The sequence below is a fragment of the Mustela lutreola genome, chromosome 18 (genome assembly GCF_030435805.1).
Source record: "Mustela lutreola isolate mMusLut2 chromosome 18, mMusLut2.pri, whole genome shotgun sequence".
Classification (NCBI taxonomy): Eukaryota; Metazoa; Chordata; class Mammalia; order Carnivora; family Mustelidae; genus Mustela; species Mustela lutreola.
In genome coordinates, this window is record NC_081307.1 from 27,648,597 (window position 1) to 27,792,775 (window position 144,179).

Sequence of the window (144,179 nt, forward strand, 5' to 3'; positions counted from 1 at the left end):
ATGGAGTATTCTCCAAGAAAGAGCACATGTCTGAAATTCAGGCAAACTGGAAAAAATACAAACGTGCAAAAGCAGCAGCACGCTATTGAACAACCAATGGGTCAATGAAGAAACCAAAGATGAAACAAAAATACTGAGAGAAAATGGAAACAACTTTCCAGACTCTAGGGGACACCGCAACAACAGTTCTCAGAGGGAAGTTCATAGTGATATAGGCTTACCTCAAGAAGCAAGAAAATAAAAAATCTTTATGCTTAAAGGAGCTGGGAAAAGAAGACTGAACAAAGCCCAAAGTTAGCAGAAGGAAGGAATTAATAAACAGAGGGTAAATGAGTGGAGAATTAAAAAAAAAAAAAAAAAAAAAAAGAAAAGAAAATACCCTGAAACTAAAAGCTGGTTCTTTGAAAAGACAAAATCGGTAAATCTCTAACCAGATTCATTAAGAAAAAGAGAAGGGCACCAATAAAGTCAGCAATGGCTGACACCACAGAAATGCAAACAACCATGAGATTACTGCGAACAATTATACATTAACAAAATGGTCAACCTAGAAGAAATGGATAAATACATTATACATAGATATGGATAATGGATAAATACAAATATATAGCCTAAGACTGAATCACTAATAGAAAATCTGAATAGACTAATTACGAGTAATGAAATGGAATCAGTCATTTAACAACTAAAAAAAGTCCAAGAGCAGGTGGTCTCACAGGTAAATTGTACCCAACATTTAAAGAAGAGGTAGTATCTATTCTCAAATTATTCCAAAATACTGAAGAGGAAAGAATGCTTCCAAATTCATTTTACAAGGCCAGCATAACTGATAACCAACACCAGACAAAGACATCACAAAATTACAGGGCCGTGAGCATAAGCCCAGTGTTGAGCTCCATGCTGGGCGTGGAGCCTGCTTAAGATTCTCTCTCCCTCTCCCTCAGCCCTTACCCCTGCCCATATATATGTTTTTTTTTTTTTTTTTTAAGAGGACCAATCTCTTTAGCAAGGGCAATAAAAGCTGAAGTAAACAAATGGGATTATATCAAATTTAAAATGCTTCAGCACAGTAAAGGAAACAATGAAATGAAAAGGCAACCTATGGAAAGGGAAAAGATATCTGTAAATCATACATCCAATAAGAGGTTAATAACAATATATAAAAACTTATACAATATAAAAAAAAAATTTTAAATGGGCAGAGAGAACTTGAATAGACATTTTTCCAAAGAAGATAAACACAGACAAAAGGCGTATGAAAAGATGGCTCAGGACCACTAGTCACCAGAGAAACACCAACCAAAACCATAATGAAGGGGCACCTGCCTTCAGCTCAGGTCATGATCCCAGAGTCCTGGGATCGAGCCCTGAGTCTGTTTCTCCCTCTCCCTCTGGCCCTCCACCCCACTCATGTGCATGCTCTCCTTTTCTCTCTCTCAAATAAATAAAATCTTTAAAAAGAAAAAAAGTATCACACCTCACACCCATCAGATTGCTATTATCAAAAAGATAAGAAATAACCAGTGTTGGTGAGGAGAGAGAAGGCAACCTCGTGCACTGTAAGTTGGTGCAGCCACCATGGAAAACAGTATGGAGGTTCCTCAAAAACTCAGAAACACCCTACGATCCAGTAACTTCACTTCCTCTGAATTTATCTGAAGAAAATGAACACAGTAATTCAAAGGAATGTACCATACCTATGTTTATTGCAGCATTATTATTCCTTCAAGCAGCCAAGATATGGAAGCAACCTAAGTGTCCACTGATAATGAATAAAGAAAATGAGGAGTATTATACAAACACACAGGAATATTTCTTAGCTGTAAAAAAAATTAAAACCTGGCGTCTGTAACCACATGGATGGAACTAGAGTGTATTATGCTGAGTGAAATAAGTCAAAGACAAATGCCGTATGATTATACTTAGATGTGGAATCTAGAAAACCAAACAGAGACAGACTCCAAAATATAAGAAATTATTGGTTACCAGAGGGAGAAGCGGTTCAGGGGGGTAAAATAGGTAAAGATGAGTAAGAGGTACAAAGTTCCAGTTATAAATAAATAAATATAGTAAGGATGTAATATACGGTATAGGGAATATGCAGTCAGTAATATGTAATAAGTTTGTGTGAGGACAGATGGTAACTAGAGTTATGGGAATCATTTTGTAATGTATAAAGATGCCGAATCAGGATATACACCTGAATAGGATACTGTATGTCAATTACAATTCAGGTAAAAATTTTTAAATAAGATTAAGAGTTTTAACCCATCAACAGACCTGCAAAATGAAGCTGATATGAACATAGACCAACTCTGGTCAATTAGTAAGATTTCTAATTTTGAAGAAAACTGGCTTACTTCAGTAAAAAATAGGAACTGAGAAGCAAAGTGATAAAACTTGGTTTTCATTAACAGGTTTAATAAGGCTTTGGTCACTAAATCGTCGCCAGGGCCCATCACGGCCGGTTACCTAAGAGCCCACGGTTAATGAGCTACTCTCGTAATACCTGCACGATGAGCTCATCGGGAATGACCTCCTCCCCACCGCCGTAACCGAGGAGCCCGCTCTCTGCGGCTTCGGCTAGTTCAGCATCTTCAGTAGCTTCCACAAAGTCAGTCTCGTCAAGGCCATCGTCCCAGTCGGCGTCGGAAACGGCACCTTCTGACGACAGGCCCGATGGTGGCTTCTGAGCACTTCCGGTGTCACTGTTCATTGTTTCAGCTGCTGTGAACTCTTCTTCCTTCAGTTTGAAAGGGGAAGGTAGTAGAGAGTGCGAGAGGGAGAGGACACAGGTCAGTCACGGAGACACTGCGATGCTCTCACTCTACGGCCAGTCTAGGTTAAGCTAAGGTATTAGGCAGAAGACCAGTTCTTGAACGGACTCTAAAATAAATATGCTGGATGACAGTGTCTCCAGTACAGTCGCCGTGGGAATGAGTGAATTCAAATGTAGCTGCCGCTGTAGCTCAGACACTCGAAACTCTAAATTTGGAACCGCTTCCCCCCACCCCCCGGCCTGGTTCCTCTGGTACATTCTTTTCAGTATACACAGATGGGGCTAGAGAGATGGCAGACTGAATTTTTTAACAAGCAGACAGTCCAGCTGAAGGTGAACTGAAAAATCTATCTGCTATCTTAAAAGACTGATTTTCCTATTTATAAAGTATTTTAAGAATTAACATGAATTTAAAAAACTGTTAAAAACAGTTGAAACAAATGTCAAGACAGGAGTATGGATGTGTGTATTAGATAACAGTAGTGTACAACATTAAATTTCCTGAATTTAGGAATTTTACCGCACTCATTTAAGAATATCCTTAACCTAAATATCTCTAGTTACAAGCTTAAACATGAAGAGACGTAGGGTTGATGGCTGCAAATTCCTCTCAAGAGATTTGGTATGGACTGAATGTGTTACCCTCAATTCCTAAGCTGAAATGCTAACCCCCAACGTCATGGTATTAGGAGGGAGGCCTTTGGGAGGTGACTAGGTCTTGAGGATGTGGCCCTCATGACTGGAATTAGTAACCTTATAAAAGGGACCCCAGAGTGCTCCTTCATCCCCGTGACAGGGAGGGCCTGGCAAGAAGATGGCTACGACCCGGAGAGCCGACCAGACGCCCAATCGGCCAGTGCCCTCAGCTCAGACTTCCAGCCTCCAGAACTGTGAGAAAGCACCTTCTTGGTTTACAAGCCGCCCCACCTGCAGTGCTGCGTTATAGCAGCCTGAATGGACTAAGACAAAAAGTCCTCCAAAATAACAACGTGCGCCCGAACAGCAGAGGGAGAACACAAATGTGGCCAAGTGCTAGTGACGGCAAATCTAGGTGAAGGGGGAGCTCCCTGTCGTTGGGCAACATTGCTACAGGGGGAAAAAAAAGAAATGTTTAAAAAACTGAGAGGATGAATGCAACAGAAAACCAGGTAACTAACACGGATCGGTAATTCATTTTAAAATACTAAAAGCAAAAAAGCCAGGGGAAGCAGAAAGGACAGAATATAAACCGTTAAAATGATGTGATAGGTACTTGGGTATTCAGTAAGCTGTTCTTTTATTAATTAATTAATAATTTTCTATTTCAAATAATAATAAAAAAAATTCTGTCCAAGCAGTGGTAATACGATGTACCAAAGCTACTTTCAACTTGGCATTTTTGAGGTATTACTGGATAAGCAGAAAAGTAATTTTTAAAAATCCACTGAAACCACAAACGTTCCTCAAAATAAGTCTCCGAACATAAGGATGACATACACCTCCTCCTCTTGGAGGCAAAGTTTATTTTTACAAATTAATTTTCTCTTGGTTATTTCAAGAACACTTTTTAACCTAACAGTTTACCAGGGAATCTGGCTATCAGCTATGTTGGTCCTGCTCCTACCATGTCTATGTTAGTTGTATGAATTTGTGCTGGAGACATTTTTTAGTCAAACTGAATAGGCAGCAGATCATTACTCAGAATGTCAACTGAGCTCACTTAATCTGCGTGTAGCAGGTAACTTTTATTCTAACCAGAACACCAGAAAGGAAAAGGGTGATAGAGGGGGAAAAGGAACACTAAAATGTTCAATCTGGAAAATAACATGATCAAAGAGTTAATAAAGAGTTCTCATTAGGGGCGCCTGGGTGGCTCAGTGGGTTAAGCCTCTGCCTTCGGCTCAGGTCATGATCTCAGGGTCCTGGGATCGAGCCCCACATCGGGCGCTCTGCTGAGCAGAGAGCCTTCTTCTCCCTCTGCCTGCCTTTCTGCCTACTTGTGATCTCTGTCAAATAAATAAATAAAATCTATAAAAAAAATTTGTGAAGCCTTATGTCCTACCATTTTTATGGATACCAACTGGTAATATGTACTTATGAAAACAAATTAGGAAAAAAGGTCTATAAAGCAGGGTGCATACTGTGACTCTGAAAATATTTATGTGCGCATACATCACTAGAAATTCTGGAAGATATCTGCCAAAGCACATCAGTTATCCCTGACTGGTCAAATTCTAGGCAAGGAGGAGTTTATCCCTGTTGGCTTTTCATGTGTCTTCTAATTTTTTCTCACAATGAGTGTGAATGATTTGGGGAAATAAAAGTTTTTAAAAGGACAAAGTCAATTTGGCCATCTGGTCATTTCTACCAAAATTTAAAATATACACACCCTGTCTAGCAATTCTACCTACAGACAAGAGTTGCTGAAATAAACACAAAGATTAGTATTTTGATCTTCCTAAAGCCAAGAGTGAGAGACTGTCCCTGGCTGGGCGCGGTCCAACAGGTGGGTGTGCACACCGAGCGCAGCAGAGGAAGCCCGCGGGCACGCACGAGTGGGTGCGTGCAGACGCCGGCCCAGTCACTGGGGCACACTCCTCTGTGACAACACGTCCTGAGGACATGGCGCACAGCTCAGTTATACTGTCGAACCGAGAACACATTAGGAATGAGAGAGAAACTCAAACCTGTGCTCACCTCTTTGAGAAGATACAGGAGACTCACTTCAGCAGGTAACGGAAAACCTGGACAAGAAAACAGTTTCACTCTTCCATGTAGCTGTCCACTTCCCACTTAGTACATATGTAAAAATTAGTAACTCACAGTCCGATCTGAAGTTTTCTGCTTTACAGACAGGGTCATGACATTTCTGATACCAAACTTCATTTTTCAGATCAACCAAAATCCTTTACGTTGGGGAAAAAGAAAGGGGAGAAAAAGTTATTACTTAATCCCCAGGCTGGATGGACAACAAAGTTCATCTACATGCTGCTTACCAAAGACGTGCCTACGCCTTCAAGATGGAGACCAGGTAAGAAGTAAAAGGATGGAAATAAATACAAACCAACCCAAAGAAAACTCTGGATGTTAAAAATAACACCCCAAGTGGACTTTAGGGCAAAATAACACACATCGACGAAAGTTCTTCCCAAGAAGACCTAGTTCCCAACTTGTTCCCGCCACGTACGACGGCTTCAAAATGAATGAGCAGAACTGACAGGACTCCAAGGATAAACTGTGTACCATAAATCAAGATTTTAAAAAACATTCTTTTAGTAATTGATACAAATAATCACAAAAAATTCAGTAAGGGTACAGAAAATGTGAATGACCTAAAAAGCATTTTTTAATAAAATTAAAAGCAATTAACACGTTTGCTATAATAGGCTTATAGGAACACTGCCTCAGATCATTAGAAGTTCTTTACAATCACATATAAAACAATTATAAAAACTGAGTGTGCTAGGGTACCAGGTCCGTCTCATTAAATTTAAAAGTATTCACACAACACATCTCTGACCACAAAGCAAATTGTTTAGAAATAAGTAACAGTGGGGCACCTGGCTGGCTCAATCAGCTAAGTGTCAGGCTCTTGGTATTGGCCTGGATCATGATCTCAGGGTCCCGGGATCAAGCCCTGCACCGGGCTCCGTTCTGCACAGGTTGCGTGTCCCTCTCCTCTGCCATGTCCCCACCCTCTCGTGCACCCCCTTGTGCACTCACCTTCTCTTTCTCGCAAATAAATAAAATCTTTTTTAAAAAGTAACAAAAATAGCTAGAAAATAGCTAAACCCATAACTTGGAAACTGAAGCATTTCTAAATCATCAATTACTCAAAAATCATGATCGAAATTAGAAAATGAATGGAATTGAAAATACATAGTAAAATATGGGAAACAGAGCTAAAATGAGATTGGGAGAGAAATTTAGAATCCTAAAAGCATGATTCACAAAAAAGAATGGCTAAAGACCAATATGTAACTAATTTGGGAAATGAAAAATAGATCTAATAAAATAAAGGGCGGGAAGTAATAAGCAAGATTTTAAATCAACAAGGCCAAAATGTGAAAACTAATACAATTCTTGCCAAGCTTGATCAAAATTAAATTAGCTAGACACAAATGTTTTCAGAAATTAAGTGCAGATGTAACTACAAATCATAAGATATTAAACATTTAAGAACATTAAGAACAATTTCTGCCAGTAACATTAAAAATTTTGGTAAAATAGACAAAGTACTAGATAAAAAGATACCAAACCAAGCACACCTAACAAGTTTCAGAAAACCTGGACCATCCTCATCAAGACCCCAGGGCTGCAGTCCCCCGGCTGTACACCAGACTGTCTCCAGGCCATGAAGAGTATTTGCATCCTTCTAGGGAAACACAGTGATACTGGACGTCTGTCAGGCACCCCACATTCTGCTTGCCTAGCGTTCCCAGCTTCCATATTGTAACAGCTTTCATGCCTTTCAGTGATGGCCTGTCTTTGCTGAGCTGAGGTTTTTGGTGGTGACTAACGCGCCTGGGTGGCTCAGTCTGTTAAGCATCTGCCTTTGCCTTGGGTCATGATCCCAGGGTCCTGGGATCGAGCTCCGCATCAGGCTCCCTGCTTGGCGAAGAGTCTGCTTCTCCCTCTGTCCCTCCCCCCTGCTTATTCTCTCCCTCTCTTGCTCTCAAATAAATACAATCTTAAAAAAAAAGAAAAAGCAAACAAAATTCATAGGGCTTTAAGAAAACAAAGAACCAAGGGCCATAACCGTCAATGTGGAATAAGAGAGAACTGGGGTGGCAGCGCCCACTAACTCCAAGGTTTGAGAGATTATGCAATGCTCAAAAGGACACACACCCCACTAATAAGTATTTTTATGTAAGAATGAGTTCAAGGACGCAAACCTTACTTACAAACCTTCAGTGATGAGGAAGTCATGGGGATGTGATGGTGACACAGAGCTCATAGCATGGGACCGCCTCTGGATTCCTTGAATCTTACAACGTATTCGTCAGCCCGACCTCGGGTCAGACTGCTGTTTCCTGTGAGTGTGGTTTGATCATCCAATGTCATATTCATTAGGGATCCGGTAAATTCAGATGAAAACCACAGTGTCCTCTTATACAAACAGATCAGCCAAACAGAGATTTTTAAAATATACCTTGGTGAGATTATGGAACAGCAGAAAATATCTGAAAACACTGCTGGCGGGAGAATTAGCTGGCCATTTGGGAAAATTACGTGCGTAGTCATGTGAAATCTGGGCATACTCTATCGCACATCAATTCTGCCTTCAGGCACGGACTTTGAGAAACTCTGGCACATGGGCCACAGGCAGGATGTACCTGAGCACCTGCAGCAGCGTCACTCAAGCCAGTGAGCCAGATGTCCAGAGGAGGGAAACAGACGTGCACGTTCGTATTTCCATAACGGCACACCGCACCACAGTGGAAAAATAAGCAGCGGCCGCACGTTGCTGTATGGACGAACGCCACGAACTCAGTGTTGACCAAAAAGCAATTCTGAGGACGCAGTTTACACAAGATTCAGAAACACGGAAAATAAAACAATCTATTGCTTGGAAATATAAGTATGTATGGGGGGAAAAAACATTTAAAGAAAGCAAGGGCAAGATGAACACAAAACCCAGGACAAGAGTTATTATTATCTCAGGTGGTCGGAGGAAAGCAGGAAACTGGGGTTGGTCCCACAGAGCGCTTCTGAGGTTTGGTCAAGTTCCATTTCTCACGGTGGGTGGCAGACAGGACACGTGATCATTTCAGCGTGCCTTTGAGGCGTACCCACACATGAGAATACATGCTTTTATATGTACGGGGATTTCACAGTTAAGAAAAAGAAGAGATTATGGATACATAATAGAAGCAGGTAATTTTCCAGAAAGAAATATGTAAAAACCTGAGAATCTCAAAAAGTTAAAGGATGATCATCTTGGGCACCTGGGTGGCTCAGTGGGTTAAAGCCTCTGCCTTCGGCTCAGGTCATGATCCCAGGACCCTGGGATCGAGCCCCACATCGGGCTCTCTGCTCTGCAGGGAGCCTGCTTCCTCCCCTCTCTCTCTTTCTCTCTCTCTCTGCCTGCCTCTCTGCCTACTTGTAATTTCTCTCTCTCTGTCAAATAAATAAAATCTTTAAAAAAAAAAAAAGGATGATCATCTTATGATAATGAATTCCTGGTAAAATACATAGAGTAAAAGACAAAGATACACGAAAACCATAACCACGGTTATCACCGGTTCTGGGCCTACAGGGGAGCTTTTCCTTTGTGTTATTCTAAGTGATAGCTTTTGTGTATTGAGCACATAGTGTTTTTTTTTTTACACTAAGTTAATCTGCATACAGACGTGTGGCACTGAAAGATGCCTCCCACAATGTTTCCAGCTTCTAGCAAAAGCTTTCCGATCTTTCCTCACATCTGGCACACGTGCTGTATACACTTGATATACAGAAGTCTCAGCTTTGATATTAAATACAAAACAGCAAAGTTTCCCATATCATAACTGATACCTACTGGGTTTCTGTCTTATTCCTCTTCTCACCATATCCTTGAATTATCTAAAATTCCATTTCATCCTTCACTTCCTCTCCTTTTGCCAGGGGGATTTTAAAGAAAACTCCTAACACGGGCCTGGTGTATACAGCAAGCATTCGATAAATACTGGTTCCCTTCAAGATGATTCTCTGTTTTTCTTGTTCATAAGATTTATTTATTTATTTGGGAGAGGCACGGAGAGCACAGAGAGAGCAGCAGACTCCCCGCTGAGAGCCTGACTCAAGCAGCTCCACTCCAGGACCCTGGGATCATGACCTGAGCCGAAGGCAGACGCTTAACTGGGCCGTCCAGTACCATTCTTTGTCTTGACCAAGTTAATGTTAACTCCAACTCTTAACACTGAATAATTTCCTCTTCACCCACATTTGTTCAATTTCAATTCACACACCACAAAATGTCAAGGACGAGAGAGAGACACTTCCTCGTCCCTTCGCTCACCTGTCTATTGCCTCTAATTTCTTCCTAGCCCTGCTCAGGCCTGTCTTTCTCTTCTCAAGATTATACTACCTAAGGAATTAGACTACCAAATAAAGTACAAATAAAGATGACCTGTGCTATGAAGCAAGGTGATAATTAACATAGTCAAATTCAATATTATAAAACAGAACCCAAATACAATATTTGATACAACTAAATTTGTTGTAGAAACCAAAGTCATTTTTATGTTCAACCGTACAAATTATAAACATTTAAAATAATATTGGTTAAATACACAGAATTCGTTAGTAAACAACATCACTTACATGATATTATTGCTCTTGTGGGCCCTCCCGATGTTTCTGCACCAGCGATATTTACAAATATCATAAACCAGTAATTCCTCTGGGAAAAAGTAGCTCCAGTGTCGAATTCCTAAAATACAAATAATGTTTCTAAAGGTATTAAAGCTCTGTCATATTACAGTGAATACAGAATAAGATTATCTTTACCTCCTTTAATGCCATTTTTATTCACCAAAGAAAGAACAAACTGGTCAATTTCAGGGTAGGGTGAACAATGAAAACCTTCAATGTTTCCTGCTGCAACAGAGAGAAAAATTAATTGTAGTTAGAGCGGCTAAGAGTCAAAGAGTTAAATGTTAAAAGTTGTTCTTTAGGACAATGATAGGTTATGGAGCCCCTGCAACTTTTTTGTTTCTATGATTTCAGGTAGTCATGGGTTCTTGCTCACCCTACAAGCAAGCAGGGGAAAGTCAAACCTGGCAGTTAAGTCAAATGTTAACTACTCCTAAGAAGCACCTGTAATCATTTCAACTGCTTTCTTCATTTTGAGAAAGAGAAAAGCAGCCTACTGCTATCAGCGCAGCCTTCATGTTGCGACACACTAGGCTGGTCCCCGATAGCTCAGCAACGGTGCTTTCCTGCTAATAAGGAATTATCTCACAGAATTTCAACATCAGATAAGGCCGCTCTGTGGCCAAGATGATTCATGAAAAAAATAAGACTACTCACTCCAAAACTGTGTCCGAACACAGACAAAACATGAACATTTTCCAAACCGGAGAAATGACCAACACCTCCCACCTTACCTGATATAAGTAATTGCTTCTTCTTAACCAATTATAGCTTTACACCCACTGTAACCTGCCTTCCTTCTAGATAAAATTTATGAAGATAGTCAGTCATCCAATTGTGTCTTTGAAACAAATCCATGCCTCCTTAGACACTTCTCAAAAGCACCTAACTCAAGCCTGCATCCTGTAATAAATCTTTTCTAATGCCCTTTTCCTGAGATGCCCCACAGGTCCTCAAGGTAGAGCTCTCCACACGGAAGCCAGGACCAAACTCCACTTGTTAGCAATAGGTGTGTTCTCCTATGATCCTCAGCTGTACGATCAGTTCTATTTTGTATCTAAGAATCTACTGGAATAATTTATGATAACTTATTTAAAATGTCATTTAACTTTTAAACACAGAAGTATCTACTTTTCTTAAAATAAAACCTATATTTCACTTAGAGAGGTAATATACATAGTTGGAGAAACTATGGAAAATATACTGAAGTAGAAATGAGAGAAATAAAGTCCAAGGCAATGTCTAGAAATGACTGTTAAACAACCAGAAGAAAATAAACCTAAGAAAATGTTACCCACATTTTTTTCCAAATAATGCTGGAGTCTACTTTTTTCTCTTAATATCATAAATGGAAATTTTCCATTTTATATTAGCTTTACAAATTTAAATTAAATGGCTACAGAGTATGTTATAGTAGTGTCACCAACCCCATTTTGTACATTTAGATTGTTTCCAGTTTTTTGCTCTTGTAAATAATGATGGCCCCAAATATGTGTAAAAATGTTTACTAGAGAGTTAATGTATTGATAGAAAAAGCCCATTTTTCAGTATAAGAATGAAGAACATATGCATTTCATGAAAAAACTCTGTAGCCATTAAAAAAATGAGAGAATACAGGGAAAGCTCCTCTAGGTTCAGTGGAAACACACAGTGGCTGTCCATCGGTGATTGTGGACAGAGGGGAAGAGTACTGTTAGTTTTTCTTTCAATAGGGGTTTCTTTCTACAAACAAAACTACTTTATTTTCTTCTGGGCTTACCCCTAACCCCAAAATCACCATAAAATGAAAATTAGTGAATAAGCTTTAAGAAGTATCTTTTCTTGGGGTGCCTGGGTGGCTCAGTGGGTTAAGCCTTTGCCTTCGGCTCAGGTCATGATCCCAGGGTCCTGGGATTGAGCCCCCAATCAGGCTCTCTGCTCAGCAGAGAACCTGCTTCCCCACCCCTCCTGCCTGCCTCTCTGCCTACTTGTGATCTCTGCCTGTCAAATAAATAAATAAAATCTTAAAAAAAAAAAAAAGTATCTTTTTTTACATTTTCCAATTTGAATACAAACTAAGTTGTTTTAAAGAATCAGTAGATAAGAATCTTGAAGATTTAAGACTTTTAAGGCAAAACAGACTTTGTATCCTTAAATTTTCATAGGAAATTGTTTTCTTAAAATTACCTTTAGTGCTGGTACTGTTAAAATATTCAACTCGCTTCTGTTCATTCTGAGATGTGTCACAGGTCAGAATGCGTAAAGTATCTGAGAATCTGAAGAAAATATTGGAAGAGATAAAGTAAGGTGATCTCAGAATCAAAGAGAGATGGCTACAGAAAGAAAATTGAACTTCACATAGTTCCACGTTAAAATCCTTTATTCAACAGCGGATTCTTCTAGGACAATGAAGTCACACTTGCCTACAAAAACACCAATCCCAACACTAGTCTGGCGATCATTTAAAATACTTTTTTCAACTATAGTGTGAATCAGAGGACTCTAGGAGTGCTGAAGCCACAGAATGAAGTATATAATTCTACTCTTTGAAAGTAGGGCGCCTTTAAAATTTTTTTTTTTTATTTTTAAAGATTTTATTTTATTTATTTGACAGAGAGATCACAAGCAGGCAGAGAGGCAGGCAGAGAGAGAGAGAGAGAGGAGGAAGCAGGCTCCCCGCTGAGCAGAGAGCCCGACGCGGGACTCGATCCCAGGACCCCGAGACCATGACCCGAGCCGAAGGCAGCGGCCCAACCCACTGAGCCACCCAGGCGCCCCCGCCTTTAAAATTTTTGTTACAAGGATTTGAAAAAGTGTGAATAATGTGGGGAGGAGAAGGGAGGAAGGAAGGAGGGGAGAGAGCAAAGGACAAAATAATGAAAATTAACCTAAAGACGCATTTGTAACCCTAAAGAATTTAGCTTTCATTTCAGGAAGAAATGTGCCCAGTATTTACTTGGAACCACAAAAGAAAATTAAGGAAACCCTTATTCAGTAGAAATCCACTTCTGTGGAATTAATGCTGAAACTACAAAGGAAATGGGGTTTAGTAACAGGGAGATGACTTCAGGCAATCTTACAGGCCGCTGTGCTTTTCCCACACAAGACAAAGTAAGAAGCCACTCTTGGGCCAGCAGCAGTGAGCAGCAGCTGTCATACAATTTTTCCAGTGTCTCTACAGTGCTTCCAGAATCGCGGAACTGCTATTGCTAACAACTCACATTTACTGAGAGGCTACCATGTGCCGGGCATGGCTGTCCTTTTGTGTCCAGTTTTAACTCCCTCCATCTTCGCAACTCCCTAAGAGAGGGGGTCACATCATGTCCATTGTAAAGGTAAGGAAACTAAGACTTTGACGTTCCATCTGAAAAATGTTATGAAAGAACCCAAAGTCCAGAAATAATATGAAGAGAAACTGCCCGTCTTCCCACCCTCCCAAGTAACTGCTGGCGAGTGGCTATGCGGACACAACTTCCCCTCCAGCGAAGTATTTTAAGTATTTTATGAACATCCATTTCTACGGGATTTCTCCTGAGAACTACACCTAGAGAAGGTAAAGGAAAAAGAAGTAGAGCAAGTCAACTGAGGAAGGCAATTTAGTTTGATTGTTAAGTGTGGTTTGGACTAACAAAAATTTGCCAACCCAGGTATAGAAATGGAGGCAAACATTTCTGTTGAAAGAGGTCTTTCACACACTTTTTAAAAATGACCAAAAGGTGGTACCTTCAGTGTTCGACAACAAAACTGACAATAAATTAGAGTTCATTAGTATAATGGAAAATTATATAAGCAATAAAAGTTTTAGTTATAACTAACTGTTGCGAGTCATTAACTTGGCAGATAGTCATGATATAACGTTCAGTGGATTAAACAATTGACATAACCACATAAATAATGATCTCAAGAAAATACTCTTTGAATGAAGGAGGTATGTAAATTTTTTACATATGAATGTATATCCATGGAAAGTAGATATTAACAGTAACTCTATTTCCAAATGGAATTCAAGTAGTTTTCGTTTTCTTTCTTATAAAAAGAAAGCTAACCTAGAATTTAAGAATTCTTAAGTTAGAATGAATTTACACAATTCACATTTTGGTACTACACAATGTCATTCGCTGTTTAATAAACATTCATGAATGCACAACGGTGTGTTTTGGTATTATATACCTGACATTGCTGACCAAAGAAGACAGGAAATACTGATTTTCTTCAGAAATATTCTTGGACTGTTCAGGAAAAAATCTGTTGTCTTCAGCAATCTCCAAAGCCACCTGCTTCCCTATCTTCGATGACTTATACAGCCGGAAGTTTCTATTTCTTGTATAAACTCCTATTATTAAAAATTAATAAAACAATTATGAATGCATGTTTTCCATGATTTGTTTTTATGATCAGCAAATATTAATTTTGAATAGCATTATTAGAGAAACAACCGGTTCTGGTTCAAGGTGGCGATATATGAAGAGCTTGAACTCTCCTCCACACGGGAACACACCAAAGCTACACTGGTATTTGGAACGATTTCCTCTGGAAAAAACCTACAACCCGGTAGATTGACTCCTTCACCCAGTGAGACAGAAACCACATGGAAACAGGTGGGAAAGGCCGAGACACAATCTCGCCATAAGCCCCACCCCCAGGGCAACACCCACAACTGGCAGGGAATTCAAAACCTAGAGCTTCTCCCTGAAAGTAAAGGATCATAACTCACATTAGGTACCCCGACTTTTAAGGCCTGCCCCTAAGAGATGAGCTCCAGAAACATCTGGCTTTGAAGACTGGGCTGTGGCTAACTGACGAAGGGCTCTTAAGGGCTCGCCTGCACACTCACTCACCCCAAGGCCTAGTGCGCAAGCAGCCCTTCCGAAAGTGCCCAGACTTTATGTGAAAGGGACTCATTTCCAAACTTGACAGCGCTGGACTGAGGGATACTCTCCAGGGATGGAGGTGGTGGGCACCATCAGCCTCTCCGCCTCTCTAAGCCGGTGGCTGCCATCTTTCTTCTTTTCCTTCCCCCTCCCTTTTCTCAGTGGGGGCCATCTTTGCCTGCCCCCTCAGCCTCACTCCAGCCAGAGGAGCGAGGCTGGCTTTGGCTCCCCCTCTGCTGTGTTCCAGAGCACCAGAAGCTCCTGGAGGAAAGTGTCTATTCCCATCTGGTGTCCGGGTTTTTACACGTGGGAACCCATTTTTCAGATGATCCCTTGATCGCCGGGCTCTGAAGTTCAAGGAGGCTTGGTTCCTGGGTCCCCAGGACTGTACAGCTGGAAGGACAGTGCTCGGGAGACCACCACTCCCAGGGCACCGCACAGAGACACGCGGAAACACACCCAGCTTCTGAGCAAGAGGCCTATTTGCTTGATCCACAGCCCCAGCCCAAAGGGCAAGCTTCGGGTCTGGCATACTTATAGGAGCATCCGGAAGGGCTGTCAGGGCATGGAGCTCAGTGGACAAAATTTTCGCACCATTCAGCTCACTGGGATCTTCCAGAACAGGGCTTAGGCCCTTTGTCTGGTGCCCTGATTTTTGCAGTTGCTGCCAGGGGACTCCTCTCCATCACCTGGCTTTGGTGGCCTGTTGGACTGACGCTCACAGGTCCTGCAGAACTAAGACCGACAGAGAAGGAGTTCTTCAACAGCCACAATCCCTAGGGCTCAGCAAGAGGCAACAGGCCCAGGGGCGCATTCTCTCTAACAAGCCTATTAGCTATCACAATTGGCGCGGCGGATGGGGCTGGTTTCTAATGACATTAACACCTGGTAGGGTCTGCCGGGAAACCTTTCCTGAGACCTTGGAGGACAGGCAGTATTTCTGTCCTCTCTCCTGCTGTGCTTCACAGCACCAGCATCTCTGGGAACTTGAGGGGAACTTGTATAAAGCATCTCGTGCCTCAGTTTTGACATCGGGTACCCTGCATTTTGGAGCTACCTCCTAGGGGATAGCCCTCAGTCACCTGGCTCTGGGGGCTAGGGGGCTTCGGGTCCGGGGGCTCACGAGACTGCATCAGTGAGAGAGAGTTCTTAGATGGCTGCCACCCCCTGCACACTGCACACAGAGAAGACTGGAACATTCTGGGAAAGAGGCCTAACTGCTTGTCCTAAAGCTTTGGCCTGGGGGGCAATATTCAAGTCTGGCACACATCTAGAAGCTCCAGAGCTGCTCCCAGGGAGCACAGGCCAGGTGATGCTATCTTTGTGTTGTCCCACCTCACCACAGCTCACCAGGACCTCTCAGAAACGAGCTTGTTGCTCAGCAAGTCCTGAGTTTTGCAACTACCACCCACAGGATGCCTCCATGTTCCCCAGCTGGGCGGGTCAGCGGGACTCACATCTGCAGACCCATATGACTGTACATATTTCCATTCTCTTAAAGCTGCTACCTGAGGGTCTAGCTTCCAATCAGCCTGAACCCAGGTGCTGAATGAGATCCTGCCCTTTGGGACATTAACTGGGCCAGGCATATTCTGAAGTCCTGGGAACCATAAAAGCTAAAACAGGCTGCTTGATAATTACAAAAGTTTGGGAAACAACCAAGAGCTAGGACAGGGTTGAAGGAGAAGTTTCATCTCCTACACAAGGCCAACCCTTCAAGACTGGGAGGAAATGCTCTTTCATCAGGCAAAGAGACTCAAGCAAAATGAAGAACAGAGGACTGCATTCCAAACAAATTAGATGAAACTCTTAAAGGACCTCAACGGAATGGAGAGAAGTAATTTATCTGAAAAAGAGTTCAAAGTAATGGTTCATAAAGATGCTCACCAAACTTGGGAGAGGGACGGATGAACACGGAGAACTTCAACAAGGAGACGGAAAACAGAAGGAAGGAGCAAACAGAAATCTCAAAGCTGAAAAAACAACAACTGATCTTGATACACTGTAAGGGTTCAATGGCAAACTAGATGAAGCTGGACCAATGAACCCAAAGACAGGACAGAGGAACTCCCCCAACAGAGCAGCGGAAAGAAAAAAGAAGGAAACAAAGTGAAGATAGCTTAAGGGCCTTCTGAGACAACGCTGGTAAGACTAACATTTACATTATATGAGTCCCAGAAGGAGAAAGGGCCAGAAAACTTATTTGAATAACTGAAAACTTTAATAACCTGGGGAAGGAAAGACGCACAGATCCAGAAGGACAGTGAATTCCAAATGAAATAATGCAGCAGACGGGCCCATGCCAAGACACATTATAATTAAAATGCCATCAGTTTAAAAAAAAGAGAGAGAGAGAGAAGATCTTAAAGGCAGCAAGAAAAAAAAAACAAAAAACAACTTGTTACATACAAGGAGACCCCATTGGACTATGAGCACATGTTTTCAGCAGAAATGCTGCAGGCCACAGAGAGTGGCAGAATATATTCCAAGTACTGAAAGAAAAAGACTTCCAACCAAGAATACGCTATTTGGCAAAGTTATCATTCACAACTGAAGGGCAGATAAAGAGCTTTCCAGACAAGCAAGAGATAAAAAAGTTCATTACCACTCAACCGGTCTTACAAGAAATGTTAAACGGACATCTTTAAGCTGGAAAAAAAAACCAAAAGGGAGTGATTGCTAATTAGTAACAAGAAAACGTATAAAAGCATAAATCTCATTGGTAAAGGAAACTATATATTAAAGGAGTATGTGAAACAAGTGTGAAGCTAGTGTAAAGATCTCAAAAAAGGAGTAAAGTAACTGCAACTATAGTAATGAGCTAAGGGACGCACAAGACAAAAAGATATAAAATGTAACCAGCAAAATGTAAAACGGGGAGGGGGGGGAAATGGAGTGTAAAAATGTACAGCTTCGAGTGCATTCACACTTAAGTTGTTATAAACCTAAAATAGGTTACTATGAAAGTAAGTCATTATACTTAAGCCTCATGGTAACCACAAAGCAAAAAGCCATAGTAGCTACAAGAGCGATAATGAGAAAGGAAGCATGCCACTAAAGAATTCATCAACCACAAAGGAAGAGAGCAAGAGAAGTAGATAGAAAAAAAAAGAATGAAAAACCAGCCAGAAAATAATGAACAAAATGGCTACAAGTACATACTGATCAATAATTACTATAAATGGATTAAATTCACCAACCAAAAGACACAGAGAAGCTGAAAGGGTAAAAACAAAAGAAGACCCATCTATATGCTCCCAGTAAGAGACCCATTTCAGACATAAGAACACACACAGACTGAAAGTGAAGGGACGGAAAAAAAAGTTCCACACAAATCAAAACCAAAAGAAAGCTGGGGTAGCTCTACTTTCATCAGACAAAATATTTCAACAACAAGACTGCAGTAAGGGACAAAGAAGGCATTACATAATGACAAAAGGGTCAGTCCAAAAAGAGGATATAGCACTTACAATATTTAGGCACCAACATAGGAGCTCCTAAATATATAAACCAAATATTAAAGAAATAGAAATACGACAGTAGGGGACATCAGTACCCCCAATTACACCAATGGATCGATCATCCAGACAGAAGATTGATAATGAGGAAACATCAACCTTAAACCACACATTGAGCCAGAGGGAAATAACAGACATATACAGAACGTGTGTGTATGTATATGTGTGTGTGTGTGTGTATAAATTCAACATCCACGCATGATCAAAACTCTCAACAAAGTGAGCGCAGAGGAAACACAGCTCAAAATAAAGCTATGTGACACACACATAGCTAACATCATACTCGGTGGTGAAAGCTGAAAGCTTTTCCTCTAAGGTCAGGAACAAGACAAGAACACTGCTCTCATCACTTTTACCAACATGGCACTGGATGTCCTAGCCAAAGCAAGTAGGGAAGAAAAGAAACAAAAGGCATCCAAAATGGAAAGAAGAAGTGAAACTGTCACTATTTGCCGATGTTTATGTACAGAAATTTCTATGTAGAAAACCCCAAAGAGTCCATCAAAAAACTGTCAGAATAAATGAATTCAGTGAAGTTGCAGGATACAAAATCAACAACACAGAAATCTGTTGCATTTTTCTACAGTAACAAGCCATTAGAAAAAGAAATTAAGAAACAACCCCATTTTTAAAAAGTCCCATTTACAAAGCACTGGAAAGAATAACATACTTATGAATAAACTTAACCAAGGAGGTAAAAGACCTATATATTCAGGAAACTACACAAAACACTGAGGAAAGCAACTGAAGATGACACAAACAAATGGAAAGACAGGCCAACCTCATGGGCTGGAAAAATATTGTTAAAACGTCCATAATACCCAGGGCAAGCTACGATGCAGTGCAATCCCCATCAAAACTCCAGTGGCAAAACATCCAAAGAACAAAGAATTCTAAAATTTATATGAACTACAAAAGATCCAGAATGGCTGAAGCTATCCCAACAAAGAAGGACAAAGCTGGAGGCATCACGGGTCCTGATTTCAAACTACATCACAGCGACAGTAATCGAAACAGTACGGGACTGGCAATGAAAACAGACTCAGATCAACAGAACAGAACAGATGGCAAAGGAATAATTCAAGTCTATATGTTCAACTACTCCGCAACAAAGGAGCCAAGAATATACAATAGGGAAAGAACAGTCTCTTCGGGAGAGTGAGTCAGGAAAACTGGAAAGCCACATGCCAAAGAATAAAACTGCACCACTTTCTCACACCATATACAAAAATTAACTCGAAATGATTCAAAGACCCGAAACCATAAAACTCTTAGAAAACAGGCAATAAGCTCCTTGACCTGGATCTTGGAGATGGGTGTTTTAAATACACCAACAGCAGAGGCAACGAAAGCAAAATAGAGAAGCAGGACATCATTGAAGTCAAAAGCTTCTGCAGAGAATAGAAACCATCAACAAAATGGAAAGGCTGCACATTGACTGGGAGAAAACATTTGCAAATCATATATCTGATAAGATGTTAATAGCCAAGATATATAAAGAACTCATACAACTCAACAGGAAAAAAAATCTGATTTAAAAATTTGGCAGAGGATCTGAATAGACATTTCTCTGTAGAAGACATGCAGATGGCCAAGAGATGTTCGATATTCCTAATCATCAGGGAAATACAGATCAAAATCACAATGACATCTCACCTCACACCTGTCAGAGTGGATATATCAAAAAGACAAGAAATAACATCGCTGATGAGGATGTGGAGAAAAGGGAACCCTTGTGCACTGTTGGCAGGAAGGCAAATTGGTGCAGCCACTGGGGTAAACAGTATGGAGGTTCCTCAAAAAATTAGAAATAGAACTGCTGCATGACCTAGCAATTCTATTTCTGGGTATTTATCTGAGTAAAATAAAAATACTAACTCAAAAAGACAGATGCATCACCATATTCACTGCGGCATTACTTACAATAGCCAAGATATGGAAACATACGGTCTTGTGGACAGATGAATGAATAAAGAAAATCAAACAAGAAAAAGTATGTATGTATCTCCACAAAATAGAATATCATTTAACCATTAAAAAAAAGAGCGAGAGAAATCCCGCCATTTGTGACAACATAGGTGGACCTTAAGGGTATTATGCTAAGTGAAATAAGACAGGGAAAGACAAATACCATATCACTTATACAAAGAATCTAAAAATTAAAGAAAAAAACAACCCACGCCAATAAATACAGGGAACAGACTGGTGGTTGCTTGAGGGGGGGAGGTGGGGGTGGGCCAATGGGTAAAGGGAGTCAAAAAACACAAACTTCAGTCATAACATAGATAAGTCATGGGGATGTAATGTACAGCATATTACATATAGTTAACGACACTGTATTGCATATTTGAAAGTTGCTAAAAGAGTATTATCTTAGAAATTGTCATCAGAAGAAAAATATTCTGTAACTAAGTACAGAGTTACTGTGCTGATCATTTTGCAATATATACAAATTCAGATCATTATGTTGACCACCTGAAATTAATGTAATGTGGCATGTCAATTATACCTCAATAAAAAAATGGTGGGGAAAAAACTCATGTTCACATAAACAAAAATAAAAATGAAAAAAATAATTATTTTCTATTAGCTGTAAACAAAAGAAAAGCAATACATAACTTAAGATAAAGTTGAGTTGGTATGGAAGACGCCACACGCAGAAACAGAAAATGAGACAAGATTATGTGGGGGTACCCCTCCTGTTGTAAATAGGAAAGTTTGGCAAATCATTTAGGAAAAAAAGGTTGAGACTATTAAAGAGCTTCCAAGGCAGTGAGTATTTTCGTGTCAAAAATCCCAAAAGGGAGGCATCAAAAAATCAAATATTGTTCTCTCCCCACTATGTGAGCATACAATGAGAAGACCGTGATCTGTAAACCAGGACAGGGATTTCACCAAAACCCACCCATGCTGGCACCCTAACCTTGCAATTCTATCCTCCACAGCTGTGAGAAAGGAATGTTTGTTGTTTAAGCTAAAAAAAACAAAAAACAAAACAAACAAACAAACAAAACAAAAAAACCCTCAAAAACAAAGCTAACAAAAGATGTGTAAGTTCTCTGTTTAGAAAATTATAAAACATTGAGAGAAATTAGAGAACATCTATGTTAATGGAATGACAAAGCATGTTCACAAACTAGAACATTAAATATCATAAAAATGTCAATTCTTCCCAAGTTGATCTCTAGATTCAATGCAAACTAAATCAAAATTCTAGCAACGTGTGTGTGTGTGTAACCTGACAAGTTGATTCTAAAATTTAAATGGAAGTACAAGCGGTCAAGAACAGCCAAGAAATTTCAAAGATCAAAGTATCAAGACTTAAAAAAAACCTGTATTAAGACAGTAACGGTAATGGCACAAAAACAGATCAATACAACAATGGAATAGAACATAATCCAGAAAAAGATAAAACATATATAGACAACTGACTTATGACAAAGATGTCTTTATAGGAAAAGGACTGTTATTTCAATAGTGTTGAGACAAATGGATATATATATATATATATATGGGGAAAAAATGAATCTTAACTCCTCTTCAAAGAACAGGCAAAAATCCACTCCAAGTGGACTGTAGATCTAAATATAAAAGGTAAAAATAGAAGTCTGATAGATAGGAAAATATCTTCATAATTTGGGAATAATGAAAGATTTAACAAGATACAAGAAACACTAAGAGGAAAATGGACAATCAGACTACTACTATTTAAAGTTACTTTCATTCACCAAAGACACCATTAAGAGAGTAAAAAGGCAAGCTACAAATACATAGGATTCCAAAGATAAAGTTCAGAAATAGGCAAAGACAGTGTTAGAGAATGGATTAGCGGTCACCTGTGGGGAGGAGGAAGAGGACTCACTAGAAGGCACAGGGAGGAGGTTCTGGGATCCTGGTAATTTCTATTTCTCATCTAGGGTGGCGTGGTGACAAGGGTATGTTCATTTTGTGATAATTCATTGACCTGCACACTCACATATTAGCCACGTTTCTGTTTGAATGTTGTACTTCAATAAAAAGTTTCCTCAAAAAATTTTCGGGGTGGCTGACTGGCTCAGTCAGTAGAACATGCGACTTTTGATCTCGGGGTTGTGAGTTTGTGCCTCATGCTGGGGATTGAGATAACTTAAAAAAATAAAGTCTTAAAAAAAAATGTCAGCATGTACTATTAAATCCCTGTCCTTTTCAAAAGACACCTTAAGGAATGTCCTTTTTGGTGTATAAATAATTCTGGGTATACTCTTGAAATCTTTCTTTCAAGCATATCATGGAAATTTCCTTGCTGGTGTGGTAAACTTTTTTTTTTTTTTTTTAAGATTTTATTTATTTATTCGACAGAGGGAGAGAGATCACAGGAGGCAGAGCAGCAGGCAGAGAGAGGAGGGGAAGCAAGCTCCCTGCCAAGCAGAGAGCCTCATGCAGGGCTTGATCCCAGAAGCCTGAGATCATGACCTGAGCCAAAGGCAGAGGCTTAATCCACTGAGCCACCCAGGTGCCCCAGTAAACTAACTTTTAAGGCTAACCATCATGAATTTCGGGTCTTCAATACTGGGGTCGAATCAGAGCACAGAGATCAGCTATTTTGCTTCCCTGAATCACTTCCCATCAGGCCTTCTGCCTAGTTTACTGCATACTCACACAACCTCGAGAGGCTATTCCCCTTAGAGAAAGAACAAAACTGGTCATTTGGAAGAATGCTCCTCTATTCGTAACCCATGCTGGTATACACCCAGACCACTGCACTCCGTGGATCTGACTGTATTTCCAAATTCTGGCACCTGGTTGTCAGGGCAGCTAGCCAGGAAGGTAGAGTGCAGCAGGAACGCTTCCCTACCCTTGGCCTGGCTGGCTGGAGTACCCTGCCTGTAGGTTAAACCTAGCTTTCTCCAGCCTCTAGACTCTGACACCCTCTCAGCTGCTCCAACCCTCAGTGGCAAAATGTGCTCTTAACGGCTTTCAAACCACAAGCTAGAGCCACAGTATAAAAATGAAGTTTAGGGGCGCCTGCATGGCTCTGTCAGTTGGGCGTCCGACTCTTGACTGCAGCTTAGGTCTTGATCTCAAGAGTCGTGAGTTCAAGTCCTGCACTGGGCCCAGCACTGGGCGTGAAGCCTACTTAAAAATTCTTAAAGAATGAGGTTTAGTTGACCAGAATGGAGCCAGTTGAATGAGGGGCCCCGAGTGGCCTATGTGTTACCCAACCAGGCTACATTCTGCTAGTGATTCCATGGTCGCTGTATGGAGCAGTGGTGGCAGCAAGCATCCTCAGCAAAGTGACGGATGGGCACTGATGGGTCGCTCGCTCGGGGAGGTACACAAGGACAGTCCAGCAGAGAGCTGGCAATCTCACTTACCGAGGTCTACGAAAAGATGCTTTTCTCCTACGTTATTCTTCACAACTAAAAATGATAGGTCAGGACCTCTCAGCTTAGCTGAGCCCGGGCTCTCCCGTTCCTTTGAATTCCAGGCCCAGCTCTCTCCTCTGTCTGTATCTGAGGACATTTTGCTACAGGAGATTCCTTGTTTAATTGGCGTTTCAGGAAAACGGGAAAATTCATGGCCCGTGGTCTCTGAAGTACTAGCGTCATCTTCCCTGCCAATTAAATGAAAAGCAGGCTGCAAAATTTTTCTCACAAAATTACCTAGAAAAAAAAAATATACTATGATTAACCTAATTCTTTTCTACAAACTGTAACTCAAAATCTAGGCACAAATCTACACATGACAATTTTATACAGCAAGGCTTCTTTTTTTGATTTCTGGTTTTAAAACTGAGTTGTTATTACAAACTGTAACATACTTCCGCTGTTACTTCCTTCCTCTTGGGTAATCTTTTACTTTTTCAATTCCCACTGACAGGGTCACTTGGTGTCACTTATAATAAATATCATAAAAGACGTGCCACCAGGGGCCCCTAGGTGGCTCACTCAGTTAAGTGTCCCAACTCCTAATCTCAGCTCAGGTCTTGGTCTCAGAGTTGAGAGTTCAAGCCCCACACTGGGCTCCACACTGGGCATGGAGCCTACTTAAAAAAAAAAAAAAAAGATTCCACCAAAACACTGCTAGAACTAAGACATGAATTCAGCAAAGTCATAGGATATAAAATCAATGTACAAAAATCTGTTGTATTTCTATACACCAATGAATAAGCAGCAGAAACAGAAATTAAGGAATCCACCCATTTACAATTCCATCAAAGACAGTAAGATACCTAGGAATAAACCTAACTAAAGAGGTAAAAATCTGCATTTTGAAATCTAGGGAATACTTATGAAGGAAATTAAAGAGGACACAAAGAAGTTGAAAAACATTCCATGTTCCTGGATTGGAAGGACAAACATCATTAAAATGTCTGTACTACCCAAAGCAATCTGCACATTTGATGCAATCCCTATCAAAATAACACTAGCATCTTTCACAGAGCTAGAACAAATAATCCTAAAATTTGCATGGAACCATATAAGACCCCGAATAGCCAAAGTGATCCTGAAAAAGAAAACTAAAGGTGGGGGCTTCATGATTCCAGACTTCCAGCTCTATTACAATGCTGAAATCATCAAGACAGTATGGTCCTGGCACAAAACAGACACGCAGATTAATGGAACAGAACGGAAAACTCAGAAATGGGCCCACAGCTATATGGTCCACTCATCTTTGACAAAGCAGGAAAGATTATCCAATGGAAAAAAGATGGTCTCCTCTACAAATTGTGCTGGGAAAACTGGACAACAACATGCAAAGGAATGAAACTGGACCACTTCCATATGCCATACACAAAAGTTAAGTTCATAAATGAAGGAAGGACCTAATTGTGAGGAAGGAAACCATCCTCGAGGAAAACACAGGCAGCAACCTCTGCGACCTCAGCTGTAGCACATTCTTACTAGACATGTTGCAGGAGGCAAGGAGACAAAAACGAAAATGTTTCTGCACAGTGAAGGAAGCAATCAGCAAAACTAAAGGCAACCTATGGAATGGGAGAAGATATCTGCAAAAGACCTATCTGATAAAGGGTTAGTATCCAAAGTCTATAAAGAACTTATCAAACTCAAATACCCATAAAACAAATAATCCAGGAGCACCTGGATGGCTCAGTTGGTTGAGTATCTAGTTCTTGTTTTTTTTTTCTTAAAGATTTTTATTTATTTATTTGACAGAGAGAGGTTACAAGTAGGCAGAGAGGCAGGCAGAGAGAGAGAGGAGGAAGCAGGCTCCCTGCTGAGCAGAGAGCCAGATGCGGGACTCGATCCCAGGATCCTGAGATCATGACCTGAGCTGAAGGCAGCCGCTTAACCCACTGAGCCACCCAGGCGCCCATAGTTCTTGGTTTTGACTCAGGTCATGATCTCAGAGTTCTGCGACTGAGTCCCATGTTGGGCTCTGGGCTCATTGGGGAGTCTGCTTGAGGATTCTCTCCCTCTGCTCCTCCCCCTGATCTCTCTCTCTCATTCTCTCTCAAAACAATAAATAACTCTTTAAAAAACAAAAAGAAATAATCCACTTAAAACATGGGTAGCAGGGACACCTGGGTGGCTCAGTGGGTTAAAGCCTCTGCCTTCAGCTCAGGTCATGATCCCAGGGTTCTAGGACCGAGCCCCACATCGGGCTCTCTGCTCAGTAGGGAGCCTGCTTCCTCCTCTCCCTGCCTGCCTCTCTGCCTACTTGTGATCTCTGTCTGTGAAATAAATAAATAAAATCTTAAAAAAAAAAAATGGGTAGCAGACATGAATAGACATTTTGGCAAAGAAGATATCCAGAGGGCTAAAAGATCTATGAAAAGATGCTCCACATGAGTCAGCATGAGGGAAATACAAGTCAAAACTACAGGGAGATACCACCTCACACCATTCGGAATGGCTAAAACTAATAAGGAAAGGAAAGATGCTGGTGAGGATGTGGAGAGAAGGGAACCCTCTTACACTGATGGTGGGAATGCAAACTGGTGTGGTCACTGGGGAAAATAGTATGGAGGTTTCTCAAGTTAAAAATAGAACTATCCTATTGACCCAGCAACTGTACTAGGAAGTTGGGTACAAAAATACAGATTCAAAGGGGCATGTGTACCCCAGTGTTTATAGCAGCATTATCAACAATAGGCAAACTATGGAAAGAGCCCACAACTATGGAAAGAGGCAGTGTCCACTGTCTGATGAATGGATAAAGATGTGGCATGTACACACACACACACATGTGCGCACGCTGGAATACTACTCAGCCAGTATAAAGAATGAAATCTTGCCATTTGCAATGACTTGGATAGAGCTAGAGTATATTGTGCTAGGCGAAATAAGTCAATCAGAGAAAGACAAATACCATATGATTTGACTCATATGTGGAATTTACAAAACAAAACAGATGAACATATGGGAAGGGATTAAGAAAGAGAGAGAGAGAGAGAGACTAGAAGGAAACCAAACCACAAGAGACTCTTAAAGATAGAGAGCAAACTATGAGTTGACGGAGGGAGGTGGGTGGGGGCTGGGCTAAACGGGTGGTGGGTGTTAAAGAGAAGGAGGGGACTAGATGTGACGACACTGGGTATTCTATATGAGTGATGAATCACTAATCTACCCCCTGAAACCAGTGGTACACTATATGGTAACCAACTAGAATTTAAATAAAAATTTAAAAACTGTCCGGTGACCTGACCTGCAAGATTCTCTAATTACTATTATTTTAAAATAAATGTTTTTATTCCAGTGTAGAAGTTAAAAATAAGTAAATAGATCATCTTAGGAAGGTTGGTTTGAGGAGATGTGTCACTGTTACTACCATGAACCTGGGCCTAACATACTGTCACCAAGAGAGCATCACTTTGATTTTATTTTTATTTTTAAAGATTTGATTTATTTATTGGAGAGAGAGAGAGAACAGAGCAAGAGAGAGAAAGCACAAGCGGGGGTGGGGTCAAGGGAGAGGGAGAAGCAGACTCCTCCCTGAGCAGGGAGCCCAGCGCCTCAGGGCTTTATCCCAGCACCCTGGGATCATGATCTGAGTTGAAGGCAGACGCATAACAACTGAGCCACCCCCCGGGGTGCCCCAAGAGCACCACTTTTATTAATACAAATTGAGTAGACGTGTCTTGACAATTAATGGGTTAAAGAATGAAAGGTGTATATGCATCAACAGTGCTGCCAAGATAACGCACACAAACACCACCATCATCTCCTTGAGTCAGGCTGTCAGATTTCTCAGAGCTGCCTCTCTCCTTTTCCTGCCTGGGAACCCCGACATTCCCAGCCATCACTTCCACAACTACTGTTCCTCCTCCTTTTCCTTCTCATTGGCCATGAGATGGGCTGTGGCCCCGTAAATGAAGCCCAGACTGAAAGCAATTAAATATGTGTACGGCATTTCAGCACTTACTCAAAGAGCTCTAACGACTAGCGGGCCTACCTTTACCAAGAAAAGATGGTACGACAATCCAGAACTTGTGGAACTCTCATGTACTATTTATACCACAAATTCAAGTGAGAATTTGGTTAAGTTGCTTCATATATAACAATACTGGAGAAATGCGGTGTGGTAAGAGAAACTTAATTTTAATTTCTAAAACTGCTATTGTCAGGGTTTGTCACTTTATTTAACAGTTTACACTTTTTTTTTTTTAAGATTTTATTTATTTATTTGACAGAGAGTGAGAGAGCACAAGACGGAGAGGGAGAAGCAGGCTCCCCACTGAGCAGGGAGCCCCACATGGGACTCGAACGCAGGACCCTGAGATCATGACCTGAGCTGAAGGCAGACGCTTAACCAACTGAGCTATCCAGATGCCCACAGCTTAAACTTTTAAATCACAGGTTATACATGCTTTAAATTCAAAATTCTCTTTCTCTAAATTATTCTCTGCTCAATGAAACAAACCCAGTAGTTCATAAAACACTATACATCAAAATGAAAGCAGAGCATTTGATCCTTGCAATGACATGCAGGCATGATTGTCTCTGGAATGAGGGAACTGAGGGTAAATACTGAGTAAAAATAAATCATGATGTAGCACAGGACAATAAAGCAATACGAACATAAATGGGTAACATTAATGTTCCTGGAAATTACATGTATTTGACGGGAGCAGTGGGAGAAATGAATGCACAGGAAGGGAGCCCTCGCCAGGCAAGCCCTGGCCCTCTGATCTCTGGCAGGGAGCGAAGGTCGCCAGGACACAACAGTGACAGTATCAGCAGCATGAAGGCAGTCCCGCACAGGCTTCCAGGTCTTCCCCAGTCTTATGGCCCTTGCCCTCGCCCTCCTCATCAAGGCAGGGACAGGTGTTTTACTGCTGGGGATAACTCAAAAGAACGTATTCATCCCAGGAATTCCAGATCCTACGGCAGGCTGGCAAAAGTGTATTTCAGGCAGAGCAAACTTACAGACTTGGCCAACATTCTCTGATTGCTTATGCTTACTCTAATTCTACTTTCTGGCAGGCTGACAAGGGGAGCTACAAATGTCACCAAGACATACGTGGGGGGACGGGAACTGAAGGGGAAATCTTAGCCTAATTTTATCATCTCTGCATCTCCGGTCTCGGCAGTCCGTAATTCTGGAGGAAAGAAATTTCGGCCCCCCTCTGCCTCCCCACCCCAGGTGAGCCTGAAACTTGTATCTCCATACTTCTGTGTAAGCTGTTCTGCCAGTAAAGCCTTTCTTACTTTGTTTCTCTAAAGAAACCGGATTTCAAGCCAGCTTGAATGTCTTCTGCTTTCAGAAGACATCTGCAGCAGAGACTGCTAATTACCTGACAAATCTCTATTCCCTGCCCTTCCTAGCAACCAGTCTCGATGTTCAGCCTTCCGCTGGGAGCTGCAGAGCAGACTCAAGGAGTGAACAGGATGAAAGACGTGTCTTGCTTAAGACTGTGGCATGGGGATCTCGGAGCTAGAGCCTTCTTGGCAGTCTTCCACTCCCCACATCCTTACCAAATGCCTGCTTGTGTTTCATTGCTGTGGCACTATTATTGATAAAGACATTATTACGCGCTAAGCTCTGGAAATAAAAAGTGAATAAGAAACTGTCCCTGCCCTAAAGAAACATTAAGTGGAACTTAAGTAAAGAATACAAACAACGACGACAACAGAAAAACTACCTCCGAAGTGCTGAATGCTTGGATGCCGGAAGTCCTGCGCTAGCTACAACCCAGATGAACCACCACCCTGAGTCTTAGGGACGGGACAGAAATGGCTGTTCATCTGATGATCTCCATACTGAGTCTTCACAGACCAGGTAACTGGGGTATGTCTTTTCAGAGAGCAGCACCCAAAAGTCCAAAGGCCCACGGACAATAGAAAATGTGGCCCTGGTGCAAGAAGACCTATTTTGTACCAGGACTGGCCCTTGTGGCTCTCATTTATGACTACAAGAGGCCCTTCAGTAACAATCATCAGGAAATTCTGAAAAACTAAAGGTTTATTACTTATAATACCTGCAAATTACACCGCCTACCTGGGGCCACACAGCACGCTCTCAGGGAGGGAGCGCAAGCACAGGTGGGGGCCTGGGCTCGCGTCTTACTGGTGAATTTAAAACATAAGCAGGAATTTAAACCAAGGAAGAGAAAACAAGATGCCCAAAACGTGAGTTACTGAACTCAATCAAGATTTCTGAATCCGGGGTGCCTGGGTGGCTCAGTGGGTTAAAGCCTATGCCTTCAACTTAGGTCATGGTCTCGGGGTCCTGGGATCAAGCCCCGCATCAGCTGAGCCTCTGCTCAGCGGGGATCCTGCTTCCTCCTCTGTCTCTGCCTGCCTCTCTGACTACTTGGGATCTGTGTCTATCAAATAAATACTAAAATCTTTAAAAATATAAATTAAAAAAAAAAAGATTTCTGAATCTGAAGAGCCTCAGTGGGTGGGGTGTGGCAGCCCACGTTTACTGAGACAGCAGTCTTGGAATAGATGCCTCAGCAATCGAAGCTTAAGTCAGGCAGTCGCATTACAACCAAACAAAACACTGGCAGGGTTTACACTACGAGGGTCAGGTGGTGTGAGAGGAGGCTAGCGCACGGCGGGCCTCTGCGCACACTAAGACATCTGGACATTTTCCCGAAGGCGACGAGCAGTCCCGGAAGGCTGTGAGGCACATCGGCGGCACAATCAGATCTGTCCAGCCAGCTGACTGAATAAGGAGGCTGAGAGAAAACAGAGCTCCGAGAGGACACCAGCATTTCCACTCGGGCAGCTGGGCAGATGATGGATACTACTCACTGATTTACATATCACAGGAGAAAGGGCAAGGTTAGGGAGAAAATGAGGCATGTGGTCTAGGAATGCTGCGTTTGAAGTGTCTGTGTGGGAATGTTTAATAGGCAGTTGGCTGTATGGGTCCAGCACCGCGGACAATCTTGGCTGAAGGTGAAGATTTATGGCTCTGATGACCATCTATGTGTTGACTTGAGAGCGGATGATAATCAAGGTTATGGGGAGAGGGAACAGAGGGACAGGAAGAGATTCTACAATTATCAATATCTAAGGGATGAAAGACGGAAGGAATGTCCAATGATGCAACACAAAATAGGGAGAGAATAGGAGCCCCTCATACATAGCGAACTAGGTCACTGTGACCTAGCATTAGTTTAATTTAGCAATTAGGTTCCTGACTTCTATGCTAGTCCTTTAGTGACTATGTTCATGCCTTTTTCCCTAGGTACCCGCGAAACTATCACACAACGGTAGTTCTGAAATGCATTACCTATCACCTGCACTTTGGTTAGTTATCTGCCATTCAGAGCTAGAAATACTCGCTCTACTGCTGCTCCGATCAATAATCGGGATTGGGGCTTCTATTGAGACCTTGATTTTCAGTGTTTCCCATTCTGCCTACTTGTTCCCCCTCAGACAGACTCCATTTCCACACCGGGGCCTGCATCTCTCCATGTCCAGTACCAGACAAAGACTCTTGGACTTATATATGTGGACATTTTCCCAATCCTGAGGTTCAGTCTGGAGTAATAAACAATAAAAAAGCCTCTCCAGGTGTGGTTTGGAGCCCAAGCCCCAGTCCTCACTGCCTAAAAGCTAAGGCTAAGGCAAGGCTGAAGCGAAGGACAGAAACACGGCTCTGATGCACCACAGATAAGATCTGAACTGGGCCTCTCGTGCATTACCCAGACAACCTCTGCAATGTGTCCAGTTAGAGCAGAAACCCGTACCATGCAATGCGTGACCATCTCACAATCTCTAGCTGTTGGCAATAATGCCAAGGGCGTCCTGAGGAGGTTAACAAGTCTAAAATGTGTCTAGAAGAGGAAGGTAGGTCTAGAACTAAAGGCAAATCCTGACGATGTGCAAAATCACATTTCATTACTTAGGATAGGGCAACAAACACAAAACCTGACAAATACTTACAAAACCTTAAGAGGAAAAGGAAAATATGAGGATTTTAACAGAATTCCATGACTTTTTAAAAAACAGTACACTTACCAACATGAATGTTATCTTTAAATGCCACATCACGAAGCTGAAATATTAGATGACGGCTAAATTTTTCATCAGTGCTGGAATCCAAGTTGAAAACATCTTCGGGTGAACAATTAACTCTGTATAGCTCTTGAAGTGCTTTACAAACATGCTAAAGACACAGGTAAAATGTAAGTAATTAGTATTTCAAATGGTTTTAAAATTTTTCCATGAGGAAATTCAAATATCTTGGTACAACTCTAACTCATTTTTTATTTATTTATTTTTATTTTTTAAAAAAAATTTTATTTATTTATTTGACAGACAGAGATCACAAGTAGGCAGAGAGGCAGGCAGAGAGAGAGAGGGAAGCAGACTTCCTGCTGAGCAGAGAGCCCAATGTGGGGCTCAAACCCACGACACCGAGATCATGACCTGAGCCGAAGGTAGAGGCTTCAACCCACTGAACCACCCAGGTGCCCCTCATTTTTTAATTTTATTATCTGAATATTTACAATGTCGCAATTTCACCAAATTACTGATACACAGAAATATACATCACATTTAAATTATCCCACATGTTCTGAGAGTCATAGACTCTCAGGAGTAAAGACGTCCTAAAATTCAAACAATTTATCTTATATATTAATCTCTTCCAAAATCACAATAAATATATTCCTTTTTAAGCATAGTAAATATATTTATTTTTAAGCATCATCTCTTCAAATATCATCTACGAGTTAAAAAGTCACTAATTCCATTTTTCATAGTTTTAGTTTTTGGAAGTTTCCTCAGACATACTGAGCCAAAATCTACCTCCAAAAATTCAGCCCTCTGGGGCGAGGTGCTACTGACACTGAAGGCAGTTATGCAGTATAAGAAGGCAGCAAGCCCAGGGGTAAGAGCATAGATTTGGTATCAGAAAGATCTAGGTTTGATTACTGGCTTTGCCACTTACCAGCTCTGTGTGACTTTGGTCAAGTCCAAACCTTACATTCCTTGACCGCAAAATGGGATTATAATCTGACCTAACTTCTGGGATTTAAGGAGTAAAAAACTAGATGAGTGTAAAAAGTTAGCACATTGCTTGGTATACGTCTCTGCTTAAAAGCATTAGCTGTGCAGCCACAAAACAAGTCACTTCTGAAACCTGTTTTCCCACTTGCATAATGAAGTTACTAAGAACTACCGTACATGGTTATCTTGATATGAGCAAAAGGCTTATAAACTGCCAAGCACTTATACCGAATTTATACTTATTCATGTTATCTTTGTATCATCATAAAAACCCCTCCCACGCTCTCTGTAGTTGTCAATAAGTTCTCACTTTCTCAGAAGCCTCCTCAATTTCCCTCTCTACATCCATTCCCCCTTCACACTCTGTCCCGATTATAGTTCTTACAGGGCTACAGTTTTATGTGAATTTGTGTGATTATTTTGACTTGGGTGTTCACTCCATTACAAAGGCCACCCCTCACCATCCATTCTTTACTGCTTCTGTGGAGACAGAATGCCGTCTACCTGGACACAAGGCCACGCAGCATAAAGACTGCACTTCCCAGACTCCCTGGCAGTAAGGTGTGGCCACGCGACCAAGTTCAGGCCAATGGGATATGAACAGAAGGAAAGCAGGTGATTTCCAAGTTAAACTCTTACGGGGGAGAGGCATGCCCGGTGATATGGGGGAAGTCACCATCTTCCACTGACAGGAAAGCAGACATTGTGGTCATGAGCCACTTGGACAGAGTACATAAAGGCAACATCTCAGGAAACAGCAAAGCAACAAGCCTGGTCTCTGGTGTAACGGAGCCTTATCCAGATACTACATGAGGGAGAAATTAAGCTCTATCTTGTTTAAGTCCTGTTTTGTTTTGTTTTTTTTAAGATTTTATTTATTTATTTGACAGAGATCACAAGTAGGCAGAGAGACCGGCAGAGAGAGAGGAGGAAGGAGGCTCCCCGCTGAGCAGAGAGCATGATGTGGAGCTTGATCCCAGAACCCTGGGATCATGACCTGAGCTGAAGGCAGAGGCTTTAACCCACTGAACCACCCAAGCGCCCCATAAGCCCCCTTTTTAAATTATGGTAACTAAAGTTATCCTAATTTGTTATTCCCATGAGACTATGAATTCTATGAAGGCAGAAGCTAGGTCTCTGTGGACTAACCCGTGGTCTTCCAAGTGCCTAAACACACTGACACTTACTAGAGGCTGAAACATTTGTGATCGAGGAATAAAGTCTGGTTTTATATTCTGGAGCTATACAGAATAAATGTACTGACTGCCTAGGTTAAACAAACAAACAAAAAGTAATCCTAATCATCTAAGTCAACTTTCCCAAGTTAAACTTTAAATAAAAATGTAGGACTGAGCCTGGGTGGCTCAGTGGGTTAAGCCTCTGCCTTTGGCTCAGGTCATGATCTCAGGGTCCTGGGATCGAGCCCCGCATTAGGTTCTCTGCTCAGCAGGGAGCCGGCTTCCTCCCTCCCTCTCTCTCTGCCTGCCTCTCTGCCTACTTGTGATCTCTCTCTGTCAAAAAGATAAATAAAATCTTAAAAAAAAAAAAAAGTTAGACATTTAAATATTAAAACTATATGATCCACAAGTTAGAAATATGATTATTTGAGCAATGTTACCTGTCAGTAGAGTTCTATAAATGCACTAGCATCAGAGTCCATTCCATTTGGCAGAGGGGCTTATTAAATTTCATCAGTTGTCATTGCCTCAAAGGATGATATGTTACCACTAGCTATTATATATTATCACTAGCTATTATTAGTCAGTTACTTCTTAACCATCTGTTAAGAGTTAATCTAATTTATGCCTCTTCACAGGGGGACTCAAAAGGAAAAGTACTTACTGGATTATACACTTGTTATACAAAGTAACCAATAAATGAAATTAATCTCCATGTAAATATATATGAAGATTATATTACCTAAAATAATCTTGGGGCAGCTGGGTGATACAGTTAATTAAGTGTCCCACTCTTGGTTCAGCTCAGCTCATGATTTCAGGGTCATGGGAAAGAGCACTCAGCTTTGCCTAAGATTCCCTCTCCTTCTGCTCCTCCCCCTGCTCATAGGGGCGCACACACTGCTATACCCAGCAGGTAAGCCTAGTTGTGTAGACATTGCTACAAAAGACCACAACTAGATAAAGCAATCTCAAGAAAAAAGAATAGAGCTGGAGGTATCACACTTCCAGATTTCAAACTATACTACAAAGCTACAGTAATCAAAACAGTAAGTACTGACTCAAAAGTACACATATAAATCAAGGAAATAGAATAGAGAGCCCAGAAATAAACCCACAGTTAAATGGTCAGTTATTCTATGACCAAGAAGGAAAGAATATACAATGGATAAAAGACAATGTCTTCAATGAATAGTGCTGGGAAAACTGAACCGCTACATGAAAAACAATTCACTTTCTTACATCACGTACAAAAATAAACTCAAAATGGATTAAAGACCTAAACTGAAGACCTGAAACCATGAAACTCCTTGAAGACAATAAAGACAATAATCTCTTGCACATTTGTCTCAGCATTATTTTTTGGATCTGTCTCCTCAGTAAAGTGTAACAAAAGCAAAAATAAACAACTGGGACTGTATCAAACTAAAAGCTTTTGCACAGTGAAGAAAACCATCAACAAAACAAAAAGACAATCTACTGAGTGGGAGAAGATATTTACAAAAGATTTATCTGATAAGGGGTTGGGATTAATATCCAAAATATATAAAGAACTCCTAAAATTCAACAACAACAACAAAAAAATCTGATTTTTAAAATATGCAGAAAACTTGAATAGACCTTTTCCCAAAGAAGACATACAGATGACCAACAGACACATGAAGAAATGCTTAACATCACTGGTCATCACGGAAATGCAAGTGAAAACCACGACGAGGTATTACCTCACACAAGCCAGAATGGTGAATATCAAAAAGACAAGAAGTAACAAATGTTGGCAAGGATGTAGAGAAAGGGGAATCCTTGTGCACTGTTGGTGGGAATGCGAGTTGTGTAGCCTCTATGGAAAACAGTCTGGAGATTTCTCAAAAAGTGAAAAACAGAAGTACCAAATGGTCCAACAATTCTATTTCCGGGGATTTGCCCAAAGAATAAAACAGCAGTAATTCAAACAGACACATGCATTCCTAGGTTTATTGCAGCATTATTTCCAATAGCCAAGATATGGAAGACACCTGTGTCCACTGACAAATGAATGGAAAAAGAAGATGTGGTATATATACACACACTAAAATTACTCAGCCATGAAAAAGAGTAACATTTTGTCACTTGCCAGCACCGGTATTATGCTAAGTGAAATAAGTCAAACAGGGAAACTCAAATGCCACATGGTTTTACTTACCTGCATAATCTAAACAACAAAATAAACCAAAACAGATTAAAAAATCCAGAGAACAAAATGCAAATGCCAGAGGGGAAGAAGTAGGAGTATGGGCAAAATAGGTGAAGCAGATTAAGAGATACAAACTTGTGGTTATAAAATACATAAGTTACAGGGATGTATGCAAAACAATGTAAGCATTATAGTCATTAATATTATAATAAGCTTATATGGTAGCAAAAGGAAACTAGACTTAACATGATGAATCTTACATAATGTATATTAAGTGTTAAATTACTATGTTATAGCCCTGAAACTAATAAAATATTAAATGTCAACTATACTTCATAGTAAATAAATAAACCTAAGTACAGGAGGGGGGAAGCCAAGAAAAAGCTAATATTACATGACTTTTTTTTATGTATTTGCATACATTTTTCAAAAAATTTAAAATTTAAAAAAGAGTGATTCAACATAATCAGCAGATACTCTTTATCAAAAACATTTTAAGATATATTCTTAAAGTTATAAAATGTGTCATCTATAGTTAACATCTAAGAGAAAAAAATTAAGGAGCGCCTCAGTGGCTCAGTCATTTGGGCATCCGACTCTTGATTTTGGCTCAGGTCATGATCCCAGGGATTCTCTCTCTCCCTCTCCCTCTGTCCCTCCCCCAACTCACATGTGCATACACTCTCTCTCTAAAAAGAAAAAGAAAAACAAAAATTAAGGGGTGCCTGGGAGGCTCAGTCAGTTAGACATCCAACTTTTGATTTCAGCCCAGGTCGTGATGTCAGAGTCATGGGATCGAGGCCCACATCTGGCTCTGTGCTCAGCGTGGAGTTAACTTGGGATTCTCTCTCTCCCTCTGCCCCTCCCCTGGCTCGCTCATTTTCTCTCTCAAAATAAAAAATAAAATAAAAGAAAAACTTTAATAAGTTTTTAAAAAAGAAAGAAAATAAACTAATCAATAAATGTTAATACTACTTTGAGCCCAAATAATAGCCAATATAAGTTTAATAACACTTAATATAATAAAATCTTAAAAAAGATCTTATAAGAAAACATTAATAGACTTCTGTTGAGCTAGCCCATATTACTCCTTTTGTTAGTAACTTCCCAGTTGACACCGCTAAACCAAAAATACATACTGGAATGACAGTATTTTCTTTTTGTTAAAAACAACAATAACTGTACTTCTAGATCATGTTTTACCAATATTATAGGACCTAGGAGTTTTAAGTTTTTCTAGACCTTAGACTTCTCCTTTATGATGGTGTAAGACAGAATAATTTCCAAAATTCCTCCCAGCACAAAAATTAGGACATAATTTTTAATTCTTGAAAATTCAGCTCAGTAACCAATTTTTACAGTAAAAATTACTTTCCCTAACTTTTATCAGTCAGCTACTTGCAATAGAGATAATATATAATTTAAAAACAAAGTTTCTGAACTGCCACCTTTCTCAAGTGTTTTTTTTTTTCTTAAAGATTTAAAAAAAATATATTTTAATTATTTATTTGACAGAGAGAGACACAGTGAGAGAGGAAACACAAGCAGAGGAGTGGGAGAGGGAGAACAGGTTTCCTCTGAGCAGGGAGCCTGATGCGGGGCTGGATCTCAGGACCCTGGGATCATGACCCAAGCTGAAGGCAGATGCTTAACTGACTGAGCCCCCAGGTGCCCCTCTTTGCTAGGACTTTCTTTTTTTTTTCTTTTGTTTTTGTTTTTTTTAAAGATTTTATGTATTTATTTGACAGAGAGAGATCATAAGAAGGCAGAGAGGCAGGCAGAGAGCGAGGAGGAAGCAGGCTCCCTGCTGAGCAGAGAGCCCAACTCGGGGTTCGATCCCAGGACTCTGGGATCACGACCTGCGTTGAAGGCAGAGGCTTAACCCACTGAGCCACCCAGATACCCCTTTCTTAAAGATTTTATTTGAAAGAGAGATTGAGAGAGAGAGAGCATGTGAGGGGAGAGGTCAGAGGGAGAAGCAGACGCCCCACAGAACAGGGATCCTGATGTGGGACTCGATGCCGGGACTCCAGGATCATGACCTGAGCTGAAGGCAGTTGCTTAACCAACTATGCCACCCAGGTGCCCCTCTCAAGTCTATTTTTAATAGATATACTAATATTACAATATATATGGACCTAAATTGAATCTCTGACCATTTTAGAAATTTACTCAGAGAAGTCATATTAAGAAATGAAAATTCAAGAGGAAAAGGAAAAGGAGGTGAAACACAGAACCCAAATATTAAACAGGCTGCATCCACTTAATTAATGAATACGTGAATGAAAAGATCTACAGATATAAGGAGAAAAACCTGAGTTTGTAATTTACCTCAATGAGTAATGCAACCATCTTTTTTCCATCAGCTTCTGGATTGGCAAGTTTGTTAAATTCCAAATCAAAATAAAGCTTGCACACAGCATTTTCAGGAATGACTTCATAGCAGTGTAAGAGATTTTTCCTGAATTAAATAGTTCAAGATTGTTAGGTTTCTGTCTTATACCTTTTGAATCATGGTAGTTGATCCTGTATCTCAAGATACTGGACTAACTGTGATTTAATGACAACTATAGCATAATGAAGACATGACAAAATGAACAATTGCTCCCCTGTGGGTTTAAGGATCATCATAATATTAAGAGCTTCTGTCAAAGAAGATGTAACAATCATATTTGGTCACATTATTTGCCTTGAAAATATGGTCAACCTCATGCTGTTATTTATTCACAGATAATTTTGACATTGTATGATCCTTCTTTACTCTTGTGTCATGACAGAACGAATCTTGTCTGAGAAAAAGAACTCTCTTTCTCGAACTGGAATCCCAGGATCACATGTATTCTTGGGATTGGATAAGCTTTTTATGAGAATTCTTAAGTTTTGTATTTTCTTTAGGAAAACAGTATTTGAAAAACTGGCTAGAAACATATTCTGAATCACCTGACTTCAAAAGCTTTCAGTTCTCACATGTGGGTCAAGAGATAGGACTTTAACACAGGTTAATAAAAATAGATACTGCCTTGGTAAATGAATGATGACTTGGGCTAAGTGAAATCCAGATGGCATCCTATGGAAGAAAAAGTTTGTAATTTGAACAAAAAGTGATGGGGGAATTGTGTCATCACATGCACAAGAACTCACAACACACCCACGATTGCCCCTGACTTTTCTCCCAGCACCTGGTAAGATCATTTAGTGCTGCTAGGACACGGAAGCTCCAGGGTTCAATTTTACGGATAAAGGAGTAATCAAATGTGGGATGGAGATTCACAACAGTTAATTAAGCCAGCATTAATTTCACCAACATTACTAGATGAAGGAAATGTAACTTTAACATGTTGTCCTTGACAGACTTACCGGGATTTATAATAAAACCAAAGTTGAGCATAGGTTGTTACCAGGTAAATACGCTGTCCATTGCCCACTTTGTATTCCAAAGCAAATACGTGAACATCCTTTATGAGAGCAAAAATAATAGTAGAAAAATTTATAAAAGCAGAAATCGAAAAACAACTGTAGCTAGTCAATATTCATGAATTTTATCAAATTTTGGAAAACTGGAATTTGAGCATCTTTATTTCTAAAAAAAGAAAAATAATTATTGTGACTATGCCAATCAAAATCTAATTATATTTATTTTTATTCACTTAAGTAATACATGTTCAAGGCAGAAACCATTCAAACACCAGACCAAAAAGAGAAAAAAAAAAGAGAAAAATCATTTTTCAATCACTCTAGCTTGACTTCCTATTATAGTTTCACTTTCTAGTTTATGAAATTAAACTTATTTCTTTTAAAGACTTATTTATTGGGGCGCCAGGGTGGCTCTGCCTTCAGATGAGCCTCTGCCTTTGGCTCAGGTTAAGATCTCAGAGTCCTGGGTTCGAGTCCCGTATCAGGCTCTCTGCTCAGCAGGGAGCCTGCTTCTCCCTCTCTCTCTGCCTACCTCTCTACCTACTTGTGATCTCTGTCAAATAAATAAATAAAATCTTAAAAAAAAAAAAGACTTATTTATTCATTTTAAAGAGAGAGACAGCACACATGCATTAGGGGGAGAGGCACAGGTAGAGAGAATCTCAAACAGACTCTGTGCTAAGTGAGGTGCCTGACATGGGGCTTGATCTCACAACACCAAGACCTGAGTCAAAACCAAGAGTCTGAGGCTCAGTTGACTGGGCCACACATTTAAAACTTATTTTTTGAAACAACCTAAATGTTACTATAAATGACTAAGGCTAGGGGTACCTGGGTGGCTCAGTTGGTTAAGTAACTGCCTTCAGCTCAGGTCATGATCTTGGAGTCTTGGGATCGAGGTCCACCATCGGGGTCCCTCCTCAGTGGGAAGTCTGCTTTTCCCTCTGACCTCTTCCCTCTCATGTTCCTTCTCTCCCATTCTCTCTCTCTCTCAAATAAATAAATAAAATCCAAAAAAAAATGACTTAGACTAAAATTAATAAGTTCTCTAGTACATATAAAAACATGTGGACAAATTTTTTAAATTTTTAAAATGTTTTAAATACTTGCAAGTTAATATTAAAAGCTTAAGATTTAAAATGTTTACCTTTAACAAGTATAAGACTATAAATAGTCTTTTCTGAGACACTTTTTTTAAGGTTAATGGCTGTGGCACTTGATATAACCATTTGCATTTGTTGCCCCAAAGAGTTTCTTCTATTAAAGGGATACACAAGTTCTTTTCTTTCCACTTAGTTAATGGCAGCTGTTAAGCCTATCAAGGAAATAAAACTTCCATTTTCAGAAAGGAGATTTCAATTAGAGACTAAATTACTGACATTAAAACAATCTTCCTGAGATAAATTTTATAGTTGGTAATTGTTAACTTTAGTAATCATACTAGTTCAAATGAACCTGTCAGGATTTTAATTTCCAATACTTGAATTGGGTTTACACAAAATGAATACAAAGGCTGTTATTTCTTAAACTATTTTTTTAACATTTTATTTATTTATCTGAGAGAGGGAAAGAGAGAGAGAAAGAGCGTGTTTGTGCATAAGAGCAGAGGGAGGGGCAGAGGGAGTAGACTCCCTGCTGAGCAGGAAGCCTGCCATGGGGTTCAATTCCAGACCTTGGGATCCAATCCCAGGACCCTGCGATCATGACCTGAGCTAAAGGCAGACACTTAACCGACAGAACCACCCAGGTGTCCCTATTTCCTAAACTCTTCTGATGAGATCTGAGTTAGCTTCCCTTTACAAGGGAACAAACGGTCTTCATCCTAAAAAATTTTAAGCACACTGAGTTTTTATATAGTATCAGTGATCAGAATCACAATACATTTATGCTTGACTTCACATATGCACCTTTTCATACTTTATATTCCCCTCAGTGCCAAATAAATGATGTGCAGAACACATTTGTTTATTTCTGAGCATCAGACCATTTGCAAGGGTAGCAACCAGCAACCACTCCTTAATCCCACTTACCTGATAAGTAGGAAATTACTATTATAAATCCACTCTATTATTCCAAAGCACAAAAGGAGAGCATAGAAAGTTAAATACCTGTTTGCTTTGGTGGTATGATTTAAGACCCAGGGTTTATGAACTCTACACTATATTATTTGAGACATTTTATTTTCTTATTACTTCAGTTCCATTTTTCTTCCTCATTTCATCCTTCAAATTTTCATACTCCACTCATTCATTTCCTCGCATTTTTGTGGGTATTGTTTTAGTTCTCCACTAAAATCTAGTCATTCTATTATTTTTCAGTCCATGGATGTGGACTCTAAGCATGACTTCTTTTATTCATTCTTTTGTTTTGTTTTTAAATTTATTTATTTGATATATATAGAGATAGTACAAGCAAGGGGAACAGCAGGCAGAGGGAGAGGGAGAAGCAGACTCCCCACTGAGCAGGGAGCCCACCCTGGGCTGGATTCCAGAACCCTGGGATCATGACCTGAGCTAAAGGCAGATGTGTAACTGACTGAGCCACCCAGGCCCCTCAGCATATCTTCTTTTAAATATCATTATGTGGGCGTAGGACAAAAAGGCTGAATAGGAGGATGCTAGTTCACCTCCCATGGACACACTGAAGTAATTGCCACAAGTAAGGCAACTTGCTCTGAAAGCAGTCAAAGACCAGCAGAATAGATCCTCCACAGCTTAAGACAAAAGACATGAAAACAAGGCCACATCAAGAAGGGTAAGAGGAAAAAAAAAAAAAAAAAGAAGGGTAAGAGGAGCTAAAGCAAAAATAGGAATCAAACCTTGGTATGGAGAACCACAAGCAGGACAGTTAGCACAGGCACAGAAGTCCTCCCTGAAGAGAAAAAGGATCAAGCCCCACATCAGGCTCCTGCATGGGTGCCTAAAGCAGGAGAACCGAGAACAAGTCCCCATTCCCTATTATGTCTGGTTAAGAAAATCACCAGGTCAAATACACTAGTGTAAACCAGAGCAGATTAGAGGATGCAGATTGTGGAAAGGACCCAAACTGAACACTGAACAGAAAAGGAAATGAATAAAATAACCATAGTTTAAGGAACCTCTGGGACACATCAAGGGCACAAACATTCACATTATAGAAGCCCCAGAAGGAGAAAAGAGAAAGAGGGAGAAAACTTAATTGAAGCAATGATAGCCTAAAACTTCCCTAACCTGGGGAAGGAAAAAAGAAAAAACAGCTCTAAGAAGCAAAGAGAGCCCAAACAAGATGAATCCAAGGAAGTGCACACTCAGAAACATGATAACTAAATGTCAAAATTTAAAGACAGACTATTCAAAGCAGTAAGAGAAAAGCAACCAGGTACATATAAGGGAACACCCACAGATTATAGGCGCATTTTTTTAGCAAAAACTAGGCAGGTCAGAAGAGGATGACATGATTTAAGTACAGAAAGAAACAAACCTATGTCCAAGAATACTTTACCCAATAAGATTACCATTCAGAAATGAAGGAGAGATAGAGTTTCCAGACAAAATTTAAAAGAGTTCATCACCACTAAACTGGCTTTCCAACAACTGTTAAAAGGAATTCTTTATGTGGAAGAGAAAAGAACATAACTAGAAGAAAATTATGACAGGAAAAAAATTTCACTTATCAAAGAAAACATACAGTAAAAGTAGATCAATCACTATAAAGCCAGCATGACGGTTAAAGGACAAAAGTAGTTAAGTATTGACATAAATTAGTTAAGGGATATGTAAAATAAATAGATGTAAAATATAGCATCATATACTTAAACACGGAGGTAGAAAGTAAAAATGTAGCACTTTTATAATGTGTTGGAACATCAGCAACCACCAACTTTATAGACTGCTATATACATAAGATGCTATACATGAACCTCATGGTAACTATACACCAAAAACCTGTAACAGATACACAAAAAATAAAGAGAGAGGAACCCAGATGTAACACTAAAGAAAGTCATCAATCTCTCCCTGATATGAGGAAGTTGATATGAGGAAGGAAAGAATAAATGAAACAAGATGGGATCAGGAGGGAGATAAACCATAAGACTCTTAATCTCACAAAACAAACTGAGGGTTGCTGGGGGGGAGAGGGGTAGGGAGAGGGTGGTTGGGTTATGGACATTGGGGAGGGTATGTGCTATGGTGAGTGCTATGAAGTGTGTAAACCTGGCGATTCACAGACCTGTACCCCTGGGGTTAATAATACATTATATGTTAATAATAAATAAATAAATAAATAAATAAAAGAAAGTCATCAATCACAAGGAAAGACAGCAAGAAGGAAAAAAACGAGGACTACACAAACAACCAGAAAACAATAAACAAAATGTCAATAGGTACATATATATCAATAATCACTTTAAATGTAAATGGACTAAACGATCCAATCAAATGACAAAGTGTGACTGAATGGATAAAAAAGCCAACCCCATCTATATGCTGCCCACAAAAGACTTTGGACTGAGACATATAAACTGAAAAAGAAGGGATAGAAAAAGATATTCCATGCAAATGCAAACAAACAACAAACAAAGGTGGAGTAGCAGTACTTATATCAGATGAAATATATTTAAAATCTGTAAAAAGAGACAAAGAAAGGCATGACATAAGGGCTCCTGGGTGGCTCAATCAGTTGAGCATCAAACACTTGATTTCAGCTCAGGTCATGATCTCAGGGTCCTGGGATCAAGCCCCTTGTTGGACTCTGTACTCAGCAGGAAGTCTGCTTCAGATTCTCTCCCTCTGCCCCTCTCCCACTTTGCATGCTCTCTACTAAATAAATAAATATTTTTTAAAAAAGAAAGAAATAGCATGACATAGTGATGAAGGGATCAATCTAACAAGAGGATAAAACAATTGTAAATGTCTATGCAGCCAACAGAGCAGCACCTAAATATATAAAGCAAGTATTAATAGACAAAGAGGGAGAAAGTGACAGTAATACAATAATAGTAGGGTAATTTAACACCCCACGTACATAAATGGATAGATCCTTCCGACAGAAAATCAATAAAGTGTATTGGCTTTGAAAGACACATTAGACCACATGCATTTAATAGATTATAAAGAACATCTCATCCCCAAACAGAAGAAAATATTCTTTTTCAAGTGCACATGGAAAATTCTCCAAGATAGATCACATGTTAAGCTACCAAACAAGGCTCAATAAATTTAAAAGGACTAAAATCCTATCAAGCATCTGTTCTAACAATATGAAATAAGAAATCAATTACAAGAAAAAAACTGGAAATAACAAACACATGGAGAACAAACAACATGTTACTAACAGTGGGTCAGAGGGGTCAATGGTGTCAATGAGGAAATCAAAGAGGAAGTAAAATACACCTGGACACAAGAGAAAATGGACACGCAATAGCTGGGACACAACAAAAGCAGTTCTAAGAGGGAAGTTTATAGCAATATAGTCCTACTTCAAGAAACAAGAAAAATCTCCAAAAAAGCAATTTAAACTTATACGTAAAGGAACTAGCAAAATAAGAACAAACAAAGCCCCAAATTAGAAGGAAGAAAATAGTAAAGATCAGAGTGGAAATAAATGAAATAAAGACTAAAAAGATAATTGAAAAGATCAATGGAATTAGAAGCTGCTTCTTTGAAAAGATAAACAAAATTAATATAGCCAGACTCATCAAGAATAAAAAAGAAAGGGGCACCTGGGTGGCTCAGTGGGTTAACCCTCTGCCTTCGGCTCAGGTAATGGTCCCAGAGTCCTGGGATCGAGCCCTGCATTGGGCTCTCTGCTTGGCAGGGAGCCTGCTTCCTCCTCTCTCTCTGCCTGCCTCTCTGCCTACTTATGATCTTTGTCTGTCAAATAAATAAATAAAATCTTGGGGGGGGGGGAAGAATAAAAAAAGGAAGACACAAAAATAAAATCAGAGGGGCACCTGGGTAGCTGAGTGGGTTAAAGCCTCTGCTTTCGGCTCAGGTCATGATCCCAGGGTCCTGGGATCCAGTCCCGCCTCAGGCTCTCTGCTCAGCGGGAAGCCTGCTTCCTCCTCTCTCTCTGCCTGCCTCTGTGCCTACTTGTGATCTCTGTCTGTCAAATAAATAAGTAAAACCCTTAAAAAAAAATCAGAAATAAAAGAGAATTTACAACTGACATCCACAAAAATACAAAGATTTATAAGAGACTACTATAAGAAAATATATGCCAACAACTTATACAACCTAGAAGAAATGGATAAAGACTGAATCAGGAAGAAATAGAATGTCTGTACAGATAGATTACTAGTAATGAAAGTGAATCAGTAAACAAAAACTTCCCAAAAAACAAAAGTCCAGGACCAGATGGCTAGACAAATGAATTCTATCAAATATTTAATAAAGAGTTCTCAAACTATTCCAAAATAAGAAGTAGGAACCTTTCCCCCCTACGAATGCTTCTGAATTTGTTTTACAAGGCCACCAGCATTACCCTCAAACCAAAATGGACAAAGACACTACCATTACCCCTGATGAGCACAGATGCAAAAAATCTTCAACAAAATATACGCAAACCTAACACAATACATTAAAAGGATCATTCACCATGATCAAACGGGGTTTATTCCAGGGGTGCAAGAATGGTTCTATATCCACAAATCAGCATCTACAGCACTTTAATAAAATGAAGGATAAAGATCAGATGATCATCTCAATAGATGCAGAAAAAGCATTTGACTCAATTTAACATTCGATAAAACTATCAACAAGGGGAATACAGAGGAAACACGCCTCAACATAGTAAAGACCATGAATGACAAACCCACAGTCAACATCAGACCCCAAAATGGAAAGATGCCCATTCTTCCCACTTTTACTCAATATAGTAGTAGAAATCCTAATCACAGCAATCAGACAAGTAAAAGAAAGAAGAAAAAAAGCCATCCAAATTGGTAAGGAAGAAGTAAAACATACAGATGGCCAACAGACCAACAGACACATCAAGAAATGCTCAACCTTACTAATCATCAGGGAAATGCAAATCAAATCAAATCAAATGATTTTGATGGCTAGTATCACACCAGTCAGAATGGCTAATATCAAAAAAATAAGACATGGGGCACCTAGGTAACTCAGCTGGTTAAGCGTCTGACTCTTGTCAGCTCAGATCATGATCTTGGGGTCCTGGGATCGAGCCTTGTGTCAGACTCAGTGTTCAGTGGGGAGTTGGTTTGAGGATTCTCTCTCTCCCTCTCTCCCTATTCCTCCTCCAGCCCGCTCTCTCTAAAATAAATAAATAAATAAATCTTAAAAAAAAAAAAAAAAGAAAAAAATAAGACAGGAAATAACACTGTTGGTAAGGATTTGGAGAAAAGGAAACACTTATGCACCACTGGTGGGAATGTAAGTTGGTATAGCCTTTATGGCAACCAGAATGGAGTTTCCTCAGAAAAAATTAAAAATAGAAACACCCGGGCGCCTGGGTGGCTCAGTGGTTTAAAGCCTCTGCCTTCGGCTCAGGTCATGATCCCAGGGTCCTGGGATTGAGCCCCGAGTCAGGCTCTCTGCTCAGCGGGGAGCCTTCTTCCTCCTCTCTCTCTGCCTGCCTCTCTGCCTGCTTGTGATCTCTGTCTGTCAAATAAATAAATAAAATCTTAAAAAAAAAAAATCCTAAGTTATAGTAGCTTCAAAAAAAAAAAAAAAGAGGTAGAGATAAGAAAATTACCTCTTTACAGCTTTTAACAAAATTAAAAGCCTGATTTTGCCGATGGAATAGTTTCCAAATGGAGGGTGGTTCTTCTAGCTTGGACAATCTTGGTCTGTATACCGAGGGCAACGGTTTCTTCTCATAACGAGATGCTCGTTCTTCAATTTGCTTCAGTTTTGCTTCCCATTTTCTCTCCATTGGTTTAGAAGTTACAGGGATATTAAATCCTAACCCATGTAAGATTTCTGTCAATTTAGCACTAAAACAAAGACATAATTTCTTTCTTTAGAATATATTTTTTTGGTAAAACGTCAAAAACCATTTCCTTACACATACACATATACATACACACACACACATACATATAGTTATATAGCTATATATAATACACAATTTATATTACATATATTCTATATTATATAGAATATATAATACACAATATATATACTATGTATATAAATGTACTATGTACATATATAGTTTTGCATGAAGTTTTAATGTGAAATAGGAATGGGGCTAGTTACCAGATAGCTTTAGATCTTGGCTCTTCTATCTAATAGTGCTATGATTTTAGAAGTACCCTAAGCCTTAACTGCAAAATGGGGATCAATGTCATCCTGAACACTTTATGTAATTATCATGAGGATAAATGTGACAGGATGTAAGAAAACGTTTTGTAAATTACAAAGCCTCAGGTAAACATAAATGGTTTGTGTATCATTATGGTTTTTATTATAACCAGTTTATTGCATCAAGCATTATCTATCTTGCCCAAGTGGAGCTACTATATTGGCCATCACTTTTGTGCTATTTCTTAGTACAGAGTTTGTTTTCAGACACTACTGTGCAGTTCCCTTTTCTTCTGTTTCTATCCATTGTTCTTCTTTTCTCCCAAAACAGTGGTTAGTTGGGAGAACAATTCAGTGTATAAATGGAACTGCAATATTGGTTAGTCTTGGTTTAGAATGTCCATGTTAATCATAAGCAGGTTTAGAGATAGGACTATACATATTTTTAACCTATGTCTGTTAATTTCATGACTGTATTAAAGTAGCAGTCTTTTAATCCCTGTTTATTAATGACATGTGTTTTTTATTTACACACCATGCTTCCATGTTAGCCATGCCAAGGTAAGGGGGCCAGAAAATACTTTTATGATTTGGGATTATGGTTTACTTACCAAAAAAGGATAGGCTTTTAGAAGGGGGGAAGAGCCTGCATCGTAGGTAAGTAATGGCCACAAAACCTGCCATTCCTCCCTTGAAGAGATGCTATCTAAGCCCACTCACGTACTCTTTACTTGGCCACATGACTTGCTTTGGTCAATGTCACATCAACAAATGTGAAGCAAACTGAGGTATAGTAAGTGCTTGTGCACTGGATTTGTCCTGAGACCAAGACTGTCCTCAGACTGTCATGCTAGAACTCCAGTCTCACAGAAGATAAAAGGACATGTGGACAAGAACCAAGTTACCTCAGCTAACAGCCAACACCAACTACCGATGCATGGAATTCAGACATTCTGGACCATCCAGACATCTGAATTCAATGCCTAAGTAAGCCTGAGTGAGTTCAGGTAAGATCTGTCAAAGACCACCCCAGTCAACCCACAGAACTGAAAGAAAAAATGAAATTTTTTTTAAGATTATTTATTTATTTATTTGACAGGTAGAGATCACAAGTAGGCAGAGAGAGAGAGGAGGAAGCAGGCTCCCCACTGAGCAGAGAGCCCGATGCAGGGCTCGATCCCAGGACCCTGAGATCATGACCTGAGCTAAAGGCAGAGGCTTAACCCACTGAGCCACCCAGGCACCCCAAAATGAACTATTTTTAAGCCAAGAAGTTTTGGTCTGGCTTTTTATACAGAAGTCGGTAACTGTGAGGCACCTGGGTTAAGCCTCTGCCTTCGGCTCAGGTCATGATCTCAGGGCCCTGTCTCTCTCTGCCTGCCTCTCTGCGTACTTGTGATCTCTGTCAAATAAATAAATAAAATCTTTAAAAAAAAAAAAAAAAGAAATCGATAACTGAGGTAGTTTCCCTTTTCATTAGTATCATCTTCACTAATAAAATAATTTATCTATGTAGAAAGCACATATATTCATTTTTTAAGGTGAAATAACAACATATACTAAAGCATTCGAGGGAAAAATTCCTATTTACCTCTGGCAATGCCGTTTCAGTACTTGTGCTTATCGAATCAATAAATACTCTCTTGAATTCTTGCAGAAAATTTTGCAACACAAACTCAATGGCAAATGATATATTCCCGGAAAGGAAAAGGAGGTTCATCCTAAAAGATTGAGAGGATACAGTATCATGACACTGTTAGATTTCACATTGGACTTCAAACATGTCAGACCTAAGAAAGATTACTCTCTCAATTACACGTGATCCACATGAAAATTATAAATTATAAACCAAGAAACAAACACAATTCTAAAGGTATCAATATAAACTTCATACCAGACATGCCTAGGAACAGGATATAATTTCACTGGATGGAAGAGCTGGAATAATTTTTAATGAAACGGCTTTTTTCAATGCAAAATGACATAGGACTCCAGACTGCTAGATCCTGAGTATTTGGTTTATTTTAATCTGCTTCGCATACTGATAAAAATCCTCCACATTCTGACAACCTAAGTGAGAAACTGACTTTCTTCTATGAAATGTATTAACTTTTAATAAAGCACAATGATTACTTAATGAAGAAATAAATACGGGGGCACCTGGGTGGTTCAGCGTCTGCCTTCGGCTCAGATCATGACCCCAGGGCCCTGGGATCAAGCCCTACATATTGGGCTCTCTGCTCAGCAGGAAGCCTGCTTCTCCCTCTCCCACTCCCCCTGCTTGTGTTCCCTCTCTCGCTGTCTCTCTCTGTGTCAAATAAATAAAATCTTAAAAAAAAAAATTAACACAATGCAATTAGATAGGATTTATAGCTCTAGTATCTTATCAGTATAACTGACAGAATAACCATGTGGATGTTCACACTTAGTGACATGGACATCCAGAAAACTTTTGATTTGGTAAAAATACTGATATACCATGGGAAGGAAGCCATACATGAAAGTCAGGGAGACACAGTGGAAAACCAGTCTGACGCTTCCTGGACCAAAGAAACCACAATGACAACAAAGGAAAAAGAAGAATTCAATATATGTTATGCTCTCATGTTGTCTGAACAGTTCAAAAATGTTAACAGCTGGGGCGCCTGGGTGGCTCAGTGGGTTGAGCCGCTGCCTTCAGCTCGGGTCATGGTCTCGGAATCCTGGGATCGAATCCCACATCGGGCTCTCTGCTCGGCAGGGAGCCTGCTTCCTCCTCTCTCTCTCTGCCTGCCTCTCTGCCTACTTGTGATCTCTCTCTGTCAAACAAATAAATAAAATCTTTAAAAAAAAAAAAATGAGAGAGTCCTTCCACTTCTCCCCACTCTCTCCCTTATTAAAAAAAAAAAAACAATGTTAACAGCTGGGTTGAGGGTCAGAAGACAGCTGGGGGCTGGACTACTGAAGCAGGAGTGCTGAATGACCTAAGAAAAAGGAAATGGAGACGAGAAAGGCATCTGGCATTCTGGTTTTGGACTATCATATTCCTCATCCCTATCCCTTGGGATGAGAAATATGTCACCATTTTGGAAATGCTTTTAATTCCTGGTGGGGAAGGACTGTTGTCCTTCTTTTATATAACTGTACATCAAAAACCCCTTCGCACACAGGAGCTGTTAACTATTTTTGGTAAATTTCCAAGTTCCAAAGAAAAATATTTGTTGTTAACAAAAAGAAAAGAAAGAAAAATATTTGTTGTTTTTTTAAAATAGTAGGTTTAAGAACTCTATTGTTTATTTCTTCACAATGCACCACAATGTTAGTTAATTTCTTTCCTTCCTTTTCTTTTTCTTTTCTCGTTCTTCCTTCCTTACTTTCTTAAATTAAACTCCATGCCCAATGTGGGGCTTGAACTCACACCAAAGGATCAAGAATCATGGGCTCTACCCACTCAGCCAACCAGGTGCCCCCCTTCCCCACCTGCCCACGGTGTTATTTCTTAACACTGCATTCAATCATGGTCCATACTGACTTTACAACTAAAGGTGGTCAGGCTAGAAAAAAGATTGGCTTAGTCCTTTTATAGGAACTGTAGTGGGAGAAGAGGCAGAGAGAAGGAGGTAGAGCGATGACACAGACAGCCAACCTCAGTAGCCCTGGTTTCCCTAGGTTTATGCCTAGATATGCCCAGCTCAGATACCTGATGGCCTGAACCTCAGGAACAGCTGTAGTAGATGGCCCATGCTTCATGATTCCTGGCCTCTAGGGAAAACTTCCTTCCTCTTTTGTCTATCACAAGTCAACCCTTGTTCCCTCTGTCCTGAGAACAGATTTATCAGTATTTTGTGCTTTCTGGAATGTATGTTCCAGTTTCAATATTTAGTTGTGTTCTGGTATTTGACAATAGTTTCTTTTTCTTTTTTTTTTATTTTATTTGAGAGAAAGTGAAAGAGAGGTCACGGAGGAAGAGGGAGAGGCAGACTCTAAGCTGAGCGGAGAGCCAGATGTGGGGCTCGATCCCAGGACCCCAGGATCACAACCTGAGCCGACAGCAGACACTCTACCGACTGAGCCACCCCAGTGCCCCTGGCAATATTTTCTTAACATAATCCTTTATGGCCTCTTGGAATACATTTATACTATTTCTCCCACTGCTGGAATATTCATAATAAAGTATGTGATTAAAATTCACTTATAATAATATTGCTACTTAAGAGTACATTCCAAATTAGTACATTCACCTTTTCCACTTTGGTCATTTTGCCTCTCAATGCTTGAACAGAAGTAACTCATAATTTCCCAAAAATCTCCTGTAAGGGATAAGAAAACATACAATGACCTATTGTTCTTTTCCAGTTCCCCCTTTCTACCATCCCCACAGGATCCCCATCCAAACAGCCTCTCTGCCACACTAGTCACCCTTAAAACCTGACTTGTAACTTTCCATAGCGACCCTAATTAATGATTCAGAAAATCACTCAATTCACACTTCAGTTTACCCCCAAGAAGTCCAAACTCCCTCGAGAATCTAGACCAAATTGTAAGCCACTTTACAGTCTCCCCAGAATCGAAACCACTTAATCATTTTATTTCTTATGGTTCAGCGAGGATCACATCCTGTCCCTGACCCAGTACCACCACCTATTTCTCTTACCTGGAAGGCCTTGCCTGCTTTTCTCAAATTCTTCCTCTTCGAGGCCCAGATCAAAGTCCGCCACCTCTGCGACAATTCTGTGAAAAGAAATTACTGACTTCAGTCAGAAGACGCTGCCTCTAGCCAACCCTTTTACTATAATGAAGTCTCAACTAGACTGATTAGTACAATCTACAGGAAAACAGAAAACCGCTGCTGCTGCCTTCACTGAAGTATCGTTTTGGTAAGAGAGCTTAGCACTGGAAGGGGTGTGGGCACCCCAGCGGGGTGACAGGGCTTGTGCGACCACACTCCCTATGAAGAACTGTGCCCGAAACCACTGGTAGGGTTTGGAGAGGGTCCTGGTCTCCAGTTTTACTGCAGCAGAAAAAGCGCCTGCCGAACACTGGTCCTCTCTCAATTTGGGAGGGATGAAGAAAGGCCCAGGTGTTCTCGAGATGCGATCGAACTCAGGTAATTCTGCTTTCGTTAAGCGCAAATGAGTTAACTCTCTTAAACCCGCGTGGGGATTGGGATTCGGATCTCCAGGAGTTGTTGGAAGGAGAAAAATAAGAAAATGTACTGCGAAAAAGGTACTGAGCACTTCAAAGGGCTGCTGTACATCTATAAGGCGTCTATATATATATATATATACGTATATATATATATATATATGTATATATACATATATATATATATACATATATATATATATATATACGTATATATATATACAGACACACGCACACACACGACGTCTATTTATGGGCAGACAACACCCCTGACGTACACCCGGACAGGCAGAAATGCTGGGGGCAGGCTAGCTGCTAACGTGCGGTCCCCGACTTCGAAGGATGTCCTGACCCTCCTGAAGCTGGATGCAGAATTTGGTGCTCGATTGTATTGATAACACTCTGCGAAAACGACGCATTGTTTGCATCAGGGTCTGAACACAGCTCGTGAACCAGAACAGGCGGGGAAATACTGAGCGCAGGGAAGGAGGACTGAGGGGCAGGGAACTGGGGGGTGAGCGAAGGAAAGGCCTCGGCACCACAGGGGAAGTACAGAGGACCAGCGCGGGTCGCGACCTGCTCCCCTACCTCCGGGAGGTCGGAGCGGGCGTCAGGCCCGCCTCTGACTCCCTCCTCTCTGCTCCCTGGGTCTCGCGGAGCGTTCAGGCGTCCCTCCTACTTTCAGAACCCCGCGCCACGAGCGGAAACCCGCCGGTCCTCGGGGGCAGCAGGCGGGACCAGCCTTCAAACCAGGCGCGAGGGCGAGGCCACAGCGCGGGGTGGGCGGGCCGACAGGAAGGAACACTCAGGCCTATGAAGGAGCGGCGTAGGGGCGACGGGGGCGGGCGAGGAGTGCGCCGGGGCCTATGAGGGAGAGGCATATGGCAGGCGGGGGGGCGGGGAGGAGAGTACGCCGGGCCTATGAGGGAGCAGCATGGGTGGGTGGGAGCGGGAGAGCGCAAGGGCTGGAGGAACAAGTCTCCCGAGCGAGAAGGAGGGAGCGGGCCCGGGGCGGGGCCTAGGGGCGGGCCTAGGGGCGGGGCCTCCCACGAGTACACCTTTTAGGGCTGCGGGCTGAGGCTGCGGTTTAGGAAGCCTAACGAGTGCGAGAGGAATCCGTACGTGGCTGCTGTTTGGAGGCTGTGCGGTGAGTGCTGCCATCGGCCCTTCCCGCCGCGGCCCTTCCCGCCGAGGGAGCCCTGGGCCCGCTCCCTCCATCCTCCCAAGCTCTGCGCCCGCCCCGGCGACTTGCCCCGGCCTGTAGCTGCTCCGGGGAGGAGGACGTGGGCACGGTCGGTGCAGCGGATCCTTTGTTATGGCACCACGACGGGTGCGAGAACGTGCACCGAAGCCTGCTTAGCGAGACACCCGAGGGGGTGGGCGAGGCCAGGGGATGTGGAGGCCGAGAAACGGAGATCTGGCTGGAGATACGGAGCCCGGAGGACTGGAGGATTGAGAGGCCGGGCCGGGAGCGTCGAGGCTGGGTTGCAGAAGAGTCTGGTCCCGGGGGCCTGGGGTGAGGGTGGGGGGCGCCGGGGCCGGGTGGTAGGAGGTTGGAGCTGGAGCCGACGCAGCGGGATGCTTGAGAAGTGAGGGTGGCTGGGACCTTGGGCTGATATTGGGTCGGGAAAAGAGGAGCGGATGACCCGCGCCAAAAAAACGGAGTCTCGAGAGGGCGGGAGGCGAGCCTGGTGCTGCTGAGAGTCGCGGACTGATCCTCCTATTACTGGAAGAGGGCTTGGTCTCTGCTGCTTTCTCTGTCTCGGGCCTAGATTTTTTCGGGCTGATTGTGTGACTCAGTTTTCCAGAGAAGTAAATTCCAAGCACTGAATTCCATTTCCTTTTCAGACCCGCAGGCTTCCATAATTCCTTGCAGCTCTTCCCTGTGATTATGTATCTGTTGCCAAAGTCACCTGGGAGCTGCTTTAAAGTCCCCTCAGGCCATGTTGAAAAGGCTGCCTTTCCCAACCCTCCTCCCTCTTGATTTCGGTGGGTCTGTTCTAAAGCCATGCAGTCAGTAGTTGCCCCTGTCCCTGTACTCAGTAAGTGGCATCCAAGCCAAAAATGAGCGTTCTCAGCTACCTCTCCCTCCCTGTTCCTTCCCCAATTAGCCATCAAGCCACCAGGACCTCCTAAATATTGATGAGCTCTGTCCACTCTTCTCCATTTTTGAGAACCACCCTAGGCTCTTAGCTAGCTACAGCAGCCTCCTTACTGGCCTCCATACTTCCAGACCCTTCCCCCTACCCTCCATTCCATTCTTCACAGCGCAAGCTGAATGATCTTTATAAAATAGAATTCTAGAAGGCTACTCCTTTGGGCATAGGACAAACTCCAACCCTTTAACAAGGCTAACAAAGCCAAGCATAGGTTGGTGCCTTAGTCCCCTCCCTTGTTTTATCTTTCTTTATATCACCATTTCATTTACTGAACAGCCAGGCTGATCTTCAGACCTAGTCTCTGCCTGGAACACTCTGCATTCCCTCTTTCCCTTCATTGCATCACTTTCACTTGAGGAACTCCCACTTATGTTTCTGTTCTCATTAAGTACTTCAAGGTTAAGTCTTCTATTATGAGTTCCTTTTGCATCCTACATTTCATAAAAAGCAATGGCATGTCCTTTGCAGTTGCTTATCTACTATCTTCCCTAATAGTTTGTAAGCAAATTCCATGAGGGACTATATTTATCTTGTTATCTTGTTGTTTTTCTCCATATATATATATATATATTTCTCCATATATATATATATTACTTATGCCAGACCATATATATATGGTCTGGCATAAGTAATACCCACACTACAATATTATGCTTTTTAATAATTATGCCCTATCTAGAAAACATAAACCTATTTTGGGTTTACTTAGCAAATTATAATTAAGAGATGAGAATTAGAAAGAAATGGTAGAAGTGAAATATGGAGTCACTGTGACAATGTGAATTTGCAAGATAGTAACAGGTGTTAAGGAAGGTGGTGCTCAGCCACTTTGTGTTGGAGTTACATGATCTCCAAGAATGACTGTAAAGCTTAAGTCTTCCCTATCACCACCTGATGTTTGAGCTTTGGTTTTGCTTTGCTCTTTTGCAAAAAAAAAAAAAAAGGCTTTGAAAGTTAGAATGTGTTTTAATGAACAATTACTGGAGTGTGGCAATAAAATCTGTTCACAGTTAAAAGAACCTAATTAAATCAGATTTGCTTTTGCTCTTTAAAAAGGGCCTTGCTTCCTGCCTGTTTAAGAAACTGACATGTTACCTGATATAGGCAGTTACAGTATTTCTTTACTGTTTTGCTTTCAAAACCAATTTCACACAATCTACTGCTTCATCCCCCTCCAGAGCTAAAAGGCAGTCTTTATTTTCATGTATGGCTTTAAAACAATTTTGGTGTCTACTATTAGATCTTTAAACTCTGCCTCAAATCGGGGAAGCACTGGTTTTTGCGCCCCAACAAAGAGGTGGGAATTCTTAGACTGTTAGATAATGTTTTGTACACATGTAACAAATGTAGTGGAGGGGAACAGGTAGGTATTTTGTTGTCAGAACACTCAAGGCCAAGTCCCAAGGCTGCCACTTACTAGCTCATTCATAAGTTAGGCAGAAATCAGATATACACACCTCACAGGGTTATTGGGATAAAATGAGATGTCTGTTGACTATGCTTTGTAGCTAGATAATGTTACTTCTCTGCCTATTTTGTTCTTGCCTGCATATTGCTTAAAGAGCTTCTGAATTAGTGTAGAGTAAGATAAACTTCTCTGATCCCTACTGAGCACTGTCTGGCAGCTGCCTTGTGGAGCTGAATAAGGGAGTCCAGGTGTGAGTCCCACACAGGGACAGGCTCCTTGGCTCCAACCACAACTCCATACACAGGTTTACTGCAGTGCTCTGCACACAGTTCAGTAAATTATGACAGTGCCAGTGACAAATGAATAAATACTACTGACTACCGACTCTGACTTTTCCCAGTTTCAGACCTTCCCTGGCAGGCAGGGTTTCTTTAATCCAGTGGTTGTAAACCGGAATGTGCTTCTGCAGAGGAGTGGTTCTGAGCAGCCAGGGAGGAGACTCTGTAGGTTGTAATTTTTATAAACGGCATCCAAGATCCTTCGTTCTATATTTATTTTATACAATATATGACTTTGAACAGTGGGGAAACAATTCGAGCCTGTCTTCCTGGTCCTGGGGCCCTTCCAGAGAAAAGGAAAGAATGGTTTGATCTGTTTGTCCGGCACAACTGAACTTAGTTTAGTTTACTCTGTTTTATTTTACTTGATGCTCAGTGTGTTTTCACCTTAATTACAAAGTAAATATTAAGAGATTTACTACCAGGTCTAATGGCAATGTCCAATTTGGTGATTCTTAAAATTCCCCAGAGAAATTCAAAGACCAGATGGGAATGAATTTCAATAAAACCTCTAGTACATTACAGCTGAAATCTGTTCTTATCCAAACTATTGTGAGAAGTCCGTTCTTTCTGTTTAAGTTACTAAATCTGGGTATGTTGACTGCTTTTGAGACTTTGTCCTCTCTAATAGGTCCTTTAAAAAAAAAAAAAGATTTTATTTATTTATTTGACAGACAGAGATCACAAGGAGGCAGAGTGGCAGACAGAGGGAGAGGAGTGATCCTAGGACTCTGGGATCATGACCGGAGCTGAAGGCAGAGGCTTTAACCCACTGAGCCACCCAGGTGCCCCTCTAATAGGTCCCTTCTAATAGGTCATAAATACAATCCTGATGTTTCTCAAACTCTTGGCAAAATTATAGCCTTCCCAGAAGTCATAATGGATAGGCTTCACTTTGACTTTACAGGCATATAGAAAATATCTTAATAACATGAAACCAGATATTTGACTTTTAGAAGATTGCCCAATGGTATCAAAAACACCATAACTGTCATTCCTATTTTGTTCATTAATTAGAGTAAGTGCGTTTACTATTTCAGTATCTCTGCTCTCAGTTTCTGTCATGTTCTTTTTGTTCTCTGTCTCATCTTAATGAGAGCTTTTAGGTTATGGATTTTAGTTTCCTTCCTTGAAACTCTGGAGAGGATTACCCTAGTCATGTGGAAGAGTGGGCGTCTGCCCTCTCAAGGCAGACAGATCCCGGTTTGAGGACTAGCCAGAAAGACCTGAGTAAATAATAAATGTGTACCTAAATAAGTAAAAGTACCTTTTGGCTCAGAGGCTAGCCCAGACGAGCCAGCATCAAGAGGAGCTGTTTGTACATGACACTTGTACACAACCCTCAAATCACATAAGGCATTGTGATTCTTTGGCCATTTCTTTGGCTATGTGTTTTGGTAAATCTTTACTCATAATTTTTTTTTTTTTAGATAGTCCCATGATCCATGATAGATGATTCATAAGTGAGCAGTATTCATTCTGATGTCACGTTTGGAGATTTCAAACCAGGCGTTATCCTTTGCCTCAGCTTCCTTTTAGGACTGGCCCTAGGAATAGGCTACTGCTGTGTGACAAGTTAGAAGAGTAGAACCTGGCAAACTTTACTCATCTAAAGTCTTATTTTGAAATCTCTACCATAGGCACACTTTCAAACTGTTCGTTTATAATAACAGGGTTTTGTGGGCTTCTTAATTTTAACACTTTATAACTTGATATCAAAATTTCAGTTTTAGAAATTAATTTTCATTCTGCTGCCTTCACTGTAGATCATTTATCCTGCTTTACTGCATTATTGCAATATACAATGGTCTCTTTAGTCGACTAACTAGAATATAAATAGGAAAACATTATGACTTTTCACTTGTTTATGAAAACAGCATAAAATGTTTAAATACCTATTTTAGAGTGACCATACATTTATACCGACAACCTTTTTTTGTTTTTGTTTTTGTTTTTGAAGATCTGACTGTTTGTAGCAGCTTCAGTGGCAAGCATTAAAGGGGTCTAGGAACTAGGAAAGTAAGTCTAAGACCCAAGTTCTAATTGCCATCTAATGCCAGTTGGTCTATTACAATTTCTCCAGGATCTAATATATGTTTGGAAATGTATTTTATTATCAGCAGCATCCTGAGTTGATAGAAAGAATTACATATATCAGTAATGGAGAATCAGTGATAATTTCATTGCTGTGCTAGGATATATTTTTTGGACGCTTTTGGTATGTTTTCCCACTTATGTTTTGTCAAATGAAAGTGTTCTAAGAACTTAAAGTCCTGTGATCACTGAGAGTGTTAAATATTTCCCTTGAGGGATCATTTTTTTATCCTTCTAAGATGAGATCACCATCCCCAGTATAATTTGTATTCAGCCTGGCATTAGCTAATGGAGGTGACGTAATGCTAAGTGTGACAAGTTCTGCAAGAACCAAAGCTCTTTCTCCCAAGAGTGTGGATGTGGTGTTTCCATGTGGAAAAAGCAGATGGTGACAAGAAGAGACTAAATGTGCACATGTCTGATGCAATGGGGATTTTATTTACCACCATGTAAATTTGTGATAATATACGAAGGTCAGCTGGTCCTGTTGCAATATATATGGTTCAGGTACTGATAAAGAAAGCAATGAAATTCATCATAGTGTGTGTTCCTGAGAAGTCCTTATCAAATAGTATAAGACACTGTTTTAAATCCCATTCTAAAGAATTCATATTTTTTCCTTCCAGCCACCAACTGCCTTACTGAAACAAAATCGTCCATCTCATGCCTAATATCAAATATCATTAAATTACAATTACTTGTATTAGGCTTGATCTGTATGAAACTTTCTTTAACTATTAAAAGTGACTTGATTAAAGTTCAGTAAATGTATGAAAAGGAAGTGAGTACTTAAAAATCACCTACTGTTTAGGTGAAATCTTAACATTGATATGAGCCAAAAAGCCAAATATTTTAAAACTCTGGAAAGCAGAGCACTATTTAAATTTAAAGTTTCTATAAGGGTAACATAGTTTCATCCCATAGCTTTATTGTTGGCAAGAGATAAAAGGTTGGTAGAAGTTAGTATTTCCGTCTAAGAATTGTGGCACTGTTTGCAGGAGTGTTTGACGTGAGATCTTAAAGGCCTCAATCATATGTGGGAACCCATCAGCTTTTAGGGGGTCCTGAACACATACTGTGTATCCTATGTTTGGAAAAACCATCCGCAGGGCCAATTTGAAGCAAACTGGGGCCGGAAAGGACATGGCAGGAGCTCTAGGTTCAGCTTTAGAAATTTCCATTTTTATTAAGTCTTCTTTCCCATTCTGTTTATTTTTTTTAAGATTTTATTTTTATTTATTTGATAGAGAGATCACAAGTAGACAGAGAGGCAGGCAGAGAGGGAGGGGGAAGCAGGCTCCCTGCTGAGCAGAGAGCCCAACGTGGGGCTCGATCCCAGGACCCTGAGATCATGACCTGAGCCGAAGGCAGAGGCTTAACCCACTGAGCCACCCATTCCAGATTTACTACAGGCTGGCCATAAAGTCTTGAAACATAGATAATATTATTTTCTTATGGATTGTAATATAATAACAATAAATCACTTACTATGTATTTGCCTCTGGTTTGAAATTGTTAGCCACTCTGTAGCTTTTCTCTCATTTCATCAACTTAACCACAACTTTGTTTTTTCAATCATGGATGGATAATTGTTTTGCATTATAGTCTGCCCAGTTAGAAATGGCATGCATGGGGCAATTGGGCTCTATATTTATGGTTTAAGAATGTTTGAGGTTTCTTGTACTTAATCTATGTTTGTGGTATGTGTGAAACAGAAAAAGAAAGAAAAAGAGGGAGACTAGAACATGGTACAGAGCAGCCAAGAAAAGATTGCTACTTTCATAGTAGTAGCAGTCCCCTGTTTTTGTCATTCTTGAAGCAGGGCTGAAGGTTGAAATTGACCACACAATCCTGGTTGATGCAATCTATCCCTGCCTATAGATATTATTTTATAAGATAAACCTTGTTACTATTTTCTAGGTTAAAAAAAAATAGATGTCATAGAAAATACAGGAAAATATCAAGGAGTAAATAATATAGCCAGTAATCCCATCACCCAGAGATAGCCACTGTTGGATGATAGGTTAATGTGTGAAGATGCTGGATAATTACTTTGGGTCTTTTCTTGTATAGAAAATTGAGATTATATTATTTTATAAAACTTTATAACCTATTTTTACTTAACCTTATAAGCATTTCCTGCATAATTTAGTTCTTTAAAAAAGTTTTCTAGCTGTTTTAACTAATGTATGGATATACCACAACATAATTATTCTCAATTCTCAATGTTCTTCTCTCCCCTCCTTCCCTTGCCCTCCTCTTCCCACTCCCTGGGGTTATTTTTTCTAGGCTATGTTCTTAGAAGTGTAATTTTACCAGATCAAAACTTCTAAGTTTTTTTTGAGGGATAGGAGGACATAGCAAGATGTTCTCAAGAGATAATACCAATGTATGCCCCTTGTAGTAGTGTATGAGAATGCTGATCTCCCACACCCCTGCTAGCATTGTATGTGATTGGTTTTTGGTATTACTTGTTTATAATACATGGGTAAATATACACGAAAGTACACCTTGGACATTTTGGGATTCTTGTCTCAGAGTTTATCTTCTAAATATAGAGAAAATAGAAGCGATCTTATAAGAAGTACCTCATTGTTCTTGCCTCACATTCACCCTCCTTCCACATGTGCCCCAATACTTTGCCCTCCTTCTGCCTTTGGGGGGATGAACCCTTACTTGTTCTTAGCTGAGACTAAGGCCTCCCCACAGGTGAGAGATCTGCAAATCCTTCACCCCTTCAGGAACTTTCTCTCCTCTTGCCTTATTAATTTCTCACTTTACACAGATCATTCTCATCAGCATGAAAGCAAGCCTTCCATGGCCCGTCTTCAAAACCAAACAAAGCAAGAAATCTCTACCTCTCGTCCCCCTCCAGCTCCTATGCCATTTCTCTTTCCCCCTTCCCTGCACAACTGCTTGCTCACTTGTGTTTTCTTTACTCCTTTTTGTTCTCCCATTTTCTCCCTAACCCAGTGCCAGAACATTGATCCTTTTAAACTATAATGTTTGAAAATTGTGACACTTGGCTGTTGTGTAAATGTAGAATAAATATGTTTCAGGTACTTTATTTAATTAATAATAGAACCAGTAAGAGACTAAGACCAGTTCAAAGGAGAATTAGAAGAGCAAACAGATGGTTAGGTATACTGAGATGAATTTGCTAATAGAGGCAGAACTGGTTAATATCCTACAGGGCAGTGAAACATAATTTGGAAGGGTCATTTTTCTATAGGTCAAAAATCAGTATCATTGAAAGACATAATTCATTTTTGTTGCTATAGGCAAGAACCATTAGCATGGCTATCCATTTTCTATGACTTAATTTCCTACAGAGTTGTAAAATAACCTACTCATTACAAGGTCAGATAAAGAGTTAGTAACCAAAATCTGTAAGGAGCTTATCAAACTCAACAGCCAAAAAACCAAATAATCCACTTAAGAAATGGACCGAAGACATGAATAGACATTTTTCGAAAGAAGACATTCAGATGGCTAACAGACACATGAAAAGATGCTCAACCACAGCCATCAGAGAAATACAAATCAAAACCAAGATGAGGTACCACCTCACACCTGCAGAGTGGCTAAAATTACAATACAGGAAACAACTGGTGTTGACAAGGATTCAGAGAAAGAGGAACCATCTTAACACTGTTGATAGGAATGCAAACTGGTACAGCCACTCTGGAAAACAGTATGGAGGTTCCTCAGAAAGTTAAAAATAGAACTACCCTATGACCCAGCAATTGCACTACTAGATATTTACCCAAAGGATACAAACATACTGATTAGAAGGGGCACCTGCATTATCAACAATAACCAAATTATGGAAAGAGCACAAATGTCCATCAACTGATGAATGGACAAAGAAGATACGCTATGTGTGAACACACACAAACACCCGTATATACTCACAATGGAATATTACTCAGCCATCAAAAAGAATAAAATCTTGCCTTTTGCAACGATGTGGATGAGTTACAGTGTATTATGCTAAGCAAAATAAGTCAGAAAGACAAATACCATGATTCCACTCAAACGTGAAATTTAAGAAACAAGATATGGAGGAAGGGTGGAAAAAGAGAGGGAAGCAAATCATAAGAGTCTTAACTATAGAGAACAGAAGGGTTGCTGGTGGGGAGGTGGGGAAGGGGTGGCTAAATGCATATGGGTATTAATGAGGGCACTTGGGATGAGCACAGGGTGTTATATGTAAGTGATTGATCGCCACATTCTACTGCTGGTACCAATATTACTTTCTATGTTAACTAACTAGAATTTAAATAAGAACTTAAAAAAAAAAAAAGACAGGCTATAAAGTCAGCGAATCCTCAAGATTCTTCTAGACCATGCCCAGCACCACACTGAAATGCTATACAATAATTACTTTTGCCCATTTCCAGGTGTTAGACAATTTTTTCCTCATAATCCCCACTAAACCCATGACCTTCTTGCCAAAGCCAATGGTCTGTCCTCAACTGACTTGAACTCTTAGCAAAATTTAAAGCATGGAACATTCCTTGAAAGACTTCTGCATGCTTTGGTATACAGCATTCATCTGACTCCTCCCCACTCACCTCCCTCCTCATTTCAGTCATCTTTCTTAGTCTTAGGCTGGCCTTGTAAATAGGAGAGTGCCCTGTGTATCTCCAGTGCTGATCTCTCCCTGAGTTCCAGACTCTTAACTACATATATCCAGTGATCAGCTCTAATCTAAGCCACCATCATCTCTTTCTAGAACTATTCTGTAAGGCTTTCCATTGGCCTGTGTGCCTCTACCCCAATCTTCTACAGTTGATTCTCCACTCAGCAGCCAGAGAGATCTTTTTAAAGCATGCCGTCCCACCTCTGCTTAAAACACACCAATGGTTTTTCCTTGCAACCAGAATAAAACCAAAGCCGCTCTTGGCTCCTGAGGGCCCTATGTGATCTCACCTTCCCTACTTCATCTCTTTTTATGCCTTCCCTTCTTTTACCATGCACTGGTCAAAATGGTCTTTGTTCTGTACCATGAGTACCCCAAACTTTTTCAGGGACTTTGTACTTCTTGGTCCTTCCCAGCAAAGACAACTTCTGTGTCATTTAAGTCTTGATATAAACATTACCCGAGAGATGACTTCCTCAACCAGCTTAGCTAAAGTAGCTTATACTTCCAGTCTCTCCATGAATGGCTCCATTTTCTTTTCTTCATTGTCCCAATTAGTGTCAGAAATCTTACTATCAATCTATAATTATTCTTCCTTTCTAGGATGAAAATTGAAGGTAAGAACTTTGTCTTGTCTTCCACTCTGTCTTGGTGCCTACAGTGATACCTGTTACAAAGCATGTGCTCACTAAGGTTATATTCACCATCCTCCCTTGGTTTTCTAGAAAGCCTATAGGAAACAAGATGGTAGAAAAGCAAAGAGTCTTTGTTAGAAAAGCAAAAGAAAGACTGGCTTTGAGAGGAAGTAAAACACTGCTCTCCTCTGTGGTTGAATTGAAATGGTCGCACTTCCTTTCTTCCATATTCTTGTCTCCATCTTTTCTAACCATAGGTTCACACGGTATTTGGGGAGAAGGCAGGAATGAAATTAGCTTTGGAGAACAGAAGAGGTGTCCTTAGCTTTGGGCTTTGAAAAGGGTGGGTTTGGTAGGGATTTTCAGTTTGGGATGATGAAAAAGAAAGTTCTAGAGATGGATGATGGTGATAGCCTACACTAATGTAACTGTACTTAATGTTACTGAGTTATATACTTAAAATAGTTAAGATGGTAGATTTATGTATCATAATTTTTTTTTTAAATTTAAAAGTGGTGAGGAATGCTAGGACTTTCTGTAAAGGCTTTTGTGGTTGGCTGAGACCTATTGATGGGCTTTTATATTATTTTACGATTTCTGATCTTAGTATGCGAGTCAGGTTAAAGTTGTATTTTGATTTGTATTTTTGCGGTTGCCAGGGCTTCTAGAGGCTGGAGAAAGTCAAGAATTTGGGGGTCTGTTTTTCTCTTTTCTTCATTTAGGGAGGCAGATTGCCATGGGAAGTACGTTTACTTCTGGAAGGCCAGAGAAGACATGGGAGAACTCCAGAAGACAAGTAGTAAGGAACTGGCTTCTTCAGAAGCAGCAGAGCAGAGTGGGAAGGAGAGGGGCTGAGTCACTTAGCTCTGTGACTGTGGACAGAGTCATTTAATCACTAGAAATGGGGTTTCCTGACTCTCAGGAGTGGTGGGAAGAGGAAAGATGAGATGCCTAGCACAGTGCCTGCTGTCTAATAAGTCCTCCGTGGGTGCCAGCTGCTCCGATCATAAGGACTCGCTCACCGTGTCAGGTCCACTGGAATTGTCTGATGGAAGATTGAAAGCAGAAACTTTAGTTCTTTATTCTAGGTTTCCCTGGCCATTCTACCGCCCTAGATGAGTAGGTGGAATTCTCAAGCCCAGTTTCAGAGTAAAGATTACATGGAAGTTTGGACTTCCTGGTGCTGTGTCTTTTGAGAATCTAAAGCTTTGTAGCATAGTAGCATGTGAGCTATACCATTGTGATGGGAAGTTTCCGGGTTTCGTCTCGACTGTGCTGCCTTGGAAGACTAAGTTCTTAGCAATGATTGACCTGATCTGTTGTGAGAGAAACAAATTGCAATCTGTATCTTGATATGGTGGGAGTGGATAAATGTAAATATTTATCAAGCTGTGTGCTTCTTACCTGTGCACTAAATGAAGTTCATAGCTCAGTTAAAAAAGAGAAGAGAAAGAAATGGACTACATTGCACATACTTTTAGAAAGGATTATAGCCCTCCGGTTTGACCCCCAAAAACCTTTAACAAGAGAGGAGAAGCTGAGCCAGGAGTGGTAATACCAGTGGTAAAATGTCCATATATAGCATTGGAATAATTAATATAATGCCGTGGTCTTCTAATGACAGATTAACTCCTGTCTTTTTTATATTCCAGTTAGAAGTATCCATGGAGAACAGTGAACACACGGTGGATGCAAAATCCATTAAAAATTCAGAAACGTGAGTATTTCTATTGGGTATATTCTATTCTGTAATATATTCCTATATATTCTATTATGTTACATATTCGATTATATATTCTATATATACTCTATATTCTATATATATCTATTCTAATCTATTCTATAATATATTTCTAATAGAAAAATATTCTATTTCTATCCTTTATAATGAAGGAAAGATGTGTAGGTGATACAGCAGACTTGAAGGAACGGGGAAGCAGAAAGGGCTTTCAAACTCGAGAGAACCAGCTGACATCTCCCTTGGCAGCTGCGTGGCTTTTGCTCATGTTAACTTATCCTCCCTGAATCTCGTCTTTCAAACCAAACTTTCATGATACTGTGGGGAGGGCACAGGGCACGATGAGGTACAGCGCCTGCCCCATAGTCAGAATCCCCAACCTGCAGAAGGATGCCTTAGGAGAGGCAGAGCTTGCAATTCTTCTGTGCCTCCCAAAATCTGTCTATAGGATGGCAGCTTTTGTGTTTGGAGGAGATTTTTTGGCTTTCTGTTTATTTATGAGTTGTTCTTTTTCTTTAAAGATTTTATTTATTTATTTGCCAGAGAGAGCCCAAGCAGGGGGAGCAGCAGGCAGAGGGAGAAGCAGGCTCCCTGCTGAGCAAGGAGCCTGACATGGGGCTCGATCCCGGGACCCCAAGATCATGACCTGAGCCGAAGGCAGGCATTTAACCAATTGAGCCACCCAGACATCCCTATTTATGAGTTTTAAAACTAAAATGAAATGCCAGTTCTGATTCTGGGGAAGAACTGCCTGCTTTTAGATGATCTTGCCCTGTCTGTTTTTCTGTCTTCCTCTTTCTAGTAGTTTGCTTATTAATGCTTCCCATAACCAGAAGATGGAGAAAGGAAAAAGATCAGATGTAAACACCGTTAATGTAATTCATGTCATTATCCACTTGGGATCCCCTGTGGAACTTTGAAATCTGAAAGTTTCTTCTGAGATCCGGTATTATTATTTTGGACAAAAATCACAGTAATTATTTAGTGATCTTCATACTAAACAAAAGTATTACAGAACAATCACCAGGTTACCAATAATGATTTAGCAGTGTCTGCTTAACTGAAGAGATTTATTAGAAACTAAACTTTTTAAAAAATTTTTTTAAAGATTTTATTTATTTGACGACAGAGATCGCAAGTAGGCAGAGAGGCAGGCAGAGAGAGTGAGGAGGAAGCAGGCTCCCCACCAAGCAGAGAGCCCAATGCGGGGATAAATCCCAGGACCCTGAGATCATGACCTGAGCCGAAGGCAGAGGCTTAACCCACTGAGCCACCCAGGCGCCCCAGAAACTAAACTTTTGAAATACAATCTCATTTTAGAAAGTTTGGGGTCTTTTATTTATTCTTTAAACCTTTTTAAGTGACTTAAAAGGTTTCCTACCTTTTCATATCATACAGAATATAATTTAATAGCAAATTGCACAGGATCCCAAAACAGATTTAGGTCTGTTTCAATCCGATGATAAGTTATGCTCGTGTTCCTCGGCTTTTGAGTCTGCTCTGCGTCAGGCATGTCCCCCTCCCCATGCAGCTATCCTGTTGATGGTAGAGGAGCCCTTCCTCCTAAGGAGGCAGCAGGGGTGGAGGGGAATTACAGTTCTGGGATCCACCATTTATATGATTTTCAACAAGTCACTTGGCTTTCTGAGCATAAATTTTCTCACCCGTAAAATGTGGGGATCTTCACTGTTCGCTAAATATAGTTGTTTCTGACCTCGACTGCTTTAATTTACTATTTTAATCTTTTCCCAACAATGTTTGTAGAATTGTATATAATCTGAAATACTCTCAGGTTAAATGCATGAGGACGTGGACTTGAGGTGTTGATGTTTGGTGTCCCTAGACCTGATGTGTCCTGATCCTTGGACTAGATCAGAGGTCAGGCCTGCCGTCTATTTTGGTCAAGTTTTATTGGGACATAGCCACACACATTCCTTTACATGTCGTCCTGGGCTACTTTCACCAGTAGAATGGAGTAGCTGCTTCAACAGAGACTGTACGACCTGCAAATCTCAAATACTTAATGTTTGGCTTTTTTGAAAAAAAAGTTTTTTGATCATGGTCTAGATAACAGGTTTTTGGATAAGTGACCTGTAGACAACTATTTCCAATTCTTTACAACAGTGATCTGTGTATTAACTGTTAATTTGTTCAGCTCATAGTGTTTAAAGAACAATTTAGGAATGGTGAAAAATAACATGCTTTGAGATGTATTTGCATTTTTTCAGTTTCTTCTCATTTTCAGGGTATTTTTAAGATCTTACTCTTACCTTGAGAGATAAATATCTCACAAGCTATAAGAAATTTAAGAATTTTAAACTATAAAATACATTTGGTGAAATTTTATAAAAATTTAGAGGAAAACTTAAAATGTAGAGAGTAAAAGCCTGAACTCTGAAGTCTGACAGGTGTGCTCACCCTTGGCTCTGACAGTGTCTGTGTCACCGTCAGCACTGAGCCTCGGGGTATGCATTTCCACATCTGTGAAATGGTTTCTCATGAAATTTAAATCAGGAAAGGCCTATAGTACAAAGCCTGACATTCTTTCAACAAATGTGAACTGTTCTTATGTGTTATAAAATTTGTATTACTGTGAACAGCAGCATCGATCATTTCTACCTTTGTTAACTGTTTTTTGATTTCCAAACAGAAAGATCTTACATGGAAGCAAATCAGTGGACTCTGGAATGTCCTTGGACAACAGTTATAAAATGGATTATCCTGAAATGGGTTTATGTATAATAATTAATAATAAGAACTTTCATAGAAGTACTGGTATGTACCCTAACGTAATTTTTAGTCCTCTTCAAATATTGTACCATTTACGTTTGGTATAATATAAAAAATAGAACTGATGTTATTCGTTAGTAAATGATAACACAGAATAGCCACAAAGTAAAGATAGAGCAGGACCCTACACATAGTCCATCACGAACTCTTGATCTTCCGCCCATTATCAGAATTTCTCCCTCTTCCAACAGCTAGCTTCCCATCTGTATGTTGGCTCTCCTGCCCCAAATTCTGTAGAACTCTTGCTTCTTTATCCTCCTGCTCCCTCTTTCATTCTAACAGAAAGATTGCAACAAATAAGGAGCAGTATATTTTTCTTTCCCAGAACTGTGTGAGGCACCTCATAGGTATTATCTCGTTTAATTTTTGCAACAATTCAGAAAAATAACCACAATTAGATGCTGAAAGGTTAAAATTCTGACACAGAGTTCACACAGATCGTTTAGTAGCAGAGCTGGGACGTGGCCTTGGTGTGTGCCTGACCACGCCCCACCCCGCAGTCTGAACTCTGAGTCCACCTCCTTCCAGTGAAGCACTGCTTCACTTCTTTGTATCTTCATTTGCTCTATTGACTTTTTCCTTTCCCCCCACAAAAATGACAGAACCCCATCTTAAAGAGACCTTTCTTTCACCTTGCTTCCTTTTAAGCTATGATCTGATTTTTATCTCTTCTAAATTTTTGAAAATATGGGCTGTAAGCTTGCCATCTTCACTTCTCTCCATCCCTCTTGAATCTCTTTTCTGTTTTCTACCTCTGCAGAAACTGCTTTCTTAAGTTCCCCATGGCCTGATCACTAAATCTCTCTTCTCAGTCTCTCTACTGGGTGTGACTCTACTGATATGGTTCAGAATATATATATATATATATATATTTAGAGAATATAAACCATCAAATCTCTTATAATCCCAGAAAGTTCATTAAAATCTGGATGTGTTGATTCTTTTTTTCCTGAGAGTTTCTTTCAAAGCTTAATTTGATTCATAATACGTAAGCAGAGTTGTATTCTGCTTGTTCCACTTAATGTAATGTAAGCATTTTTCACGTTGCTATATAATTATCAGATCTTTTAATTATTATATAGTATTCCATTTGCTTAATTTGCATAATTTATCCTATGAATGGACATTTGGGCTGTTTCTCCATTTCTTATTTTTTATATTTATATTGATGCTGTGATAATTCTTTGAATCGGCATATTGATCACATTAGACTTAATTTTTAATTAAAGAAATTGGAAGGACCAGATCCAATTTAGGAGGCCTTCTGTTGGGCCGGTGGTGAAAATGGCCAGAAGAATCCAGGTTGCCCTGGAACGATAAGCAGAACTTGGTGTTAGAATAGTTATGAGGAAGGAGTAGTGGGAAAAGTAGGTGTCTGAATCTGAACGAAAGTCTTCGTATTGCTTTTGGCTGTAAGTTGAGATGCCACCTTCAACCATCAGATACTCTACATCATGTTGCTAGTTATAATGCCCACTTCTTGTAGAATTTTACACTGTGGAGCCTATTCTTTAACAGCCATAACCACAAATTACTTAACCCAGGAGTCTAACTTTAGCAATCGAATGAGCTCTTCTTCTGCTTTGAAATGTGACGGTCAGGTACTCACAGTGCTCTCCTGATAGTCTTGTGTTTTCTGTACTACTGTTAAATGGCTCATGGGGCGCCTGCGTGGCACAGTGAGTTAAAGCCTCTGCCTTCGACTTGGGTCGTGATCCTAGGGTTCTGGGATCGAGCCCCACGTCAGGTGCTCTGCTCAGCGGGGAGCCTGCTTCCCTTCCTCTCTCTCTGCCTGCCTCTCTGCCTACTTGTGATCTCTGTCAAATAAATAAATAAAATCTTTTAAAATAAACAAACAAACAAACAAATAAATAAATGGCTCACAACCCAGGACCAGAATTCAGTCTCTTTGTCACATAGTTGCATGGTGTCATCATCCTCTCCAAAGTCAAAACTTTGATGGGCTTATTTTAATTTTACAAAAATTACCTATGGCCATAATACAAATTTCAGAAACTACAGATTAATAAAAGAAAAAGCATTAAAGTCACTCATAGTCACACTACTCAGAGATGCTCTATCAACAGTATTTTGTGGGCATAGGCATTGACTATATTTTTTGTATTAATACGTTATAATTTACTCATTTCTAAGGTGTGTCTTCTCTAACACTTTGCCATTTTTAGATCTGAGCACATTGTATAGTCAGTCTGTCCATTTATGTGGAGAGTACTCTAAAGGAGAACCTGAAGCCCAGAACCCCTGGGTACAGGACTGACGCTAGCCTTATTACTTTCAACAAGTTCCTGAACTTCTCTTTGCTCCCTCTCCCACATCTGTCCAAGTGAAGCTGGTCACAGTCACTGTCACACTGGTGTTTGGAAGGGTTGAAGGAAATTACTCATAGCAGGATGCCTGGTGAACAAGATTAATGTGGTAGTGGTTTGTGTTTTTTTGTTTGTTTGTTTGTTTGTTTTTTCTGGAAGCATATTAAAGTAGTAATGGATCTTAAAATTGTTGGGAACCTAAAAAAATGCAGTTCCTCTGAATGTGTGAGATGTGTGTATTGTTATATATAGCATTTTTTCTTAAACAAAAGTAGGATCCTGTTTTACAGGGTTTTTTAATACAATGACCATTTCCCATGGCAAAATTTTGTCTATGGAAATTTTTTTTTAAAGATTTATTTATTTGAGAGACATAGAGAGAGAGAGAGAGGGAGGGAGAGATCAGGGGAGGGGCAGAAGGAGAGAGAGAATCCCAGGTAGACTCTGGGCTGAGCTTGGAACCCACTGCAGTGCTTGATCCCACATCCCTGAGATCATGACATGAGCCAAAATTGAGAGTCAGACACTCAACCGACTGAGCTGTGTCATGTCTACAGAAATGTTAATGGCAACACAGTAGTCCATTATGTAAGTGAATCATAATTTATTTAACCGAACTTCTCTTGTTAAGCATTTCAGTTGTGTTTTTCACTATCTAAGCAGCTGTGAAAGATATCCTTCTGACCATAGCACTGATTCAGCTTATGTTATGAAGTGTCTTATATGCTAAGAAACTAAAGAGACTGTGTGCTAGATCAAAGTCATTGAATTTTCTTAGCAGTTGAAAAGATTTTATTGTGGATTGTGTGACTTGCTGAATAGTTTATTTCAGAGGAATTATTATTTTTTTTAATGCAGTTATAAGTAATCCTTTCTGTTTTCAAGGAATGGCACCTCGGTCTGGTACAGATGTAGATGCAGCAAACCTCCGGGAAACATTCACGAACTTGAAATATGAAGTCAGGAATAAAAATGATCTCACATGCGAAGAAATTTTGGAATTAATGGACAGTGGTAAGAAATAATTAAAAGAATGATGACCCCCCCTTTATTGTCCAGTTTTATATTATGGGATAGCTGTAATTATAATAATAAGGCATGAGAACTGGGGCACCATATTCTGTATAATCACACATTTTATATACATAAAGTAAAAGTTACTCATGCTACCTCCCTAACATGGTTTGAAGTATGTCGACTGCCCCAAGGTGGGTTTTGATGATCTCTCAGTTCTGTCCTCAAGTTTCTTCATCTTCCTCCTATACAGTTTAAATACGATGGTATTTAAACTTGATGGGTGAATGAAGTTGAGTTGTTTTTTATGTTTATTTTCCTTACTTGTAAACATTTTTCCAGTCTCTAAAGAAGATCATAGCAAAAGGAGCAGTTTTGTTTGTGTCCTTCTAAGCCATGGGGATGAAGGAATAATTTTTGGAACCAATGGACCTGTTGACCTGAAAAAACTAACAGGTTTCTTCAGAGGGGATTACTGTCGAAGTCTGACTGGAAAACCCAAACTTTTCATTATTCAGGTAATTTATACCAAAACAACTTAGTTATTGAGGATTAATCAGGGATTAATTTGCTCTTTTGTGGATTAGCCAATGGATTTATTTTTTTTCCCCTGAAGCTACTGAACTACTTTAACTTTTTTATTCATTTAAACTATCACTTACAAGATAGAGAATAAATATTCCTTTTAGACTTGAATCAAAAAGATTCCTCATTTAACATCCATGTTTACCCAGCCTTTACATTTCTTAGAAATAACAATTATATGTATATACACATAATGGTTTTTAATAAATTTTTTTTAAGTAGTCCACACCCAGCATGGGGGCCTGAACTCACGACCTTGAGGACAAGACCTGAGATCAAGAGTCAAAAGCTTAACCAACTGAGCCATGCAGGCGCCCTTAAATGCTTATTTTCTAACTGCTAGGCCTGCCGAGGCACAGACCTGGACTGCGGTATTGAGACGGACAGTGGCGCCGAGGACGACATGGCCTGTCAGAAAATACCAGTTGAAGCAGACTTCCTGTATGCCTATTCCACGGCCCCTGGTAAGACAGTTACCGATAACAGACGTTACCTGGAGAGTCTAAACACAGAGCAAGTGTTCCAAAGGTTTCCAAGGTTTTCACATTCATAAGCAGCTAAGGGGTCTGTATTTTAAGGTAACAGAAGTGTCAGAAAGTCATCTTTAAGCAAAGTTCGGCTGGAAGGTGTGCACTTATAAGAAAGTGGGAGGATGGGGTAACCGGGTGTTGGGCATGACGGAGGGCACGTATTGTGATGGGCACTGGGTGTTACGTTCAACTAATGGATCGTTGAACACTACATCAAAAACTAATGATGTACTGTATATTGTCTAACTGAACGTATTAAAAATAAAATAAGAGGGGCACCTGGGTGGCCCAGTGGGTTGAAGCCTGTCTTTGGCTCAGGTCATGATCCCAGGGTCATGGGATTGAGCCCCCCCCCCCCCCCCACTTTGCTCAGCCGGGAGCCTGCTTCCCGCCCCCCCGCCCCCCCACCTGCCTCTCTGCCTACTTGTGATCTCTGTCTACCAAATAAATAAATCATCTTAAAAAATAAAAAATTAAAATTAAAAAAATAAGAAAGCATAAATCCACAGTGTCCTCCATGAACTTAATGCCAGATATTATAATATACAATACAATATTGTGTATTGTAATATAGGGGATGAATTGTAATCTTATGATACGGTATAGTATGTGCTGTATTGTCACATTTTCCAGGAATTCCTCGGAAGATGGGAAATAATAAAAATAAACCTGAATAGTGTGTGAGAGGGTAGAGTGGAATGGGGAGAAAAGAAATCGGTTACTCCATATTATTGCGGTTGTGTTGTACCTGTCCTCCTATAAATAAGTATCGATTGATTGTGCAATTTATTTATTACACAGCTAACTCGGGGTGACACAAAGTTTGGAAACAGAGGACAAATGTATATTTAAAGAATGTTACATTTTTAAATATGCTCAATATGATTTCTTTTTAACCTCAAGATAGTTCCAGGTAAAGCACTTCCAAACTAGAAGCAATAGATCCGAGAGTTAATCTGAGAAAAAGTACAATGGATACATTGTGTTCTCTTTTTTTTTTTTTTTTTAAAGATTTTATTTATTTATCAGAGAGAGATGGGGAGAGAGCGAGCACAGGCAGACAGAATGGCAGGCAGAGGCAGAGGGAGAAGCAGGCTCCCTGCCGAGCAAGGAGCCCGATGCGGGACTCGATCCCAGGATGCTGGGATCATGACCCGAGCCGAAGGCAGCTGCTTAACCAACTGAGCCACCCAGGCGTCCCCATTGTGTTCTCTTTTTTTGGAGTTTTTGAATATTCTGTAATGTCTTTATCATACTTCGTCTGGATGCCTTGTAGACAAATTTAGGACATGCAAATATGTGCATACATAAGCAGTTGATGTCTGGGGTGAATCAGTAATCTGATGGCAACATCATGCCTCTTAAAATAGTGTCTCTTACACATTTGTCCCTGCATCTTTCACATGTTTCCCTCTTCCTCCCTATGAGAAGGGAAGCCCAAACAAGAGAGCTCGCCATGATTCAGCGGGGAAGGTAGTTCACACTCTTTTTTCCTTACCAAAAGGAGAGGTGTATGCACAACGCCAACCCCACCCCCAGCAGCATCTCCCCTGAAACAAGAGGAGGTGTTTATTTCCTTTTTATGGCTGGTAATGCATGTGGATCTTTGTGCTTGTTTTTACCTTTGTGATTATACATAATCTATAAAATCAGATACTCATGGTACTTGGGTTGTTACTCTGCCTCATAGGTTACTATTCCTGGCGAAACTCAAAGGACGGATCCTGGTTCATCCAGTCACTCTGCACGATGCTGAAACTGTATGCTCACAAGCTTGAGTTTATGCACATTCTTACCCGGGTTAACCGAAAGGTAGCCACAGAATTTGAGTCCTTTTCTCTTGACTCTGCTTTTCATGGAAAGAAACAGATTCCATGTATTGTGTCTATGCTCACAAAAGAACTGTATCTTTACCACTAAAGATGGATGGTGTTTTTGGTTTTTTTATTTTATTTTTTATTTTTTATTTTTTTTAGTTCATATGCCAAGTGAGGAAATGGTTTAACTGATCCTGTATTTTCCTCTCATTTTAATCTAATCGAATACTTCACATGGTACTTTGGAACCTGCTACTTTCATAGCAATAAAACTATGAGGCTACCTCACACTCAGAATCAGGTAGTCGAAATTGAATTTAATTAGGAATAAATAAAAATGGGTAGTAGTACAATCGTTGTGAGAGGAAATGTTTCTAAATCAACTGCCCTGAAAATTAACAAGTTTCAGTGATGCTGTTATGAATTTTTAAGTAATCACGAAAGAGGATAAACACTGTAATTATAAATTTCAATGATCTTAACATGCTCCTATATGAGAGTATGTACTCTGATTTTTGTCAAACTACAGACACGCTAATGGGGAATAATATATCCTAGAATATGGGGCTCCGTGGGCAGGGTCAAAGTCCTAAAGACCTACCTTGATTTTAGAATCAGGATTTGGAGACAAGTCAATTGTATTTTTTGGTAATTTGTCTGAGAGCATGGTTTTGTGATGTTGGGCCTGAGCATGTCTTTATTGCAAAAAGTCATGTTTAGTATTGAAAAGGAAACTAATTATTTTGCCAGAGGAATTGTGAGCAAATCTCGTTGACTCTCGCCAGGAATTAAGCTAAATGCAACATCAAGAGGGGGTAGGCAGAGTTAGAACTGCAAGGTGCAGAGATGCAGCTATCCGCCAGCACCCAAATCCTGTCCTTTGTGCCTGAGCCAAATCTGTTGAGCTTCACATGCCAGCAAAATATGTGAAGAGATGTTATGTAAAAACCTCACACTGTCGATCACGCTGCTAGCAGCGTGAATTGAAGAAACTACAGGAATGCACTAAAATACAACTTACATAGTAACCAGTGAAATGCCACGAAAAACAATTTAAATCAATCAGCTGGGCACTCTGTCATTAGAAGATGGTCTGAGCCTGAGCAGAGACACTGTGGGCACAGCCTGTGTGATGAGGGCAGAGCCCTGGACCGGCTTTGGGAAAAGGCCCGCTAGCTAGTTTTTCCGTATGGACTAGTGTGCGTGGAAGATACCCCCCAACCCAAGGCAGGAATCTCCAAGAGAGCTAACCAACTCGGAAATTTCTGAGGTGGAAATTTTCCAAAGGTGCTAAGAGTCACAGCAGAAACCATAGCACATTTTATGGTACAGTTTTTAAGCGTGTTATTTTCTGTTGAAGTTTACAGTCAAAGGTACAAAAAATGGTAATTATAATGATGTCCCGTTCATTGAATGAAAGGCCCTTGGCACGCAGGACCTTAGAAATTACCAGTCTCCCCTCTCCTCTGGTGCCTGGGGAAGCAGCCCCCACCATGGAGGCCAACCCCGCAGGCGGCCTCCCTCAGGCAGGTCCTGAGCCCTTGCTGCATCCCGAGCCTCAGGGGTTTCGCAGTCGTGACATTTAAGGTGAGCTATCTCTTGCTCAAAGAAAGAAACTGACATTTATAAATGACCACTCTTTGTTTTACCTGTGGAACTTTTTCTAAGTAAATAAGGCATGTCCTGGTATCTTGAGATGTGTTCCTGTGTGACTGTTTTGTAAATTTTTGTTATGCATTTTTATTTCAAAATATAAATTTTAACGTAAATCACCAACATGTTCAAGTTTTTGTTGTTCTCATTTCTGATATGGTGCCGCTAACTCTAGTTTAAAAACAGTTTTAACCAAGATCTGGAGCTTGATTTAGAAAGCATGCAGCAGGATTTTGTCATCAAATATTTTGAGGTGGTGGCGAATTACTGAATAGGATAAGCAGAGCTTTCATCTTCCTAAGATGACCAGGATGCCAGGAAGGACAGCAGGTCTGTAGAGACCACAGTCCCTAAATATGACCATGTTTTTGCTTGTTTCCTTGCTTTGCAGAATAGTAACAGCATAAAGGACATTTTCCACCACATGCATTTTCAGTGGGGCTAATAGAAGGGGAAAAAGAACTTGGGAGACATGTATGTCAAACCACAATGTCCCTAGTGGCCACCCTGGGAAAGTGTTCCCTTAAATAACGTACTTAGAAAAGGAGTATAACAAAGTGCAAACGTGAAGTTTTAAATTCCTTCCAGTGTTTCTATAATGAACATGGAATAGTTTTTAAGTCAGAAAACTAAATTAAATGATCCGAACTGGGAATAGGGGATTCCTGTTTTCAGGGAACAGAGGGTGGCATGAATAACTTTTTAAAGACTCTTTAAAGCTATAGTTCTTTATAATGGGTTGAGAAAATGAGTCCATTCTAATCTCACTACTATCTAAAGAAGTTTGAGATATTAAAAAGGAAAAAGCCAGCGATTCAGTAGAAAAATGACCAAAGGCATGGACACAGTTCACAGAAAAGGAAAGACCAAATGTCCCTAACACTCAGGTAAAGTGCTTAATTTCCATCGTAATAAGAGAAAAAGCAAATTAAAGTAAGGTGTCATCTGTCCTCTGTCAGATTGACAGAAGCCCTGAAGTTAGATACCATTCTGTGGGCAACACAAGGAGATACCTCCTCCCACTGGTTGGTTTGCAAAATGGTGTAATTCCCTGTGGAGGAGAATCTGGCAATATTTAACCAAATTTTATGTTCTTCATTTCAATCTACTTTTTTCGAAATTCAAGCTACCCATACATCTGTCCATGCACAAAATTTTAGTTACAATTACTCATCACAACATTGTTTTCATGGTTTAAAAAAAAAGGCAGCAACCCATTTATAAAGAAGGCAGGTTAAATAGACTGTGATACGTCCACATAATGGAACATGATTTGCTGTAAAAAGTGGGGAGGAGTCTGCTTAACCAATAGGTGAAGATCTCCCCTATGTATGATTAAGTAGAAATGGGTGAAACCGAACACATAGGTAATATGCTCTATTTTGTGTAAAAAGGGAGGACAGAGTTAAGAATGCATTTGCTGGGGCGCCTGGGTGGCTCAGTGGGTTAAACCTTTGCTTTCGGCTCGGGTCATGATCTCAGGGTCCTGGGATGGAGTCCCACATCGGGCTCTCTACTCAGCAGGGAGCCTGCTTCCCAGCCCTCCCCTGCCTGCCTCTCTGCCTACTTGTGATCTCTGTCTGTCAAATAAATAAATAAAATCTTTCAAAAAAAAAAAAAAAAAGAATGCATTTGCATAAAGAAACACCAGGAGGGTTTAAAAGAAGAAGAAGAAGAAACTAATAAAAATGTAAATGGTGGATGGGGTCGGGGATGGAAGTGAGATTTCACATGTGTTCACTTTCCTATAAGACTTCAACTTTCTGGAACCATGTCAGTGTATTACCTGTGTCAACTGAGAGAAGAAGCAGAACTGAATCAAACAAACACATTTATTTTGGGTCTCAGAATTGCAATTTGGGAGTACACGTTAAGGTAGCAACCCAAATTTTGACCCACTAGGAAACAGAAGTTAGGGTTTATTAAAGAGAAAAGGGAATGCTTGTCTATGTTGGCAAAGAATTTGGTTGATGTTGGCAACAGAAAACCAATCTTGGCTAACCATAATTGCTTGCGAAGGCAATCACTGAGCAAAAGTTCATTCCTATACCAGACTGCAGGTGTTCATGCAAAGTCCTGGGAATATTGGCTGTTTGGCCCAGTGTAAAAGTCCATGTTTCCACTCCGGGAGGAGTGTGCATAAGGCCCACCTTAATGGCCTCCCAGCTCCATGTTAAAACCCACTGATATAAATGACTCCTTTTTATTGTACCTTTCAAGCCTTCAAAAATGAAATTTAATCAAGGGGAGGTGAGAGGGGCACAAAACTTTCTCAATGATGAGAACACGGATTGTACATGAGGAGTACAGAGGGGAGGGGTGGAGAAGGCACCATACATTTCCAAAGCCACATTAGATAATTTTGTTTAGCTCACTAACTTCTTTGTCTCAGCCACGAGGTATTAATTGAGACATCATAACATATTAATATTAGAACTTGAGCCCAAGATCATTCTCGGGATTTTGTTGTTGACGGAACAAATAAGTATTAGTTTCCTGGTTGATTTTTCTACTTGTTCCATCCTTATCCTTTGCAATATGATTATAAGTATCCTTTACAATATGATTATCATTAATTATCACATGGTAAGCAGGCCAAGAAATATTCACAAGACAATTTTCATGCCCAGAATCTCTACCTTTTACCACCCTGATAATGAAAGACCTAACAAGTACCATATGACTTCACTCAAATGTGAAATGTAAGAAACAAAACAAAGGAACAGAAGTGGGGGAAGACAAACCAAAAAACAGACTCTTAACTGCACAACAGACTGGAGGTTAACAGCGGGGAGGTGGGTGGGGTGTGAGAGAAATGGGTGAAGGGGATTAGAGTACACTTAACGGTGAGCACTGGGTAATGCATATACTTGCTGAATCACTATACTATACGCCTGAAACTAATGCAACACTCTATGTTAGTGATCCTGGAATTAAAATTTTTTTTTAAATAATGAAAAGATGGGGCGCCTGGGTGGCTCAGTGGGTTAAAGCCTCTGCCTTTGGCTCAGGTCATGATCTCAGGGTCCTGGGATAGAGCCCCGAATCAGGTTCTCTGCTCAGCAGGGAGCCTGCTTCCTCCTCTCTCTCTGCCTGCCTCTCTGTCTACTTGTGATCTCTGTCTGTCAAATAAATAAATAAAATCTTTAAAAAATAATAATAATGAAAAGACCTGAAGAACTGAGGTGCTTAGGCATCTTCAGGAAAGGCAAGCATCTCCCTTTCAAGAAAACGTTTTTGCCAAGTTTAAGTTTGGTACAAAAAGCTATTAAGGAGTGTGTCTGGGCTGGAAGAGTCCTTGTCTAATCTGCTCCTTATGCTTTGGTTTTATGTGACTTAAATATAAGCCTGGGGACCCGACAGCCCTCCCTTCGATGGGTCCTGAGTGTTGAGTGCTAATTCACTGATTTTACCAAAGAATTTCCAAAAACCCATTTCTGCCTGGAAGGTTGAAGGAGAGCATTCAGAGGGTCACTGTGGCTGGAGGAGAGTCAACAAGAGAGGTGGGTGGGTGGGGGAAGGATGGGGGGGGTGGGGGGGTCAAGGAGATCAAGAGTGGCCTTGTAGTTGCTTTGCCTAGAGATGGCACTGGGGGGGAATGCACACCAGAAGAGGAAGCTCCAACCTTTGAACAAGGAAAGGAGAAAAAGGACCATTCAAGTCAAAGACGGGAAAACCGTATGGGCTGAGAAAGCTGTGGGAAGAAACTTTCCAGAGGAAATGTGACAAGCCACTGAGAATTCAGAGAAAAGGAAGATTTTAAATATGCATTGGCTTTGTGAGGGCAGGTTTTATAGGTGATCCTGACAAAGGGGACCCTGCAAATACAGAGACGGAATCCAGCTTTGAGTGGACTGATTCATTAGTGGAAAGCAAAGAAGCAAATAACAAGTATAAGAAACTTGAGAAATTGGCTTTGAAGGACAGGGAGAGAGAGAAGGAGTAGCCAGAGCAGTAAATGAGTGAGGGTAAATCAGAGCATAATTGCGGGGAAGAGGAAAGACTTTTTTTTTTAATGGGGAAAGTGTGAAGCTGGATGCTAATGAAGCCAGGTGTATCGTTTTTTGTGGCAGGAAGTTCCTTTATAACAGCCTCTGTATGTTCTACAAAGTAGACGACAAGGTCTCTGCTTGGAGTTAGGGAGGTGATCAAGGCATCAAGGAAAGTTTGCAACAATCGTTGTCAAGAGCAGGAGAGTGAGTTGACCAGAGAAGCTCGGTAAGGTCGCTGGGCAGTGCCGAGGGTCCCCTTGGCACCGGTGATTATGAATCAGGTCACAGCGGCACCAGCCTGCCCCGTGGTGTGATTTTACTTGGTTACACTCAGCTGTTTGGGTATTGGTGTGTGTTGGCTTTATCCAACTTTGGGCCTTTGCCCACATTTATATGAAAAAAAAAAAAAAAAAGAATACAGAGGACTTCAGGATGCTGAAAAATGATTTACTGAATGGATGAACCATGGAATCTAAGCTGGCCGGAGAGGGGAGTGAAAACAGAAGGGTGACAAATGCAGGGGGTAAGAACAGTGGTCCAGAGCCTGATGGTCCTGATAAACTTGGATGAAATGATGAGACATTATGGTCAGAGAGTGAGTGGAAGGTGGGGCAAATCTGATCCTGAAAAAGATATGACTGAGCAGAAGGATGAAGTTGCTTAACCCAGAATTTTGGAAATGAGGTCATGGAACTAAGAGGTGAGAACGTCAGGTGTGTCCCCAGGCACGTGAGCACTGATTTGCTGAAATGAGAGTCAATATGAGAGAACATGGTAATAAGGTAATGTTAGATAGTCTAGTTGTGTTTACAACCTTGGATTTTATGGAATTAAAGATATCCAACTTTTGTTCTTGCCAAGTAAGAACGTTCTCTAGAACACAATCTATTATCACCATTATTTGTTTTTAAAAAAAGATGTTTTAACTCCCCCCAACTTCTCATTTTCCACCTCCCCCTCCAAATAAAGAAGGACACAATCTCAGATTAAAGGACCAATACTTTCCCAAGAAAAGGTGGTATGCTCATTATACACACACATATGCACATGTTCTACTATCTTCACTTTTCTCAGTTGGCCAGGATCAAACTTCCTGCACGTTGAAATGGTCCATGTGATACTATGATTTATAATAAGAAATAGGTGTTTGGTCTTCTTCCCTGTTCTGACACAGAGCTCCTAAAAACCTTGGGATTTCCTAAATGATAAGAGCGATAAAGGTGACTTTTATAATGACAATGAGATAACTTTTGGAAAGCCAGGTAACCTAAGCATGGGGGCTGGTTGCCAGAGGAGCCATGTGATAAGAAGCTTGGAATTTTCATCCTCCCTGTCCTTGGTCTGACCCCTGGGGAGGAGAAGGGAGCTGCAGGTTGAGTTCAGTCACCAGTGGCCAATGACTTAATCAATTACGCCTATGTAATAAAGCCTCCATAAAAACTCACAAGAAATGGGTTCAGACAGTTTCCAGGTTGGTGGACACATGGAGACGTGGGGAGAATGGTGCACCCAGAGAGTACAGAAGCTTTGCACCCTTTCCCCATACCTTGTCCTATGCCTCTCTTGTGTCTCTTTCTGAGTTATATCCTCTTATAATAAATTGGTAATCTAGTAAATAAAATGCTTGTCTGGGTTCTGTGAGGTACCCTAGCTAATTAATGGAACCCATTAGAAGGGTATCCCACCAAAGGCACCCATAAGGGAATCATTGGAACCTCTGATTCATAGACTGTCATCAGAAGCACAGGTGACAATCCGAACCCACAACTGGCATGGGGAGACAGTGGCTATCTTTCAGGACTGAGCCCTTACCCTGTGCCATAGGACACTCTCTCCAGGTAGATAGTGTCAGAATCAAGCTGCATTGGAAGACACCATGAGAGTGTCCAAGAATTGCTTGATGGTGTGGGGGAGAAACCTATACATGTTGAAACTGGTATCAGATCTGAATCTTTGATGTAGCATTTGAGAAGGGCTACTCTTACTCTAGTCCAATAAAGTTCTACTTGCTACCTGAAATAAATCTGTACTCTTAAAAGTGTCCTTCCATGATGAGACTTCAGCAGTGAGACATGGCAGTGACTAGAAATGGCCCAGAATTGTCTTTTAACAGAAATCTTGTGACCAAAGATCCTCCACGTACACTGTTACTATTTCATCATTGTTAGTGATTTGCCAGAACTTTCCATAGATTAAAATAAAAGATTCCAATTTAAGTCTTCATTTCTTTTCCAATCTATCCAACTTATCAGTTAATCCTGAGCAAGAGAAAAAAGTGAATTTTGCTGTGGGAGGATCTCAATCAGTCCGTTTCTTAGATGCAGGGGAAATAATAAATCACAGATGTAAATCATATATGGCTATTAGGAAGGAAGATATCTGGGTCCCAGTCTTAGTAGGCCACTAATAGTAGAGTGATTGTGGCCAAATTACAACCTGTTTCCTAGTGTCCACAGGCGTAAAGTCAAGGGTTTCTAAAGACTCTCGCAGTACTCACATGGTATGTAAAAGTAAGTGGTGCTTTGGCCATGCCTAGAGAGAGCTCATAACCTTTCAAATTTGGTAGGCCTCACAATCACCATGTGAAAAAGAAAATACCAGGGTTCCATGCTTGGAGATCCTGCTTCAAGAGGTCAAGGACAATGGGGTCCAGGAATCTCTGTTCAACAGGCACTTTGGGTGATCCCTGGATCTTTATTGGAGAAACTCTGTTGGGGGCCTATTTAATGATCCTTGGTCTTACCCATGAATTGAATGAGAGGAAAATCTTGGCCAACACCTGTTCTGCTATTTCTTCTTTCAACTCAGATTTGGACTTAAAACTGTCATCTCTCTTTCTCTCTTACTCTCAAGATGCATATGGAAGTTCTGTGACTAAGAACTCATCACAGTACCTCTGGGCAGTGTAGGCGGTGATCATTCTCATTAGCTAAAAATGACTGGCCAGAGCAGAAGCAGCCTGGTGAAGAGGGATGGCCGGCAGAAGAAGCCATGGTAGGAGAGGGGAGAGGTGATCTGGGTTTGGAGGCTCAGAAGATGGTGGCAAGCCAGGGAGGAAACAAAACTTAATATTCTATAACCTATCCATATCTAATAGTCTCTAACAATCTTATAAAGAAATAAGTTTCTTATAGTATTTCCAGATCCTATTGTTCATTTATAGTATTTATTTCCAGGCCTTCAAGGTTTTCAAGACCCTTTCCCATTTTTAACGTTTAAAAAAACCTGATTCTGCTCAAAACCTGAGTGTGTGTGTGTGTGTGTGTGTGTGTGCGCGCACACACGCACATTTGTTGTTGTTGTTTGTTTCTAATATTTAATCAGAATGTCATACAGTCAAGAAATTATAGCTCCCTATTTAGGCTACATTTAGCCAATTTAGCCAATGCTGCCATGTCTCTATTTTGAACATTTTGCCTCCAGAGCCATTGTTGTCAGTGTAAATTCAGATGGAAGGGTTGAAAAATAAAATTTGTAAGTGGTGCCTATTGAGAGTTTCTACTATTTAAAAATCTGTAAGAATGAGTTGGACTACCACTAGGGAGATGGGTAGAGGCAGTATATGAACTGAAAGCCTGTTCTGCACCTGTGCATTCTCACCCTGCCTTCCCCATCTCTTGCTCCCCCACACCCCCCCATAGCTTCCTGTCTCCTGCTATGAACTTGAGACTTTGGAGTGAGGAAAAAAAAGAAATCATATTTGCCTGGCTTGTGCATATCAGCTGTGGTCTGATTCAATACTTCCTTGAGCCAACCCAGGCTGATACAAAATTTAAAGACTTTAATTAATTAATATTCCATCCTTCTATTTTATTTTCAGTTCTTTATCCCTCTTGATCGACTTGTTAGCCTTCTGAAAACATTTTTTTCAGAAATCTTTAATGTGAGAAATTGAATATGAACTTTCTAAATATCTCTTTCTGATGTTTGAACCAGTCAAATATCACTTACATTTCATTTGAATTTCTAATATTAGTATATAATCATACACAATTAGGATCTGACTTATCCCTGCTCTCTCCCTCTCCTATCCTGCATTTCCTCATACACCCTCAAGCATAGAGCAGAATTGGAAGGTTGAGACGGTTGAACCAAAACAGTGGTTTGGTTTATCCAATGAGAGCCTAAGAAAAAAAGCTATAATACATTCATATCCTTAAAGTTAACCACTAAAACTTTTAAATTATTTGTTAGAGAGTCTCTTTACAAATTTCTCCTTAAAACTCAAGTCGCTGGTGGAAGCTTATTGTGAAAGTTCATCTGTGAGAGCCTTAAGGTCATCTACATTGTGCTGAAGAACTGATTGATGGACATGTCCCTTTAAGTCACTGCATTGAAAGAGCTACCTTAGTTGGAGAGTGGCATAATTTCAAATTGTGTCAAGCAAATTCCAGGAAATGTTAAGTTGACATGTGCACTATCTCTGGAGGTATTATGGTTGGTGGGCAACCCATTTTTTTTTCCAGCATATGAAACTTATATTGGAACTATGACTAAGAAATATTTTTCGCAGAACATAGTCACAGTTCATTTCAGTTCAGAATTCCCCATCCCCACTCCACCACCCACATCCACACCTTCTCTGTTGGGTTTCATGTATTTAAGCACTGGTTCTATTGAGCTAACAAGCTACTTCTTCCCCAGTCTGAACTACAGTTTCTCCTTCTCTAACATGGGGGCCATAATATCTCCCTACCAGTAGGAGTGATAGGAGAATTTGTTCAAAGATAATCACAGAGGAGTTCCTTGGTGGCTCAGCTGGTTAAGTGTGACTCTTGATTTCTACTCAGGTCATGATCTCAGGGTCATGGGATGGAGCCCCACATTGAGCTCTGTGCTGGGCATGGAGCCTGCTTGGGATTCTCTCTCTCCCTCTCTTCCCAACCCCCAACTTCCAGGCATGTGTATACATGCTCTCTCTTTCTCTCTAAAAACAAAACAAAACAAAACAAAACAGAACAAAAAAGATAACGACAGAGAAGTTGTCTGATAAATTAAAGCACAGTAGAACCATGATAGGTTATTTAGATATCCATGAATTTGCTGCCATTGAATATGTCAATAGAACTGGGAAAACTACTTTATTTACTTGTCAACACATACAGCTCTCAACTTTATGCCCTCACTCTTCTAAGTGGTTTTAAATATTAACTCATGTAGTGCTCTTATCAACCTTACAAGACAGCCCCAATTTACAGAGCAGGAAACTAAAGTAACTTGACCAAAGGCACAAAGAACTAAGGAGCATAGCCAAGATTTTGAACCCAGGAGTCTAGTTGTAGGGTCTACCCACTCAACCATGATGCTGAGCTACCTTGAGAGAGATCCTGCCCGCCTGCCTGACTATGGCAGCCACATTAGCAGGTTCAGTCTTGAATTTGCAGACAGTCCCTGGGGAATTTAACATTTTTATTCAACAAATATTTATTGAGTATTTATAATTTCTTTGCCAGGCACCGTGCTAGGTACTAGGACTATAAAGATAAAAGACTCCCTTGTGGAGTTAGTGGTTGTTGAAAAAAACAGGGAACACCTGATAAGAGGCTATTTCCCTTCCTTTCAAGTCAACAAAAGTAAGCTGAGTCAAAGAAAATTCCAGAGCATGTGAAGTCTAACCTCCGCCCATCCTAAGTAGCCTTTGATTAGCTTCCCAATCTCTACCTATTTATCTGTCAAAAAAAAGAAAGCAAAGCAAACCTGGATGACTCAATAGTTTAAAAACTGGGGTTGCTTCCAGCTGATCCTAGGGCAGGTCAACTGACTGATCTTGGTATAGCCTCCTTCCCCCAGACTGCAGAGAACCAAGGCCAAGCTAAGTCAGAATAGGTCAGCTTTTGAGGGACTGCTTTTACCACCCATGTGAGGTGCATATGGTACACTAGTTCTAGAAAGAATGTTGATTTCCTCACTGGGTTTTACATGGTGAGTGGGTATGGAGGAGAATGAACATCACAACATCGGAACACGTAAGAAAAGAAGAAAAGAAACCAGACATTTGTCCTCATTGCTAACAAACCAGTGTATAGATGTACAGAAGAGGAGTATATTACTGACTTCATGTTACTGTTTTAAAGGAAAATAGCCATCAAGGTCAAGATAATACAGGCAACGTTTATCATATATCTATTCTCAGGAAGTATATGGAAAAACAGCAAATGAACTAACAAGGGTTTAGAATACAGATGGGTGCTCAGAAAGGCCTACTCAAATAGGCACATTTGAAAACTCCTTGGGTGGGGGCGGGTCACAAATCTCTTCCCACTGACATCCAGTTAGGACTTGGGCTGTGGATAAGAAAGTCAAGCTGAGGGGTGAGGAGTGTGACTCCAGGTCACAACACTTTGCGTGATCTCTCAGGCCCCACATTCGCCAATTACAGAGGCTTTACCTAGTGACCTCATGGGGGGAAGCTCACCTCCTCATAGCCCACTTCATGCAAAGCCAATGCACTGTGTCTGTGTGCAACGCATGGAGTCTCTGGAGGGATCCTTGGGCCCTCCTGGCTGGTGATGCATAGAAATACCTGCATTCCTAGCCCTATCACCACCATTTGGAGGCCTCCTTATGCAGGGGGCTCTGGGCGGGGGGGTCATGGTTGAGGCATTTTTCAGGCACCTCTGCAGAGAGCACCTTCTAGAGTTGGGGGCAGGGGGACCCTGAGCTCTGAGTCACTCTGACTCAGTATTCAGTATTTTCACTCCTACTCTTCCCCAGCTCTCTCCACCCCCTCCACAAACTGGCAGGAGCCTTTTGTCTGGGCTTCCTGTTTGTGCTGGCCCTGTTCCAGGGTGAAAAATAAAACACTGGGAGAGCTAGTGCTTCCCCAGTCTGCCTCTTCCTCCTCCAACCCAATAAGCATTTAAAGGCTCCATGGTTACTCTCACTTTGGCTTGTCCTAATTGATCACCTCGATGCCTTTGGCTCTCTCCAGCTCAGCTCTGGCCAGGCAGGAGGCTCAAACAAGAGGTTATTTTTCAGTTGTAATTGAAAGGTAAGTATTTGGACCGAGGTGACCCTGATGCTGGGGCAGCCCAGAAAGTAGACCCAAACCTAAGCCAACAGATGCCTCTAGGCTAAGAAATTCAAATCTAAGGCCAACCAATCACAAACAGCCAACTTTTCCAAATAAGGCAACTGTTCAAGCTAGACCCAATCAAGCAATTTCCGTGCTTTGCTTCTCTGGCTTTTCTATGCAAGTCTTGCCCCGAGGCCCCAAGGGGCTCCTAACCACTTGTGGTTTTCTGCTGCCTGATTCAAATCCATTTCTACTCAAATAAACTCTTAAAAATGTAATATGCCTCAGTTTATCTTTCACCAGAATATCCTACCAAAAGTAGCCAAACCACCTTCAAGAAAAAAGCCTGGTCAATTGCTGCTTTGCTCTGAATTGTCCTCGTGCCTTTGCCATCCCGATAAATTCATCAGTCACATCAGCTTCCGCTGAACTGCATCACTACTTGTCAACCAGAATGTTCTGGATGACATTCAACTGAGGACATTTTCTAGTGTACAAATAATCAGTATCAGTAATTTTTTCAAAGCACGACGTGTGAGAAGAATCAGTGAAATTTTGTACCCCTCAAAGTCAGCTGCACCTGGGACCACAGAGGAAGGTTAGTTGGCTGTTTTCTGAATGCTGTTGGGACAGGTAGGGTTTCCATGAGTCTGCTCTTCCTACAGCTACTCTGATGGGGGAGGTATTGTGGGAGTTTTCTCTTTCAGGGTGCCAAGCAGGAAATGGGCAGCACTCTTAAAAATTAACTTCTCCTGGGGCTCAAATTAGCAGCTGATTAGATAGAAAGGCAAATAACCTAGGTGAAAGAGAAAGCTATACCTTCTGGTTCTTAGATGACTTTGACCTAGAACTGTGTATGTTAAAAAAACTAAGCGGCAGGGGTGCCTGGGTAGCTCAGTCAATTGGGGCACCCGACTCTTGGTTTCTGCTCAGGTCTTGCAGTCATGGGGTCGAGCCCCACGTGGGGCTCTGCACTCAGCACAGAGTCTCTCAGATTCTCTCTCCCTCCCTCTTCCTCAGATAGATAAATGAAATCTCAAAGAAAGAAAGAAAAAAGAAAGAAAGCTTTAATAAATACGGGAGTTTGCTTTAAAGTGTCTTTAATCCCAAGTATGAGAATAGTGAGAAAGTCTAGGGTGGCATGGCCCTTGGCGAAAGAGGAGATCACTCCCAGAGGCAAGCAGAGCAAGGAAGGATGCCATGGTGATGTGGGTGTGTTTGTGTGTGTGTATGTGTGTGAGCATGAGCACATGCCCATGTGCATGCACACTGGCTCGGAGGTTCGTTCAGTTCACTGGGACAGCCTCCATTCTGTGGGTCTACAAACTAACTTCAGCGCTCTGTTAATAAATTGAGTCACTTGAACCTCAGTACTACTTGGCAGTGGAAAACTCATCAATCTAGGGCACACTTGCTCCAGTCAGTGTTAACTCAGCCAATCGGGGGCTCTCTCCTTGCCTGGGAGTTTGCGAAGCATTGTGTCATGGAGGGAGGAAGAGGTTGGATGGTTGGAGGTAGGTGGTCCTCCATTGTCACAGGGGCCTGTGACAGTCCTGCTGAGACTTACATCATTTTGCTAGGTTGTCCTCATCACTTCTGCTCTCTGGCATCCATGGAGATATCTGCATTCCCAGTGAGCTTCTGCTTTCGTGGTTTATTCTGCTGCTACTCAATGTCCTTGAATCCCTGAGGCCCCTGTAGGGGAAGAAAGATCATTTTCCCTGTAAGCTTCTGAATGCTTGGCTGAGACCCTTGTGATAAAAATCAGATTAAAAGAAGAAAAAAACAAAAAACAAAAAACAGAAGTTTACTAACATGTATACCTCATGTGTAAATGGAAGCTACCCAGGGGAAAGCAGGTGATAACTCCTTGAGATGGCTTAGCCTCTGGCTTAACTACCATCTTCAGCTAAAGAAAAAAGAAAGAAGAGTGAGGTGGGCTGGTCATGTGGGAGGTTATCAGGAAAAACAAGATAAACAAGAGTAAGGTTGTTACACAGATTTAAGTCTGTGCTCCCTCCATCAGTCAGTCTTTTATGATTAAGAGTCATCCTTCATGGAGCGCTGAGTGTGGTGCATAAACAATGAATTCTGGAACACTGAAAAGAAATTTAAAAAAAAAATTTTTTTTTTTTTTTAAAAAGAGTCATCCTTCTCTTCTTGGTACATAGAGGGAGACATCCTTACAAGTGGAGGTTTCCTTTGTAAATACAAATTTCTCTTGAAAAAGAGTAACTTCTACTCTCTTTTCAGAGCTTTTCCTGTGTCTCGAAATAATTCTATGTGACTCAAAATAATCCTATGCCAAAGAGGCCCATTTGGGGATGGCGTGTTTTGCACCCCTCAAAGGCAACTGCACCTAAGACCACAGAGGAAGGTTAGTTAGCTGTTTCCTGAGTGCGACTGGGACATGTTACATGGGTGTCTGTGAGTCTGCTCTTTCTACAGTTACTCTGGTGGGGGGGGGGGGGTGTTATTGTGGAAGCTTCTCTTTCAGGGTTCCAAGTAGAAAATGGGCAGAACCCACACCAGTGACTCATTCTGCTACTCTCCTTGCTAGGTCTCTTCCCTCCTCCAGCTTGGAGGACTTGGACCTAGTGGCAAGGAGGCAGGGGAGGGAAGAAGCAGATCAGCCCTCTCTTTCTGTGTCAGCTTCAGCCGTAGACATCAGGACTCGAGAACATAATGCCCTCTTTCTTCTGCTGCAATAATTTTCCTTGGGGACACAAAGATCTCATGTCTAATAGCCAAATGGGCAGTATGGGAATAGGGAGCATAAGAGAGTAAAAGCAAGTGGGAATGACGAAGATGAGAATGCATCAGTTAATATTGCCTACTATCATTTTGCCACATGTGCATATATAATAGTAGCTAGCACTGTTACACAATTTTTCCACGCCAGAGGCTTTACAAGCATCATCTCCTGTAGTTCTCCTATGAATCAGATGAAGGGGGTATTTTTTTTTAAAGATTTTTATTTATTTGACAGATCACAAGTAGGCAGAGAGGGAGGCAGAGAGAGGAGGAGGAGGCAGGCTCCGTGCTGAACAGAGAGCCCGATGTGAGGCTGGATCCCAGGACCCTGGGATTATGACCTAAGCCGAAGGCAGAGGCTTTAACCACTGAGCCACCCAGGCGCCCCGAAGGGGGTATTCTTTTCCTAATTTTGTAACTGAGGAAATGAAACCTGGAAGGTTGAACAACTTGCCTAAAGTCACACAGTCCGTTGGTGATGATGCCCGAACACAAACCCAGCTATTTCTGACTCTAGATTCTTGACTCTTTCTACTACTTCTCCAAAAGATACAAATCAAAAATCTAGCAGAGAGGAGAATCTAGCAGAGAGGAGGCATCTGCAAAGCAGATTGTGAGAAACCCCTATCCTGATTCTTAGAGCTCTGGCCTCTTGAGATAGCGAAGCAGCACAAGCAAGGAGAATCTGTCCAGTGGATAGAGGCTCAGAAAGGACCAAGCCCTTCCTTGAGAATGGCTGTAGGAAAGCACAGAAACATAGATGATCTCAGATCCTTAAAAACAGTCTGAACAAGTGGCAGAGACTTATTTTCCAGAAACTGCCTTCAAGAGAACGAAGAACTATACGGCATCATTTTAAAAAGCCAAACTAAAGAAGGGTGAACAAATCCCAGAATAAAGTTGGAATGCTACAGAGCTGGGGAGTCTACTCTGGCTACAAATGGGAAGATACCTATTCATAGTTTTCTTTTTTTATATCCCTGATTTTCTATCCAACTCTACTCTTCTCTCACCTGTCACCAGAGGCTCCAGAAGGCAAAGGAGCAGTGGCTCCTGGCATTGGAGTATCAAAGCCAGGAGCTTCTGTCCATCATGGCACGTGTGAGGAGCAGCAAACATATATGAGCAAGGGGACCAACGAGGAATGTTTTGTCTACAAGGGTTGCTCTAGGCAAGGAGTAAAACTACATGAGCACACCAGAGTCAAGCACTTGGGAGGTGGGGGACCATGTGGCCCTTGGGAACTCAAAAACAGAGTGGAGGTGAAGAATAGGAAGGAGACTGCAAACGATAGCTCGCTGACTTTGGAGTCATCAAGATCTGGCCATGAAGCCTGACCTTTTGCTCATCAATGACATGACCTTGGGCATCTTGGTTAACCTCCATGGACATCAGCTTTCTTATTCATAAAAGGATTCTAACAAATATTATCATCCTTGCACAGTGGTTGTGAAGCACACAGATTAGGACCTCACAGGTGATGGGTCCTATCCTACATCAAGGGTCATGTACTACCACCTAATACATCCTCCATGGTTTCCATCAGATCCTTAGAGCTCATACCAGGTTGGACTCTCTGCCCTGGCATGTGCAAGGCCCTGTGCTAGGGTTGTAAAGTCAAGGGGCACAAAGCTGGGTGGAGGAGATGAGTGCTGAACGGCTCCTGCTCTATTTGCTTTCTGCTGCCGCAGACCCACTTACTACAAGCTTAGCATCTTTAAACAATATGCATTTATTCTCTCAGCTTCTGTGGCCTACAGTCTGAGCACGGTTGAGCTAGATCTATGTTTGGGATCCCACCAGGCTGAAGGCAAAATGTTAGCTGGGCCCCGTATCCCTGCCCGGGCACTTGACTAGGAAATAAACCATCTCCAAGCTCATAAAAGTTATTGGTGGACTTGGTTCCTTATGGCTATAGTACAAAAGTCCCTGTTTGCCTGCTAGCCATTGACCAGAAACCACTCTCCATAGGTACAAGCCTTGGGTCCTTGCCACTTGGCTCCCTCCACAGACAGTTTCTAACATGCTTCAAGGCCAGTAGGAGGATCTCTCTCACTTCAAACAATTCTTCTCTTCAGAGAAGGCCCAGATCCATTTTTGAGGTGTTCACCTGCTCAGGTCAGTCTCACCCCAAATAATCTCCCTCTTGGTGTTGTTACATCTGTAGGATCCCTCCCCATTAGCAGGTAACCCAACCTTATCACAGGATGAAATCCCATTGTATTTCCAGATCTCACCTACACTCAAGGGGAAGAGAATCACATGGAGCGTGGACACCAGGGGGCAGAAACCAGGAGAACATAATAATTCTGCCAGCTAGACCTGCTCAGTCACACTCCACTCCAAAGGACGACTGAGGGCTGAGTCTTCCCATGGGATGAGTAACACCTCATGGACACGCCTGTGAATCAGCAGTTGATTCACTTGGAAAATTCACAAGGTGATTTTTCTCCCTGTTAGATGGTATATAGAATCACGGCAAACATTTCAGAGATCACACCCTGGAATAATATTGTCCTTCTGGGAAATGTTTCGCCCGGGAAGCATTTCTTACCATCTCAGGTACTCTCCATTCTATCTGTCCTGCAGATAGATATCTTAAGGCTAGAGTGGGGATCCATCTATAAAATGGGCTTCGGATTACAGGTCCTGCGGCCTGAGATCTAATTTTAAAAAATACTCTCAATCTAAATATGGAGAAACTAAGGCTCAGATAGGACCAAACACTTCCGGCCCCCTGCTCTGGGCCTCTTGCAGTACTGTCCTGATCAAAATGTCGAAATGTCCACAGATCGGTCTGCCCTGGCTGTCCAAGGAGAGAAGTATCCACTAAGTAAGATTTTAGCAAGTTGTTTAATGAGTAGGTAACAATTAGAGAATTAACAAAATACTAGCCCATTTTGGGTGGGTTGAGGGATTTTTCAAGTAAAATTTAATCTCCTGCATGATTATTACTATAAAGAGAAAGAGATTGGTAAAATTTATTTTTTAATTAATTGAAATTGAATTAATGGAATTAATTGGGGAATATTTCTTTTGCATAAAGCCTTTTTTTCCTCATTTTCAATGAAAAAATTATTTTGTATTAATATTAATACGTTCCATGAGACAAGCCCACATTTTGAAAGTAAGTAACCTATAAATCTTCCAAGGTCTATCAGGATTAAAACAACTACAAAAGGATCTTGCTCATTATCTCCTATCAGTTTACTGATTGCTAACTGATCTACTGGGTGTCACCACCCTTGCCTTTCCAGATGGTTTCTTCTCTCTCTCTTTCAGGCTAGGCTTCTTCTTCTTTTTTTTTTTTTTAAGATTTTATTTATTTATTTGACAGACAGAAATCACAAGTAGTCAGAGAGGCAGGCAGAGAGAGAGAGAGAAGGAAGCAGGCTCCCTGCTGAGCAGAGAGCCCGATGCAGGACTCGATCCCAGGACCCTGAGATCATGACCTGAGCTGAAGGCAGCGGCTTAACCCACTGAGCCACCCAGGCACCCTCAGGCTAGGCTTCTTAAGAACCCTGGGCAGTGTGTCAATAAAGAAGTATCAGCTATGCTGACAAATAGTGGGGTTAGGCTTGAGAAAGACTTGCTGGATTTAAAATCCAGAATTCCAAAGTCAAATGGAGATTGTGGTTCTGTGCTTGTATATGAGGGGAAGACCCCAGAATCTGACCTCACTCAACCCTTCAGCTCCAGGGAATTTAAAGAGCTGGCATGGTGGGAGTACCAGTTAGATTTAGTAAGAAGTGCCACTGGCTGAGCCTAGCAATGAAAACACACTGGCTCTGGAGGGATCTTCATCAGTGTTGGTGGCAAGGACCAAAGCCAGAGCCCAAGGAAGTGAAGTAACCAGAATTCTCACGTACTGCTGTTGGTAATGCAAAATTGGACAGCCACTTGTGAAATCAGTTTGGCAGTTGCTTATAGAGTTAAATGTACGTTTACTGAATGAGCCACTCATTCCACTCCCAGGTGTTTATTCAAGAGGAATGAAAACAGATGCCCACGGAAGACTTGCACATGAATGCTCGCAGCACCTTGATGTATAGTGATCTAAATGGAAACAGTAGAAATGTCCATCAAGAGATGAATGGATACACAAATTGAGGGACAGTTGTACCACAGAAGAGTCGTTATTAAGAGTCTCATGCTCTACTGACTGAGCTAGCCGAGAGCTAAAAGAGTTGTTATTAATAAGAAGAAACAAATACCAGTACAGACAACATGGATAAATCTTAGCAGCATCTTGCTGAGTAAAAGAAGCCAAACAAAAGAGTACATATGATGTGATTCCAATTTTCACTTAAATTTTTTTTTTTTTTTTTTAGTGAGGGAAAGAGTAGGGGAAGGGGTAGAGAGAGAATCTTAGGCAGGTTATTCACAGAGGAACATGATGTGGGGCTCGATCTCACAACACTGAGGTCACGACCTGCATGGAAATCAAGAGTCCGATGTCTAACTGACTGAGCCACCCAGAAGTCCCTATGATTCCATTTAAATAAAGAATTAAAGCAGGCAAAATCAAAGCTGTCTTGAGAGAAATCATATCAATTCTTGCTTGAGACAGGGATTAGGGCTCTGTCAACTGCAAAGGGGGCACAAGGGAGATCTGGGGGGTAAATGAGAATACATCTTAATGGTGGTAATGGCTACACAAGTGTATGTATTTGTCAAACTCAACAAGCTGTAGTCTTAAAATTAGTGCATTCAATTGTATGTAACATTCATTATTGTATGAATATTAAACCAGATAAAGTTGATTTTTTAAACATGACCCAGACCTAGGGTTTCCACTGGAAAAAACTCTGATCTAGATCACTCTGCGTATCTCTAGAGACATCTGAAATTCATGCTATGTTTCTTAATTCCAATGTAATATCTATTTCATTGATACAAAAACACCATAGGGACCAAGATGGAGTAGACGCACTTCTCCCTACTTCTCCTGATAAGTATAGCTTAGAATGCCTAGACATTACAAAGCAAATGTAAGACTTTGACGGTGGACAGAAAAAGGAAGTCTGGGGAACAACCTCAGAACTCAGGGAATGATGTGACAGTGAATTTCCCGTGTTTTGTTTTTGTCTCATGTATCTTGGATCAACTAAGGAGGAAACTAGCCACTCATAAACACCAATGAGTACACACCAAAGAAAGAAAAAAGCTTCCAAAGAAGTCTGCTCTTTCTAGCCAAGGGACCGGGAAAGCATATGCCTAGCAATACAGAAAACTTTTAGACAATAACCACCCTACTCAAGCCAAACACCACAGAGACAACTGAGCCCCCACCCCTACCTGGCCAAAAAAGTCACCCCCCAAGCAGCAGAATTTGATGTTCTTCCTTAAGTGAGTACTGTATCTTCTAAAAACAACAACAAACAAAAAACACAAAACACAAAAAGCTGGTAACATTTTCAGTGGCCCAGACTGTGCTTTGGGATAACTATGGCTAATGGTGGTTGTAATACCATAAGGGTGCTTCAATTCTGAAGGAGCTAAGATATCCAGATGGCCCCAGCATCAATGTCTTCTGTGACTATTATACTGTCAGATATCTAATACAAATACGTTATTCCTCATTCTCAAACTGGAACCTTGGTGTACAAGACATAACCAGTGTTCTCTGACAACCTTACATTCCAACTGTCAGGGTGACTTGGTAACCAAATCATCTTTGGCACTTCCTAGACGGCCACTTGGTATTGCCAAAGTATTTACTTCTGCTTCCCACTACTTTGACTTCCCACTGGCACCCATGAACAAAGAAGGAATTCCAACAGTAGTTAGATGGTAGTTACACTCTCCATAATTTTGCCAGTGTAACCTCACTAGTGTCATAAGAATTCCCCATTTTTCAGGCCCACAGTATAAGAAGAACTCTAAAGACAAAGAAGGCAACTTACCCTTTTCCTTGAAGGATCTTCCTAATTATTCATACTTAACCTATTCAAATAAAATGTTATCGTTATAAATGTATGCTTCAGTATTTGTATATTTTCAGGATGGAAATATCTGTCAGCCAATGTTGGAAAAGACCTTATTCCAATGTTTGAAATGCCTTGTTCATTAAGACCTAGTGAGCATTTTTCAGGACACTGTAAACAGTTTGTAAAGCTTTATAACACCAACACTGTCTCACTACCCACATTGTCCAGATCCAGCAGGAACAGTAAAAATCTGAAAATTGCATTTGGAAAAGAAACTTGCCATAATATATGTTTAAAAATGGCCCCGCCCATAGCATGAACATGAAACCTGTAGTTTATAAAAGACTGACAATCTCCTCATAGGAAGTATTAATTTGTAGGACTTTGGGTCTTCCTAGCACTTCTGGCAGACTTTACATTAGTTAAATGGCGCTAGATTGGATTATAACAATATATACAAGATGCAACATTTCATTTGCAAGTAGGAGAGGCTCTACCAATTGATCCAGCTGTTTTCACATTTGGGTTCATCCATTTTCACACTGCTTAAGCCTCACTGGAAGAGGTTTTACCAAGCCCCAGTAACTAATTTGGCTGTCAAGTTCTAAGTTCTTATATCTGAAACTCCTACCTCTCACAATAAGCAAGTATTAGTCCCCCTCATTTTATAGCTATATGCTATTAATATCTCTTTTTCTCCCTAGACACGGATTAGCAACCTATTCTCCACCATGTTCTAAATTAGTAGTGGCACCATCGTGTTCCCTAGGGTGACCTAAGGCCACAAGGACCAAAGACAGACCCGCTCCTCTAGCCTACACCTGCCAAGGAATAAATTCCAACCTGTGTTCCTGTGGACACTAAGTTCATCCCAATACAATTGGAAAGACTGAAGAAAATGTCCAAGGAAATATTTTTCAACCTACCTGTCATCAACGAGATGATAGGTCTAGTGTCCATTGAAAGTATCAGCAGCACACTACGGTGATCACACACCATGATGTTTGCTATTTTGCTGTATTGTTCCATCTGAACTTTCTGGTTTGGTCAATGAGTCATGACTAAGTGGTAAGGGGGATTCACTCTCAAAGACCAAGACAAACTCTCTCTGCTACCATGCCTTGACCTACTTTACTGTCACTGTGGTCTTCTGTTTAGGAGCTAAAAGATACAATAACATTTTGTTCCTTGAATTTTCAAATTAATATACAAGCTATTTAAATGTTTCTCAATGGTGGGTCTGTTCTCATGTGCCACAAGGCACTAAGGAAGAATCCCTATAGGAAAAGTGTCTTTCATATGACATAGGAAGTGTGACAGTTAGGCAGCAAAAGTTAAAAGACAAAACAAAACAAAACCAAACTCCCTAAATGTTATGAGTAACACAACTAGGCTAACTTCACAGAGTCTGTATTTTCCTTTTCCAACTTAGTGGAAAAACACAAAGATAACTAGCAACTAATAGATTAGTGTGCTAGGTCATTAATGAATCTGTGTTGTTAGAAGCCAGCATCTTGGGGCATCTGGGTGGCTCAGTGGGTTGAGCCTCTGCCTTCAGCTCAGGTCTTGATCTCAGGGTCCTAGGATCAAGCCCCGCACTGGGCTCTCTGCTTGATGGGGAGCCTGCTTCCCCCCCCCCCCCGCCTCTCTGCCTGCCTCTCTGCCTGCTTGTGATCTCTGTCTTTCAAATAAATAAATAAAATCTTAAAAAAAAAAAAAGAAGAAAGAGAGAAGCCAGTATCTCATCCTATCCTAGGCTACATAAAAAATCAACCCCAAGACCTATAGAGTATAATGCCATCTTCTTTCTAGGTGACAATTACAATTAGAAGGGAAATCATGACTTATACTTACAACATGTTGCAGAAGCTGAACCCCTTGAAAAGAATGTATTCTAAATGTTCTCACCTGGATACTAACAGACAGTGAACACTACATATTTAAGAGTAGACTTGGAAAATAAATCTTGACAAACCAAATGTAAGAAATTTTTACAAAAAAATCAAATTTAAAATAAAATATTGCTACAGAGGCAACAAAGGAAATTGTAGAATAAGAAAGTGACAAGAAATGCTACAATGCATTTTTTTAAAATTCTGCTGCTTTTTAAAATGACTTAAAGGGGCGCCTGGGTGGCTCAGTGCGTTAAGCCTCTGCCTTTGGCTCAGGTCATGATCCCGGAGTCCTGGGATCGAGTCCCGCATCGGGTTCTCTGCTCAGCAGGGGGCCTGCTTCTCTCTCTCTCTCTCTCTCTCTCTCTCTCTCTCTGCCTCTCTGCCTACTTGTGATCTCTGTCAAATAAATAAATAAAATCTTTAAAAAAAATAAATAAAATGACTTAAAATACACAAAATAGATTAATCATAATTCTTGGTTCATAGGACACGTTGATTCATAGTTCATCCTGGACTGTGCTTGGGCCTCTATATAAATATATTTGAATAATACTTGAATAATACAATGAATTTGAATAACCCTTGATATCTGAATAATACTTGATATTTGAATAATATTTAAATAATACAATGAATTTGAATAATACTGAATAATACAATGAGCATCTGGCACCACAGCACACAACTCAAGAATTAGAAATCTGGGGGGCCCCTGGGTGGCTCAGTGGGTTAAAACCTCTACCTTCAGCTCAGGTAATGATCCGAGGGTCCTGGGATTGAGCCCCACATCGGGCTCTCTGCTCAGCAGGACGCCTGCTTCCCTTTCTCTCTCTCTGCCTGCCTCTCTGCCCACTTGAGATCTCTGTCTGTCAAATAAATAAATAAAATCTTTTTTTAAAAAAGAAAGTCCTATTGATGTCTTTTACCAATTTTCTACCAGGTTGTCATTTTTTTTTTTTTTTTTAGTGAATTCACAGGAGCTCCTTATACTGCATTGATATGAAATTAATCCTTGGTAGATTTTATGTACCACAAATATCTCCTTCCAATTTAGAGTCTGTCTTTTCATTTTTTGATGAAAGAAGTTCTTTATTTTGCTACAATAAAAACTTCATTCTCCTTTTATGGCTAAATGTCTTTTCACATCTTATTCTTCCATATTTTCTACTAAACATTTTAAAGTTTGGCTTCTGACACTTAAGTTCTTGATCCATCTGGAATTAATTTTTGTAGATAAAGATAAAAATATATTTTTCTTTTTCCCTTCATAGCCATTTTTTTCTTAGTCCTGTTTATTGAGAAGCCCCTCCTTTCCTTGTTGATCGGCCATGCTACCTATATGTCATATATATATATGATATATATATATATCATATACATACATATATATATATACGTGTGTGTATGTGTGTGTGTGTGTATAATAGACTAAATAAGTGGAGGCCTGTTCAGAGACTCTATTCTACTTTACGGGCCAGTTTCTTTGGTCAGCTGGTTTATCTCTATGGCAAAACCAGGCTATCTTAAGTGCCATAGCTTCGTAGAAGTTCTGATATTTGGCAGGGTAAATCTCCCCTCTTTCTTCTTTAATTGTGTCTTGGATCCTCCTGGCTCTTTTCATTTTTTCTATTTCTAGATCTAATCTTGTCAAGGCTGCTTTTTTCTCTTGGTGCTGTTTGGAACTGGTGTACTTCGACTTGATAATGCTGCTGGTAAACATTAATAATCTAAAGAATATAAAAATAAAATAAAATATTCTCTCTTCTTGGGTACCTGGGTGGCTCAGTTGTTAAGTGGCTGCCATTGGCTCAAGTCATGATCCCAGAGTCCTGGAATCGAGCCCCACACCAGGCTTCCAACTTGGCAGGAAGCCTGCTTCACCCTCTCCCACTCCCCCTGCTTGTGTTCCCTCTCTCTTGCTGTCTCCCACTCTGCCAAATAAATAAAATCTTTAAAAAAAATTCTCCCTTCTCTTTGTATTGCAGAAAAGCAGGAACTCTCATGGATCATCTAGTTAGTTCTGAAAAATTGGTACGTTGAAAGTACTCACAGTCGTATTAATGAAAGATGTTTTAATTTCTGCTTAACTGTGGAGTCTCTTAACATACATAGACTTAAATAGTTATTGCTATGGTCTATGAAATGTAACCTATAACCACTACAATTCTGCAATTCTAGCTTGTTGTCTTACTTGATAATCATTTGCTCTGTTTAATAATATGCATGTTGGCATCAATACCAGTGAGGTTTCTTAGGTCATCTAGAAGCAACTTCGCTTTCATTTACCAATGTGACTGAAGCATAAGAGTAATAAATCTTTCAGCTCCTTTTTTTTCTTTTCATCACAGCATGCACAGGAAATAACATCCCTAAAACAGACGGAGATAAATGGACAACAGAGCTTGTGGCCAAGGTGAATTGCTTAGGGTTTCCAGGGCCCACTGAGCCTTCCTGATGGCTGAAAGCATCGGTCATCTCTATGTACCTAGAACACAAGCTGTCCCAGAATATAGTTCAGGATGCTCTACTTTATTCAAATGAAGAGTTGACTCTATCTCATTTTAATTAAATCAATAGATAAGCATTTACATATACTTAAGGTCTGGTTCAATTTTGTCCCTTTACAAAGCAAGTTGCTTAAACTGAAGCACAGCTCAGGCAAATGCATAGTGAACATAGGTTGAGCACATCTGTTTTCTGTGAGATAGTATTTCAAAATCCAATTAAAATATAATTAGAAATGCTAATAAAATGTTCAAACACTGAACTCATTAATTTCTACATTAATTTACCTTAATGTAGCTACCTTTTTTTTTTTTTAAGATTTTATTTATTTATTTGACAGACAAGATCATAAGTAGGCAGAGAGGCATGCAGAGAGAGAGGAGGAAGCAGGCTTCCTGTTGAGCAGAGAGCCCAATGTGGGGCTCAATCCCAGGGTCCTGGAATCATGACCTGAGCCAAAGGCAGAGGCTTTAACCCACTGAGCCACCCAGGCGCCCCAATGTAGCTACTTCTTTTATGACTTTACTTTTTTAAAAAAATGCTCATATTAAAAAATATAGCAGACTAATACAGCAAAAGACAAAGAAGATGGCAAAGAACCACCTCAGCCCCACAACATAGAAATAACCATCATTAATATAGGAAAATACCACACCATCCACTTCTCTTGGAACATATACAGATAAATAGGAAGATAAAAAGATAGATGATGGAAGCAAGGATAGAGTAAAATAAGTCTGAATAAATGGGATCATTATAATGCTAATTGGAGTAAAAGTTTTATATTTGCCTTTATTTGAAGCTTTATTGTTTGGCATACACACAATCAGTATCTCTATCAGTATCAGTATCACACAATCAGTATCTTGGTTGATTTTTTAAAATAATTACATAATGCACTTCTTTATTCCATTTAATTTTATCTTTGAAATCTACTTGAACTGTTATCCTTATCTACTATCAATATTAATATTAGCATGATATGTCTTTTATTCATCCTTTAATTTTCAACCTACTCATGTTGTGTTGGAAGTGAGTTTCTTGTACACAGTATGTAATTCAATGTTTTCTTTTTTTATTTTTAAAATCTATTCTGCTAATCTTTGTCCTTTAGTTAGTATTATTAAACCATTTACCTTTAAAGTAATTCTTAAAACATTGGAGCTTAAGTCTGCTATTTTATTGTTTTCTGTTTGTTTCTTCTGTTTCTCTTTTCTTGCCTTCCAGTGGGATGCTTGATATTTCTTAGGATTCCACCTTGTTTAACTTATACTGCTTCTGAGTATGTTGCTTTGTATAGTTTTCTTAGTGGTTGCTCTAGGTATTACAATATACATACATAACTTATCACACTTATCACATGACTTATTGGTATCAGTGTTTAATTACTTCAAGTGAAGTACTGAAAACTTACTTCTATTTAGATGCTTTTACCCTCCCTCCTTTTATAATATAATTATTTCAAGTATTTCTTCTACATATTTTGAACACCAAACAGATGGTGTTATAATTTCAGCATCAACCCTCAAAAATGATCTCAGAAACTCATGCGAAGGAGAGTTCATTATATTTACCCCTATTTTCCTCCATTCCACTGTTCTTTTCTTTGTGAAGTTGCAAACCTTCTATTACCATTTTCTTTCTATCTGGAGAACTTGCTTTTATCATTTGTCAAGGGTAGTTTGCTGGTGCCAAATTCTCTTAGTTTTCTTTCATCTGAGGATGCTTTTGTTTTCCCTACCCTTCTTTCCTCAGGGTTGGTTTCTCTGGATACGATTCACAGTTTCCTATTCTTTTCTATCAGCCCTTGAAAAATGTGCCACTTTCTGCTGACCTCCATGGTTTCAGATGAGTAATCTGCTGTTTTGAGTTGATGCTCTCAATTATCTTTCTCTGATTACTTTCAGATTTGCTTGTTTTCAAAAGTTGGATTATGGTGTGTCTTGGCACAGATTTCTTTCATTTGAGATTCATTTAGTTTCATGCATCTATAGGTTTATGTATTTCACCAAAGTTGGGAAGTTTTTAGTCATTATTTCTTCGAATATTTTTCTAGCTCTCTATTCTTTCTCCTCTCATTCTGGGACCAATGATACAAATATAACTTTTGTTATTGTTTTGCAGGATCCTGAGGCCCTGTTCATTTTTTTTCCAATCTATTTTCTGGTTGAGTAATTTCTATTCACTGTTCTTAAGTACACTGCTTTTATCTTTTATCATTTCCACTCTATTGTTGAGCTCATCTGGCCAGTTTTTTTTTTTTTCTTCAGTTGTTGTATTTTCTTGAATTTAACAGAAAAATAGATAACTGAAGTAAAAGTGAAACCAATGCTGGGCTTTAGAGAAATTTTTTTTCACTCCATGACAGGACAAAGCTAATCCCTCAGTTTCTTTCTCTTGGATATGGGGCATATTAGGAGGGTCATTTAGATGTTATGATATTTAGATATTATGATGGGTTCTGAACACTCATCTTTGGAGATACTCTTGTTCTTTATGATATCAAACATATCAGATCATATATTTTGTTGTTAAAATCATTTTCCTGTAAAATATTTTAAAATTAAAAAATAAAACAGCATGAAATTTTCATTAATTTAAATTATTTTCTCATTTTGATACAATAGCCAACATTCTTAGAGATCCTTGTGGTCTTGTAGTCCTAGATGCACCTGCACTACCCAGTGGCTCTGGACTCATTTTGTTGGTGAGACTGGGTCTGACATCTGGCAGAGCCTTGCCAAAGTTTTCTTTCTCTTTCATTAGTCAGCATCTCTTTCTGAAGGCTATAGCCTGACATCACACAATGATCAGTTACTTTAGGGGAACTCCGCTGTTTCTCTTCAGGTAGTTTGTATCATTAGGTATTGAGGGAGGTAGATCCTGTGATCTAACTGCATTCAATCATTTTTACCCAAAAGTTTCACATTTTCTTAAAAAGTAGAAATTTCCATTTTTGGTCCTTTCTCAGTGATAGGTGTCCAAACCAAGATATTGTTAGTTTTTGATATTTTAGAATGTGTCTGTCATTTCTTGGTTGTCCTTTATTTAGGTAACATTTATCCCATAGACTACTAATTAAATGTAACTAAATCCTAATTAAATTAAATTAATCCTAAATTTTGGTCCAGTTTAGTTTCAATTACTTTCTTTTTAAATGGCTCAAAATTGCTTCCATCCTTTCAGCCAAGGTCGCTCAGATCTAAGTCTAAAATCTAAAGAATTATTCCTTTTGTTCATCTGCTAAGGATAAATATATTTCAGTCTACTTTTTACTGAAATGTGTTAATAAATTCAGATTGATGCATATTGCCTCTTTTCTACCTTCCATTTTGCATGACAAAAACATCCAAAGCTCAGGTTAGTGCATTTATTTTCTTTTCATAATACTGCTTGCTAAGATTTTTGCTGTTTGCTTCATTACCTACCGTTTTCTATTTAATTTGCAATTTGGCATATTTCAAAAGTTCACACTTTCTATTGCTTTATTCTGGCAACCCTATAGTTGCCAAGTTATTTTTTTCTTCCCTGATATCTCTGATGTTTGATGCTTTTAATAATATTAGTGGAAAAAGCCAATTTGTTGCTATAACGGGTCACATCACACTGAATGTGATGATTTGTTGAGTGTTCATTCCGGGGAAAGAACTGTGAGTTCCTTTAGCTAAAGGTCTCATTTTACTGATTTTTGTATTCTAAGGGCCTAAAACGGTGCCTGACTCATGGCTCATTTCAGTGATGTTTGCTGAATAATACCTGGGATATTTAAAACATTTTATGGCCTTGTATCTGGAGGTCAAAATTTTGATTTTTTCCAGTGCTAGTACATAAAAGGTGTTTACTCATAACTATAGTGATGTCGTTTTCATTTCTGAAGAGAAGGATCAAGCCTATAAGGTTATTGTAACGTTGACGATAAGGATGGGCCGCTGTCTATTCTTAGGTCTGTAATGTCTGTCTCCTAGATGCACCAACACCAGTGCCCACTCCTGGGTGTGCCTTCTTACCTCCACCACTGGGGGTCAGCACAGATAATGAAATCAATCCTTTTGCATCTTGCAGGATCCCTCCCCACCAGTTTACAGTACAAAATTACCCCTTAAAAACATTATTAAATTGCAAATGGTTGCATTATGCAACCCCTTAAGGTTTTAGGATTAATTTTACCAAATCTACAGAAGAGCCTAATGTATATACCAGAGGCTATAATCCTATGGCAGAGTCTCATCTATTAAGTGAGGGGTTAGTCCTTCCAGCTCTTGAGACTGATGGTTTACAGGGTTAGTCCTCTCTCTGCCATCCATCCTATTTTTGGTTTATAAATTGGGCAGGTAAATAGTAGATGGCTGGGTTCACTTTTAGGCCACGAGTGACTCCCTGTCACAGGGGCCAAAGTCTGGGCTCTCCGGTGCCTACTCAGAGCCTGGTAGTGAAAGCTGGTACAGAGCAAGGTCGTCCAGAGGCCAGTAGTACACTGGCCCTAGAGGGGCTTTCTGCAATAGGGTCCCCCTAACAGGGTTAGGTTGTGAAAGAAGTGGTGTTTGTTGGTCTTATTGAAAAGCTCTTTCCCTTAAGCTTCCGGGAACTAGGCACTACATACTATGTAGGAAGCCGATCCTAAGGCCTGGCTCTGGACAAGGGACCCAAGCAACAGAAAGCAGCTCCTGGCCTGGTCATGGCTGTGGATGGTCTGTGACCTCATTTTCTGAAACTTAAACCTGAACAACAGTATGACTAGAGGATGTGTTTATGAATCTCATGTCAAAACTTTGAAGCAGGGACTGTCCAGGAAATTCTGGTATATGCGAGCCTCGGCCCGTGGCCAACTGTTTCAAGGGTCTCTTCGCACTTTGTCTTGCTCATTGTCATCTTTGATGTCAAAATTACTAATAGGTTTTTGTTTCTGGTCTGCTTCCCTTCCTTCTTCATTTTCCATAAGCAGCTGTCTCCATCCTGCCTCCCAATAGGCTCTGGTTGATTTGGCAAAATTTAGCCATGGGAGTAAAGCTTCATAAAAGGACTTTAGATATTCTAGTCCTTTGATTTCTTAGATGTGTCTCTTTATTCTGTGGAGTATCCCAAAAAGCAGAGCCTGAGGCACGGACTTGAGTGGGGGGCATTTATTTGGGAAATGATTCCTGGAAGCAAGAGTGAGAGAGTGAGTGAGGGAGTCAGGGAAGGAAGAGAAGCCAAAGCCAAGATAATGGTGTGTTGTGGAGGTGGCTCTCCTGTTTCTACGAGGATCTCAAAAGGGGCTCAGGGAAAGCTCTCCAGATTCGTCTACCCAAAGCAATGGGAAGCTTGAGCCCTTCCCCAACTGGTCCTGTCCTGTATGAGTTGAGATGGAGCCTCAGAGATGGGTAACTCAGAGATATTTCTGGCCTGCTTTCATGTGTAGGCAAACTCCTACAATGCTGGGAATGGCTATGGGCCAGAAAGTTGAACTTGAGCTTATGCAGGCAACAAAAGGAAAGTCTGTGCTTCTGTGGAACTGTCCACTGGAGCTGAGCCTGAAATGGGAAGCGGGCTGAGAGGACATGACACAGTCATGTGTCAATTGAGCAGTTGACTTGGGCAAGAAGGGCCCTGCCTGGACCTGTGCTCTAGGAGGTGCCTCTCTGGTCTTCCCTGACTGTACTCCTTCCTACCTGGAGCTTGCACCCTCTCTTCTAGAACACACTCTGGATAGTCAGGCGCCTGTCCCAATGGCCCTGAGCCTGCAGGCCCTCTTCCCTGCATCCCTCTTCAAAAGACAGACTGTGCTTGCCCAAAGGATACCCAGGTACTACTGTGGGAAGGGAGGAAGGATGTGTGGCTGGAGCTGGAATGGGCCTTAAGGAGTCCACATAGGGGGATGCAAGGCCCTTACATAAGGAAAAGGGCTGGGGTAAAAGGGAAGGGGATTGGCCCAGGGCTGGGGCCAGCTTTGCCTCTGTCACCAAGGTCCTATACAGAACACCAAGGAACCTGAAAATTCTAAGTTCAACCTTGGCCTTACATGTCATTACCATGGTATGTTTGTTAAGATTTAACATAGGAGGGGCACCTGGGTGGCGCAGTGGGTTAAGCCTCTGCCTTCGGCTCAGGTCATGATCCCAGGGGCCTGGGATCGAGTCCCGCATTGGGCTCTCTGCTCAGCAGGGAGCCTGCTTCTCCTCATCTCTCTCTCTGTCTGTCTCTCTGCCTATTTGTGATCTCTCTCTCTGTCAAATAAATAAATAAAATCTTGAAAAAAAAGATTTAACATAAAATAGAATGTGTTCACTTAACAAATTGTTAGCTTGATTTATAACTCATAATTATCTAGACATAAGGCAAATGTGGGCTGGAAGTCAAGTTCCATCATGTTCCAATTCTTGTGGCCTTGAACTAAGAAAAAGGAACCTTGGAAAATAGGCTTTATATGCTTGGATGATTTCATAGAATTCCCAAGTTCATTAGCTTCTGTAATGACTCACGGTTGTTACTAAAATAAACTTTATATTTAAAAAACTGGGGATATTATTTAGGTCAGCAATTAGAAGGCACTAGACTCAACATTTCGGTGAACCAAAGGATATGAATGACTAAAAGCAGGGGAATTATTACCTGAGGGTTGAATCTCAGAATATTTTAATGTGGGAAGTTTTTCTTGTTGACTCAGTGTTGGCTGCAGGGGGTGTAGGGCAGCACCAGAACCAATGCCTGTCTTAGGTAGTAAGGAATGTGGGAAACACACTGGAGAGAAATGGGCTCTGTTTTAGGCAAAGATGAATCTTACACAAAGAGAAGAATTTTAGAAGAAAAATAAAAAGGTGGATTGTGTGTTTGAAGTCAAGGGGATTGCAGAAACTGAATGGCCACAAGAAAGCACCAATTTAGCAATGTAAAACTCCATACCAGAAATTGGACTCATATTTTACAACAAATACAAAAATCAACTCAAAATAGATAAAACTTAAATGCAAGATCTGAAACTGCAGAACTCCCAGAAAAAAACATAGGGGAAAATCTAAATGACATTAGTCTTAACAATGATGTTTTTTGTTTTGTTTTGTTTTGTTTTGTTTTAAAGATTTTATTTATTTGAGAGAGAGTGAGAGCAAGAGTGATCACAGAGGGAGAGGGAGAAGCAGACTCGCCACTGAGCAGGGAGCAAAAAGCAGGGCTCGATCCAGGATCCTGGGATCATGTCCTCAGCCAAAGGCAGATGCTTAACTGACTGAGTGGCTGTCCCTGTTTGGTATTTTTTAAAAAGCTGAATATGAAGTAACAATCTCTGGGTTTAGTATTATCATCATCATCATTAAATAACAGATTACAGTTACCAAGAGCTCACTATGCAACAAACTCTCTTCAAAGGCCTTTACCTGTATTGTCTCCAACTGTAAGTGTTAGGTATTATTATTACCCTCTTTTATAGATGAATGAACTAGGCCTAGAGAGTCTAAGTCATTTGACCATGGTCCAGTAGCAATAAATGATGGCACCCAGATGCAAATCCAGGTAGTTTTCTTCTAATATACAAAATTCAGTATTTTTCTATGTTCACTCTGTTAAAAATATACCTGTTTCCAAAAGGGTTTTGAAGCTACTTAAAAAAAAATTTTTTTAACTTAAAGATTTCAGAGCTTAGCTGTTACATAAGGGATAAATTTAACACGCACTCGATGAGGACCACTGTCTGTTAGTACCGTGAGATGCTTAAGGGTGACACAACCATGAGTAGGCACAAGTTAATAATTCATACCCGAGTCACTGAGCAGATTATAACGCAAGGCAGAAAATGGCAAATATTCAAAAAGATGTACAAAGTGCTATGAGAATCTGAAAGTGAGTAGGGTTATCTCTCTGGGTTGTGGAAAGATCAGAGGGTATCTAGGAAGAAGTCTCTTTCTCCTGGGCTGGGCCTTTAAGGTTGGGTAAGGTTTTGACAGTTGGAGACTGAATTTTGAGGTCCTGGCCATCTCTGTAGATTGTACTCATATGTATTTTTCTATGTAGCAAGATTTATTCTTAGCACATTTAAAAAAAAGATTTTATTTATTTATTTGACAGACAGAGATCACAAGTAGGCAGAGAGGCAGGCAGAGAGAGAGGAGGAAGCAGGCTCCTTGCTGAGCAGAGAGCCCCATGTGGGGCTCAATCCCAAGACCCTGAGATCATGACCAAAGCCAAAGGCAGAGGCTCAACCCTCTGAGCCACCCAGGCGCTCCTTCTTAGCACATTTTTTAAAAATCACTTATTGAGCACCTACTGTGTGCTCTCTGATTAGCTAGGCATTAGGGGTACAGGGAATGTATGACACAGCCTCTGCCTTCAAGTAACGTATACTATGGAATAGGAAACTGGTATGTATATAAATATAATAAAATATAATATGATAGACATATGGAGAAAGTAATCACCATTTCTATTCTATTTTATAGATTATAGAAGTATTTCTTCCCTATTCCTAAAAAAAACCCCACTACATAAACTCAGAAGAAATTTCAATCTGTAATCTTCATAAAAAATGCAGTAGTATCTGCTGGTAAAAATATTGTTTTGTAGCTATTAGAATAGGCCAGACTCTAGGGAGAAAATTACACTATTTGAGAATTATAAAAGATACTGTCCACAAATCTCAGAAAAGGAAAGAAAGTTCCATGTTAAAGGAATAAGATGACATCCAAACTGTTCTCTTGAAGCTCTAAAAGTTCTAAAAATATCTTGTGAGCATAAAGCTCCAAGTATATGACAATAAATCCTTGTGACATAAAATTGGCACTTCTCCATCCCCTTTTTAATAAGAAAAGTTTCCAAATCAGTCTCTTCCAAGAATATTCCTTTTTTTTTTTTTAAGATTGTATTTATTTATTTGACAGAGAAAGGGAGAAAGAGCACTTGTAGGGGGAGAGACAGGGGGAGAGGAGAGGGAGAAGTAGACCCCCTGCTGACCAGGGAGCCGGATTCGGGACTTGATTCCAGGACTCTTTGAGATCATGACCCAGAACCGAAGGTAGACACTTAACCTACTGAGCCACCCAAGAGCCCCTTAAGACTATTCCTGATGGCAGCCCATTTCCAACTTTATAGTATAAGCAAAAAATATAGGTGGTAAGGGGACCAATGTTTCTTGAATGCCACCTGCTTTAAGGACCAGACACTGCCCATGGCATCTGCGTTCATCCTCTTTATCCCCACATAAACCATAGATTTCAATTTCCTTTTTGCAGATATAGAAATTCAAATTCTGGGAGAGTACATAACCTACCCAAAGTCATGCAGTTCATATGTATAAGGGCTAGAATTATAATCTGGTCTGTTTGATTCCTAAGTCCTACTCCATCTAAAGTTCCTATTTTATTTTGCAATCAATGTAACTGAGATATTTCTGCTCTAGAATAATAAGTAGGAATACTGGTCTCTATACCTTAACTTAACATCCATGGATCTGCTTTTAGTATTTATAGGTGTCATTACATTATAACAATTTGCATTTATTTGAATAGCAGGCATTGTACTATCCAATCTAGAGATCTGTGATATTCTCATATCAATTGAATGAAAGCTATTAGGTTCTTTTAGGTTAACCTAGTATATTGTTTTAAAGCAACTGCCAAACATTGTCAATTTCACTGAAAAAAGACAAAAAGATTAGCCCGTGTGGTGTCATACAATAGAAATAAGTTGAATTGCTTTGGAGTTACTACTGCTGAATTTAAAACTAGTCAAAATGAAGCAGATGTTCAGTATGGACGTTCCTCAAAAAGTTAAAAATAGAGCTACCCTAGGACCCAGCAATTGCAGTACTAGGTACTTATCCAAAGAATACAAAAATAGTGATTTGAAGGGGTGCCTCACCCAAATGTTTATAGCAGCAATGTCCACAATAGCCAAACTATGGAAAGAGCCCAGATGTCTATTGACAGATGAATGGATAAAGAAGATGTGGTATATATATACATATAGATGTGGTATATATATAGATGTGGTATATATAGATACCACATCTGTATAAGCTGATTATTTTTAAGAACAGATATATATCTATATCTATAGAAGATGTGGTATATATATGTGTGTAGTATATATAAGAAATAAGCTAAGAAATAAGAATAATAATAAGATATAATAAATATCTTTTATTATAATAATTTATTATAATAAATAATAATTTAATTATAAATAATAATAAAATAAGAAGAATAAATAATAGGTGGTGTATATATATATATATATATATATGGGGTGTGTGTGTATAAAAATATATAATAGAATATTATGCATCCATCAAAAGGAATGAAATCTTCCCATTTGCAATGACATGGATGGACCTATAGGGTATTATGCTAAGTGAAATAAGTCAGTCAGAGAATGACAAATATCATATGATTTCACTCATATGTGGAATTTAAGAAACAAAACATAAACATAGCTGACGGGAAGGAAAAATAAAATAAGAAGAAAACAGGGAGACAAACTGTAGAAGACTCTTAACTCTAGGGACAAACTGAGGGTTGCTGGAGGGGAGGTGGTGGATGGGGTAACTGGGTGATGGGCATTAAAGAGGGCACGTGATATAATGAGCACTGGGTGTTGTGTGCAATTGATGAATCACCAAACTCTACTGAAACTAATAATACAGTATATGTTAATTAAATTCAATTTAAATAAAATGTTTTTTAATAAAAGGTAAAACAAATATTAAGCAGATGTTCAAAAAGATCTCTATAATTTTTACTTGAGTAATACATTTTTTGATCAAACAACACATATGTTTACATATGGGCAAATAAAACTGATCTTAAAATGCTAAGGTCATTTCGTCTGCTGTGTTTTGAAGCAAAACCTCCCACCCCAAAATAAAAAAACCCAAAAACTGATGCTGGACTACTGACTGTTAGCAACAATGTTTCAAGGAAACCAACTGACTTGAGTAAACAAGATTCCCAAAGATGAGTGATCAGAAACCGGCATAGAGCATGGAAACACATTCTTGTGTTCAAACTCCAGAGGCATCAGAATTTTGACATGAAGACTGAGGCATATATTAAAGTAATTATATATTGGGTGCCTCTGATCTGGAAGTCAGCAGACTACTTCTATGAACAGTGTATGTGTTTGTTTATTCTCCACATTCTTCCAAAAATATCTCAAGTCAAACTAATTAGCTTTTAACAGTATGACTTTGAGGAAAAAAAAATATATATATGTGTGTGTGTATGTATGTGTGTGTGTGTGTGTGTATATATATATATATATATATATATTTCCTAGGGCCATACTTATTTTTTTCTTTTTCCTAAAAAATACTGTAAAAAGCAGCAAAAGTTCTTGGTGGACCCACTTGCATGTAATATTATTATTCTTTTATCTTTTGTTGTTTGCTTTTTGTTGTAACCACAAGGCTAACCATACTATCCCACATTTCTAATAGCTGCTTTCTTATTGCCTTCCTTCCAGGGGGCCTGACTTTCATGACAGGGGCACCTGTGTGGCTCAGTCGGTTGAGTGTCCAACTCTTGACTTCAGCTCAGGTCATGATCTCAGGGTCATGGGATCGAGCCCCATGTTGGGTTCTGTGTTCAGCAGGGAATCTGCTTCTCCCTCTCCCTCTGCTCCTCCCCATTTGTGCTCTCAGTCTCTGTCTCTCTCAAATAAATAATTAAAATCTAGGAAAAAATAAAGTACAAACAGACATGAATTGAGTTTTCATAAAGCTCCTGGATAATCTGCAAGAAGGACTCAGGCAGAAGAGACACAGTATCGTGGCGTGGGAGATGTGAGAAGACAGGAGGATAGAGATTTTGCTGGTAACACTATAAAAGACATGCATAGCTAACTGATGGAAATTTGGCTACAACTTCCAACTAGGAACCTGGATGTCACTAGACTGGCATGTAGAGAAACAAAATCTACTGCCCCAAAATATGTCTATTTGGCATGTGGATTATTTTAAGCTGATTTTTTTAAGACCTTCCCGCTAACTGCCTAAAAATTTTTATTTTTTACTTTATTTATTCATTTATTTGTCTTGCCTAAACATTTTTAGATAGAGGGCTGGCTTTAGGAAGGAAGGTACCACCATAGATAACTACAGTATAATATGAACAAGGTATGGTAGATAGCGAGGAACATAGCAAGGCCAGTTTGATCGAAGTCCTCTCTATGTCCCATTCTTTCTGGATGGCCTAACAAGCATTTGTTTACTAAACATTTGCTCCTTCCATTATTTCTGTGAATTTCCTCCTTCTCTCTGAAGCCTCAGACCACTAACCCCTTCTCCTTAATCCAAAATGACATATATACGTCATTTTGCCTGTCCTTGGATATCTCACATTTATGTGGATTGCTCAAATACACGTGATCAAATTTGATTTTCTCCTATTAATCTCTGTCAATTTAAATTCTTAGACCAGTCAGAAGAACCTTGTAGGGTATAAGAAAAATTTTCCCACCCAAATAGGCACTAACAACCCCAGTCACAATCATACTAGCTACATAGAAGTTTTGTCAGAAGAAAATATAACTATAGGGAATCAATGTTCTACAACCGACTGATTTTAGTAAATTCCCATCATACGTTTTCCCTGATATCCCTTAAATACCAAAGTAAACACCTTTCATATCAAAGGTCCCACATCCTTCCTGCCCACTTTTTGCCTGTGTGGTGGATCACTGCTCCCTCATGATTACATAGAGAGTGACATCCTTCCCTGGTGAAGTCAGCTTCCTCCTGGTTCCAGGCTTTCTTGAGTGGACACATGTCTGTGCTCACCAGTAAGAAGGGGGAGTCTGAGCAAAAGTCCCGTGCCGATCAGGCTGGGGACATAACTAGCAAGTAGGTCACGTCAGGCTGGTTATCTTGTCTTCAATGGAAATATATCTCATCTGCCTAGGAGACTGCAAAGTAATAAAGCCCTGGGAGATTCAAAGCATCTAGAGACCTTCAGAGGCAAGTGATAATCACTATTGACTTTCCTGCCATATCCTATTCAGGTAAAGGTCTGTGTTTGTGAAGCAGTAGAAAGTCTACGTCCCCTGGGAGCAGCTTTCAATTCTCCAGAAGCAGCACAGCGATGGGGTAGTTTGCTCTTAGTAGAAGTGACTGGAAGATAAGCAGTGAAGGAATGAGACCCTAAAGGGAAATGTGTCTTTGACCGAGTGTCTATCCAGAGCAAATGTCTTGAGGAAGGCAAAGAATATGTCCAGGAGGAAAGATGGTTGATTCAACCCAAAGAGGAGGCCTTGCTCTCGACTGGGCGCAAGGGAGGGAAAGACTTCTGTCAAATCTCCTGAGGAGTTGGGAGGAAGGTGTGAGCTTCTATCCTTAAACTTTCACACCTAGAGCAGCTTGCCCCCAGTGGCACAGGGTAAACAAATTTGCATGTAAGTTTGAATGTCTTAGGAGAGTGGGTTGTGAAGGGCAATAGAAATCCAGAGGCCAAAGTGTCCTAGAGTCTAAAATGAGCCCACAGCATCTTAACGTTCACATTCCTAATACAGAATTGCCGGAAGAGGTCAAACCCTTCTCTCTCTGTCAGAACAAGCCAGGGTCTTCCACCAGAGGGCGCTGACCACCTTGTATCCCTCAGGAAAGCGAAGCCCCCTCCCCCCTTTTTCAATCTTCCAGACAAAAGCCCGCCTCATATTATTAACCCACCTTATCCTATTTAATCTTATCTCATTCTCATCTTCACACCTTGTCTATTTGGTCCTAAGAGGCCTTTGTGTACTGAATCCTACTCCTGCCTTTGGGAATTCGAAAACAGATTTCTAAGACTGATTAGTAAGCTGCTGGCATACCGAACCTTCTCTGCTTGCATCTGGAACATTAATAATTACCTGAGTTTTCCATTCCAATCCTGAAATTATATGTTCTCCACCTCAAAATGCAGTTACCTCTGACCAAATCTTAGCAATTAAAAGGACCTGGTCTGGTGGTACATATGAGGCAAGAGACATGGTATTTTTCAAAAATTAAGAACTAAAAGTTTGGGGCCACCTGGGTGGCTCAGTGGGTTAAGCTTCTGCCTTCGGCTCAGGTCATGATCTTGGGGTCCTAGGATGGAGCCCCACATCTGGCTCTCTGCTCAGTGGGGAGCCTGCTCTCTCTCTGTCAAATGAATAAAAAATAATCAAAAAAAAAAAAAAGAACTAAAAATTTTCTGACACCCAAAACACAGGCAGCAAAAGAAAATGTCAAAAAAGGATTTTGTTTATTTATTAGAGAGAGAGAGCACACATGAGCAGGGGGAGGGCAGAGGGAGAAGCAGACTCCCCACTGAGCAGGGAGCCCAATGCTTGATCCCAGGACCCTGAGATCATGACCTGAGCCAAAGGCAGCCACTTAACCAACAAAGCCGCCCAAGAGCCCCAAAATAAGAAACTTCTGTGTATCAGGGCTCAGTTAAGCATCGACTCTTGATCTTGACTCAGGTCTCAGTCTCAAGGTCATGAACTAAAGCCCCACAATGGGCTCCATGGTGGGCATGGAGCTTACTTAAAACAAAAACAATGATAACAACAACAACAAAACATACAAAAACCTTCTGTGCATCAAAGGACATTATCAACAGAGTGAAAAGAGAGTTCATGGAACTTGAGAAATTATTTGCAAATCACCTCTTGGATTAGGGATTAATATCCAGAACATATAAAGAACTTGAACAACTCAACAACCACCACCAAACAATTAGAAATGGGCAAAACATTGAGTAGACATGTCTCCAAAGAAGATACGCAAATGTCCAAGAAGCACATGAAAAGATGCTTAACATCACTAGCTACTAGGGAAATGCAAATCAAAACCATAATGAGATACAACTTCACACCCATTAGGACAGCTATTATAAAGAAACCAAACAAACAGAATATAAGTGTTGGAGAGGGTGTGGTGAAATTGGAACTCATTATACATTGCTGGTAGTGATGTGAATTGGTATAGCCACTGTGGAAAATGATAGGGCAGTCCCTCTAAAAAATGAACAAATGAGGAAGGAAGGAAGGAAGGAAGGAAGGGACATAGAATTATTGTATGAGCCAGCAATTTCACTTCTGAGTATACACATAATGGAAGTGAAAGCAAGGACTCAAATGGATGTTTGTCAAACCACATTCATTGCAGCATTATTACTAATAGCCAAAAGGTGGAAACACTGAAGTTTCCATTGACAGATGAATGATTTTTTTTTAAAAAAACATGTGGTATCTACATACAATAGAATCTTACTTAGCCTTAAAAAGGAAAAAAGTTTTGATACATGCTATAATATGTATGAACCTGGACATTATGCCAAATGAAAGAAGCCATACACAAAAGGACAAATCTTGTATGATTTATTCCGATGAGATACCTAGAGTAGCCAAATTTAGAGACAGAAAGTGGAATGGTGTCTCAGGCAAGGGGCAGCGGAGGCAGGGTACTAGGAGGTTATTTGATGGGTATAGAGTTTCATTTTGGGAAGATGAAAAAGTTCTGTAGGCGGTTGTTGGTGATGGTTATACAACAATATGAATGTTTTTAATGCCTCTAAACTGTAGACTTCAGAATGGCTAAACTGGTATGTGTTGTATCTACTGTATCACAATAAAAAACTAAAAGATTTTTAAAACTTAAAAGCTTTAAAAAATTAATTAGAACCAAAATTAATTAAAACAAAATTAAACTTAAAAGTAAAATGAATTCCTCAGGCCCCATATCTATGTGCCAAGTGTGCTATTTCTGCTATTCTGATCATCTCTCTGACTGCAAGTACCCATCTGTGGCCTTTTGGCTGGTTCATTAACATCACCTTGGATGAGCATCCTTTCTTCTCATTCTCTTCCTCTAGCCCACCAGTTGCCTCCTACATCCTGCAGACCACACCTGCCAGCTATTAATTATTGCTCTGCCCCTCCCCCCTTTTCCGCTGGTTCCCGTGTTCTCATACACCACCTCCCGCTGCTCTAGGTTCCATCTCTGTGCAGTTGGATATGTGGATATTGGTACCTACTGACCTGGATAAGCAAGAAACACAATTAAATCGATGTTTTCTTTTTTGCACATGATCCTGGAATAGGAGAACCTTTGGGTGGCCCATCCAAGTCCATTTATTCTTATTAGCATTGCAAGGAATGTTTTTTTGGCTTAGGATTTCAAAGAAAGGGAGTTTTATTAATTTATCCGCTGAGCTAGCATTACAACAGCTTATGAAGAGTTTGCAATTGTTTATGTTTAAAGCACGGACAACACGAAACAGTTAATGAAAAACTTTTGCAAAACTTTGACTATTTCCAGCAGTTTCCATTGTGAGGATAACTTTTATATGATGACACTGCTGAAAATAAAATCAGTCTTTTCTTAAAACAGTTCTTCTAGTTGCTGTTTTAAACTTTATCCCAAGAACAGAAATACTACTCAATAAAATGCAACAGCAGCCTGCTCAACAATAAGGTTCACTAACTGCCATGTTTTCTGGTGATGATTTTTTTTATTTGTGAAAGTAATATATAATAGTATAGTAATATATAGTAGTATAGTAATATACTAGTATTATATATACACTATATATATAATACTAGTATATTATAATATATTATACTACTATATACTATATAATATATTAGTATATAGTAATATACTAGGTATAGTAATATAGTAGTATATTAATAAAAATCTTTCTATTAGAAAGTAATATATTACTTTCTAATAGAATGATTTTTATCTTTAAGGTTAGTGCTATAATATTTGTTAGTAGAATTTATTCTGTGCTCTGTAGTGAAACCAGTAAACTATATTCTCAGCAACATTTTTCAATGTTTCAGATTATCAACAAAATTATCTGTGTTTTAAAACTAAGGCTTAAAGTACCCTTAATAATACCATTATAATGTTCAGGTCTTTAAAACTTGACCATCTACTAGCTGAGTAGCTCAGGCCAAGTTCTTTACCTTCTGTGAACCGTAGCTTCCTCATTTGCAAAATAAGTGGGATGACAATAATTGCTAATAATAGGTAAAACCGAGTCACTTCTAGAATCAGTAGAAATGATGCATTTGAAAAAAGACTTGTAAACTGCCAACAGCTTTAGAAATTGGTGGTTTTCATTAAATAGTATTTAAACATTTATGTTAAAGCACTGGGGACACAACAAGAAACTCAAAATCACCTCTAAGTTTGAAAGGCTTATCTCTCCTGGAGAGGAGAAATAGAAATGATTATAATAAAAACTGATAAATGTTACAATGGAGGTAATGACCAAGTATAGCGGAAGCCGGGAAGAAGGTCCTCCTGAGAGGGTCAGGAAGACCATGCAGAAGGGACAGGGCTCCAGGTCTGACTCAAAGGGTGAGTAGATAATGGATGGGAGAGGAAGAGTAGGCCACAGAGTGGGAACAGACTAGAGCAATGAGAGAGGTGAAGGATTAGACTGCCTCCGGGATGGCATAGCATTCCATGGGGCTAGAGGGAGAAGGACGGGAAACAGGAGACGAAACATTAAAAATGGGACATTAAGTGGGTGAATTGGAGCTTGGTCATTCAGGTCCTGGTATTCCTTCCAAAGGAGTGGACATTTCCCTGAAAATCTGGTGCAGTGCGCAGCTCGGTCTCCCGACCTCCATCTCAGAAGAAGGCTCTGTAAATCTCCCCAGTTTTAAAGCTGACAGTCATATCTTAAGTTATTGGAAAGTGGGTTTCATTTTCTTTGTGACCATTTAATTCTGCCTCACATACTGTCACTAACTGAATGTCATCTTCCTGTCCTGTCAAATTCACCAAGACGTTAAGGACGCTTTGGTGACAATGCCCATCTTCTCTAAAGCCGATCAGGAGGCGCAACTGCACCCTTCCTCACTGTGCGCTGGCGGAAAAAGCATTTTATTACGGAATTCGTGACCAAGGGGACCTCAACTCTGGGTTGGTTCCCTCAAAATGCGTCACGACACACGTTGTGTCTCAGGACCACAATGTGACAAGTAGCGACATCATCACAACCCAGAATGGAGATGGAGTCAGGTTCTGGGGAGCTGTCTTTGCTGAATATCCAGAAGGCCCTGGGGTCCTACTTGGGGGGCAGACTGACCTTTGAGACGTCTGGCTCTTTCCTCCAGAAGCAAAGGGGCTCTGTGGTGGTCCCGGGCTCCCGGGTGGAGCCTCCCGGAAGCAGATGCTCCTCTGGCTGACAGAGCGTCAGGACGTCAGCAGCAGCCGCGCTGCGTGTCCAGTGCGCATGCGTCACTCACCTGCCGGCCTCTGCACGCGCGGGCCTTTTATCATCTCACCTGGTCACAAGAAGGCCCGGTACAGTTCAACACGGTATTTGGAGACACAGGAAGACCATATCCATATAGCTTTATTACAGCATAGTGTCGTAATAGTTGTGGTTTATTACTACTTAAGGTTAATTAGGAAAACACATCATGTGTATAAGGTTCAGTACCATCCACGGTTTCAGGCATTCTCTCCTGGGTTTCAGGGCCTGCCAAGACAGAGGTCTCCACCGACTTTTTAAAGAGATGCCGGCTTGTGCTGGTCTTGATCGTCCACGGTTGTCGCTTCCTCTCAACCGTTTTGGCGAGGAGTGACTAAACCGTGGGTGGATTCAGACCTCAAGAACCTGGGAAGGAGGCAGGCTTCAAACCGAACCGAGAGGGGCAGGTGTTTCCCTAGTTCAAGGCACCCCTGGCCGAGCATGTGGGGCACATGGACCCTCGCTCCCTCCTACGGTGCCGTCAGACCTGATCAACAAGCCTCTGTGGCTCAACTCTGGGAACTGAGCTGCTCGACCTCCTGGATTAAGGACTCCTGCATCAGGGAGTTGCTGCCACAGTTTAATTATTATTTACTCACTGTTTATTATTATTATATACCAGGTGTTGCATTAAATGTTAATCCTCATAATTGACCTCTGCATTAAGTTCTAGTATCACTTTTGAATTAAGTTATACTATTACCATTTTACAGATAAGGAAAGGAAACTGAAGTTTGTAGAAGCTAAAGAGTTTCTTCCAAGCCAAAGAGGCTGTAAGCAGCAGAGCTGGAATTTGAACTCAGGTCTGACCGACTCCAAAGCCCCAGGTCCTCACTGGAGGGATGGGAACAAGAAGAGAGGTTCTGCAGGAAGACTCCAGTGTCCTGACATTCTTGTACGTGTCCAGTATCACTGTGGTTGTGTTTGACTCTCTCCATCCAGGATATCTATCAGTGCTGAGTGGTTTCTAAACTCCTAACTGAAACAGTCAGAATATACACAGGAATTATCTCAACCCAGGAACTTGACCTACATTCCCTCATGTCGTCATTGATATTTGAATGATTATCAGGTACTTTCACATTTCATGACAGCACTTGCTTCTCTAGAACTGATATAGCCTAAGGTGCTTCTTGAAACCAACACAGAGATTTAGAAAAGTTAGACAACATAAGACAATGTCCACTAATGATACCTCTGTGCTGAAAGTTCTTGGTCAAACCTCGGACAGATTCTTCTCTGACAAACTTGGAACTCTCTATGGCTTCGAAGTCAGCTCTTTGGGGATGTGCTGGAGCTGGCTTATACTGGCTCATGAGAACCAGCCCTGTACACCCCTTCGAAACTTTGCACTCAATGAAGTTATATCAAATGGCCGTGACAGAAGTACTTATACCTGTCTCTTAGTTTCCTGGGGTTGCCTTAGCAAAGTACCACAAAGTACCATAATTGAGATTTAACTATTACCATGTTATGTATTATTTATTATGCAGCATTATTTTCCTAACCATTGTAATGATGTAACTAATTGCTATTATAAAAGTAGTATCAATGATATACCTGTACTGTATTCTCTTATAGTTCTGAAGGTCAGAGGCCAAAGTGCCAACAGGGCTATGCTTCTTCTGGCATTCTGCGTAGAACCTTCCTTGCCTTTTTTTAGCTTCTGCTGGTGGCCATCAACCCTTTGCATTCCTTGGCTTATAGGTCCATCCCTCCAAACTCCACCTGTGTGAGCCCTATCCCTCCACTTGTGGGCCCTGACTTTTTCCTGTGTGTCTCTCTGTGTCACTTTTCTTCTTCTTACAAGGCCATCAGTAATATTGGTTTAACTGCACACCCGGCTCCAGTTTGACTTAATTTTAACTAATTACATCTAGAATGACCTTATTTCCAAATAAGGCCACATTTGGAGGTACACAGGGTTAGGACTTGAACATATATTTCTGGGGAGGCCCAATTCAACCCATAACCATGAAATCGGAAAATGCTACAAATCTGGGCTTTTTTTTTTTTTTTTTTTTCAGTTGGTTTGCAGTGTATCAGTGTGTTGGTCTGTCACTTGACATCAGGAGAAGGCCATTCACCACAACTTTTCCATGGGAGTTTTCATCAGAAATGTCCACATACTCCAAATAGACTAAATTACCCTCCCTGGCAGAGTAAGAATTAAAAGTGGAAGCATGCTGGGGCACCTGGGTGGCTCAGTGGGTTAAGCCGCTGCCTTCAGCTAGGGTCATGATCTCAGGGTCCTGGGATCGAGTTCCGCATCGGGCTCCCTGCTCAGCAGGGAGCCTGCTTCCCTCTCTCTCTCTCTGCCTGCCTCTCTGTCTACTGTGATCTCTCTCTGTCAAATAAATAAAATCTTTAAAAAAAAAAAAAAAGTGGAAGCATGCTAGTTGGGATTTACCAGCCATTTCTTAGTCCTTTAAAAATTTCTGGTATATATTTCCATTATTTAAAAAATTGAAAAATAGAGAAAAATAGAAAGAGAAGTTAAAAATAAATCATTCATAGCTTCATCATCCAAAAAGAGCCATCATTAATTCTTGATACATTTTCAAAATATTTTTGGAATTTTTTTTTTTTGCTATTGGTATTGGTTTTTTGGTGACTAGCCTGTTTGAATGCCTTGTCCTCTCTTCTGTATGCCTTTTATTTGATAAATTTTGAAGATGTATGAGTAACAATACCTGAAAATGGCATTCCAGTTATAAAAATCACACTATGAGATTAAGCAAAATCCTGTCACCCCCAATCCTAATCCTCTGGAAGAAGTGCACTCTTCCAGAACTTTTTTTTTTTTTTTTTAAGATTTATTTATTTATTTATTTGACAGAGATCACAAGTAGGCGGAGAGGCAGGCAGAGAGAGAGAGAGAGAGAGAGAGAGAGGAAGGGAAGCAGGCTCCCTGTCGAGCAAAGAGCCTGACGAGGTGCTTGATCCCACGACTCTGGGATCATGACCTGAGCCGAAGGCAGAGGCTTTAACCCACTGAGCCACCCAGGCACCCCTCTTCCTGACCTTTTAAAATGCATTTTTATGCATACATTTCTTGTTCATATACGTGATATATTTTTCTTCACAGACATAGACCATAGCACACTATGTATTTTATCCCACAGCTTACTTCTCCCCTCCCATTCTCCCACTACATTGTCTGTCCTTAAGAATTTCTTTTATGTCAGACTTCACTTGTTCCCTTTGATTGCTGCAATATATTTTTACTCTATAGATGTGCCATAATTTACTGTCCCAATGCTGATTTTTAGGTTGTTTTCAGTTGTTCATGATCATAACGAAGCAAGGAAAGGAAGCAAGGAGAATCCTTATACCCACCTCTTTGTGCACATACACAAGTATTTCTTTTCTTATATAACACATTTTTAAAATTTAAATTCAATTAATCAACATGGAATGTACTATTGGTTTCAGATGTAGAGGTCGGTGATTCATCAGTCTTATAAAATACCCAGTGCTCATTACATCACGTGCCCTCCTTAATGCCCATAACAACAGACTCTTAATTACAGGAAGTACACTGAAGGTTGCTGGTGGCGGGGGGGCATGGATAACTGGGAGATGGACATGTACAAGTGTTTCTTTAGGATAGATAACAAGAAGCAAAATTTCTGAGTTGAAGAATATTTAAAATATTAATATCATGCCAACTTTCATGAAAGCAATGCCAATATACCCTTCCACCAAAAGTGTAGAAGAGGATCCATTTCTCCACATTCTAACCCACAGGGGATAGTCTGTTCTTCTAAAAGCTTGTCTGGGCAACTGGAAACATGATCACAGCTGCTGCTGAGCAGGAGGGATTCATAGTTCTCAGTGATTTGAGAACTACTTCCCGCCCTTGATAAAGATAAGTGTGAGTTTAACTATTACTATTTTACGTATTCAGTAGTTATTTACCATGTTGTATTATTTTTGTAACCCATATAATAATGCAACTAACTGAAATTATATAGACAGCATCAATACTACCAATGATGAACTATTAAATAATTGAAGAAATAAAAATCACAAGTCAGAGGCTCTATGTGGGACTGTATATTTGTTTGTTTATATCTAAATTAAAAAAAAAAACCCACCCCAACTTTGTCTTTTCTGAACTTCCTAGGTTTCATCCAGTTTCTCTGAATAACAGTCTTATCCTTTAGCTCCAACTATATATTCTTTGATTGTAGGTTCAAATTCCCAGGTGGTCATCTTACCAGAAATCAGTCCTCCCTTTCCCTGGCAGGAGATTATTAATTAGGTTAAAGCACAGTCCCAATAAGACTAATTTTACTATGAGTCATTTAAGTCTTAAGTAAGTCTTCTGTCTTGTGATATCCTTTTATTAATGTCAAGAAATAAAGACCTTCCTGTCAAAATTCATTAAGATGTTTACATCTACACTGTAATCTTCAACCTCCCAACGTAGGAGAATTGTCTGGAGACATGATGCAAGTTTTTGTGAGAAACTGTACCAGCTTATGAAATGCATGGCTGATATTTTTCTCTGAAGGGGTAAATGGTGACACCAAATATATTTTTTTTCTTCTTTGTTTTCTTAAAGTTATAAAACTGAGAATGGTTTTTGTTTTTTTGGGATGCATGTTGTGATTGGTTATCTTACTTTTGCAAACAAGTAATGAAACAATTTAAAATTATGTACATTTGGAGGCTGGCTCGCCCGAAATTTGTGGGATGGGCCAGGGCTAGAGACTCACGTAGTCTGTTACCAGAATTCCCTTTTTTCAGGGTGGTTGCTCTTTTTTCTAATAAGGCATTCAACTTATTAGATGAGGCCCAACCACATTGTGGGTCTGTTTATTAAAAGTCTACTGAGTTAAATGTTAGTCTCATCTGAAAAATACCTTTGCAGAAACATCTAGAATAATCTTTGACCAAATATCTTGTTGCCATGGCCTAGTCAAATTGGACAGATAATATTAACTATCAGAGATGGCTTCACTGGTGAAATATAATGCTAGTTCTACACCAAGTTTCTTCGAAAAGGTAGTAAGAGGAGAGAAGAGTCCTAATTCATTTTATAAGAATAACACTGCCCTGATGTCAAAACCAGAACAAGGCTTTACCAAAAAAGAAACCTACAGACCAACATCCCTCATGAACACAAACACAATGATATTCTACAGAATATTAGCAAGTGAAATCCAGCAATTAATAAAAGGAGTAAAACATCATGATCAAATAGAATTTATCCTGAGGATATAAGGCCAGTCTGACATCTGAAAATCAAGCAATGTGATTCACCATAACAAGGAACTGAAGAAGAAAAACCACATGATCATTTCAATAGCTGCAAAACAGCATTTGCTAAAATCTAACACTCATTTATGATAACAATTCTTAGAAGACAATGAATAGACTGGAAGATCCTCAAGCTGATAAAGGCATCTAAAAAATCCTTAACTATCATCTGATTTGATGGTGAAAAACTCAATGCTTTCCCCTAGTAACACAGGAACAAATCAAGGACGTCTGTCTCATCACTCCTATTGAACAATAATACTGATGGCCTTAGCTATTGCAAAAAGGCAGGAAAGATAAAGCACAGGGGTGCCTGGGTGGCTCAGTCTGTTAAGCATCTACCTTCAGCTCAGGTCATGATCCCAGGGTCCTGGGATCCAGTCCCGCATTGGGTTCCCTGCTCTATAGTGAGATCGAGCTGAGCACAGAGCCTGCTTGAGATTCTTCCTCCTTCCCCCTCTCCCCCCTCAGCTTGTGCATGTGCAGGCTCTTTCTCTCTCTAAAAAGGTAAATAAATAAGTAAACAAAATCTTAAAAAAAAGACAGTTATGAATGGCAAATAACACAGGAAAAAATGCTTATCATCTTTAGTCATTGGGACAATGCAAATTAAAACCATAATGAGGAATCGGTACACATAGTTAGAGTGGGGGAGGAAAAAGACCACCACCAGGCGCTGTCAAACACAATGGTGGGAATAAAAATAATACAGGCACTTTGGCAACAGTTTGGCAATTTTCATATAAACACTTTTAAATAAGACATACCAAACCCACCCCTTTGTAATTACCTAAGAAAAATGAAAGCGAACCTTCACCCAAAAATCTGTATGCAAATGGTGATAGCAGTTTTGTGTATATTTTCCCCAAACTGGAAAACACCACAAATCTCCTTCAGCTGATGGATCCTGGAACAAATTGCCATACATCTATGTATTGGTATACTACTTGGCAAAAAAAAAAAAAAAAAAAAAAAAAAAACTACTGACACACACAACATGGTTGACTCTTAAATGCATTTTACTCAGCCTCAAAAGGCTATAGATGATTTTACTTATACCACTGCTATGAACTGAAACTATGTGTCTCTCACCCCGCTGAGTCCTATGTTGAAGGCCTAACTCCAAATGCAATGGTATTTGCAAATGGGGCCTTTGAGAGGAAATCTAGTTTAAATGAGGTCATAGAGGGGCCCCCCACCCCCCAGTATGAGATTAGTGTCTTTCTAAGAAGAAAGAAGAGGACAAGAAACCAGAACTCTGTGTCCATGTGAGGACATAGTGAGAAGGTAGATAATGTGCAGGCCAGGAGGCAGGCTCTCACCAGGAACAAAATTTGCTGGCGCCTTGGTTCTGGACTTCCCAGCCTCCCGAACTATGAGAAAGAAATGTCTGTTACTGAAACCACCCAGTCCATAATAATTTGTTATAGCAACCAGAACAGACTAACACAATTACAGTCTCAAAAGAACGAAAGCATAGGAACAGAAAATGATATGTGGTTGCCAGGGCATCAGATTGGAAGAGTTGTTTACAAAGGAGCATGAGGGAACATTCTGGGCAGGATGGGTCTGTTCTCTATCTCAATTTTGGTAGTGGATACATCATTACGTATGCTTGTCAAAACTTCTAGAATTGCACACTAAAAAGGGTGAACTGTACTGTGTGCCGATTTTATCTCAATACACCTGATTCCTAAAAATGTCTTATGGTTGACAGCAAGATACAGAGTATGCCTGAAAAAAAAATAGGATAAAGAATGAACTGATTTAGATGGAAATGGGCAAAGCCAAGAGATCAAAGCCAAATAATCAGAAATGCTGAAAGTAAACTGAAATAGGAATAGAAAATTTCTGGTGAAAAGCTTTTCAGGAGAAAAAGGTTGAGGCCTACAGGTTCAATATGTACACATACTCTGAGTACAGAGTACATAATACACAATACTGTTTGTTGCCATACTGGCTAAAAAGTTAAGGCAGCCTTAGACAGAACTCACTAGAAATAGTGTTCTCTACATAAGCAAGGAAGTGTTGCTTAGTCCTTGACATACATAAAGAAAGATAGCGAAAAGTAGTGTAATAAAATTAAAAATAATTATACAAGTAATGTAAAATAGTACAAAAAACTTACAATACAGAGAAAAAGACACCATTATCAAAATGCAATCTAAATCCAAAATAAATTATTCTATTATATAAATATAAATGTTTCTTGTAGAAAAAAGAGAAAAAAGTCCCGTTTTTTAAATTTAAAAATTCTGACAAAGTCAAGTAAATGTAAGTTAAAATAGTAGATACTATTTTAAGTAAATGAAGTAGTAAGTAAATAGTAGATACTATTTTAAGTAAATGAAGCTAGCAATAATGAGAAAGTTATAGAAACATTCAGTGATGGCAAGAATGTGTGTCACAGGGAATTCACAATCAATTTTGATAGAATGAAAGAGGTTCAGCTACTCTGTAAAGCAACTTGGCAGCAGTTTGTGAAACTGAAAACAGGTATAATCCCAAGACCTGGCAACTCCAGTCACAGGTAATTGCCTTAGAGAAACTCATGCACCTATTTAAAAATGTACATAGCAATATTTTTTTTAGAAGCAAAATATTTAAAAGAGTAAATATTCCTTGCCAGATTAATTAAATGTCATTGTCATAGAATGCAATGATATACAGAAGGAAGTATTACAACTACATGCATTGTGCTTGATAAATCTCAAAAACAGGATGCAGAGTAGTAAAAGCCAATTACAGAAAAAAAAGCCAATTAAAGAATTATACAACAGTATGACACCATCATCTGAAAAACACATAATACACAAACATTTATATGTATATCCACACACAGACACGTACATACTTTGCAGAATAGATACGTTGTGTACGTGTCTGAGTGTGTGCGAACAAGTGTGTGTATTTCTCTGCAGAGGAGAAAGGGCTACATAAAGGACATCTCTATTTGTAAAGTTATTTTTTTCTGTAGTTTTTTTCCCTCTTAGAATGAAGGAAAGAAAGAGGGAGGAATGAAGGGAAGAAGGAAGGATACCAAGATGTTTAAAAAATTGCTCTGTATACTTTTTTTTATACTTGAGGTATCTTTTACCAGAAAGGAATACTTAGCCCTTGTAAACAACTCAAAATACACATAAAAGTGTAAAAAAAGGTAATCCCAAAGAAAAATCTTAAAGGTTTGCGGCATATTCTTCCAGACTGTGCCATACTTTCATTAGACTGCATGTCATATACGTAATTTTTCTGTATCCTTTTTGAAGAGGCCAAAATTTCTGAAAAATACTCTGATTCATGAAATGAATACTGAGGTCGGTCCTTTTTCTGAGTCTCTGGGGCGTCTTCCTTCCCTTACTCCACTGTATCCTCTCGTCGTTCCATAGTCCCGTTTGCAAATTATGGGGTCTGTCCTTCGCCCCACTCTCTCCATTTGGGGGCTATCTCAATTCATCTCAGATTTACAGCCGAACGGAGGACGACCCTCATCGTTCCCAAACCAAGTCTCCCTGACCCACAGGCATCCATTCCGGATCCCTTTACCTTCTGAAATGAAAAGTCTTGGAACCGCGTCTGATTTTCGGACGCCTTTAATGTGCGTAATTCATGAAAAACTACAATCCCCGTGGGGCTCTGCTCCTGGGTGCGCTCCTCTCCGCCCCATCTCCCGCCTCCACGGCTGCGCCTGCGCATTCTGAGCGCGGACCACAACTCCCAGGATGCATCGTGATGTTGCCCGCGCAGCCTTACTTCCTGCCAGGCCGTTTCCTGGGTAACAGCGGCTCGGCCTGTCTGGGAAGTTTAAGGTAGGAGGAGCTTGTGGGCTGCCTGGAGAGCTTTGGGAGTAGCTTATTTTAACCCGTCGCAAGAACGCGGCTGGGCTGCAGCAGAGAAACCGCTGCCTAGTTGTGCCCAGACTCTGCTTTTCTGAACGGGGAGATGGTTCTTTGCACCTCACTTCAGGCAGGACCAGCACAGGTGCTTCGCGGCTTGCTCTTGTTTATTGTCTTTCGGCCCCTTCTGGAATGTAAGCTCCACCCGGCGGGGGTTTGGTCTGTGTTGTTCACTGATGTGTCCTCAGCACCTAGAACAGTACCCAGCACGCAGTAGGCTCTCAATGCATATGAACACCCAGTACAATATCCGTGGAATGAATGGTGACGACTCCATCCTGAGATAGGAGCCTGGTGGAAGGGCGGAAGGAGAGCAGATTGTTGGAAAGAAGGGAGGGATTTCAGTCGGATACGTTGAAGGTGGAAGAAGTAGTGCAGAGGCAGCATAGAAAGACTCTGGTGAACATACCCTATATCCTCCTACTTAGCTCTGTGGCTTTGGACAGGTTCTCTAATGGCTCCGAGCCTCAGTTTCTTCATCTATAAATTGAGAATAATCATATTTAATACATAGGCTTGTTCCAGTTACAAAGAGCTGATGTATAACGTAGGTTCAGCCTAGGGCCTGGCATGTAATAAGCATTTCTTGAGAGGTGGCTGTTATCATTCTGATCAGTATTTAGTATCAAAGGTGGGACATTGATAAGAATCACTGAAGTAGGGGGCGCCTGGGTGGCTCAGTCTACTTAAGCGACTGCCTTCAGCTCAGGTCATGATCCTGGCTCCCTGATCAGTGGGGAACCCGCTTCCCCCTTTTGTTCCCCAGTTGTTCCCCCTTCCCGTGCTGGTGCTTGCTGTGTCTCACGATCGCTCTCCTTCTCTCTCTTATAAATAAATAAATATTTTTTTTTTTAAAAATCATTGAAATAGACTAAAAGTAAAACTATTGGAATTGAACAGATAAAAGACTTGTGAGGTTTGGATGCAAAAGTTAGAATTGTTATTAATACAGGAGTTTGGGGGCCATAGGCAGTTTGGTTCAAGGTCTTTTTATTCAGTTGCAAAACAGAATGAAAATCTCTCAGCAGATGCAGCCCAGAGAACATATTGGCAACAAATCTTTCGATTTGCCCCAAGCTGCCATTTTATTTTATTTTATTTTATTTTATTTTATTTATTTATTTATTTTTAAAGATTGTATTTATTTGAGAGAGAGAACATGAGCAGGGGGAGAGGAAGAAGCAGACTCCCCACTAAGAAAGGAGCCCAATGCTGGACTTGATCCCTGAGATCATGACCGGAGCTGAAAGCCGAGGTTTAACTGACTGCGCTTCGCAGGTGCCCCCACAAGCTGCCATTTTAAGTGCAGGGGTAGTTGGTTCTAGGTCAGAGGCCCCATTCATTTGCTTTCCACTGATACATGAGAGAAAATGTGCACTCTTTGCTGCTGCTGTTCTACCCACCAGCCTTCTTTTGTTTTCTCCTGAGGTTGTTGATCAGGACAACAAAAGAGATGTTAGTTTTCAACAAAGCTTTATAAATAACCCTGACCCAGCTCCACTATAATTACTACCATAAATAGCTAACAGGCATTTAAGAAAATATCCAAAGGAATGGACCCTCATATTGAACCCCGTCCATGCCTTGTTCCTGACATAGTGATACAAACAAAATTTTTAGTTTTGGTCACCTCTGATAAAACATAATTTTTTTCCGATCTGTGAGTTGTGTGCTTTTCAGCCAAATACTAATTTCAAGAAAGGTTGTGTGGACCTAGCCATTCTATGACATCATGTCTGATTTTACCTTTCTGTAAGGCAACATTTATAGTCATAAAGCAAAGTAGATTTCATGTAGAAGAAGGATAAAGGCCGGATGTCTGAGGTTTTTCTTCTGGCCTTGCTGTTTCCTGTAGTATCTGACTGTAGCTAGTTATAATGTTTCATGTTTATTTAAGGTGTGGGCAGAATGTGAAAAAAAATAGACAGTTGGCTGCAGCATTTGAGCTATGTTTTTGCTGCTTCATTTCTGCTTTGTTCTGTTGTTATAAGAAATAGATGGGAGAGAAAGCCATGTTTCAGAACAATAGATTCTTGTTTTCACCCAACACCGTTTATTTCTTCACATAGATAGGACTGTAAGTAAAACTTGCAGGGACATATTCTGAGTGTCCTCCAATTCAGGATGGCTGGCCTTTGGTGGGTCACAGTGGTCCCATGGACCTTACTTCAAGATTACAAGATAACTTTGTATCTAAATGCTAGGTGTGGTCATAAAAGGATCACTGTTTTGTGCTCTGTTTCCGAAGTGGAAAGAAAACACACTGATTTAAACAGAGTTACTCTTTGCTCTCCTGTGAATTTTGTTGTAGACATGTTTATAACGAATTAAAACAGTAATAAATAAATAAACTTTCAAGTTTATTATTTTTAAATTAAGGGTAATTGAATGTCAATGTAATTCAATGTCAGATTAAGACTAATTGATGTCCTAGCCAAAACAATAGACTATCTTAATAAATCCTTTCTTAATAAGGATAGCCTAGAATAAAATTGAGTAAGACTCCAGCCCTTGACTTTGTTTTCACAGTGGGAAGGCCCATCTTCATCCTCCCTGATAATGGAAACATTTAACAGAATTGGAAACCTACTTTCTGTTATGGACATTGCTGCGCTGCCTCCCACCTTTCCCTGCAGGACCCCAGGGGGCTCCGTTCACATCAAATTGTTGTTGCTGTTGTTTTCCAAAGAGGACATCTCGATTATTTGTTTCCATCCGTTTCTTAAAAGGTAGAAAGGAGGTTAATGAAGGTTGTATTTATACATTGCTCCTCCCATTCCAGAGATGTGACAGTCTTAGTCACTTTTGAGTAAAACTGGGGTCAAGTTCCCAAGATTCCTGTCACTTTCCAGGGACGGCCTGGCTCTGAGTTCTTGTTATCACCGAACTTCTCTCTCTCTTAACCTCCATGGAGAGACTCTCTGCTTTCTCTCTCCAGTTTCTTACCAGACATCTTACTCTCCAACTCTTTCCTCCTCCCACAACTTTTTCCTCCTCCCCTTATCTTTCCCATTTATGTGGAGCCCCGTTTTTATTTCTTGGGCCTCTCCCTTCAGACTCTCCAAGGAAATAATATTTTTATTCTTTGTTATACAGAGCGGTTTAGCCTTGTGTACCCATCTCAGCTTTAAACTTTACCTTTGCATAAAAAAAATTATATTAATGTGACCTGCTAACCAAGGGTCCTATATTAGGTCATCTACCCCTTAGCACTGACAAGGGTTTTATTTGTTTAGTTTAGATTCAATTAGCCAAAATATAGTACATCATTAGTTTCAGATGTTGCATTCAGTAATTCATCATTTGCGTGTAACACACAGTGCTTGTCACATCACATGCCCTCCTTAATGCCCATCACCCAATTACCCCACCCCCACCTCCCCTCTAGCAACCCTCAGTTTGTTTCCTATAGTTAAGAGACTCTCATTGTTTTTCTCCTTCTCTGATTTCTTCCCTTTCAATTTTCCCTCTATTCCCCATGATCCTCTGTGCTGTTTCTTATATTCTACACAGGAGTCAAACCACATGACAGTTGTCTTTCTCTGATTGACTTATTTCATTCAGCGTAATATCTTCCAGTTCCATTCACATCGATGTAAATGGTAAGTATTCATCCTTTCTGATGGCTGAGTAATATTCCACTGTATACATATACCACATCTTCTTTATCCATTCATCTGTCTATGGACATCTGGGCTCTTTCCATAGTTTGGCTGTTGTGGACATTGCTGCTAGAAACATTCCTGTGCACGTGCCCCTTCAGATCACTACATTTGTATCTTTAGTAAATACCCAGTAGTGCGATTAGGGGGTTTTAGGGTAGCTCTATTTTCAGCTTTTTGAGGAACCTCAATACTGTTTTACAGAGTGGCTGCACCAGCTTGCATTTCCACCAACAATAGAGGAGGGTTGCCTCTTCTCCCCATCCTTGCCAACACCTGTTTTTTCCCCCGACTTGTTAATTTAGGCCTTCTGACTGGTGTGAGGTGGTATCTCATTGTGGTTTTGATTTGCATTTCCCTGTTGCTGAGTGATGTTGAGCACTTTTTCATGTGTCTGTTGCCCATTTAGATGTCTTCTTTGTAGAAATGTCTGTTTATATCTTCTGCCCATTTCTTGATTGGATTATTTGTTCTTCAGGTGTTGAGTTTAATAAGTTCCTTATAGATTTTAGATACTAGCCCTCTATCTGATATGTCATTTGCAGATATCTTCTCCCTCTCTGTTGTCTTTTAGTTTTGTTGACTATTTCCTTTAATGTGCAAAAGGTTTTTCTTGACGAGGTCCCAATAGTTCATTTTTGCCCTTGCTTCCCTTGCCCTTGGAGATGTGTCTAGCAAGAAGTTGCTGCAGCCAAGGTCACATAGATTTCTGCCTGTGTTCTCTAGGATTTTGATGGATTCCTGTCTCATAATGGGCTTTTTATCCATTTTGAGATTATCTTTGTGTGTGGTATAGGAAAATTGTCCAGTTTCATTCTTCTGCATGTGGCTGTCCAATTTTCCCAGCACCATTTGTTGAAGAGATTGTCCTTTTTCCATTGGATATTCTTTCCTGCTATGTAAAGATTAGTTGACCATAGAGTTGAGGGTCCATTTCTGGACTCTCTATTCTGTTCCATTGATCTATGTGTCTGCTTTTGTGCCAGTACTGTACTGTCTTGATGATTATAGATGTCCAATAGAGCTTAAAAAGGAGCTAATTAAAAGGAGCTAATTCTCCTTTTAAAGTCCAGAATTGTGATGCCACCAGCTTTGGTTTTCTTTTTCAACATTCCTCTGACTATTCAGGGTCTTTTCTGCTTCCATACAAATTTTAGGATTATTTATTCTATTTCATTGAAAAAAGTTGATGGTATTTTGATAGGGATTCCATTAAATTTGAAGATTGTTGTGGGTAGCATAGACATTTTAACAATATTTATTCTTCTAATCCATAAGCATGGAATGTTTCTCCATTCCTTTCTTTCTTTTTTTTTTTTTTTAAATTTGAGAGTGAGAGAGAGAGTACAAATCAGGGGGAGAGGCTGAGGGAGAAGCAAACTCCCTGCCAAGTGTGGAGCCTGACACAGGGCTTGATCCCAGGACCCAGAATCATGACCTGAGCTGAGGGCAGTTGCTTAACTGACTGAGCCCCCCAGGCAACCCTGTTTCTCCATTTCTTTGTGTCTTCCTCAGTTTCTTTCATAAGTGTTCTGTAGCTTTCAGAGTACACATACTTTACTACTTTGGTCAGGTTTATTCCTAGGTATTAAGATACCTAGGTTTTTGGTGCAATTGTAAATGGGATTGATTCCCTAATTCTCTTTCTTTGTCTCATTGTTAGTGTATAGAAATGCAACTGATTTTGTGCAGTGATTTTATATCCTGCCATGTTGTAGGATTTTACATCCTGCCATGATTTCTTATATGAGTTCTAGCAACTCTGGGGTGGAGTCTTTTCAGTTTTCCACATAAACTATCATGTCATCTGCGAAGAGAGATAATTTGACTTCTTCTTTGCCTTCTTGGATGCCTTTTATTTCTTTTTGTTGTCCGATTGCTGAGGCTAGGACTTCTAGTAGTATGTTGAGTAACAGTGGTGAGAGTGGGCCTCATTGTCATGTTCCTGACCTTAGGGGGAAAACTCTCAGTTTTTCCCCATTGAGAACGATATTCACTGTGGGCTTACCATGTATGGCTTTAATGATATTGAGGTATGTTCCTTCTTTCCCTACACTGTGGAGAGTTTTAATCAAGAAAGAATGCTGTATTTTGTCAAATGCTTTTTCTGCATCAATTGAGAGGATCATATGCTTCTTGTCCTTTTATTAATGTAATGTATCACATTGTTTGATTTGCAAACGTTGAACTGCCCTTGCAGCCCAGGAATAAATCCCGCTTGGTCATGGTGAATAATCTTTTTAATGTACTGTTGGATCTTACTGTCTAGTATGTTGGTGAGAATTTTGGCATCTGTGTTCATCATGGATATTGATTTGTAATTCTCCTTTTTGGTGGAGTCTTTGTCTGGTTTTGGAACCAAAGTATTACCTCACTGAATGAGTTTGAAAGTTTTCTTTCCATTTCTGTTTTTTGAAACAGAGTATAAAATGTATGAATTCTTCTTTAAATGTTTAATAGAATTCCCCTAGAAGCCATCTTGCTCTGGACTCTTTTTTGTTGGGAGATTTTGGATTACTGCTTCAGTTTCTTTGCTGGTTATGGGTCTGTTCAGGTTTTCTATTTCTTCCTGGTTCATTTTTGGTAGTTTATGATTTTCCAGGAATGCATCCATTTCTTCCAGATTACCTAATTTGTTGTCATATAGTTGTTCATAATATGTTCTTAAAATTGTATTTCCTTGGTATTGGTCATGATCTCTCCTCTCACTCATGATTTTATTAATTTGATGTTCTTTATCTTTTCTTTTTGATAAGTCTGGTTAGGGGTTTATCGATCTTATTAATTCTTTCAAAGATCCAACTCCCACTTTCATTGATCCGTTCTACTCTTCTTTGGTTTCTAGTTCATTGATTTCTGTTCTAATATTTATTACTTATCTTCCCCTGCTTGGTTTAAGCTTTATTTGCTGTTCTTTCTCCAGCTCCGTTAGGAGTAAGGGTAGCTTGTGTATTTGAGACTTCTCTAATTTTTTGAGAAAGGCTTATATTGCTATATACTTCCCTCCTAGGACCATGTTTGCTGTATCCCAAAGGTTTTGAACAGTTGTGTTTTCATTTTCATGAATTTTTAAAATTCTTCTTTAATTTTCTGGTTGACCCATTCATTCTTTAGTAGGATGCTCTTTAATCTCCAAGTGTTTGTGTTGCTTCTAAATTACCTCTTGTGATTGAGTTCAAGTTTCAAAGCTTTGTGATATGAAAATATGCAGGGAAAAATTCCAGTATTTTGGTACCATTTGAGATCTGATTTGTGACCCAGTATGTGATCTATTCTGGAGAATGTTCCACGTGCACTCAAGAAGAATGTGTATTCCGTTGCTTTAGGATTGAATGCTCTGTATACATATGGGAAGTCCATCTTGTCCAGTGTGTCATTCAGCACCTTTGTTTCCTTGTTGATCATCTGCTTAGATGATCTGTCCATTGCTGTAAGTGGGGTCCTGAAGTCCCCTACTACTATTGTATTGTTATCAATGTGCTTCTTTAATTTTGTTATTAATTGGTTTATATAATTGGCTGCACCGAAGTTAGGAGCATAATATTTTTAATTGTTAGATCTTGTTGGATTGACCCGTTAAGTATGATATACTGTCAGGCTTATAGCTCAGTGGGGAGTCTGCTTCTCCCTTGACCCTCCCCAATCCTGTGCCCTCTCTCTCTCTTCCTCTCTCAGTTAAATAAATGCAATCTTTAAAAAAAAAAAAAAAAGAATTGATTTTGGACATGCTAAGTTTTAGATATCTGTTAAAAATTCTTATGAAAATGTCAAGTTAAAGTAAGTCTGAAAGAGATTAGAGTTGAAATAAAAGTGAATGTACAGATGATATTCAACATCTTGGGACTGAATGAAATGAAATAAGGAAGGAGTGTGAATAGACAAAAGATAAGTACTAAAGACTGATTTGGGGGTGCTCCAATCTTTAAAGGCGGGAAAATGGAAGAGGATCCAACAAAAGAGAGGCTGACAGCAGCAAAACCAAGAGAGTGTATGTTGCGGTATCATGGATATAAAAGGGAAAAAGGTGTTTCAAGATGGAGGGCGTGATTAACTGGTTACAAGCTGATGGTGAGTGGAAGGGGGACTGAGAATCATCCTTTGTGGGTCATTGAAGAGCATGGTTTCCATAATTTGGGGGACAAGAGATTGCAGTGGATTTGAGAAAGCATGGGAAGGAATAAAGTGGAAACAGAGAAGACTCCCTTTTGCAGAGTTTTTTTTTTCTTTCCTTTTTTTTTTCTTAATTTGTTTTATTTGTGGATATTTTCATGAATAAATATAGCAAGAATAGAGACTTTCACTTCCAGCCAAGATTGAATAACAGGCACTGTATTTACTTTCCCACATGAAACATTTTTTTAAATGGACAAAATACGTGAAACAGTGATTTAAAAGACTTTGGGTGACAAAAGACAGTTATTCTTGAAAGAGAAGAAACAAATGAGTGAGCCACATGACTGCTGCAGCTTACTGCTTTGAGTGAGTTTCTGGGCCTCAGCACAGGAAAGGGGACAGAGCCTGGTGGGATCCTTGAATTGAGGATGTGGAGCTGAGAGTCTAGGGAGACTAAGTGACTAACATCACAGAATAAAATACTGTAGAGGAGAGAGCCACAGAGCGAGAACTTCAAAGATCTGGAGAAGGTCTCACTTTATTATTAACTGAATACACACTAGCACATGATTCCTTTAAAAGGATTAGCAGAAATATTGTCTGGTATTCACACAGTGCTGGGAATGGTGTCTTTTTCCTCCAGCCACAATGGAACTCAAGATTCACGTAACATTTGTTATAGTGCTTAGAAGCTTTTGCGGCAGTAGTGAGACTAATTAGCCACAGACACTGCATTTTTGGCTAACATATATTAAAAATGAGATAGAAAAATGTCAAATCATTGTAATTTAACCTCTTAAGATAAAGCTCAAGACTCATTATAGGAATACAAAAATACCCAGCATCCTTCAAGGAAAAATACATCATAATGTCTGATATCCAATAAAAGTTAATCAGGCAAGAAAATACTCCACATAATAACGAGATAAATCAGTTGGTCCAAAATCAGCTTAGAAGTGACACAGATGTAGAATTAGCAAACAAAGACTTGACCATGATTATTATATCTTTATTGTATATGTTCAAAAATTTAAACAGATATGGAAGATATTAATATATCCAAATATGTATAAAGATGAAAACTATAATATCACAGATGAAAATATACAGGATGGAATCAATAGCAGATTAGACATTGTAAAGGAAAAGATTAATGAAATTGAAATAACAATAATGAAACACTAATGAATTAATCAGAAAAAATAATAAACAGCATAGCAGTGAGGTGTGGAAGAGTGTTGAATGGCCTCATACATATGTAATTGGGAGAGAAGCTTGGACAGAAAAAATTTTGTAAGAAGTAATAATAAGGAAATTTTTTGAATTTTAATGAAAACTATAAACTCATATATTCACAGCCCTCAACAAGCCCAAGTTCAAGAAATGATGAAAATCACACCAAAGCACATCATGACTAGACAGCTCAAAACTACTGATAAAGAGATAATTTTAAAAACACATCTCAAAAGAGACATATTACATACAGTAGAACAAAGATAAGGGTGACAGTAGATTTCTTGCCAGAAATAATGCAGATGATAAGACATTGGAGCAACATCTTTAAAGCATATAAAATAATTTAAAAGACTGCTGAGAATTGTGTACCTGGCAAAACTGTCTTTGAAAGATAAAAGTGTGACAAAGATTTTTTTCAGATATATGAAAGCTGAAGGAATTCATCACCAGCAGACTCACACTACGAGAAATAGTGTGGAAAGGTGGATCTAAGCAAAGAAAGGAAGAACACCAAAGATGAAAACTACATAGGTAAAAATATAAGATTTTGAAAGTATTTAAATCTTGTTAAAAGATAATTGATGGTTTAAACAAAAATAATAACTGTAATATAGGACTACAACATATATAAAGCTGAACCACATGATAATAATAGCAAAAAGTTTAAGTAACATAAAGTAACATACTTTTAGGTTGTTATATATACAGTGGCATAATATCATTTCAAGACCGATTGTGGTAAGGTAAAATGTCTACAGCAACCACAAAAAATAACAAAACAGTTATAGCTGATAAACTAACAAAGTAGATCAAATGATATCATAAAAAATACTCAAATGAAAAGAAGATTAAATCAGAAAAAGATGAAAGAGAGGAAAAACTGATGGGACAAGTTGACAGCAAATAGAAAAATGATAAATGTGAACCTAATCATATCAGTAATCACATTAAATGTAAATGGTCTACATTTCATACAGAGATTTTCAAAATAGATAAAATAGAATTTGTTTTGGGGCATCCTAATTTTGACCCATTATATGCTACCTATAAGAATCACACTTCAGGGATACCCATGGGGTGCAGTTATTTAAACTCTTGGTTTCAGCTTGGGTGGTGACCTCAGGTTTGTGAGATCAAGCCCTACATCAGGTTTTGCACTCAGTGTGGAGTCTGCTTGAGATTCTCTCTCCCTCTCCCTCTGCACCTACCACTTATATTCTCTCTCTGTCTCTCTCATATAAATAAATCTTCAAAAAAAAAAAAAAAGAATCACACTTCAAATGCAGATACAAAGAGATTAACAATAAAATAATGATAAATATTTACCATGTTAATACTAATCTAAAGATAGAGTAGCTAAAAAAAAAAAAAGAAAAATAATGACTATATTAATATCAGATCATGGATAAAAATGTCATTCCACAATGATTTATCATCGTGAAGACATTCATCAAGACCTCAAAAGCTCTAAGATAATATGTAATTTGAACACTATCAATCAAATTAACCTACTTGTTAGTCATAGAATAGTTAGCTTGCATATGACACAATACACATTTTTCTAAAATGTGCATGGAACATATACCAACTTGGTAATATCCTGGCCCACAAAATAATTCTGAATAAATTCTTAAGGATTGAATTCATACAATGTGTTTTCTCTATAATAAAATTAAATTAGAAACCAATGACAGAAAGGTCACTAGAAAATCCTCAAATATTTGTAATTTAAATAACAAATGGTTAAAGAATAAATCAAAAGGAAAGTGAGAGGGGCACCTGGATGGCTCAGTGGGTTAAGCCTCTGCCTTCAGCTCAGATCATGATCTCAGGGTCCTGGGATTGAGCCCAGCATCAGGTTTCTGCTCAGTGGAGAGCCTGCTTCTTAATATGCCACAGTGGCTCTTTGTTAGTGATGATGATAATACTAACAATTACAGCAATGAAAATAGTTGGGAGGCCTTTGTATTCATTCATAAAATGAGTCACACAAATTCAGCAGTCCTTGATTTTCTTTGATGAAGTTTCCAACCAGCACATTGAAGAGTACCTTACAGGTACAGAATTTTTGAGGTCTCCAGCGAAGAAAGAGTAATGACCTCAACCCCAACTTTCCCTGGAAGCAAGGTCCAGTTGGTCTAAATTGGAGGAATCCTTTGATAAGGATGATGGAAAATCCTCTACCTGTTTATTCACTGTAAAGTCGTATTGCCATTCAAAGTTTGCAGTACTAGTAGTATTTTCATGAACAAAACCCTCTGTCCCCTTCTCTCTGTTCCCTTGTCAGTCCCACTACCATGAGTCCCATCACTGTTACTCATGCAAGAAAAAAATAGCAGTAACTTCCGTTTATGAAGTGGTAGTAGGCGCTGTCCCTCAAATCTTTCACAATAGCCCTATGCAGTAGATAGTATCAGCTCCTGTTAATCGTGGAAAATGAGGCTTATAGAGCTTAGGTCAGGGTCTGAAGTCACATCTCAGAAGTATCAGAGCCAGAATTAAAATCCAAGTCTGTGTGACTCCAAAGTCTTTGCTTTTTTTTTTTTTTTTTTTAAAGATTTTATTTATTTATCAGAGAGAGAGAGAGGGAGAGAGAGCGAGCACAGGCAGACAGAATGGCAGGCAGAGGCAGAGGGAGAAGCAGACTCCCTGCTGAGCAAGGAGCCCGATGTGGGACTCAATCCCAGGATGCTGGGATCATGACTTGAGCCGAAAGCAGCTGCTTAATCAACTGAGCCACCCAAGCATCCCAAGTCTTTGCTCTTGATGAGAATTTCATGTCATGCCACCTGCCCTTCTGAATGAAAAGTTTCACTGGTGTAGATATATGCATGTTTCCCTCCAATTCTCATTTATTGCAAGGACCACATTTTGACATATTAAAGGAACTCAGAAGGATAAAAATAATTCAGGGTTCCAACATCCTGTTGTAGCAACTGTTTCATTTTTATCCATTTCCTTTTTATCTTTATCCATATGTACATGTTTTACGTAGTTGTAGATATAATTTTGTATTCTGCCGCTATGGTTAATATGATACCAGGCATTTTCCTTCCTGCTATTTGGTTTTTAATGGACACGTAATACTCCATTTTCTTAAAGTGCCATGATTTCATTAACCATTCCCCACAATGGACCAAGTTCTTTCCATGTTTTGAGTTGTAGAAACTCTACTGTAGCAAACAATTTGATTTCTGCCCCCTCCTCCCATCTTTTCTAATTTTTTTTAGAGAACCAGTTCCTAGGAGTGACATTACAAAACAAGAATTTGAACACGTTTATGGCTTTGATACTTTAAAAACGAGTCAAATTAATAAAGTTTGTACCTCTGATGATAGTAAACAGATAGTCTAATCCACAATAATAGATTAATTACATTAATTATTGTTTAGGGGAACCAAATTAATGACAAATGTAGAGTAATTGCTTGTGAGTACAGGGTTTCTTTTCGGGGTGGTGAAATGTTCTGGAAGTAGGTGGTGGTGATGGTTGTATAGCTTTGTGACAATACTAGAAACACTGAATTGTGTTTATACTTGAAAAAGGTCAATGGTATGTTATGTGAATTATATCTCAATAAAGCCACTATAAAGAATTAAAAACAAAGTTTCTGATATTCCAAGTAATGGTTTCAACCATTGCTATCAATGTTCTGTGTTTCTGTATTTATATATGGAAACATCAGACTGTCTGGGTTTGACTCATGATATCATCACTTAGCTGCTGTGTGACCCCTGGCCAGCGCTATGTAAGTTGGGTCCTACAGAAGTCCATGCTGAGACAGAGTTTGGGGTACAGGATATGTGTTGAGGATCAGCACTTACGAAAGCAGGGCAGAAGTGGGGCTAGGTGGAAGGGGTAGGAACAACACCCAAGTCTGACAGCCTCAGTCAACCCTGCAGGGAGCTTTGGGCGGTCATTGTCCTTCACTGAGCTGAAATGGCCCGACCTTTCCACACTGACCTTGGATGGGACCTCACTTGTGTTGCCAGGAAGGGCAGGATCTCGGGCCAGGCATGATCTGCATCTGTGACCAGCCCTGGGGAGCACAGGGCAAGGGGCTGGCTGTTCTGCTCTACCCCCACCACAGGGGAGCCCCAGGACCAGGCCTCCGGGTGGCATACCCCCGTGTCTGTCATAAGAGGTCACCTGGCTCTGGCCTTTTGCCTCAATTCCCTCACCTGTAAAATTGAGACAATAATAGCACCTAAATCTTGGGATTGTTAGGAAATTAAATGAGAACCCATATGCGAAACACTTAGAACAGAACGTCATAGGTTAACTTCAGAAAATTCTAGCTGTTTCTATTTTATTATTACTCTACTGAGTAATAAAGTCCATTTTTCCCAGACTAGCTGAAGAATTGCCATATAGCATATATACTGAAAAGGCTCTGAAGACTTCTTTTTTTTAATAGACATCATTTTTTTAAGAGCATTTTCACTTTTACAGCAAAATTGAGCAGAAGGTACAGAGTTCCCATGTACTTCTGCCCCCCACCCCACACAGCCTCCCCCACTGTTCTGAAGACTTTTAAAGAAGGAATAACATTGGGGCACCTGGGTGGCTCAGTGGGTTAAAGCCTCTGCCTTCGGCTCAGGTCATGATCCCAGGGTCCTGGGATCGAGCCCCGCATCGGTCTCTCTGCTCAGCGGGGAGCCTGCTTCCCTTCCTCTCTGCCTGCTTGTGATCTCTGTCTGTCAAATAAATAAAATCTTAAAAAGAAAAAAAAAAAAAGGAATAACATCTTTCTGGGAAGGGTTGTTTATATTTTGAGGCCATAATGGGCAGGACCTACAAGAAATGAGTGGAATGAGGTTGTGAAAGTTTCCCTGCCCCCCCCCCCCATCTGCCCATTGTCTGTCTACTCCTGACTAACATTTCCATCCCGTTCGATCATTCTTGGTTAGGAATACCTCCCTTTGGTGAGCAAGGGTTCAGTAGACCCTTCCTGCTATGACAACCAGCGGAGAGCAGAACCTCATGTCAAAGAAATTACTTTTGATACATAGATTAGGGCTATAGTTGTCAAAGGCACAGAGCTCCCCAGGACAGGAATCCCAGGGCAGTGGGCCGGATGTTACTAGTAGCAGATCCTGTGCACGTGGGAGGAGGGCAGCAGGAGCCCGCGGCACCCCTGCTTGCAGGGCTGCAGGAGAGGGCCAGGCAGGGAGGGCGGGTGCTCAGAAAAGGAGGTGGAAGGTAAAAAGGAGCCTTTGCTTAGTCACAACTTGACCCTAGGTATGGTTTTCCTAGAGAGGAAAGACAGCCTAGGCTTTTTAGTTTCTGATTTTGGGGTCAATTTCAGTTTTTTATCCATATTGGATGGGAGAAATTTTGTACAACAGCTTTGCTTTTTCATCTTCTTCTTCCTCTTCTTCTTCTCCTCCCCCTCCTCCTCTTTCGTTATCATTATCACAGACTGAAATGGAATTTTGGGTGGAATACATTCTGTGAATTTTAACATGTATAAATTTAGGTAACCATCATCACAATCAGGATACTGAACGACTGTACTAACACACAAAACTTCCTGTGCTATGTCTTTGTAGTCACACTAATCTCTGGCAGCCACTGGTCTATACTCTATTATTATCCTTTGAGACAGCTCAGCTTTAAGTAATCTAGTGTCTTATCCTCATGGAGTTTGCAAAGATTGTGGGGTTTGGAGTTGGAGAGAAATGTTACCTCCTCCATTACTAAGCATTAAGTTAACCTCTTAACTGGGGAGGTTAATTTATTGAGACATGGAAAGAAAGGTAACATATTTATAGGGTCTCCTCTCCCACCCAATGAGGGTAAGCCTATCTTTGCCATCTTGATAACTGGGCCCCACTTGACAGATTAGGGTAAAATTAAGAGGAGGGGAGGGTCCAGCCTAAATGAGATGATATACATAAAATACTCAGAACAGGGCTTGTCATATGGGAAATGTCCAAAAAATGCTAGCTGTTATTTTCCTCCTCAACTGAATAACTCAGTCAGTGTTATGCAGACTACCAGAAAACTGTGACACAGCCTATAAACCAAGAAAGCTCCAAAGACTTTTAAAAATACAGACTTTACTTTTTAGAGTTGTTTTAGGTTCACAGCCAAATTGATTTACAGTGGAAAGGGCAGAAAGTTATTTGGGGGAAAGAATGGATTTGGCAGGGGAAATGAGAGAGACAAAAAGAAGAAAGAAAAAAAGAAAGCCAGCACAGGCTGTGTTTGAAGAGAGAGTTTTGTTTGGTTTTCTTTTGGGGTGGGGAGAGGGTCAGACATAGGCAGAAAAAGATGGAAAGTAGACGCATGCTTTGATCAGTAGGGCTTTGGGCAGTTTCATGCTAAATGAGAAAGATATTACAGATATTTGATTGTGTGGTATGGAGGAAATCCTCTTTGGCATTTTCAAAGAATGATATAATGATTTGAGTTGCTTTTAAATTACTTGTGGATGTAATTTATTTACATCTCCTGTTAATTGAGACAAACCATGAAGCAATACAATAGTCTCTTCTATATTATTATGTTATAATTATTATGACACATATATGTATACATGCATTTTAAAATGTGATATAGACATAGACTTAATATATGTATACATACCCTGTTCAGGTAGCCTTATTAACACTATCTCATTTAACCCTCAAAACAACCCAAAGAAGTAGGTATTGCTGCTGTTATTCCATTTTACAGAAGAGGAAACCTAGATTTAGAGAGGTTGATTAACCCACTCAGAGCCAGTAAGTGGATTTGAATATAGGCTTATTTTTTTTAAAGATTTATTTATTTATTTTAGGGAGACAGAGTGAGCGCATGGGTTGGGGGATGGGCAGATGGAGAAGGAGACAAGCAGACCCTGCCAGGTGCGGGGAGCAGGAGGCAGGACTTGATCCCAGGGCCCTGAAGAACATGACCTGAGCTGAAAACCGAGAGTCAGACACTCAACCAACTTAACCCCACCCAGGCACCC

At 40.1% G+C, this 144,179-nt stretch overlaps 2 protein-coding genes and 1 long non-coding RNA gene across 5 annotated transcripts; 1 reads left to right on the forward strand and 2 right to left on the reverse strand.

The window, feature by feature from the left end:
• Positions 1-1,677: 1,677 nt before the first annotated feature.
• On the reverse strand, positions 1,678-53,851 carry PRIMPOL (primase and DNA directed polymerase). Of its 3 annotated transcripts, none has more exons than XM_059155931.1 (16): positions 53,617-53,851; positions 52,538-52,614; positions 52,125-52,193; positions 49,496-49,625; positions 47,354-47,594; positions 39,602-39,699; positions 38,576-38,705; positions 31,901-32,048; positions 23,837-24,124; positions 14,264-14,426; positions 12,281-12,369; positions 10,250-10,336; positions 10,064-10,172; positions 5,582-5,664; positions 5,456-5,502; positions 1,678-2,743 (listed from the first exon to the last, which is right to left on the reverse strand). In XM_059155931.1, the coding sequence occupies exons 5-16, from the start codon at positions 47,531-47,533 to the stop codon at positions 2,495-2,497; spliced, it is 1,671 nt and encodes a 556-aa protein (XP_059011914.1). In that variant the 5' UTR covers positions 47,534-47,594; positions 49,496-49,625; positions 52,125-52,193; positions 52,538-52,614; positions 53,617-53,851; the 3' UTR covers positions 1,678-2,494. The 3 variants fall into 3 exon arrangements, with proteins under 3 accessions (XP_059011914.1, XP_059011913.1, XP_059011916.1); XM_059155930.1 differs by having other exon boundaries at positions 10,250-10,339; positions 53,617-53,850; XM_059155933.1 differs by lacking the exon at positions 23,837-24,124 and having other exon boundaries at positions 10,250-10,339.
• Positions 53,852-54,038: 187 nt separating this feature from the next.
• CASP3 (caspase 3) lies at positions 54,039-76,068 on the forward strand. The gene is made up of 7 exons (XM_059156100.1): positions 54,039-54,175; positions 65,960-66,024; positions 68,696-68,820; positions 72,048-72,176; positions 72,519-72,694; positions 73,105-73,225; positions 74,982-76,068. The coding sequence occupies exons 2-7, from the start codon at positions 65,972-65,974 to the stop codon at positions 75,209-75,211; spliced, it is 834 nt and encodes a 277-aa protein (XP_059012083.1). The 5' UTR covers positions 54,039-54,175; positions 65,960-65,971; the 3' UTR covers positions 75,212-76,068.
• Positions 69,926-119,088, reverse strand: LOC131820468 (uncharacterized). The gene is made up of 3 exons (XR_009349650.1): positions 118,882-119,088; positions 89,336-89,463; positions 69,926-70,143 (listed from the first exon to the last, which is right to left on the reverse strand). It is a non-coding gene; the product is annotated as an uncharacterized LOC131820468 (long non-coding RNA).
• Between the last annotated feature and the right edge of the window lie 25,091 nt (positions 119,089-144,179).

Bases quoted from the DNA above. Each gene is read 5' to 3' on its own strand.
- PRIMPOL (XM_059155930.1), bottom strand. From the start codon at position 47,533: ATGGAGAGAAAATGGGAAGCAAAACTGAAGCAAATTGAAGAACGAGCA. The intron at 14,427-23,836 runs GTAAGTGAGATT...TTTTAATAATAG, and splicing joins GCATCTTTTCGTAGACCTCG to GAGTTTATACAAGAAATAGA. The intron at 5,503-5,581 runs GTGAGTTACTAA...TTTCTTGTCCAG, and splicing joins AGAAAACTTCAGATCGGACT to GTTTTCCGTTACCTGCTGAA.
- CASP3 (XM_059156100.1), top strand. From the start codon at position 65,972: ATGGAGAACAGTGAACACACGGTGGATGCAAAATCCATTAAAAATTCA. The intron at 66,025-68,695 runs GTGAGTATTTCT...ATTTCCAAACAG, and splicing joins TCCATTAAAAATTCAGAAAC to AAAGATCTTACATGGAAGCA. The intron at 68,821-72,047 runs GTATGTACCCTA...TCTGTTTTCAAG, and splicing joins GAACTTTCATAGAAGTACTG to GAATGGCACCTCGGTCTGGT.